At 34.9% G+C, this 135,970-nt stretch overlaps 11 protein-coding genes, 2 long non-coding RNA genes and 1 pseudogene across 17 annotated transcripts; 6 read left to right on the top strand and 8 right to left on the bottom strand.

Moving 5' to 3' along the window:
- The first annotated feature begins 29,961 nt into the window (after positions 1 to 29,961).
- LOC125191838 lies at positions 29,962 to 30,642 on the top strand. Its single transcript, XR_007171260.1, has 2 exons — positions 29,962 to 30,155; positions 30,230 to 30,642. It is a non-coding gene; the product is annotated as an uncharacterized LOC125191838 (long non-coding RNA).
- Positions 30,643 to 30,885: 243 nt separating this feature from the next.
- LOC125191646 lies at positions 30,886 to 32,840 on the top strand. Its single transcript, XR_007171196.1, has 2 exons — positions 30,886 to 31,881; positions 32,622 to 32,840. It is a non-coding gene; the product is annotated as an uncharacterized LOC125191646 (long non-coding RNA).
- Positions 32,841 to 33,132: 292 nt separating this feature from the next.
- On the bottom strand, positions 33,133 to 38,082 carry LOC125195728 (probable sucrose-phosphate synthase 2). Of its 2 annotated transcripts, XM_048093915.1 has the most exons (13): positions 37,620 to 38,082; positions 37,012 to 37,241; positions 36,827 to 36,890; positions 36,055 to 36,744; positions 35,855 to 35,983; positions 35,635 to 35,766; positions 35,380 to 35,556; positions 35,240 to 35,293; positions 35,098 to 35,160; positions 34,303 to 34,934; positions 33,990 to 34,233; positions 33,778 to 33,905; positions 33,133 to 33,556 (listed from the first exon to the last, which is right to left on the bottom strand). In XM_048093915.1, the coding sequence occupies exons 1-13, from the start codon at positions 37,869 to 37,871 to the stop codon at positions 33,274 to 33,276; spliced, it is 3,078 nt and encodes a 1,025-aa protein (XP_047949872.1). In that variant the 5' UTR covers positions 37,872 to 38,082; the 3' UTR covers positions 33,133 to 33,273. The 2 variants fall into 2 exon arrangements, with proteins under 2 accessions (XP_047949872.1, XP_047949871.1); XM_048093914.1 differs by having other exon boundaries at positions 33,990 to 34,934.
- Positions 38,083 to 41,149: 3,067 nt separating this feature from the next.
- LOC125197401 (gamma-cadinene synthase-like) lies at positions 41,150 to 48,863 on the bottom strand. Its single transcript, XM_048096140.1, has 8 exons — positions 48,767 to 48,863; positions 45,756 to 45,904; positions 44,702 to 44,960; positions 44,202 to 44,580; positions 42,754 to 42,972; positions 42,126 to 42,264; positions 41,760 to 42,005; positions 41,150 to 41,674 (listed from the first exon to the last, which is right to left on the bottom strand). The coding sequence occupies exons 2-8, from the start codon at positions 45,867 to 45,869 to the stop codon at positions 41,375 to 41,377; spliced, it is 1,656 nt and encodes a 551-aa protein (XP_047952097.1). The 5' UTR covers positions 45,870 to 45,904; positions 48,767 to 48,863; the 3' UTR covers positions 41,150 to 41,374.
- On the bottom strand, positions 48,171 to 57,909 carry LOC125194572 (gamma-cadinene synthase-like). The gene is made up of 8 exons (XM_048092831.1): positions 57,787 to 57,909; positions 57,218 to 57,473; positions 56,764 to 57,139; positions 56,460 to 56,678; positions 56,078 to 56,216; positions 55,687 to 55,932; positions 48,767 to 48,824; positions 48,171 to 48,199 (listed from the first exon to the last, which is right to left on the bottom strand). Exons 1-8 carry the CDS (start codon positions 57,907 to 57,909, stop codon positions 48,171 to 48,173), a joined length of 1,446 nt encoding a protein of 481 aa, XP_047948788.1.
- A 7,632-nt stretch (positions 57,910 to 65,541) lies between these two features.
- Positions 65,542 to 68,931, top strand: LOC125192743 (RPM1-interacting protein 4-like). 2 transcript variants are annotated; one of them, XM_048090374.1, is made up of 5 exons: positions 65,542 to 65,706; positions 67,181 to 67,882; positions 68,258 to 68,446; positions 68,597 to 68,644; positions 68,757 to 68,931. In XM_048090374.1, the coding sequence occupies exons 1-4, from the start codon at positions 65,701 to 65,703 to the stop codon at positions 68,627 to 68,629; spliced, it is 930 nt and encodes a 309-aa protein (XP_047946331.1). In that variant the 5' UTR covers positions 65,542 to 65,700; the 3' UTR covers positions 68,630 to 68,644; positions 68,757 to 68,931. The 2 variants fall into 2 exon arrangements, with proteins under 2 accessions (XP_047946331.1, XP_047946330.1); XM_048090373.1 differs by having other exon boundaries at positions 68,597 to 68,931.
- A 5,136-nt stretch (positions 68,932 to 74,067) lies between these two features.
- LOC125193888 (beta-galactosidase 9) lies at positions 74,068 to 87,775 on the bottom strand. The gene is made up of 19 exons (XM_048091824.1): positions 87,426 to 87,775; positions 86,448 to 86,543; positions 86,245 to 86,357; positions 85,118 to 85,184; positions 84,832 to 84,924; positions 84,368 to 84,511; positions 84,104 to 84,192; positions 83,541 to 83,646; positions 83,122 to 83,209; positions 82,869 to 82,990; positions 81,483 to 81,647; positions 80,224 to 80,456; positions 78,511 to 78,626; positions 77,960 to 78,057; positions 76,484 to 76,594; positions 75,604 to 75,714; positions 75,123 to 75,328; positions 74,671 to 75,019; positions 74,068 to 74,415 (listed from the first exon to the last, which is right to left on the bottom strand). Exons 1-19 carry the CDS (start codon positions 87,597 to 87,599, stop codon positions 74,275 to 74,277), a joined length of 2,622 nt encoding a protein of 873 aa, XP_047947781.1. The 5' UTR covers positions 87,600 to 87,775; the 3' UTR covers positions 74,068 to 74,274.
- Positions 87,776 to 88,063: 288 nt separating this feature from the next.
- Positions 88,064 to 93,907, top strand: LOC125192915. The gene is made up of 12 exons (XM_048090592.1): positions 88,064 to 88,202; positions 88,305 to 88,398; positions 88,481 to 88,547; positions 88,645 to 88,746; positions 88,836 to 88,900; positions 89,987 to 90,079; positions 90,407 to 90,486; positions 90,566 to 90,782; positions 90,994 to 91,049; positions 92,255 to 92,383; positions 93,096 to 93,279; positions 93,640 to 93,907. Exons 1-12 carry the CDS (start codon positions 88,144 to 88,146, stop codon positions 93,763 to 93,765), a joined length of 1,272 nt encoding a protein of 423 aa, XP_047946549.1. The 5' UTR covers positions 88,064 to 88,143; the 3' UTR covers positions 93,766 to 93,907.
- Positions 93,908 to 94,399: 492 nt separating this feature from the next.
- Positions 94,400 to 100,560, top strand: LOC125194351 (pleiotropic drug resistance protein 1-like). Its single transcript, XM_048092523.1, has 20 exons — positions 94,400 to 94,660; positions 94,823 to 94,943; positions 95,466 to 95,554; positions 95,670 to 95,754; positions 95,928 to 96,087; positions 96,202 to 96,278; positions 96,358 to 96,411; positions 96,534 to 96,624; positions 96,697 to 97,280; positions 97,400 to 97,716; positions 97,798 to 97,958; positions 98,070 to 98,173; positions 98,249 to 98,405; positions 98,498 to 98,751; positions 98,857 to 99,189; positions 99,277 to 99,567; positions 99,647 to 99,730; positions 99,829 to 99,962; positions 100,037 to 100,264; positions 100,383 to 100,560. The coding sequence occupies exons 1-20, from the start codon at positions 94,554 to 94,556 to the stop codon at positions 100,558 to 100,560; spliced, it is 3,609 nt and encodes a 1,202-aa protein (XP_047948480.1). The 5' UTR covers positions 94,400 to 94,553.
- Positions 100,561 to 101,343: 783 nt separating this feature from the next.
- On the bottom strand, positions 101,344 to 104,684 carry LOC125194350 (putative disease resistance protein At1g50180). 2 transcript variants are annotated; one of them, XM_048092521.1, is made up of 3 exons: positions 103,611 to 104,684; positions 101,735 to 103,532; positions 101,344 to 101,568 (listed from the first exon to the last, which is right to left on the bottom strand). In XM_048092521.1, the coding sequence occupies exons 1-3, from the start codon at positions 104,611 to 104,613 to the stop codon at positions 101,508 to 101,510; spliced, it is 2,862 nt and encodes a 953-aa protein (XP_047948478.1). In that variant the 5' UTR covers positions 104,614 to 104,684; the 3' UTR covers positions 101,344 to 101,507. The 2 variants fall into 2 exon arrangements, with proteins under 2 accessions (XP_047948478.1, XP_047948479.1); XM_048092522.1 differs by having other exon boundaries at positions 101,735 to 102,476; positions 103,611 to 104,682.
- Positions 104,685 to 107,477: 2,793 nt separating this feature from the next.
- LOC125197367 (pectinesterase-like) lies at positions 107,478 to 109,502 on the top strand. Of its 2 annotated transcripts, none has more exons than XM_048096101.1 (3): positions 107,478 to 107,967; positions 108,122 to 108,583; positions 108,717 to 109,502. In XM_048096101.1, exons 1-3 carry the CDS (start codon positions 107,526 to 107,528, stop codon positions 109,418 to 109,420), a joined length of 1,608 nt encoding a protein of 535 aa, XP_047952058.1. In that variant the 5' UTR covers positions 107,478 to 107,525; the 3' UTR covers positions 109,421 to 109,502. The 2 variants fall into 2 exon arrangements, with proteins under 2 accessions (XP_047952058.1, XP_047952059.1); XM_048096102.1 differs by having other exon boundaries at positions 108,122 to 108,565.
- Positions 109,503 to 112,614: 3,112 nt separating this feature from the next.
- Positions 112,615 to 113,935, bottom strand: LOC125196673 (RING-H2 finger protein ATL64-like). The gene has a single exon (XM_048095280.1). The coding sequence runs from the start codon at positions 113,833 to 113,835 to the stop codon at positions 112,900 to 112,902; it is 936 nt and encodes a 311-aa protein (XP_047951237.1). The 5' UTR covers positions 113,836 to 113,935; the 3' UTR covers positions 112,615 to 112,899.
- A 6,949-nt stretch (positions 113,936 to 120,884) lies between these two features.
- Positions 120,885 to 121,653, bottom strand: LOC125197202 (nuclear transcription factor Y subunit B-5-like). Its single transcript, XM_048095915.1, has one exon. It carries the CDS (start codon positions 121,616 to 121,618, stop codon positions 121,145 to 121,147), a length of 474 nt encoding a protein of 157 aa, XP_047951872.1. The 5' UTR covers positions 121,619 to 121,653; the 3' UTR covers positions 120,885 to 121,144.
- Positions 121,654 to 131,406: 9,753 nt separating this feature from the next.
- LOC125192546 lies at positions 131,407 to 134,757 on the bottom strand (annotated as a pseudogene).
- Positions 134,758 to 135,970: the final 1,213 nt, after the last annotated feature.

Here is a 135,970-nt window from a genome sequence, read left to right on the forward strand (position 1 = left end):
CTTAAATGCTTCACAGCGATACCAGCTCTTATCTTAGAGGACTTTTCTTCAAACCACGTGGGCTTGTTGACCAACGGCCTATTGGGTTTGTCAAACCTCTCAAGGGCATTGCCAACACTGGCCAAAACGAAGCCCTTGAGATGACATTCCGCGGTATGCCACTGATCACGAAACTCCTTGTCCTCTCCTTGTAGATGGTATGTGGGCGGACGATCCTTGCTGAGGATCAATCTCAAGTCATTGATCAAACGATCAACATCAAGTTTACTTTTCCATTCCTTCAATGATTCTCCAAAGAATCGAAGTGGCTTGCTACTTCTCCACGTGTAGATCTTGACGCTTGATTGTGAATGCAAGACCAAAGATCTTCTAACCTATGACTCTTAACTCTATAGATCTAAATTCCTTGTGGGAGGAATCTCTTAGAAATTATAAGAATCTTGAAGGAGAAGACAAGAAAGCCAAGTGTGGAGGCTAGGGTTTGTGATAACATTTGTGTCTCCTCCTTACATTCTTATTTATAGAGTTTATGATGGGCTAGGTTAGGGATCTATGGGGCTTGGATTGAGCCTCCCCAATTGGACCTTCTTTACTAATTAAATTATAACCCATAATTTAATATAAGGCCAATGGAATATTTCTTGTGCCACTATAGAAGAAATATTGACCGCCCATCCAATCCGTGATTACAAGCAATCCGGGTTGACCTCTTTAATATATTATTTCCCGTGTCTAAGACTTTCTATATCCATTAATTAATTTGTAGTCTGCTATAGACTTTAAATTAATTAATATCTTTATTTCCAAGAGTTTGTCTAGTACGAGATGTATATTAAAAATATACTTTTCCTTTTCTATTTATTCTTGGATTAAATCCAAACCGGCCGGGTTTCCGAATAATAGAACTTCTCTCGAACACCTCTTGGGGATATAGTCAAACCGCGCAGGCACACGATTCAATGTAATAATAAAACTGACACCATTCTAGTTATTAATTACTACTACCCAAGATATCAAGAATATTGGGTTACGAAAAACCCGCACCTATTGATAAGTCAAAGCAGCGTATGATTAAATAACGTGTGTCCTATATTATTACAAAGATTAGGAAATATTAAATCTCCAAGACATCGTCTTACAGTAGATAGCAACAAAGACGTGTCTATACTTTAGATCCATTCAATGCTATACCACACCAGTGTCACTAGTCATTCTCAAGGTAAAGACGACTTTCGGATGGACACTGCAACCTTTCACGATAGGTAGCCAAAGCCTATCTAGGTTGTGAAAAAGTTTTACTTCTACAAGGTACCGGTTGGGCCACCTACTGTGATGACCTGTTCCACGACCCAACCTTCAATGTAGAAGACTTAGACTGATTTTACTTTCCGGCGTTTTAATTATATAATTTAATATATAATTAAATACGGTCAATACCCATTAAAGTAAAATACACAGTGTGAAGAAAACATTTATTATTCTCATTAAATGAAGAGTGTTTACAATATACAAGCAATTTATCAAATTCAAAAACTCGAAAAATGCTTTTAGTATATATGTTCCAACACTAAGAACAATAGAACGCAAATTTTGATAATAGAAATCTAAGATCTTAGTTGTGCCAGATAATTTTCATTTTGGATCCAAGCACTTAGCAATTAAAAACACAGTTGGAATTTCACTAAAATACTTCAACCATTTTTCAATCATATAAAATAAAACACACATTAACTCACGAGATCTAGCATTTTTCATGCATGTTTTAAAACCAAGTGCTATATACATGCAATGCTCTAACACACGAACAGATGTGCAATAGTAAACACCCGATAATTCAACGGTCGCACATTTGAAAGCTTTGAACAATTGACATAAACTCATGCTTTGGTCCCAACAATTAGGCGTAAGAACTATATCACCATAGGGATTAGTTCTAAAAAAATCGCACAAAGCATCTTTATGCTCCAAAGTAGAATTGAGGCAATCATATGTAGAGTTCCATCTAGTAGACACATCCATTATAAAAGTTGTATACCTGATGTTCCTGTTACGGCAATATTTTTTCCAAGCCTTGCCAAGCTTGAAATGGATCGCTCTAACTGCATTTCTAATAGGATCAACATGCTTTTGCCATAAAGAAAGTGCATCTAATAGGATCAACATACTAGTTGTAGGTAGTCTTTTTGAGTTCAAATTATAACACTCTTTCATCGAATCTTCGTAATCTTGATTATCATAAATATTAAAAGGAAGATGATGCATGGCAGCAAATTTAGCCATAACTTCAGTAGTATGCTTATGATCATATCTTAAAAGAGCGGAGGACGGCGTACCTGTTTGAGACGAACCGGAGGCGGAGCCATGGGCACTCGCACTTTGGAAGTTGAGTTGGGTTTGGCTAGCGCTATGCCCATATAGTTCGGGATGAATCGTCTGCATGTGACGGATGAGAGAGCCATATCCCCCGGACTTCTTGAATTTGTATTTTTTGGTGCAGTAGTTACAATATGCCATAAAAAATATTGGCACTTCATTAGCGGAAGACACTATTGGGACCTTTTTGAAATATTTCACAAATATATCAGATTTATATTTAGATTTTTCTCCGCGGCCGTCTTGTGAAGGGGGGGGCATTTCCTCATTTTCGTGGTCACCGTCACTGTCCTCATTATCATCGTTCAGATTAACATTAACGTCATCAATTTCGTAATCATCAACCGAGATGTAATTATCACCCGACCTAGCATCGGATTCGGCGCCAACCGCGCCATGACCACCCAATTGGGCTAGTGCAATGGCTGCAGCTGCACGACGATCTTCTTCCATCTACAAATAGTACTTCCTCTCAATGTGTTTGCTTGCCTTATGGGATCGTGGTTCCTTTGAGTTTGCAACAGCTCCAGAGTTATCACAATATACCGTGATGCTCTTGGGCAAACTCTGAATCACACCCAACTCCTTTAGGAAGTTCTTGAGCCATACAGCCTCTTTTGCAGCTTCAGAAGCAGCTACATACTCGGCTTCCATGGTCGAGTCCGCAATGCATTTCTGCTTTGCATTCTTCCATATAACGGCTCCACCTCCCAAGGTGAACACATAACCAGAAGTAGACTTCCTCGAATCACGATCAGATTGAAAATCTGAATCCGTGTACCCCATCGGACATAGATCAGATGCCTTGTAAACTAGAACATACTCTTTAGTCCTCTTCAGGTACTTGAGTATATTCTTTACTGCAGTCCAATGTCCTTGGCCAGGGTTCGACTGATACCTAGCCACCATGCCTACGGCAAAGCATATATCAGGTCGTGTACACAACATAGCATACATGAGACTTCCAACTGCCGAGGCATATGGAACCTTTTTCATGTCTTCTATCTCTGTATGTGTCGTAGGACACATCTCCTTTGATGGATGAATTCCATGTCTGAAAGGGACGAAACCTTTCTTGGAATTTTCCATGCTAAAACATTGTAGTACAGTATCGATGTAGGATTCTTGAGACAAGCACAACATTCTTTTCTTGCGATCTCTGATCACTTTGATTCCTAGAATGTGTCCCGCATCTCCCAAGTCCTTCATCTCAAACTGGGTAGACAACCAGTTTCTTACGGACGACAACATCTTATTATTGTTTCCAATTAGTAAGATGTCATCCACGTAAAGTACCAAGAACACCACATTTGCACCTTCAACTTTCTTATACACGCAACTCTCTTCTGGGCACTGATCAAAACCAAATGATTTAACAGTTTTATCGAAGCACATGTTCCATGCTCTGGATGCTTGCTTGAGTCCATAAATGGATCTTTTAAGCTTCCACACCATGTGCTCCTTGCCCTTAATTTCATAGCCCTCGGGTTGTTTCATGTAAATGGTTTCCTCAAGACTACCATGCAAGAAGGCGGTCTTGACATCCATTTGCCAAACTTCCCAGTCCATGTAGGCTGCGATGGATAGGAGAATCCGAATTGATTTAAGCATAGCGACGGGTGAGAAGGTCTCATCATAATCGATGCCTTCTCTTTGGGTATAACCCTTTGCCACTAATCTAGCTTTGAACAATTTAACTTTCCCATCCGGACCTCGTTTACGCTTGAATACCCACTTGCTCCCAATGGCAATGCAGCCTTCGGGTAGGTTTTCAAGGTCGTAAACGTCCTTATCCTCCATTGATTGTAATTCGGAATCCATTGCCTCAATCCAGTTGAGACTATCCAAATCATTTATTGCTTCTTTGTAGTTCCAGGGGTCAGGTTCTAGATGTCCGGAAGCTGAGTCTGAAGACTCTCCCAGACCAATCCACCTTTCCGGTTCTTTTGAAATCCACCCCCCCCACTACGACGAGGCTCTACAATCGTAGGAGTAGAAGAAGTTGTATTACGTGGTGCAATATTTTCTTGTGGAGTTTTCTCTTGTGTAATTGGAACGTCATCATCTCTCATTTCTTCAAGAGTGATTACACTTCTGGGTTTTTGATTCTTAATATATTCCTCTTCCAAGAACTTTGCATTTGTGCTTACAAATACTTTGTTGTCTTGAGGACTATAGAATTCATAGCCTTTTGTTCCTTTGGCATATCCCACAAACAAACATACCTCTGTGCGAGAGTCCAATTTACTTGGATCTTTAAGTAGCACATGCGCCGGACAACCCCATATCTTGAGATGTTCTAGGTTGGGCTTACGCCCAGTCCACAACTCATGAGGTGTTTTGGGCGCTGACTTTGTAGGTAAGTTATTGTGGGTGTAACACGCTGTTTCTAGCGCAAACCCCCAAAGGAATTTTGGCAACTGAGCATAACACATCATTGATCGAACCATTTCAAGAAATGTTCGATTTCTCCTTTCCGCAACTCCATTTTGTTGAGGAGTGCCAGGTGCAGTCAGTTGGGATTCAATCCCAGCTTCCGCTAAGTAGCCCAAAAATTCATCACTAAGATACTCGCCTCCTCGATCATATCCCAGTTTCCAACACCTTTTCAGACCTACGCTGCAACCCTACACGCCTACGCCTGAACCCTAACACTGAACCGTCGGGAACCGGTGGTTTTGTGTCAGAAACCGCCGGTTTTCCGACACAAACCGGCGGTTTTCCGACCTTTTTCAGTCCTACGCCTGCAACTCTAGGAACCTATCGGCGACAACTACATATTCCCGGTTAACCGGCAGTTAACCGCTTAACCGTCGGTTTCGGTTTCATATTTTTGGAACCGTAACCGGCCCGTTATAACCGTGAAACCGGATTTCGAATCGGAACCGTCGTCCGGTTTCGATTCCGGTTCTGACCCGCCGGTTGGTAACCAACGGTTAACCATCGGTCCGGTTTGGTTTGGCCACCTCTAGTGATGACCAATCCCTCCTATATTTTGTGTCAAGTTGTTACACATAAGACGTTTTACAAAATCAACATTACCAAGTCCCTTCTTCACAACAACAGATCGGTGGAGCCGGCAAAGCTCCACCCCAAGCCTAGCCACCACTTAATGATATTTTCCACTGATATTTAGGTGTGAATATAATTTCTGTTTCCTAACGCTAGAATTTCAATACTCACTTCGTCCGTGAATAGGAGTCCCGTTCACTTTTACCATAAATGGTAATAGGGTCCCACATTCCATTTAAAAAAATATACAAGTGAGATCTATATTTCACAAACTTTTTTCCACCCACTTTTCTTTATATTTCTTATAACCCGTGCCGCCAATAAATGAGACTCCTACTGGCGGACGGAGGGAGTATACAATTTAACTTGACATGACACGATAACGACCAGAGCATGATATAACACTATAAAATACTCCCTCCGTTCCATAGTAATAGAGTCATTTTGCCATTTTGGTATGTTCCATAGTAATAGAGTTATTTTCCTTTTTAGTAAAAGTTAACACATTTTTCAACACCTACTACCTTTTTCATTTTTCACTTTATTCTCCCTTACTTAACTCACATAATACATTTTTTCTTAATCTTCGTGCCGAAAAGAAATGTCTCTATTACTATGGAATGGAGGGAGTACTTAATACTCCATCCGTCCAACTCAAGATGTCCACATTCTTGTGTGACACGAAATATTAAGAAAAGTTTTTAGGTGGAGTAAGTAAGAGAAAAAAAGTGTTATTTTAATGATGAGAGAAGAGAGATTTATCTTCAAATATAGAAAGCTGACATCATGATCAGGACAAACTAAACAAGGAAATGTGGACATCTTGAATGAGACAAATGGAGTACATGTTATAACGTGATCAAAATATTTTTTAATCATGATTTAAATCTAAATAATAAAATTAAAAGTATAATATTCTTTCAATTAATACAAATAATTAAAATAATAATTATATTTTTTAGCGAATAACCTGAACCCGATCCTAACCCAACCCAACCTGAAATTATCGTATTCTTATTAGATCAACTCTATAAGGATCGAAACCGAAAAATTGGGTGTTCGTATCGGGTTAATTTCATGCATGTTTATATCGGATTATCGTGTCATGTTAAAAGTTACAGCCATATTGTCTCCCACTATAATTTATACTTCCTCCGTCCCATAAGAATACGCATTCTTTCATTTTTAGTTCGTCCCACAAGAATATGCACTTTCTAATTTGGAAACTCTTTTATCTCTAATGAGGTGGGACTCATTCTCCACTATCAATACTTCAATTACTTTTCTTCTCTACCTTTCTTTTACTTTATCAATTTTATGTTAAAATCCGTGCCGAAATCAAAGTGCATATTTTTGGGGACGGAGGGATTATTACATAGAATGAGAATGAGAAAGGAGGGAGAGAGAGTGTTTTCAACTGATGAGATAATACATATGATTAGATAATTTTAGATGGATACCCAAACCCAATTTTAGATCAAAACGGGTACCCGTGGATACCCAAATCCAATTTTGCGGGTACCCGTACCCGAAAACGTCAATATTATACTACCCAATCCCGACCCATATAGTTAAACGGGTAACCCCATGCCTGCATCGGGTATCCTAAACCCGCAGTTGCGGGTACCCAAACCTGCATACATAACTTGAATTGTGTATTATATTATTCAATGGTATTATGCTTTTAGTTTTCGCTTATCATCAATACTAGTCATCTAATTCAATAATTTTATATACATGTTTGAAATTCTAGAATGAATTTAGGGATTGTTGCTAGCTGCTACACGATGATTTTAGATTTGTATTTTTTTTTACTTTGTTGTATTTGCATAATTTCCAACTATTAATTATGCACAAATATGGTGATTTCTCATCTCTTAAATATAATATGACTATGTATGAAATATAATGCAAATCCAAATTTCAAATAAGCAAATATGATAGAAACATCATGCATGTCTAAAATTAAATCACCATTCAAAAGTTTAATATAAAACCAAAAATAATTCAATTTCATCAAAAGTCTAAATATAAATAACTTCAACTAAAAGTTTAAATATTTTCAATCTTTAATAAAAAGATTAAAGACACTAAACTAAAAAAAGTTTCACTTTCACAAATCTTGCAATCCTTCATTTGGCAGCGGATAAATAATTGAAAATAAAGTGTATCGTCGGGGAGTATATACAGATTTGAAATTAATTAACTAAAATAAAATATTTGAAAACCATTACCCTAAAAATAACGGGTATTATCGGGTTTAACGGGTATACCCGCGCGGGTAGCGGGTATACATAACCCGCAAAAATTGAAAACAAACTACCCGATCCCGCCCCGTTTCCCATTGTTGTCGGGTAGCGGGTCGGGTTGAGGGTTTCCCGATACCCGCTACCCGTTTCGACACCCTTAGATGAGATGACCTTAAACTAAAAATAGGAAAAAAAAAGTCCTAAATCAGTGAAAAAGGACATAAATGTGATTATTGTCTTTTTATTTGTGGTCTATTTATGCTAATAAAAATTTACTGAATACCACAAATAATAACCCAATCATCCATTGATCAACTGTGTCAATTAATTATCTCGATCATGTAACATTACTCACCTTCCGACTCTATGCATATATATCGACTAATGAAACATTGCACACCTCCCTGGTCTATGCATACATGCATATTAAACGTGAATGGAAATTTCCTCGAAGGAACTTTTATATTTTCACTTTATTTATAGCACACCCGTCACTCTTAATCCGACGCAGTCTTCATTGAACCAATTGCCAAACCCCAAAGTCTTCATTTATTTTTCAATTTCGTTGTCGATAGCTTTACACTTTCAAATGTATGGTTTTCCTTCACACTATTTTCAACCCGTGAATAATATATTCTATTCATTGATTTAATTGTCAAACAAGGAAAATCAGATCTTGAGTTTTTAGCACATGTTTTATCATCAACCACACAAATTCAATACATTAAAAATGTTAATATAAAAGAGAGATTGTTATATACTTACTACATAAAGAAGTTTTATAACAAAACGGGGCTAGATTTTGCTAAAACTAGTAAATGTGATCCTAATTCTTATTTTCAATCTATATACAAAGTGGATAGAAAATATTTCTATCTTATATGTATATATATATCAAAATAAATAAAACCAAATATAAACATGCATGCATTTAATTACTAAACTGTTATCAGTAGAAATTAAATTTACTAAATATAAATGTGTAACTAAAATTTATAAGAATATTCACTTTCACTTTCACTTGCTCTTAAATGCTAACGCATCCCCAATTTGATTTTTTAGACAAATATGTACGTTCGTTGAATAATGTATCTATAAATACAGAGTGGAAAACCTTGTGATACAAAATCCAAACATACATACTCATTAAATTTTCAGAGCAAAAAATGGTTTCCAAAAGAAATGTATTTATAGCTGTTTTGTTAGTTATAGTGCTTCTCACCTCATCGGAAGTTGCAGAGACGACTAGTAGAGCGAAATGTAAGCACTTTCTTTCCTTCAAACTTATACTATATGTACATTATCAAATATCAAGTGTTAATTATTTTGTTGGTTTAATGATCAGCAAAGGAATCTGAGAAGAGAGGTGATGAAGCGATAGGAAGTGATGACTATAATTGTGGCTCCGGTTGCTGTGACATTAAAGATGCCTCATATTGCCATTGCTGCGGTTAATAACATCAGTTGAAGGAGGACTAAATCAATGGAAGCACTAGTTGATAGATCCTTGACCTATTGAGCTTGAGCACCGTGAATCGAAGATAGAATAAAGCAAAAGGGGCTTAGCATTACTACTGCAAGTTGATAGGTGACATGATATGATTTAAGAAAAAGAGGGAACATCTTTTTTTGTCCATGAACTTTGCCAAAGTATCATTTTAGGTCCGTGAACTTTGAAAATATCATTTCAGGTCCATCAACTATGGGTTAATATCATTTGGAGTACTTTTTAACTATTTCCAAGTTTTTTAGACAAAAATACCCTTATACCTTAAAGGGTATATATTTTTAATAAATTTATCCTATACTCATATTTTTTATAAATATCTTTACTATATATTTTTGATGAATTTTTAAAATATAATTTGACCTTCAATATTATCACTTAATTTTGTAATTAAGTGACATGCAAGAAAAGATCCTTATTAAAATTTTTATTATTAAAGAAAAGTTCTTTATTCAATTTTAAAATTCTTTAATACAAAAATTGAAGAAGCAATTTTACTTGCATGTCACATAATTAAGTGATAATATTGAAGGTCAAATTATATTTAGAAAATTCGTCAAAAATATATTGTAAAAATATTTATAAAAAATATGAGTATATGATAAGTTTATTAAAAATATATATCCTTTAAGGTATCGAGGCTATTTTCGTCCAGAAAAACTTAGAAATAGTAAAAAAGTACTTCAAATGATATTAACCCATAGTTGATGGACCTGAAATGATATTTTCAAAGTTCACGGACCTAAAATGATACTTTGGCAAAGTTCGTGGACTAAAAAAGATGTTCCCTCTAAGAAAAATGATGTTTACATAAGTGAAAATAGAATAAAGTAGATGAGTGAAGTGAGGAAATATTAGTAAGAGAGTAATTGTATTATATTTTGCCAAAAAACAAAATGACTTTTTTTAGATGGAACGTCCCGAAAAGAAATATGAGTTCCTTATGAAAAGAGGAAGGGAATACAATTACTAAAGAAGTAAGCTTAAAAAATTAGTATGAAATAATCAATATACTGATAATCAATTATTAATTATAAAATTATTATTAAACATTATAAGTTAATTATAGCGCACTTCTAAATTTGAGTTATCATAAACTTTTTCGTTTTTTTCCCAAAATAATGTTCTTAATTCGGTATTTGTGACGATAACACGTGAAGCAATAAATTAAGATAGAATATATATAGATCAATTGCTCCAAAAACTATGAAATTTGTTTTATTAATATGAGATTAGTTTACCTAACCCATTCTTCGTTGAAACAGAGTCTTACGGCTTATTAATTAATTAGTTAATTAGGCTGTGATGATTATACCTTAGCCCTCAACACTTGGTTGGTTTCCCATAATAAAAGTCCAAGGTGGAGTATGTTGGATATTTTGGATGAACTCTTATTTGGGCTGTGTTATTTGTTAAGCCCGAATGTTATTAATTGGGCTGAGCCCAATTACTTAACCCTTCTCATCAGATGCTGCCACGTGTCTCTCTCTTTGGATGATGGCTTCTAAGCCGTTGGATGTAGGGTTGTTTGTGTTAAGTGAGAATGGGGTTGGTGCCGATTCTCATTCATTCATCATCTCTCTCTCTCTACTCTGCGAACTAGAGTGTCTCTCTCTTCTCTCTTCTCCTTCTCCGACGAACTTCCGGCCATCTCTTGGTGATCTTCCATGGTTTGTTGAGTGGTAGATCTGTTGTGAGTGCTGGTGTGAGGCAATCTCTTCGATTGCTTGTTACTGGAGTGGAACTAGGGTTTGTGAGAACTTGAAGGTCGTGTGTGGGGAATTTGTTCTGTGGAACTAGATCTGGTGTGAGGGGTTTCAATAGTGGAGGTATTGGTGGTCTGAGGGTTAACTCTATCCAATCCATTGGTGCTCCCTTGGATCTAATTCTGGAAGAATAGATCAGTGTTGGTTTTGGCGGGTTCTGAGCCAAGTTTTCTTTGATCTTTTGTTCTTACTCTCTGGTGTTTAGTTGATTACTAGTGTTTAGATCCCATAGGATCTTTATTAGTGTTACTAACGCGTTTCTTGAGTGTGCAGGTGCAATTGAGTACGGTTGAAGTTGGAGTTACAACTTCAAGACCTTGTAATAGTTAGAACTAGATTCATAGCAATCTTAGTTTGTATTACTTGTGTAAATCAGTCGCGTGAGTGAGAGTTTGGCTGAGCTCTCTTGTACAAGAACAAAGAGGTCTCGGTAATTAGTGAATCTAGACTAATCTGATCCCTACAGTGGTATCAGAGCCACGGGGGGATTAGTTTAGCACGCCGAGTCGCTTAAGGAGGTGGGCAAGTGGAATCCTCCTTCGAGAGGGGATTCACTCTGGTAAATTGGCTTATCCTTCTTGGTTTATGTTTCTGTTTAGTGCCAACTATAGGTTTGGGCTTTTGTTCTGGTAGACAGTCTCTGGCAAGGACTTAGGACTTCTGTGCTTTCTTTTCTCTGTGTTGCTTCCGCTGGTTTTAGTGCTCTGTGATCTGTGATCTCAAGTTACTTGATCACTAAGCATCTTGTACTGCCCAAGTGACCCCCTGCGCCCTCCAGTAGTGAGTGATTGCGAGCTGGGATTGGCCAGTCTTGCTCGTGACAGTCAAGGATTTGAGTCCCTTTCTGTTGTGTGAAAGCTCTTAGTCTGTTCTTGTGTTGCTGGTGTATGTCTCTGTGTTTTTTTCAGGTGTGTAAGGCTGTGTGTTTCTGTCTTGCTTCCTGTTTTCTTGCAAAATTTTTCTTGCTAAAATGGCTCAACCTGTTGGTCTGGTTCCTTATAATGGTAAAAATGATTTTGCTATTTGGAAACAGAAAATGAAATGTGTTTTGATTCAACAAAAAGTGTTTAAAGTTGTTGATGGTACTTTACCTGAGGATACCACTCAGGATAAAATTGATGAGATGAATGATCTGGCAAGGGCTACCATTGTGTTAAATCTATCTGATTCTGTGATTAGGAAAGTTGATCATGAGGAATCTACTGCTGAAATGTGGAAACTGCTTGATACTCTGTATACTGAAACCTCTATGTCTTCCAGAATGTATTTGCTTGAAAAATTGTTCAAATTTAAGCTTGATCTTGCTAAAGACATTGATAATAATGTGGATAGGTTTCAGAAGTTAGTTCAGGACATTAAGAGGTCAGGTGATAAAACCATAGATGAATACACAAGTATAGCCCTGATGAATGCCATACCTGATTCCTATAGTGATGTTAAGGCTGCCATTAAGTATGGTAGAGATTCTGCTCCTCTAGACCTCATTATTAGCTCCTTGAAATCCAAAGAACTTGAACTTAAGGAAAGGGCTGCTGACAAGACTGCTTACAATAAGGTGTTGAATGTCAGGGGTAGATCTAAATCTAGAGGGGGCAATGAGCCCAGTAGTAGTTCTGGTAATTCCTCAAACTCTAGGAAAAAGTTTAGGTCTAGGTCTAGAAGCAAGGATCCTAAAACCTATAGCAAGTGTTTCAACTGTGGTGATATTGGGCACTATAAGAAAGAATGTACAAAACCTAAGAAGAATAAGTTCCCTAACAATAATTCCCAAGTTGAAACCCTGGTTAATGTTGCTGCTTATGATAATGTAAATCAGCCGCGTGGGTGAGAGTTTGGCTGAGCTCTCTTGTACAAGAACAAAGAGGTCTCGGTAATTAATGATTCTGTTTTCATGGTGCATGACCTGCAATTTGTCAATGTCTCTCCTTCATGTCCCTTCACTTCAAATGATTGGCTGTGTGATTCTGGATGTACTTATCATGTGAGTCCTTTTAAGGAGGTGTTTTCTGAGCTGAAACCTGTAACTAAGACTTTTGTGTCAATGGCTGATGACAAGAAATGTGAAATTCTTGGAATTGGCACTGTGTGTTTGAAGTTTGAAAATGGTTATGTGCTCAGCCTAAAGGATGTTAGATATGTTCCTGATCTATGCTATAATTTGATGTCATGTATTGCTCTTGAAAATGAGGGTATGGGGGGGAAGTGGGGAGAAGGCTGTATGAAAATTTGCAGAGGTTCTATGTGTCTTTTCAAAGCTAAGAAAAAATGTGGATTGTATGTTTGTAATGCTGTGCCTCTTGCATGTGAAAAAGCTTATGCCAATGTTGTTAAAACTGACAGAACTATGTTGTGGCATAATAGGCTAGGTCATATGAGTGCAAAAGGCTTGAGTATCCTGAAAAAACATGCTATTCTTTCTGATGATGATGTCCAAAGTGAGTTGCCTTTCTGTGATTCTTGTGTGCAGGGTAAACAACATAGAGTTTCTTTTACTAGTATCCCTGCTCCTGCAAATGTGAGTAAATGTATCTTGGAATATCTGCATATGGATGTTTGGGGTCCAGCTTATGTATCCTCTCACTCTGGATGTGTTTACTTCTTGTCTGTGATTGATGATTTCTCAAGAAAAGTGTGGTGTTTTTTGATGAGACACAAGTCTGATGTTTTTGAAAAACTTAAAACTTGGAAAATCTTGATTGAAACTCAAACTGGTAAGAAGATTAAGGCTATTAGGACTGATAATGGCCTGGAGTTTTGTAATAATCAGATGGATGATTTATGTGATAGCTTTGGAATTAAAAGACATAGAACTGTACCTTATACCCCACAGCAAAATGGGGTTGCTGAGAGAATAAACAGGACTTTACTTGAAAAAGTGAGATGCATGCTTTCTAAGTCTGGATTGTCAAAAAAGTTTTGGGGTGAGGCCTTGTTATCTGCTACTTATTTGGTAAATAGGTCTCCTTTTGTGCCTCTGGTTGGTCAGTGTCCTGAGTATGTGTTCTATGGCAAGCCTCTTGTTTTTTCTCACCTAAGGGTTTTTGGCTGTACTGCTTTTGTGCATAATAAGTCTGACAAACTTGAGCCTAGATCTAGGAAAGGTGTTTTTCTAGGTTATCCTGAAGGCGTCAAAGGGTATAGAGTCTGGCTAAGGGATGAACCTGGGTTCAAGGTCATAATAAGTAGGGATGTTGTCTTCAATGAAGATGAATTCCCCTGCTTAAGGCTGACATTGAGCCCAGATCCTATAGATGTGGACAATGAACCTCTCACTGAGGTGGAGTCCACAGATACACTCACTGGAGTGGAGCATCCTAGTGGTGCTCCAAGTGAGGTGGAGCAGCCATTCTGGAACACTTATCCAGTCTATACTCCTAATGAGACACTTGATGAAGGAAACCCAAATGTGCTGCATAATAACTCTGCCCAAAATGTTAATGACAATGTGCCTAATTTGCATAATAGTCCTGTTAGAAACTCTCCTCCTGTTCCTGTTCAGAATGTGATAAATAACCCTAGTGGCATTCAAAATGCTATTGATAATACTAAATTGCAGGATTATGTGCTATCTAGAAATAGAACTAGAATGGTAAATGTTGGTAAACCTTCTAGATATGATGGCTTTGTTGGTTTAGTTGCTCTGATTAATTTGGCTTTCAATGTTTATGAATCTGATGGTGATGAGCCTCAAACCTATAAGCAGGCTACTAAGTCTAAATTCTGGAGTCAGTGGCATAATGCCATGATGGAGGAGATGCATTCTCTGAAAATTAATTTCACTTGGATTCTTGTACCTTTGCCTCCTGGTGCATCTGTGGTTGATTGCAGGTGGCTCTATAAACTGAAAAATGAGGTGGAGGGCCTTAGGTACAAGGCCAGATTAGTGGCAAAAGGCTTCACTCAACAAGAGGGGGTGGATTACACAGAAATCTTTGCACCTGTTGTTAAATTTACAACTGTTAGAATGATGTTGGCTTTGTGTGCTCATTTTAATTGGGAATTGAAGCAGATGGATGTTAAAACTGCTTTCTTACATGGTGACCTTGATAAGCCCATTTATATGAAACAGCCTGAGGGCTTTGTTGATCCCAGGTTTCCTAATCATGTATGCTTGTTGAAAAAGGCCCTTTATGGTTTGAAACAGTCCCCTAGGCAGTGGAATATCAAGTTTAATACATGTATGCAAAAGTTAGGTTTTGTCAGAAGTACTTTTGATGCATGCTTGTATGTGAAGAATCTTGATACTGTGCCTGTGTTTCTGCTATTATATGTTGATGATATGCTTTTAATGGGTCCTTGTTTAAAAACCATTAAGGGGGTGCAAGCTGCTTTGAGTGAGAATTTTGACATGAAGGATCTAGGTGATGCTCAGAAAATCTTAGGGATTAATATCTGTAGAGATAGGAGTAGCTCCACCCTTGTGTTGCATCAAGAACCTTATGTGTACAAAATTCTGAAAAAGTTTAACATGTTTGATGCTAAGCCTGTTTCTGTGCCTTTAGCTGCCCATTTTATGTTGAGTAAAGACTTGTGCCCTAAGTCTCAGTCTGAAATTGATGCTATGAAAAGAATTCCCTATGCAAATGCTATTGGATCTGTTATGTACTTGATGGTTAGCACTAGGCCTGATATTGCCTATGCTGTGTCTTGTCTTTGTAGATATATGTCTAATCCAGGTCATGTTCATTGGGAAGCTCTGAAATGGCTTCTTAGATACTTGAAGCAAACTGCTAAGTATGGTTTGTGCTATTCTAAATGTAATGATGGTGTTTTACTAACTGGTTTTGTGGATTCCAACTATGCTAATGACAGAGATAAGAGGAAGTCAACCACCTCCTATGTATTTTCAGTGTGTAGGTCTTGCATAAGCTGGAAATCACAACTTCAGCACATTGTGGCTTTGTCCACCACTGAGTCAGAGTATATTGCTATCACTGAGGCAATGAAAGAGGCTGTATGGTTAAAGGGAGTACTTTCTGAACTCAAGTTTGTGAAATACTCTCCTGTGTTGTTCTCTGATTCTCAATCTGCTATTCAGTTATGTAAAAATCCTGTTTTTCATGATAGAACAAAGCATATAGATGTAAGGTTTCATTACATTACCTTGTAGGCTGTGATGATTATACCTTAGCCCTCAACACTTGGTTGGTTTCCCAGAATAAAATTCCAAGGTGGAGTATGTTGGATATTTTGGATGGACTCTTATTTGGGCTGTGTTATTTGTTAAGCCCGAATGTTATTAATTGGGCTGAGCCCAATTACTTAACCCTTCTCACCAGATGCTGCCACGTGTCTCTCTCTTTGGATGATGGCTTCTACGCCGTTGGATGTAGGGTTGTTTGTGTTAAGTGAGAATGGGGTTGGTGCCGATTCTCATTCATTCATCATCTCTCTCTCTCTCTCTACTCTGCGAACTAGAGTGTCTCTCTCTTCTCTCTTCTCCTTCTCCGATGAACTTCCGACCATCTCTTGGTGATCTTCCATGGTTTGTTGAGTGGTAGATCTGTTGTGAGTGCTGGTGTGAGGCAATCTCTTCGATTGCTTGTTACTGGAGTGGAACTAGGGTTTGTGAGAACTTGAAGGTCGTGTGTGGGGAATTTGTTCGGTGGAACTAGATCTGGTGTGAGGGGTTTCAATAGTGGAGGTATTGGTGGTCTGAGGGTTAAATCTATACAATCCATTGGTGCTCCTTTGGATCTAATTCTTGAAGAATAGATCAGTGTTGGTTTTGGCGGGTTCTGAGCCAAGTTTTCTTTGATCTTTTGTTCTTACTCTCTGGTGTTTAGTTGATTACTAGTGTTTAGATCCGAGAGGATCTTTATTAGTGTTACTAACGCATTTCTTGAGTGTGCAGGTGCAATTGAGTACGGTTGAAGTTGGAGTTACAACTTCAAGACCTTGTAATAGTTAGAACTAGATTCATAGCAATCTTAGTTTGTATTACTTGTGTAAATCAGCCGCGTGGGTGAGAGTTTGGCTGAGCTCTCTTGTACAAGAACAAAGAGGTCTCGGTAATTAGTGAATCTAGACTAATCTGATCCCTACAACTACTACTATATTTTCAATACCTTCCTCGGTTTTAATTTTGGGATAATCATATTTGGATTGTGGGCTAATCAGATCCAATATAATCAAACTGATATTAATTTGTTCATTCAACAATAATCCTAAACATTTGGATTTCAGTCTAATCTATTAGACTAATTAGGCATTGTATTTTCATTCCTAAGGATCCTATATTTTTAATATATAAACATATTCCAAGATTAAAGATATTAATCATATGGCAAGCAGATACACAAACACTTACCTAGTATAAAAAAATTAAAAACATGACACTGAAGAATATGAACGACGTTTGATCAATCTTGAGTTGTTGACAATTAAATGTTCTAATTGGCTATTCTTACAAATAAAAGGGATCAGTGAACTAAACAAAGATGATTCCAAAATGTACGTTCGTTTCAGAGTACTCCATCCGTCACCTAATAATTATCCACTTTGATTTTGATATGGGTTTTAAAAAATGTAAAGGAAAGTGAGTTGAAAAAATTAGTGGAATAACAGTCTCACTATAGTTCTTAAATGTATCGTCTTGCCTTTGCATTCTTGTGCATAACTTTCGTGTTCCATGTATGTCACCTAGGACTGACATATTGTGTGGATTGAATAGTTATTGGATCAATCCGATATTGATCCAACTCTTACTCAACCTGAAATCATTTGTTCTTATTGGGTCCTAATCAAATAACTTCGTGCGTGTTCGTGTAGGTTATCGTGTCATACAAAAATTGTCAACCCTACCGTTATTGATATACTCTAGTAAGTTAATCCCTATACAGTTTAGCTTGACACAAGACGATAACGACCAGAGCATGATATTATACTATAAAATATGATATTAGACAATTAATACTCCCTCCCTTCAACTCAAGATGTCCACCTCCTTGAGTGGCACGAGATTTTAGGAGAAGTTGTTTGGTGGAGTAAGTAGGAGAAAAAAGGTTGTTGAATATTTTAATGAGGAGGGAGATTTATATTCACATATAGAAAGTTGACATCTTAAGCGAAACAAAACTAAAAAAGGAAAGGTGGACATCTTGAATGTGACATGAGGAAGTACATGTTACAACGTGAACAAAACTTTTTTTTTTTATCATGAACTAAATAATAAAATTAAAGTATAATATTCTTTTAATTAATACAAATACTTGAAATAATAATTTGAATTTTTAACGAATAACCTGAACCTAAACCTAACCAACACGAAATTATCAGATTCTTTTTAGGTCGATTTTATAACGATCTAAATCTAAAAATTGTGTGTTCATATCGGTTTAACTTAATGCATGTTTGTGTTGGATTATCGTGCCATGTTAAAATTTGTGAGCCATATTGTCTCCCACTGCAATTCATATATATACATAGAAGGAGAAGGAGAAAGGAGAAAGAAGAAAGGAGGGAGAGAGAGTACTGTTTTTAACTGATGAGGTAATCCTAAGATGAGATAATTTTAGATTGATGAGATGTCCTTAAACTAAAATAGGGAAAAATAAAAATTGTCCTAAATCAGTGAAAAAGGTCATAATATGATTACCGTCTTTTTATTTATGGTCTATATACGCCAATTAAATTTACTGGATCCAATGATCAACCGTGTCTCCGAATTTATGCATATATATATCGACTAATGAAACATTGCACACATACATGCATATTAATATCAAGAGCAGTGCTAAATGGAATGATATGACTGGCCATAAAAATAAAATATTAATAAAATATTAATAAAATATTGTTACATTTAATGCTATTTACTTGTATTTAGTTCATCTTAAAAGTAACAATTGTCTAAGACTAATTTACCCTTTGTCCAGAAATAAATACACATAAAAAACTAAGTCATCAAATCATCTTGGAACTTTGAATATGTAGCTCATTTACGTCTTATGTCAGCTTACTCAGTTTTTTTTGTAAACTTTAATTTATTGTTTTATATTTTATTATTTAATTGTTTAATATATATAACTGCTTTTAAATCAGAACCTATAGCTTTATGATATTAAAATTTTATTATTGTTGATTATATATATAGATTCACTTACAAATGAAATAATTTAAAGTATATTATATTTAACATTAATATTTAAATAACTTATAAAAAAATAAATGTAAACGTATTACTCATTATTTTACATACTAATTCAAACTTTTTGAGAAAAGATTTTTCCAATATTAAAAGTATACATAGAAAATTCTGATTAAATAAAATATAAAATTGATGGTTGGAGATTAATTGAAATCTTGAATGGTTCATAAAAATTGAGACAAACTATTGTGCAATTCATAATAAAAATCCATTGAAATCCTCAATAATTCAATCAAATCAAAGTTAATTAAATTATTAATTGAATATAAGATCAATTAGAATTTTTTTAATTTTTATATTAAATCTAAAAATTAATAGGAACTAGGCCTGAAAATTTAATCTGCGGGTTTCGGGTATTCCCGACCCAGTCCTAATACCCGACGGGTTTTGGGTACCCGAAACCCGAAATTATGGATTTGGGTACGGGTTTGGGTAGTTAATGTTAGGATTCTTCGGGTTTAGCGTACCCGAAACCCGTATTAGAGTACCCGAATAATACCCGATTAAACCCGATTAATTATATATTTGTGATAAATATTTTGGGTTATAAAGTTCTTAGTTTACTATTTGGATTATGTTTGGTTGCTTTGACATTATTTAGATTATGTTTGGTTGCTTTGACATTTTATTGTTCTATTATCTCGACTTTAATACTTCTTTACATTCGTGTTCGGTTCATGTTGCATTATTTATGTTCTTACTTGTTATCTCTTGAAAATATATAGTTAATTAGTTATGCTTTCTCCATTTTATTTACATGTTCATTTAATGTCTTAAAAAATTATTTTAATCTCTTTTATGTTTCAATTTATACCAAAAAACAATTTATTTTAAAATTAAGTAGTGTCTATTTGTCTATTTTATATAATATAGAATTATAATCAATAAATAGTACTCTCTCCGTTCCATAGTAATAGAGGTGTTTCGTTTTGAGCTCTCGTTTTGAAAAAATAATAAATAAATAGTTAAAGTGGAGAGAGAGTAAAGTAAGATAGAGAATAATGTAGTGAAGAGTCTTATCTACAATATTCTCTTTCTTACTGTACTATTTCTCCAATTTAACTATTTATTATTATTTTTTCAAAATGAGTGCTCAAGACAAAACGCCTCTATTACTGTGGAACGGAGGGAGTATAAGTATTGTGTTATTTTTTAATAATTTCTATTCTCATCACAATTTAATTTATATAAAAGAATAAATTTAAAATATAATAATTTCGGGTTTATGGGTACCCGATTAGTCGGGTTCGGGTACCCGCATCGGGTATTAGGGTACCCGAATTCAAATACGGGTCAGATATTGTATATGATATTTTTGAGATTTCGGGTTCGAGTACCCGAATTTTCGGATTTGGGTACCCGCGGGTACCCGAATTTACACCCCTAATAGGAACTCTATGTTGTTCAATTATACTGAATTTGAACACTTGGTAGTTGAAAATCATTTGAGATACTTAATTAACAAATTAAAAATAAAATCAATCAAAATTCCTATATATAGAAAACATAAGTAATTATACCTTGCGTAAATTATTGCTAGTGCACACTCTTAATTTATGTCGGACAACTTTTAAGATAATTGGAAATCAAATTCTTAAGTTCAAAATCATAGTAATTTATAAATTGTTATTTATAAAAAATTAAAATATTTAAAAATAAATACTCCCTCCGTAGTCTGTCTCGTGCTACTTACACTTTTCTTTTTGAGTAGTAAATTAAAGCTAGAGTAATTAGTGTAATTAAATTAGTATGTAAATTAAGTATAATAAAATGACACTTAATAATAAAATACTTAATTAACTCTAATATATTAATTAAATACCATAATTCTTACTTAAAATATAAATAGTATAGTAGTTTAGGAAGAGCCAAACAAGAAAAGTGTGACTAACATTACATAAGGTTGTAGTCAATTGTATCAAATGAATTGTCATTTAAAGTTACAATGATACAATAAGCTCCTACAAAATAACGTAATCTTTATTGTCATAAACAAACTCAATTAATACAATTGAATCTCCAATATATGTAATATATTGAAATTCACAATTACAAATTTTGAATCGAAGATTAATGATATTTCCAGTGATTGAAAATTTTAACTGATCTTGAATTTATTCCTAATTTCTATTGATCTCTTAGGTTTTTAGGCATGGATTATTTGATATTATTTGATAATATATTATCGAGGGGAGTGATCAATTGCTAACTCATCCCTTAGTTGCTAACTACAACTAATTTAAGACCATAAGATTTTAGAAATCTTGTGATCTACAATTTGCCATGTGTAATTTCGTTTTTCATTTTTTAATATTAAAAAGATAATAGCAATTATCAAATTTAGGGTTTAGAAATATAATATCAATACAGTGTATGAAATACATCAACACGAAGACATAATAATGTCAACACAATTTCATATTGACATTTTACAAGCATAATATTGACATATTATGTAAGGTGTATTGACATAAATCTGTTCGTCAAAAATACGAAAATTCAAATTTTTTTCAAATTTTTTTCAAATTTTGACATCGGAACATATGCATGTAGTATATCGTTGGAATCCTTATAAAATTATCTTTAATTTGATATATGTTATATGAATTTAAAGTTTTAGGATTTCTTTTAAAAGTTAGTTATAACTAACTTGACATTAATACCCCTATTGATTTTTATTAGAATTAATCCTATAGCCTTATTGACGTTTTTTGTTGATCGTATTGACATTTCGTGGTTGATGATCTAGACCTTTAATTTGAATATCTAATGGCTATTATTGAGTTGTAGTTAGCAATTAAGCATTGAGTTAGCAATATAACACTCCACATATTATTGAATTATTAAATTTTTAAGTATTAGTTATTGAATATTATTACTTGATTTTGGATATTTTGATTCCTACACTAATCAGTCAGTTAACAACCAAAAAGTTAGTATAGGAACCGATTAAAATTCGGGTTTGATTTCAATGACGGGGTTAGCCAAAATCTATAACCGATTAACTGGAATCGACAGAATAAGCAGACCTCGTTATAATATAACATAATAATGTATAAAAAAAATGTATGCAAATATATGTATTTACGGTATATTGAGACAGGGATGTGATCAATTGCTAACTAATTATCAATCCAAAATTGAGATCAATTTTTAACCATTAGATTAGAAGATCTTGTGGTTGATATAATGCCAAGTGTAATATATTTTAAATTTAAATAATTATTAATTAAATTAAAAGGGTATTAATGTCAAATCCTATATGTAGTAATTATAACTAACTACTTTATCTCTCCTCAAAATCATCTCAACTCTTTAAATTTACACAATTCTCTCAATTTAAATTATTTTTTCGCAAAAAAAATATCAAATTAAAGATAATTTAATAAGGATTCCAACGAGATCTCAATTGCATATGTTCCGACGATGTTCGGGTGATGAAATTTGATAAATTATATTTCAATTTTCGTACATGTTGATAAGCAACTTTTATTAACAAATGCAATAAAAAATTTCAATATATTGTAGGCAAAATCTCAATAATATGCATGTCCGATCTCAATAAAAATGTGTTGATATTTTCTTGTCCTTGTGTTGATATTCTAATGTCATATTGTTGATATTTGTAATACACAATGTTGATATAAAAAAACACTCACGAAAATTATCATATGATAACATAATGACGATATTACCATTTTGTTGATATTTTGTCTAATATTTATTGAGATTTGTGAGCTTTAATCTCATCCACTTATTTCAAATCCAAGAATGAAGATTTAGTCTTGATTTTGGATTAGGGTGCTATAAGCATTAGAATAGGACCCTATTGCGACATATTATAGTTTATAATTTAATTATTTATAAAAAGATAAAGATATTAGTAATATGTTGAAAACTTAAAGTTGTGTCATTTATGCAGTTATAAAAATAGTACTCCCTCCGTCCCAGAGAAGTTGGCATACTTTGAAAATGGCACGAGATTTTAGGAGGTTTTGTTTTGTGTGTTAAATGGAGAGAGAAAATATAATTTTTATATTCATGTGAGAGAGAACTTTTTCCAAAAAGGGAAATATAACATCTTTTATGGGACAAATTAAAAAGGAAAGTGTGTCAACTTCTCTAGGACGGAGGGAGTAGTAATTAGATTAGTCAGCTTCTTTGGGGTCTCTAATAATATTAATTCAGATGTGGATATTTAGCGTTAATTTCAATTGTTCTTAAATTTAAGAGCAAATTTTGATTAATATCTAATTCATATATAGACAAAAATTTAAATACATTAAAATAATAATAATATAAAACTCAGTTATACTATAATTTTCATACGAATTACTAGTATACATACGTAACTACTATACAAATAAATACTAAGTATATCAATCCATAAGATACTAGTATATTATATTACCTCCGTCTCATTCTACTTGCACTTTTCTGTATTGGCTCGTCTCAAACTATTTTGTATTATTTCAATTTTAAATAAAAATTATACTAGTATTTAATTGTTTCATTATTTAGTGTTCTCCTATTACACTTAAATAACTAATTTAGTTACACAAATTATTCAATCCTAAATTTACAACCTAAAACGAAAAGTCGAATAGCATGAGACGGATCAAGTATATACTCCCTACGTCCGACTCTAAATTGAGCATTTCTATTTTGACAAAAAAATTTATGTAATATTATTTTGTGAATTAAGTGGAGAGAATAAAGTAACAGAGCGAGAAAAAGTATAAGGAGAAATATTTATATTTTTAAAAATGTGTTATATAGAGTAAGACATATTAAAAAAAAAAATTGGATCACTTAGAGTGGTTCGAAATGAGTTATATTAAAACAATTGATGATACTAAAATCTAATTGATACAAATATTGTAACATAATTTATAAATTATTTCAATTTTAAATGGTAATGTGAAAGTGCCTAAAATAAATAAATTAAGCTGACTAATGGTTAAACTTATACCGCTAAATCCCCACTCCAACCATTCCTCGGACCCATTCCCCAGACACCAATTCCCATTACTCAAACTCCATTGAAGAATTTAATACTCCATTAATTTTAGTAGTAAATGGTTATTTTGTAAAGACACATAACTGTTAGCCTATGCACTCTCAAGCAAGCTGAAACTAAAGTGAAGCTAGCTCTCAATCCTAATGCTGATGCTAGCATCTACTCACAACATGAAGAGCTGGAAAGATGTGCTCTTGGGACCACCTAAAACGTTGGCAGCAGGAGAAGGTGGCCAGCTCGCTCTTGTGGTCCAAGGCAGTTAAATGTGTTGTGTTGTCACTCTTCTATTGCTTGTTATGGTAGAGTATTATTCTCAGTGTAGCTATATATATGTGCAGCACGTAATTCCAATTGCAATCAATGAACATACTATTTCTGGAAATATGCAGTCTCTCTTTATCTTCTATATCAATTCCTCTGCTATTCTTTCATGGTATCAGAGCCTAGGTTCATCCTAGGTTCTGCATATTTCCCTTTTGTTCTCTTTTCCTTTATTTTGAATCATGGCTGAAAAAGATGGGTCAAATGTGGAGGATGCATCCTCTCACAGAAGTTCTATTCCCGTTTTAACCCAAACACACCCCATAGCCATTAAGCTTACTGAAAGCAATTATCTGGTGTGGAAACAACAACTAATGTCCACCATTAGAGCTCTGGATCTGGAGCCATTTTTTACGGGAGAAGAAGCTGCTCCTCCACGTCTAATTTCTGTTGAAGGTACAACTCAAAAGAAGGTGAATCCAGATTTTCTGCTGTGGAGGAAGCAGGATCAGTTTTTAGCCTCCTGGTTGCAGTCTTCACTCACTGAAAATGTTCTTGCTCTCATGGTTGGGTTAACCACCAGTCATGAGATCTGGACAGCTCTAGAAGCTAACTTTGCAGGTCAATCGAAGGCCAAGATAATGCAGTATAGACTGCAACTTCAATCCTCCAAGAAAGAGTCTCAATCCATGAGGGAATATTTGGGAAAAGTTAAGTGTTGTTGTGATGCTCTCGCGGCTGCTGGATGTCGCATATCTGAAGATGATCAGATTCTCTATGTTCTTGGTGGACTTGGATCAGAATATGATCTAGTTATGGTTGCAATCTCAGCCAGAACTGATCCCTGGACTATGCAAAAGGTAACATCTCTATTACACAGTTTTGAATCTAGATTGGATGCAGCTAAATCCACAAAGATCAACATGGATGGATCTACTCCTTCCTTGAATGTTGCACAAACTAATGGGCAACGTGTAGATGTAAATAATCGCTTCAACAGACAAGATGAAAGTGGAAGAATTTCTGGCTATGGATCTGGTTTTAAGGGTGGCAGAGGTGGTAGGTCTGGTGGAAGAGGAAGAGGAAGGCTGACTTGTCAGTTGTGTCAAAAACCTGGTCACACCTCAGCCCGTTGTTGGTATAGATTTGAACAATCCTTCATGCCTCAACCATCTCAGCCACGGCCAAATCATCAATCTTATCACTCTTATGGAAATCCTCAGCCATCTGCTAACATTGCTCAGGCCAGGGGCAGTTCTTATCACTCTCCTGCTAATGATTCCAGCCATGATAGCTCATCTTCAGTCTCTTGGTATCCTGATTCTGGAGCTACACACCATGTATCAAGTGATCTTTCAAATCTGAATAGTGCCTCAGAATATTATGGAGGTAAATCTTTGCATCTTGGTGATAATTTTGGTATTCAAATTGCTCATGTTGGTAGTTCCACTGTGACTCCTGATTCTCAATCTTTCCCTAATTCCAGATGCTTCATTCTCAGTAATTTACTTCATGTTCCTCAAGTGTCTAAGAATCTCCTTAGTGTGTCTCATTTTGCTAAAGATAACCATGTCTACTTTGAGTTTCATCCTTCTTACTGTCTTGTGAGAGATCAGGTTTCCAGGCAAATCCTTCTACGGGGCACCCTTGAGAACGGTCTCTACAAATTCCTCCTTGTCCACAAAGCTTCTCCAAACTCCATTTCCATTCAGCCTACTTCAATCAAGAGCTCTCTTCCAAATGCTCAGCCTTACTCTCTTTCAAATGCTCAGCCTCAAGAAATTCCTACTGTTTTTAACTCTTCATGTAATAGATCAGATAGTCTAGAGCTTTGGCATAGGAGATTAGGGCATTGTGCTCTTCCTATTGTTAAAAAAATTCTAGCAGATTGTAATATTCCCTATCATTCAATGAAATCTGATCTCATTTGTCACTCTTGTTCCATCTCTAAAAGTCACAAATTACCTTATTCTCCATCACTGTCTGTTCATTCTGCTCCCTTAGAACTTGTGCACTCTGATCTTTGGGGTCCGGCTCCCATTACTTCAAGAAATGGATTCAGATACTATGTAAATTTCATTGATCATTTTAGCAGATTCACTTGGATTTATCTACTGAAAACCAAAGATGAGCTTCTTCCAGTTTTTAAACATTTCAAGTCTCAGGCTGAAACACAGCTTGGCTGTAAACTCAAAATTCTCCAGAGTGATTGGGGGGGTGAATACAGGGGTTTATCTCATTTTCTTGAGTCTGAGGGAATAGTTCACCGTGTGTCATGCCCCTACACCCCACAACAAAATGGTCTAGCGGAGAGGAAACATAGACATATAGTAGAGTCTGGTCTTACACTTCTAGCTCAGTCTGGATTGCCCTCACATTTTTGGGATGATTCTTTTGTCACTGCTACATTCCTCATTAACAGAGTTCCTTCTAAAACATTGTCTTTCTCCTCACCATATGAGATCCTCTATAAAACCAAACTTGATTATCTTGCTTTGAAACCATTTGGGTGCCTCTGCTATCCACATATCAGGCACCTAAACAAATCCAAACTAGATTTCAGGTCTGAATCTGCTATATTTTTGGGATATAGTGGCTCTCATAAGGGTTATAAGGTACTTCTCAAGTCAGGAAAGCTCATAATCACCAGGGATATTATTTTTCATGAATCAATTTTTCCATTACCTTTCTTCCACACACTTTACCAAACCTGACTCTCCTACTTTGTCTGTTCCTGATTTCTATCCGGCTCTACCTTTATGCTCAGCCTCTATTCCCTCTACCATTCCTCATGCTCCACAACAAACTCCCTCTCCTATTTCAACACCATCTCCAATTCTTAGTCAAAATTCAGATTCTGTTTCCATTACTCCGTCTATCATTTTCCCTTCTTCCCCCTTATCCCTCCCTGATGCTTCACCTACTATTCCAGATGTCTCTCTTAATCACCATCCCATGATCACTAGGGCTAAACATGGCATTTTTAAACCAAAGATTCTCACTGCTAATGCTTCTTCCAAAAAGGATGTTGATGCTTCTTCTAAAAAGGATGAACTGTGCATTGTTATTCCTCAGTCAGCTAAGATAGCCCTTGCTATTCCAGTTTGGAAATGTGCTATGACTGAGGAATTTCTTGCTCTTCTTCGTAACAAAACTTGGACTCTTGCCTTCCTGCCTCCCGGTAAAAACCTCATTGGTTCCACTTGGGTTTTTAGACTCAAGAAAAATGCTGATGGCTCAATTGCTAGACACAAAGCTCGGCTAGTGGCCCAGGGCTTCTCTCAAGAAGCAGGTTTTGATTTCCTTGAAACATTTAGTCCGGTGGTCAAACCAACCACTATCAGATTGATGCTTACTATTGCTATTACCTCTGGCTGGTCAATCAAACATCTTGATGTTAACAATGCATTTCTTCATGGTGAGTTAAAAGAGGAAATTTATATGAGACAGCCACCTGGATTTGAGCAGGGACCCCCGGGGATGGTTTGTAAACTCAATAAAGCTATATATGGGCTTAAACAGGCATCTAGGTCATGGTTTTTGACTATGCAGTCTACTCTCAAGGATCTTGGTTTCTCTCAATCCAAGGCAGACCATTCATTATTTTTCCTCAACACCAAGTCGGACACTATCTATCTCCTTTTATATGTCGATGACATGCTTCTTACTGGTAGCTCTCCATATGGTGTTCAAAGAGTTGTTGATCAGCTAAATCAGAAATTCTCTTTAAAGGATTTGGGTGAAGTAAAACATTTTCTTGGCATTGAGGTTTCAAAAACCACTCAAGGTCTTCATCTATCTCAGGCTGGTTATATTTCTGAACTTCTCAAGAAAGTCAAAATGACAGAGGCAAAACCTTTTCCAACTCCTATGGTTTCTGATTCCAAATTGAGCAAAGTGGAGGGAGAACCTACAGTGGATGGAAAACTATATAGAAGTGTTGTTGGAGCTCTACAGTATGTGACTGTAACCAGACCGGAACTGAGTTTTTCTGTTAACAAAGTAAGTCAATATATGTCTTGTCCTCTTGATACTCATTGGAAGGCTGTAAAAAGGATTTTAAGATATTTGAGTGGCTCTACTGATTATGGCTTGCACATTAAAGCCTCCAAATTCTCTCTTGCTGGATTTTCAGATTCAGATTGGGCATCTGATATTGATGACAGACGATCTACTTCAGGTTATTGTGTATATTTTGGAGAAAACTTAGTCTCTTGGTGTGCTAAGAAGCAAAAAGTTGTGTCTAGATCAAGTACTGAGGCAGAATACAGAAGTCTTGCTCTTGTTACTTCTGAAATTGTTTGGATTCAATCTTTACTACATGAGTTAAACATTAAGCTGGATGCACCTCCTGTCATTTGGGTGGACAACCTTAGTACCATTTCTTTGGCCTCCAATCCTGTTCTTCATTCCAGAGCCAAGCACATTGAACTGGATATGCACTTTGTAAGAGACAAGGTAGCAGCCAAAGTGATTGATCTACGACATGTGCCATCTATTGATCAAGTGGCTGATATTCTCACTAAACCCTTGAGTTTCCAATTCTTCAATAGGCTGCGCAATAAACTGGGCGTTTGCTCGCTTGCCTCTCTCGAATTGAGGAGAGGTGTTAGCCTATGCACTCTCAAGCAAGCTGAAACTAAAGTGAAGCTAGCTCTCAATCCTAATGCTGATGCTAAATGTGAAAATGAAGATTCTTCAGTCAAGGACGTGGCATCTACTCACAACATGAAGAGCTGGAAAGATGTGCTCTTGGGACCACCTAAAACGTTGGCAGCAGGAGAAGGTGGCCAGCTCGCTCTTGTGGTCCAAGGCAGTTAAATGTGTTGTGTTGTCACTCTTCTATTGCTTGTTATGGTAGAGTATTATTCTCAGTGTAGCTATATATATGTGCAGCACGTAATTCCAATTGCAATCAATGAACATACTATTTCTGGAAATATGCAGTCTCTCTTTATCTTCTATATCAATTCCTCTGCTATTCTTTCACAATAAATAAATTTATTATTTGTTTGTTATGCATATTTACCAATATACGTGAATGGAAATTTCCTCGAAGGCACTTTTATATTTTCACATTATTTATAGCACACACGTCGCTTTTAATCCGACGCAGTATTCATTGAACCAATTGCCAAACCCCAAAGTCTTCATTTATTATTTTTTCAATTTCGTTGTCGATAGCTTTACACTTTCAAATGAATGGCTTTCCTTCACACCCGTGAATAATATATTCTATTTATTGATTTAATTGTCAAACAAGGAATTAAAATCACATCTCGAGTTTATGGCAGATGTTTTATCATCAACCACACTAATTCAATACAATTAAAAGTCTATAATAAAAGAAACATGTTATATACTCATTACATAAAGAAGATTTATAACAGAATGGGGCTAGATTTTGCTAAAACTCGTAAATGTGATCCTAATCCTTATTTTCAATTTATATACAAAATGGATATTTTTATCAGTAGAAATTAAATTTACTAAATAACTAAAAATTATAAGAATATACAGTTTTGCTTTTATAATAGTATTAATAGACATACATCCACTTGCTCTTAAATGCTAACACATCCCCAATTTAATATTTTAGACCAATCCGTGATGTACCTATAAAATACAGAGTGGATAAACCCCAGAAGGCCAGAACATTGTGATACAAAATACAAACATACATACTCATTAAATTTCCAGAGCAAACAAAAAAAAATGGTTTCCAAAAGAAATGTAATTATAGGTGTTTTGTTAGTTATAGTGCTTCTCACCTCCTGGGAAGTTGCAGATGCTGCAGAGACGTCTAATAGAGCGAGATGTAAGTATTTCTTTCTTTCAAACTGCAAAAAGTGGATTATAATGTGTTAATTATTTTGTTGGTTTCATAATCAGCAAAGAAATCTGAGAAGGAAGTGATAGGAACCGATAATGAGTATGATTGTGGCTCCGGTTGCTGTGACATTAAAGATGTCTCATATTGCCGTTGCTGCGGTTAATAACATCAACATCCAACCAATCCCGAGATATAATGTTGGGTCAATTAAATTTACAGTCCACATTGCGATTTGGTGATGATAGTATATGGTATGTTGTCATTAATTTTGAAATTCAAATCCCAGAATGGTTCATGAATTTCAAGTAAGGAACTCATTTCCACTCCAATTCAAGTATCATAGAATATTTTATCTGATACTAGTATTTCATTTGGTTTTTCTATTTTCAACTCATATATATGTTGTTTTGCAAACATTAGGATGTGTTTACCAACTTTTGCAGAGTTAAATGATGGCTAATTTATGTTTTTATGTTATATAAAGAGGTGGGGCCAAAGTGGATTTACGTAGACTATTCTTTTGACATATACATGCACAAATTAATTGGGACTTAATTAGAAATTCGTTATTTTCATTTATTTACACGCGTATGGAAATATAATATAGTACACTAGTTCCTCCATGCTTTGACGAACATTATCGATTATTCTAACACACCCCTTCCACTGACTAGCATTGTTTATCTTTTGGACTTATTATTACTCTCATCGTCCCGCCACGAGCAAGGCATTTCTTTTGGTCACATCATATTCCCTTCGTCCCATAAAATGGTCTTTTCTTTTATTTTATTTTTTTCATTTTAGACCGTCCCACTAAAATAGCTCTTTTCTAGTTTTGGCAAGTCTTTTCTCTCTTATAAGATTGTCGTTAACAATACTTTAATCACTTTTTCTTTCTACACCTCTCCTATTTTACCAATTTCATTAAAACTCATGCCGTCACCAAAGTTCTTAATTTTATAGGACTGAGGGAGTATGATTTAAGAAAAATGATATTTAGAGAGTTAAGTGGAGATAAAATAAAGTCAGAAAGTCCTAATAAAGCATATAAGTGAATAAAGACTATAGTTAGAGGGTAATTGTGTTAAATTTTGTCAAAAAAAGAAATGACTCTATTTAGGAAACGTCTCAAAATGAAATACGAGTCAAAATGAAATACGAGTCGCTTATGAAAAGAGGAAGGGAGTATAATTACAAAGTAAGCTTAAAAAATTATTATAGTAGTATGAAATAAATAAGGGATATTGTCACCTAATATTATGAAACTTTCAAAAAGTTGAGTTTTTTTCGCGAACTTTGAAATTGACAAATAATATCACAAATGTTACCCCTGGGTTTGTGATTTTCCATCAATGAAAAAAATTTCGACTAACATGTAAAGCAATAAATTAAGATAGAATAGAACAATTGCTATGAAATTTGTTTTATTAATATGAGATTAGTTTACCTAACCCATTCTTCGTTGAAACAGAGTTTTACGGCGAATTAATTAATTAGTTAATTGATTAAAGATGTTATCTATAAAGAGAGTGCATACGAAGTCACAGCCTTCTCATACAAACAAACACACCAATTTCCAGAGCAAAAAGAAAAATGGTTTACAAGAGAATTGTATTGATGGGTGTATTGTTAGTTATGGGGCTTCTCATCACATCTGATGTTGCAGATGCGAGACAAATCACTCTTACTGAGAAGTCCAATAATTTGGAATGTAAGCTCTTTCTTTCTATCCAAATTAATTGTAGTAGTAAGGATTCAAATTTTAGGTTGAAGTCACTCTAATTTGGCTTGGAGTCAATTACACATGATATACTTGTTGTTAATAATCGCGAAATTAATGGATTGATATGCACGTTTGATAACAAGTCTCAAACACATCATAGGGCAATTACCATGGATTTTTCTCGTTGCTAAAAAGATGAAAAAATAGAAAGAAATTAAGAGAGGTATTTTAGTGAGTTCGATGTATCATGTATATATATTAAATTCAGAGTAAATGACTTTTATTAACGTTTTTGTCTAAAGTCAATAACTCCTTAAAGGTAACGAAAGTTCTACGTTTTTTCCTAATAAAAATATTCAATAACGATACATTTATTTTTGACTGGCTATTTAATTTAAGTTAGACTTTCTTGGAAAGTTGGAATTATACCCTGGAATTTTATAATTGATCTTTAAGTTAATTATATATTTATACTTAACATAAAAATAAATTCCAAATATTCTACAAAATTCTCTCGGTTAATATTTGTTGTATTTCATATTTTTATTCATTTATTCTTTATCTAATGAGTAAATTTGTATTTATAAATTACTGGGTTCACAAATAAAACATTTACTACTACTATTTGTTTTTGTTTTTTTTACTTTGTTGTACACGTATAGGGAGATTTATGGAATAATAAACCCAGATTTGCTGAGAGTAGCAATTTGGTTTTGCTTTTATTGCAGCTGAGAAAGAAAATATTGCTATAATGGAAAATGAGCCTCCGTTTAGATGCCCGGATGGGTGCTGTGGAAGAGGAAAGCTCCCTTATTGCAAGTGTTGTTGAATTTATTTCTAATTAACATTCATGTCTCATGTTTGATTTCACTAATAAATCTCATATTGGGAAATGTAAAATGACCTATGCAGTTCGTGTGAATTACGATTTGAGCTTAAATTTAACTTTTCTTGCTTTATTGTGAATAAAAGGTATTCCACAATATTACTACCAATGTATTTAATTATCAACCTTTTTTTTAAATAAAAAGGTAGTATAATATTGTGTAAAAATTTCATGCACCAACTCCAATATCTCTACCAACAATTCACAATTTTTAATTCGCGAAAAGGACTATCCACTTCCATAATTTTGACCACGTCGCCATGTATGAACATCCAAGCAAAAGGGAAATATTGTGACATTTTTAAATTTATTCTATTATGAATGTGAGGAGATTCCATAGTAGGCTCAATAAATTGGTTAAGATTATTTATATAATTTTTGAAGTTAATAATAATACAGCCTGTTCATGGGCATGGCAGTGTCTTAACCTAAGTAATTAAATCTAGTAAAATACAAATAAGCTTGCAAGCAAAATACAGAGATGCAAGTGTTTTTCACACTGCTGTTTTGAAGAGCTGCCTTAATGTATCAAATATCTCCCGTGCTGCAGCCCCTCCTTTTATATACGCGATCAGCGGGTTGTCTTCGGGGACTATATCGTCTCTTAGGTAGCTTCCCGGCGTTCTCAGCAGCTCCTCCGATCCTTTTCCCACGACGTCTTTCATGATCAGAGTCTTGTGTGTTCCCGATATCATTTCCTCATGATCCGTGTCCCCAGTTTCTCCAAGAACCACACACATGTTCGCCACATTTAGTCGCCAACGCACAAACAGATACCTATTCAACAACAAAATAAACTCATTAAGAACACCTATAGATGGATATAAACTGAGATTGGCGCTTTGCCTAAACACGAGGAACGATATGCTTCATCTCAAGTATATTAAGCAACAACAAAGTATCACGAAAACTTGTTTAAAACCATCTTATAATTCAAAATTAGTGAGACTCAATTTGAAAGGAAAATAACAATGCTATTATCTAACTGGTTGGAATACCTGAGAGCCTGTGATCGCGATGCAAGCAGAGGAACGACTTGCATTCTTGTGGAATTTCTGCAATACATCAAGTGGCAACGCAGACCCCTCATCCGAAGCTTTTGCCTCAAATCGTCGACTTTTCTGGCCTGTCCCAAACAAGTATAATCAAACATAAGTTCCACCCTCATCCATAAATTTTAACTAATTATGTCATGTTTTGTAGGACAGACCTTACTGAGATCTTTTATAACGTACGACAGGCAATGTGAATTGCTCGATTTCAAATCATGTTCAACAACACCAGAAGGATGACTAGATTTAAATCCTTCTGTTGAGTTCATTAGCTTCCAAATGGTCTTCTTCAAACCATCTGAACCCCATCGATATTCAATATGTGTCGCATAGTCAGGATCAGGACATGGCTTTCCTCCCTCCTCTGTGTAAGTGCCTGGATAATACACTTCACTACCACTACTACATATCAAAGCATCAAAATCAGTTAGTTTGATATTTCCCGACTTCAAAAACTCGGCTAGCTCTGACATTGGCATAGCTGTCGACAATGCAAACCCCGATTGTCTTGCAAATTGTGCATCCAATTTGAATGCCTTTGCGATCTCCTTGATCAGATTAATCATTTTCTTTTCAGGCGCCCCATTGCTATCATAGCAGTCGACTGCTAAAACTATCAGTCTACGCCGTTTCCTCAGCATGGGGTACTTGCTTGGCACATCAGTTAATTTCTTGTCAGCATCAGAATCTTGTGCCCCTGCCTCTGGTTTGTTCATTTTGCTCAAGAGCTTCTTGACTTGGTCTTGCACTTGGTTGTCGCCAGAAGCAGACATATCAAGTGACTCGTCCAACGATGTTTTGTCACCGTCAATAGACAATCTCAACGACATATCCATAACGTCTTTGAGTGAGTCGTTTAAGGAGTACTCGGCAGCATGTTCATCTGCTGGAGTGTCAGTCTGCCACTGCGGGTGCCTCATCCGACACGCTGCCACCCTTGTTAAGTACGTTCGGCAATGTTCTGGCCACGAGAAAAGATGAATGTTCTTTAAGCCGTTCTTTCTGCATTCATGCCACAAGTTCTTCTCGGCCACTAACTTAAGAAGTGCATCAGCAATTGAGTTCTGATCATGAGGATCTACGAGCAGTCCGTTGTGTAGTGCCTATATCATATAAAAATGACTGCATCACTAAACAGAACACCTCATAACATATCTCATTCTAACAGAAATAATAACTAAGAATTGTATCTATAATATGTTGTTAATTAACATTCAAGATATCACATTACAATGGATAACTAGGAAATGTCAGCAGCTTTATTACCTGATGGATATCCACCGGTCCACCATTTTTTGTTGCCACCATCGGAAGTCCATGAGCAGCAGCCTATAATTCCAAACTAAAAAATTCACGGACCATATCTACCTTATCATAGCATATATCAGCTGTACAACTAAAAACAAACCTCGATTAGTGTGAGTCCGAATGGCTCAATAAAAGCCGGATTTATGAAGACTCCCTGTGACATTCATATTCAACGGATAATGAGAAAGGATCAAAGAATATCTGTGCACTAAAATCTGATAACTGAAGTTTCAAACAAACCTTTGTTTTGCCAGCTAGGCGGTATATTTCAGGAACATCGCTTTGCTTGTGATGCTTAGGGAAAGCCACTTGCCCATAAAGGTCATACTTATCTATTAGCTTCAATACAGTAATGAGCACGCTAGAATTTCCTCCGGACATTTCATCTATATCGTCCCTGTTTCCCATTATAAGAGTCTGCAATGGTTGTCTATGTATTAGTCATGAGCCTATTTTTGAGCATAGATTCAAAACAAACAGTGTCAGCCGGCTTACAAGATTAGCAAGCTCTCGTAATGGTTTACATTCTCCAAAGGCTTTCACAAGAGTCGTTATGTTCTTTTTTGGATCAGGACGTGATAGTGCTAGAATCATCGGCTTGTGTGGATTCGTCAAGAATCGCATCACCTAAAAAAAGCCGGTATAAAGAATTTGGTATGATATGTTGACTCGAGTGCAATATTCTGATACGAGAAAACACAGATATGATGCTTACTTCTGTCCATATAGGAGGTACTGCTTTTGGCGATGAAGCTTCATTTGTTAGTGCCGCAATGTCACCATCACCTTCAGCAATATCTTCTTGAACCACAACATTACTGAAGTCCATCCCGGGAGGAATAACCTGCAAGTAAAAATGATTTGAGCTCTCGATTCAATCTTATAAATCAACAAAGGTCTACTTATTATGCTTACCGCCATTCGAGGCATGAAACGGCCGTGACAGTTAACCCCACGCCTCATTCGAGCCCTCAAAACTTTCTCAAGTCTTACATCAAAACCATCATACAGCCCCCATTGTTCCTCAATCTCCTGCTTAGTACTCGTGATAACCAGCTCTGCAGCATCTAAAGAAAGCTCTTCTGCTTCGATCCTCCTCATAATCCTGTACGTTGAATTAATATCCTCTTTTGATTGCCTTCCTTGCTTAAGCAGCTGTTCTAGCTTGTTTCTACCAAGTGAGTGCCCTGTCAAAACCATCGGAACATTTAAGGCACCCGAAAGGAGAGCAGCACTATCCCCTGCATCCGCATAATGACCGTGGATCACATACGGCCAGACCGGCTGCCCTCCACCAATTTGGTCTCCCAAAGCCTTAGACATATTGAGAATGTGAGCAAGTGCTCCATCAACAAACTCCGGGACATGAGGCCACAGCAACTCCTTTCTCAGATACTTGTCCCTGGTCCCGAATGGTATCCGAACGATATAAGCACCGCTGCTCTCTCCAAGGTTGGCATCCTCAGGGCCGGTACTTAGCATTTCTGTTGGCTCGCTGTAACTCCAATCTACCTCTGAAGACAATACTTGCCTGGTGAAGAGATCTACTCTATACACACCGGGCATCTTAGCAAGTGCTCGAGCAAGTTCCACAACATATTTTATCTATCATCAAACAAAACTAGTTAGTTTAAACCACCTGAAGAAAAGGTAATTGGTTACTAGTATATAATATGTTCCGTACTACCTGACCACCGGTATCAGAATCCCGACCAAGTTCCATATTGTCACCACGGATAAGTCCATGTAGACTAACCAAGACGAGAAACACAATCAGACACTATAATGCACAATCAATATATAAAAAGAGCGTAAAGAATATGGTATCAAAATACTAGAGCAAGGAGTTTTTGGAAAACAAGATAGTTGCACCTTATGAGAACAATATAAAGCTTCTTTTCCTTGTTACTTTCGGACCATACTTCCACGTTTGAGAAGTTCCGATCCAAGCGTTTCCTGGGACTGCCCGGTTTAACTGGCTCTATAATGTCTCCTTTCTCACCTTCAGAAAGATCTTCGGACATATCATCCGTTACATCCTTGCGACCTTGCTCTCTTTCCAACTTCCTGTGCGCTACCCGCTGCACATCTTCCCATTCCAACTACCAAACCAAACACAGATGTTAAAGCCACGACCATGCGATTGCAATTACAGTTAATTACTAAACCAAAATCACAAACTCTTCAACAATAGCTTTATAAGTAAGTTTTAATGTAGTGCATCTAAACATTGAAGTACAATTAGATTTAGCAACCAACTCAATTGACATATGAAACTGAGTTCTTTTAAGTAAAATATAGTAAGAAAGCGACTTTGGAATGGACCTATGTGACTATTATTATAGAAAAAAACTGTGAGGAAGCAGAAAAAGTTGGAAGAGAAGAAACAAAAAAACACTTTTTTGCAAGTGTTAACATTCATAGACTAATAGGAGAATTGTTTATCGGGGCCATTTGAAAAAGATGTAGTAATAGAAGACCTGTTTGTTCTTGCGGGCGAGATGCCAAATGCGCCAGCACATGTTCTCGAGGCGAGAGCTGCGGTCTCTGGTGTTCCTGGTGGCGACGACCTTGATCCATGTGCGGTGGAGGTCGGTCTCGTCGACGCCGGTGACCACCTCCTCCACGAAGTATTTGGTGGGATTGAAAGTGTCTTTTTCGCCCAGGGAAGGCTTGGCGCCGCTCTCCAGTATCGCCTCCAGATAACCGTTTATCCACTCGTTTCCAGCCATCTATCTATCTATTCTCAACTCTCAAGAGATATTTGGTTTGGAGTTTGGAAATGAATGTGCTTTAAAGGAAAAGGAGTTAGTTCACATGCAAGTAGGTGATGGTGATGGTGATGTTGGCTTTTCGATTTCGTTTCTTTATTATGTTCTCTGTTTCATTGCTTCCTTCTTCTACATATAATCCTGTAGAGAGAGAGAGAGAGAGAAAAGGGTGAGTTGGTGGTGATGTGGCATGTGAAAATTGAAATCAACATAATCTGGTGAAACGGGGGAGAAGAAACAAAGGAGAGGAAGGAGATAACCACATGGCAGTTATAGGTGGGTCCCATCATTTACACGTGGCGTCTAGATCTACGGAGGTTTAACGGCTCATCATCGTGCTTTACATACAACATTCCAATATTCGTCATTCATCGTTTCTTTATATTAATCAGATGATTCACCGATAAATAAATTGGGAGTTCGAATTTGTTTTTTTGTAAATAAATATATTAATTAAACGGGAGTAACCGACACAAAGGCGACGTATCATATTCCTGATGCACAAAATCATCAAATTTGATATTTATCCGAAACAAAATAAATTTACCAGAATAAAAAATCTAACACTTATCATCATTGGTTTAGTACAAGGTAAAAGAGACAAACCAAAGCCAGGTAGTCTCATACGCATACCTGAAAGCTCTGGTCATTTGTTTCACTATATTCTTATAAAATTCATTTATAAAAACGAGGTACATATTCTCTTACTTTTTTCTGCCTACATTTCTTAAATTGCCAACAATTCAAAATGAGATTATTATAAATTACAGACGAAAGAAATACTATTAAATGTAAGACCAATCATTCTAAGAAAGAGTAAGGACTAAGGTGAGTTGGAAGCCAAATTTTGGGTAGCACCACATTGAGGTCCAATTTTCTACCTTAATTACTCGGTCCTAAACTAACTAAAATGTCGATTAACCGAGTAAGGACAGAATTGGAATCAGACCGATATGGTGATCGATTGTCTTATAATTTATATTGTTGAAAATTTCGTTGCTTTTAGTAAATGGGTTCATGACTCGTCAGTGAAGTTCCAACACACTGGGGTGTGATTACCTAAGTAGGAGTATGTGGATTTCTATTTCTTTTACATTAATATTGTGGAGTGAGCATAAATAGATTCACCTATAGGCTATAACTATAATGTCGAGATCTTGTACTCTCAGTCCGTCCATGCTTCCCGTGCCTAGCTTGCCTTTAAGTGGAGCGTTCTAATTTATCACGTGATTTTATACAAGTAGAGAGAGAATAAAGAAAGAAAGAAAAATTGATATTTTTATATTTAGAAATATGTCATTTAGACGGTGATATTCTAAAAAAATAAAATTATTTAATTTAGAGGGGGGCGGAATAAGTAATACTTACTTTTTAGCTGCATAAAATTTGCATGCATGCTTTTGAGTTGCTCAAATTATCGAAAAAATCATGAATTTCGGATTATGTTCCTAATCATTAACAAAAAAATGTTGAAATTATATCTAATATGGCATCTGAAAATTCTACTCCTTCCGTCCCACCATATATATGTGATATATTTCTTTTGGCACATGTTTTTAGATAGCGGTGTTTAGTGGTTAAAAGAAGATAGAATAAAGTAGGAGTGAAAAAAAAAATAGAGAGAAAAAATAGGAGAGAGACTAAAATAAGAGAGGGATAGAGTGTTGCTTTTTTGCCATGAAAGGCAATGTCTCACTTATAGTGAGATGACCCAAAAAGAAATACGTCTCACTTACAGTGGGACAAAGTGAGTATATACGCGTGTGTCACCATCAGCGAATTAAACGATGTCGTACATACTAAAAACAACGTCGATTGATTGAAAAAGTCAACAATAGGTGATCATAATTTTCACCAAAAGTTCACTAATATACTAAAATTTAACTAAACTTTTATGATTTTTCCGAAGTGACTCACACTCAAAAAGTTTACCATTGTATTGTTGATTAATTCGATCAACTCATCAAAGTAAAGCCTACAACTTCCCACCATAGATCTAGCGAGCATAAAAATAGTGCCTTAACATCAAATAAAAAATATCATGAGTTTGGGAATTAGAAGAAAATAGTATATGTGGCAGAAAAATGATCATCCAAGTTGAAAATAACCACAATCAACCAAACTTTATCTTGTTGTCATCTTTTACTAAGAATAGGTTCAAACAAGTTGCTTTCGCAATATAGCTTCCATCATATTGCAATAATTTCCGTGATTATTATTATCAACAGCTCATGTTGCACCGAGCTTTCAAACAAATAAAGCTACAAAAGCAATTACTCTAACGAAATAGGTATATTTTTGTGATACAACTTTGTCAATTTAAGGAAAGGGTATCTATCTATTCATTTTTTCACTAGCTAACACTTTTTGTTCTTTCACTAGATTGTACTTCGCACTTTCGTGTGTTGTGTGTGCCCGCATTATTTTTGTTTCAATTTATTAAGGTAATTCGGTATAGACAATTTGATGTAAATTGATGAAATACCAGATGATATTATAATATTTGAACATTTTTTAAAATAATACTTTCGATTAAATTAGTTGTGTTTATTTCCTAATAATCTGGATTCTGGCCTATAAAAATCCTAAGTTTAATCAATAAATTCCAACTAAATTTAATAAATAAATTTTCATTTTAACTTGGATGGATACAAACATCTTTAACCTAAATTTATACGATGGTATTGTCTTTTTATATTTTACTGTATTTGATAAAAATTACTTTTTTCATCAAAACATTTGATGTATTGTATAGTTAACCTACTGTATCCCATATTAGCTCGTTTGATTGTTATAAATAGGAAATAGTAATAAGATAGTAGCCCCTGAGATAGTGTTTTCGGGCTAGAAGCAAGATAGTATCATACAGTGTTTTTATGGCATTGTTTGATTAATATATAATTAATTAGATAGTAAAGTATCAAAAATATCCTTATATACTCCGTGTGCAAATATTATGTATATATTTTGTGATAAGTTAGCCAAAATAAAATTTAAATAACTGATTTTGGTCAGTAGTTGAAAAAATCATTAAGGCGCTAATTAAAGTTGGCGTCCATCATGTAAGGACGACAGTGCTATTATTAACTGTTTTTGGGAATATAAGAATATCCTTTCGAACGTTGAAGTCTCAGCAAGCAAATTACTCAACACAAGAGTTGATGTATGAGACGAGAAAGGCAAGAAGAAGGCAGAAATAGGGTTTTAAAGAAAGTAATTATCTGAATTTGTAACAAGGAACAACAAGAGTATATTTATATTATTAAATATGTAGACCATATGCGGTTCGATACTCTTCCTTCGATCAGGGAAAGAATCGACAAAGAAGAACCGGAAATGAGCGTATAAAATACTCAGACTTAATTAACATGACTTAAGACACCATAAAAGATGGCATGGAGTTTTAAAAACTCTTTAACTCAAATGCCTTTCATTAAACCTAGATGGATGTGAGATTGCAATAATCAAATGTGGAGAGGATCCACAAAAAGGGATGCAATCAATGGCCCTAAATATTTTTCAGGGTTGGTGTAGCCATCTTCTTTGTTATGGTAAGTGATCTCAGCTATGCGACCGTAGTTAAGGAGCATCTCCACCATCTCCTTAGGCACCGAGCTGCTTCCCTTAGCCCAATCCGCAGTTACATCCTTCCATGCATTTTCAACAATTTCCACGAACTCACAAATTGCCTCTTGCTTCGATACACCCTTGTCTTTCATGTAGCAATCCACCGCCGTAGGCAGTGCTCCATCCCTATTCTCGCGCTTCATCATACAAATACGAAATTGTTATTTTAAATGCCGTGATTTGAATGACAACTTATATGTAGTATTTTTACATATGACTCACTTCATGACTGCCTAAGTCATCATTGATTCGGCCCACATTAGCAGCAGAGATTACGACTTTGGGCTCACTGAGCAGCCATTGAACTGTTTTTTCATCAACAGATACCGTGGCGCCAGGGACAAGAGCGATGAATACCAAATACGTACAACTCGTAATCAATGCATTACTCATATACTCTTCAAAACCTGGCATTTGTTCCATTATCCACTTCTGCTCTTGGTTATAAGCCCTCACTTGCTCTTTAACCTAATTGTCACAAACAAACATGAATGTCGTGTGTTAATTCCTTAAGTTTAAAAGTAATTTTTTTTAATATTAATCACATATGGAGTACAAGTTTATGTGAAAAGTTGAACTGATCCTTACTGCTTTTCTGTAGTAAGGAACAACGAAGGATTTTCCTTGCTTTTCTGCTTCCAGTACAAAATCTTCATATATACTCATAATGAATCTATAAACAACTTTCATGAAATCAGGGAGCACATCAATCTCATCCGAATTCCACCTGAGAAAATTTTAAAGTACGTTGTTAGTTAATTATACTGTAATCATTTTTTTATCACATACTATACAAATTAAATAAAATATCATTTGTCGAAGTCAAATAATATATGTCGAAATATCCCTGAATGATTTCTTAAAATGACTACGTACAGTATACTCCATTGTTAGTTAGTTTTTAGTTCATTTTAGAAAATTCAGGTTTGAAAAATAAGGTAGTCATATTCAGAACATTTTAGGTGATCATCCTTTCTAAATTATCTAAAAACTATCTAACGATGACATCAATGTTTTGGTTATATGTTCTGCAATAAGTTTGAATTTTGCGTACATCACAACTCTGTTGCAGTATATTAGTACTAAACTGCAATTGGAAATCAAGATAAGTAAAGGTATTATAGGTATATCAAAGTGACAGTGGTGATATTTCACCATGGCCACTTTGTGAAGTAAGGATTGGTTAAAGAAACACATAATATATATTATTGCGTACCTGTCCAAAATTAGGGTGAAAAGATCAGCTTCTTCGAGTGTAGCATAATTATCGATGGTGTCATCTATAATTGAGGCAAGTTGCAAGTTTATGGCGACAACTACTCGAATGTAAGAGTATTGAGGTTCGTAGCGGAACGCATTGCCCCAAAGATAACACTCTACAATTCTGTCTCTTGCATATGGCAATTTGGTCTTTAAGTCAAATTTATCCCACCACCTTCACCAAAATTACGTGCATTATTATTGTTGCCAATTACAAAGAAAATAATATGACAATATCCCACATATTGGTGTAAAGTGAGAATTAAAACCACTAAATAAAGTTATTGGGTCAATCCTCCAATTACCAATTGATTTTAGGATGTAATTCTATGGTTTTCTATCATGTATCAAAGCGTGGCCAAATTTAACTGACTCAGCTATATATCTTAACTGAAGTTTGAAAAAAAACCGACCTACCAGTATATCTAGACTTTAATTTGAGACAAATCAGTAGGAGCTAGTCCAATCCGAGAAATGAAACTACTCCCTCCGTCCCTTAAAATTTGGCACCATTTGACTCGATACGAGTTTTAAGAAATGTACTCCCTCCGTCCCACATAATTTTATCCACTTTGACCCGGCACGGGTTTTAAGAAATCTAATGGAAAGTGAGTTGAAAAAGTTGGTGGGATGTGGGTCCTACTTTTAAAGTATTAGTTTTATAATAAAATGTGAGTAGGAATGAGTTAGTGGAATATGAGGTCCACTACCAAAAATGGTAAAAGTGAAGTGTGTAAAATTATGTGGGACGGCCTAAAATGGAATACTGGGTAAAATTATGTGGGACGGAGGGAGTAATAGAAAGTAGGTTGAAAAAGTTAATGGCATGTGAGTCCTACTTTTATGTATTAATTTTAAAATAAAATGTGAGTTGGAATGAGTTAGTGGAATGTAGGACCCACTACCAAAAATGGTAAAAGTGAAAGGTGACAAATTTTGGACGGACAAGAAAGGAAATAAGTGATAAATTTTTGGGACAGAGGGGGTACTATATAAATCTAAATAGGATTTATGATTGAACTCTACTTGATTATAATACCGACCCTCTTAAAAAGTCACCAGAGGAAGCACTCCTTGGTATCAGATGCCATGTAGTACTCCCTCCGTCCCAAGGTAGATGTCACATTTGGGAGATGACACGAGATTTTAGGAGATGTTATTTTTTGTTTTAAGTGGTGAGAGAAAATATAATTTTATAATTGATGTGAGGGAGAACTTTTTCCAAAAGAAGAAATATGACATCTTTTATGGGACAAACTAAAAAGGAAAGTGTGACATCTACCTTGAGACGGACGGAGGGAGTATCAATTTTAGTTAAAATTTAATTATAATTAAAAATATATTAAACTCTAATTAGTAACAAAGTTTTGTCGGCAATGAATAATCAAATACGCTTGATTTTACCTGGTTAATTCAGCCAGTTCTTTCCTGTAGATGTTCTGCAAGAAATTGAAATTTAATTTGGCTAGCTTGAGAAGTGATCCATCTGCCGCTCCTGCTTCTCCTTCGTAAATGGAAATGTAAAACCGGATAGTTAAAACAAGAGGACTCCTGTGAACGGAGTGCTTCAACGCTTGCTCCACTTTCTCTTTACTCGGAGACTCTAGTGTTGGTAACATTTTATTCAGCTCATCAACCGTGAATTTCGCAGCTTCGTCTAATATTTTTTCATCGTGGATACGCACATGAGCTGCCTCGTACAAACTTAGCATGCCTTCCATGTCGCTGCTAAGCCTTTCTGATTTCCATTTGCAGTCTTTCTCAGCAAATTTGTTGAAAACACCTGGATGCGTAGCATGTGAATATGAAAGTGATCATATACTCCGTTTATATAATAATAATAATAATAATAATAATAATAATAATAATAATAATAATAATAATATACGTGATTATTGACATACGGCAAGAAACATGATACTGATGTTGTCTAAGTAAGCGAAATCGAAGCGCAGTAGTGAACAAGTCGGCCTCTTTTTCCTCCTCAGAAGAGTCATAAACTTGTTTGAGCTTCTCTTCAATTTCTTTCTCGAAATGGTATGCGACTCCCAAACGCTCAATTTTGTCGATCAATACCATCAATTTGGTAGACTCTGCAGCCATCAACATGCTTCCAATTTCTTTCTTCAATGCTTCCATTTCCTTGGTATACTTATCCTGCACCTATACAAACAAACAATTTCTTTGTCTACAAGTTCTGAATACTTATTTAACAAATTTCAGAAAATATAAACGTTAGAAGCTAAGGAATATTTCAGTGGCATAAGATAATCTTGTGACACATATTAACAGAATTATGTACTCTTCAACACATTGTAATGGTCCAGATCATAGTTTGGAGTTTACAAGATATTCAGAGATTGCATTTGATTACATCACTAATTAGCAATCTCAAACTAAGATCAATTATTAGTCAAGATTGGAAGATATAGCGGTTGAAATAATGTCAAGTGGATTATATTTTAAATTAAAATAAATGCATTAAAAAGGTTCAATAAAATGCATGTGCAATATCAATAAAACTGTGTTGAAGTCTTCGTGTACGTGTATTGAAATAACTATATCATTGTGTTGATATTTTTAATACACCATGTTGATATCAGGAAAAAAAAAACTCTAAAATTATCACATTTATGACATATTGATGATTTTACCATTTTATTGATATTTTTATTTACTATTTACTGAAATGCGTGAGATTTTGCTACATGCATTTTAACATGACCTTATATTTATATACATACATGGTTGTATTATATACCAAACTAATTTTAAACGCTAAGCACCAAATACATCATCTGAGGTAATTTAAAATTTTAGAGTTCATTATAAGGTTATTATCAGTTTATTACTATAATAAACTCTAAATCATTTTATAATGATATTGTTCGGTGTTTAGTGTTTAAGACTAGTTTGGTACGTACGTTCCTAAAATTAATAGGTACATAAAGTTAATACCTGATGGTCGTAAGAAAATGTGGAGAAAACGCCGGCCCACATGCTTGGCTTGAAAGAGATGATTGGAGGGCGGATATGTCTCACGTTAGCGCTCACCATATTTACTGCAGCCATTCTTTACCTCTCTTGATAGCATCAAATTGGAAAACCTATGATATCATATAGATGCATCAATTTATATATGCATGCACTAGTTTGGTTATAATGACTTTTCCAATTTGTTGTGATAAGTCAACAGCATATAGTAATTTTTAATAGTATAATGGCAAGTCTATATGTGATCATAAAAAACAAGTACTAAGTCGTGTTCGGTTATTTAGATATATTATACCTAGATTCAATCTTGGATAAGGAAAGATTAAATCATGCATAAAAGAAATGTGTTCGGTTAATCTGATAAATTTTATACAAACATACCCAAACTTGCAAATTTACTAAAATAACCTCAACCGTGCCAGCACATTATATTAGTACTTTAATAATTAAAACCTCTTCATGACATGATCACTAGAGGTGCTTAAACGGTTCTCCGATTCTCGGTTAACCGGAACCGGAACAGGCCGGTTAATTGAAGAACTGGAACTGGAAAAATCGATTCCGGTTCTAGTACCGGTTCTAACTTTTTACACAAAATCAGTTCCGGTTCCAAACCGAAACCGATCGGTTCCTAACCGGGAACCGGATTAATTTAATTGAATTAATTTTGAATTAAAGTAAAATAATTTGAAACATTGAGTGATTTTTAGATGTGTTAGATTTGCTAGCTCTGTTTTCTGAAGTATTTAAAATGTTTAAACTGTGATACTTTGAATCTACAATTATTTCCTCAATACATTTTTTATGAACTAACTACAATGAGTAGGATATCATTAATTTATTTTTAATTTTTAAAAAAACTTACACAAATACAATATCATTTCATATGATAGAAATTTTACTTTATAATAAATTTATGTAACAATTTATTTAACATACTATTTTAACCTATTTGCGAATAATTTATCAGTTTTCCGTTATAAGCCAAAAAGTCACAACAAGATCAATTAGTATTGAAAATTCCATTGAATATTTGTTTAACCAAAAAAAGGGAAAATGGAATTCAATTTTTTTTTTAAATTACTAAAGTTTAGAACTCCTATTTTGCATTAAAAAATTGCTAGTAAAATAAACTGGTCTGACCTACTACACTTGGCATAACCATATATGAATATTATTGTATTGTTTGTTTGTATTTTTTGTGTATTTATTTGAATTTTTAGATATTATTTGTTATATTTCTAGATGTTGGATTATTATTTTTTAGTATTGAACTATTTAAAATTATAAATAAATTCAGATTAAAATTACACATCAGTTTCGGTTCGAAATCGGAATCGACCGGTTCTTAACCAGCCGATTCCAAATCGGAACCGACTGATTCCGGTTCTGATTTTAGAATTTATGAAAATTTAAAACCGGTTAACCGGTCAATCGGTCCGATTAGAACCGGAACCGGTCAAATAAGCAGGCCTAATGATCACTATTGTATCCATCAATAACTCACTCACATTATATTTTCTTCCATCACACACGTTTTCTCCCCAATTTTAATTTATTCTTTTTCTCTTTCCACCGTCATTTTCTCTTTCCACCATCTTCCCCATTTTCTTTTTTAAATTTCCATCACCGTCATTAGGCCTATCAAATTGGGTACTACCCGCGGATACTCGATCTGAAAATTTTAAGTATCCGATCCCGAATTTTCAAAAATCTAATACCCGATACCCAATCCAAAAATGATTTCAGGTACCCAGATACCCGACTCGGGTATCCAGTCACGAAAAATCGAGTATCCAGTCCCGATTATGAACTTTTTAAATATTTTTTTATCAGTTTTTTAAAGAAAATTAACTACTTACAAAATTTTAGAAATACAAACTTGTAGTTCAAATTTGATACAAACTTTAAGTAGTTCGAGTTTAAGATTAAAAAAAAAAAAAAAAAAAAAAAAAAAAAAAAAAAAAAAAAAAAAAAAAAAAAAACTACAAATTATTAGAAATAAAAAATTCATAAGTTATAACATCCATCATTCATCTATAATAAACATCCCAATTCAAACATTAACCCTAAATGTGACCTATGAGTGAAGGATTTTGGGAGTACATTTGATTTTTTAAATAATAAAATAGATACATAATTTATTAAATTTAAAAGAAATTAAAAAAATCGGGTAATTCGGGTAATTTGGGTATACCCTGTCGGGTATCGGGTTACCCGATACCCAATAATCCAAAAATCCTATACCCAAAACCCGAAAAATCGGGTATTGGGTATCCAATGACCCAATATTTCGTTTTCGAATATCGGATATCCAATTACCCGATATTTCGAGTTCGGATATTGGGTATCCAATTTCAGATATCCAATTTGACACCCCTAACCATCATCATCGTCATCATCATCCCCTTCATAAAACCATAAACACAAAACACCCTCCAAAGCTTTAACCATATGCACAGAAAATAAAAGATGGGCGGATACAATAAAATCATATATACGTGCCAGCACTAATTTTTTTTTTTTTCATTCATCATCATATATATACGTGAAGAGAATGTGGCGAAAGCAAAGGTAAAAACAATGAAGGAGAAAATGTCATTAGCCAAGATAATATTTGTGGCAGGGGGGAGCCGGAGCGTTAGCAACGGGCCTTATAAATATGGTATTCAGTTGCGGGCCTTAACAAGAATGAATCTCGCAAACCAAACTGGCAGATTGTATGGTTTATCAGGGGTAGTCGGGGTTGTATCTGAGCAAACGAACGGTGCCGATATGACTAATAATGTAGTTTTTAGAATCCTATAAATTCTTAGTGCTAAAAGTTGACCCGACTGAGAAAAAATTCACAAAGAAGGTCAAAAGTTAGAAAAACCGCAGCAATAGTTACAGTTTCCCACGGAATCGACCAAATGGAAGAGCATAAACCGCAATCCTTAAATAGAAAGAGCGGCGGCAGCCATAATTTCACTAACCTGCAGGTGCGCGACCGATGATTGGAGGTGCAGAGAGCGGCGAGAGCGAGCGGAAAAACTGGATCCAGAAGAGAGAGAGCGGAAAAACGGGATCCAGAAGTGTTTTGGTTTAGTAGCCCTAATTAAGCCGCATTATAGTTAATAATTTAGTCAATCAGTCTGATTACATTTTGGTTTTTATATGAATCTTTTCATTTTATATGAATTCATTCCTATCATCATACATTTGGTTTTTATTATTCATCTTCTAAATTTATTCAATGACGCAATATATAACACTTAAAATCATTGTTTACCGTTTCCTCATCTTCTTCATCTCCATTTTCTTCATCTTCATCAGCAACTTCTCACAAAATTGAAATCATTGCACCACTAAGATCACATCGTGGAGGGTCTTGTTAGAAATATAGATTTCCACGTTACTAATTTAATGTGTATGTCTATCTTTTTGTTGTGATCCAATAAGGGCGAAGAGTTTATTTATTTGTTATGGAAATAAATGTAAATACCATATAAGATTTTTTATTTGATGAGGCGAAAAGAAAATAAATGGACTTATATTTATATAAATCTAAATGAGGTACATGGTTTCTAAATGGCCTTATATTTATATAAATATAAGTTAGGGTTATAATTTTCAGAGTAAGAACGCTCAATATGAGCCCTTGATGATTCTCTAGAATTTGGAAAAGGAAAATTGGAAAAAAAAATTCTGGCTCATATTTCGGATTCAAGAAATCAAAATTCTTGATGTTAGGGTTTGTGGCCGCCGCATGCATTCATGCACCGTGAATTAATAGTTGTCCTTGTGGATTTATGAATATACACGTATTGATTGAGAATTTGGTTGATTGATGAAAGTTTTTCAATGTTTTATAACTTTGCGCAAATCAATGTTTTTCTTTTTTGGAATGAATGAATTCACTTTAGTTTGTCGAGAATATGTTTTGGAAATAAATTGAGATATCAATTCTAGATTATGTGATTGGGTATCGCATATCGTAAATTGTGAAATATTGGATTATGGTTTATTGATGAATTCGTGAATTGTGAACTAGTACTAAGTTTTAATTGCAGTGGAAAATTAGTGGTTGATTATTTAAGAGTACAGTTTGAATTCAATCGAGAATTCAGTCCTTTTTATTCTGTATGCGTGCATATATGTTGATGATGCAGAATTAGATTATTTTGATGAATCAACAAAATCTAGGTCTGTGTTTCGTGGATTAATTTGGTTGGATTATTTTGATGTTGTTTTGGGATATTTATGCTCGTTGATTACGTTCTTGGGAACATCAAAGTTCGGTTTTTTTTATATCAATTTTTGTGAATAAAATCGGATTCAGAAAAATTATACGGAATCCCATCAGGAGTCAGCAACTTGCTTAGTCATTGGGGAGTTATTGGACAGGCCGTCAAGATTCGGCAACTCACAGAGTTCGCGAGGTACGCGAACCCAACGATTTGCCGGCTCGTCATTGCGAAAAGTTATCAACGACTTGCTTGCAAACGTTTGTATTCGGTTTTAAAATTATAAATTCAAATTTTTTTTGGAGTATCTTATGCTCCTTTGGTGATGTGTGTGTATTTTAATGCAAATAATAGTCGGCCCACATGAAGATTAATTTTTGGCACGAGATACACACATTCCTTTGGTGATAAATATATGACAATTATTCAGTTTTCGTGTGATTAATGTGATGCCCACATGCGGACACTACTTAAAATGATCTTATTGTCAGTGTTTGATCACTGTAAGGAGGTTGCTACTTATAAATTCACATTATTGTCAAAAGACTTAATATGAATGTTGTGCCGTACCTCGATATGTTTTACTAATGTTCAAAATAGATTAGTCCAAATAAGACGTTGCAGCAGTAACCTCTCTTATCTAGACTTCTTTATTGTGAATGTTAGGACGGTAAGTGTGTGTATTTTAATGCGGATATTAGTGCTCACAAGAAGATTAATATTTGGCATGAGATACACACATCCATGTGGTGATAAATAACTTGTGAGTAAATGTGATGCCACATGTGGACATTACTTGACATGATCTTATTATCAGTGTTTGATTACTACGAAAGGTTACCACTTGCAAGCTCATATTACTGTCCACAGACTTGATATGAATGTTGTGCTAGTACCTTGAGATGTTACCTTCTTATTTGAATTTTATTATGTGAGCATGACTGTTATTTCAGTTTTATTCTTTGTTCAATTATGATGCCTGCTTCTCCTGTTTCTCCCAACATGAACAATATGTCAGTATTGAATGGATCATATTATAAGAATTGCAAAAATTATATTTTGATTGCTCTGGGTTGCATGGATCTGGATTACGCGCTAAGGATTGAGCAACCTACTTCTCCTACGGACGGTAGTACTTCTTATCAAAGGAGACACTATGAGAAGTAGGAATACTCAAATCGTGTAAGTCTACTAATCATTGGGTTTGCATCCTAGAAGCCTTTCGAGGCACTCCATCTGTATCACTAAGGCAAGTGAATACCTTGCCAAAATTAAGGAACGTTTTGCAATAAACTGTAACATCTCGGAATTTAGAACCCTAAGTTTAGAGCCCTAGAATTTATTATTGATGACGTGGAAGGTGTGAATTATTTTGATAAGTGAATTTATTGCATGAGCTTCTTTGACCGGGAAGTTTGAAAAGTCAAATTTGTTGACTATGTGATGTGGCATGTGGTTTATTAAATTATGGGATTGTGTGGTAGATTAATTGTTTAAGGGTGAATGAGAATATTAGGGATAATCTCCATAAATGCTAGCCATTTTCGACCCCCTTGATTTTTGAAGAAGAAATTCTATTTTTCCGGATTTAATTTAATTCTTGGGTATTTATCCAAGTTAAATCCAAGACCCAATTATTCCTTATTTTAAAGAGGAAAAATCGACACCCCCTTTTGTGCCTAGTGATTTTCGAAAATCACCAATGTAAGGAAGGGAGTATTATTTTTATTTTAGTTAATCCCTTCTTTGATTTCCTTCCATACCTAGAATTTAAATGTTCTACCAAATCTTTCCATACCTCAAGAAATCTTGCCCTACCTTATTCTAATCAATATTGAAAATTTCATGCCTTATTTAAGGCATATAGTACACGCCTATTTCTATGCCAATGAGGGAGAATCCTTATTTTTATTTTTATTTTACTCCGTGATATTTTATTCTACTCCGTGAAATATTCAAAACGAAATCTTGACTAATTAGTGGCCTAATTTTCGAAACCTAGAGGATTTTTTCCCTAGGATCTATTTTTGTTAATTCTTCTTCCCTACTTCACAATATTTATTTATTTAATTGTGGAGAATAAGATCTTACCAAATATTCTATTATTTACCTAAAGATTTTATTGAACTCTATAAATAAGGAGCCAAAAACCTAACCCTAGCCATCACAAATTTTCGCCCCACCCCTTATTTTTCGTCCCCCTCCCTCTTCTCCTTACTCTCTCAATTTTCTTCTACTTTACTCCATTAATCCTTCATCCTTTGAGAAGAAATTGAAGTTTGATCCAAGAATTTTTGAAGAAACCAAGTCTTTACTTAATTTCCACCGTTCGTTTTTCTCTTAAGATATTTTTATCCATCTTCTTGATTCTACTCGATTCCTCTTCTTTCTAACCTATTAATCGGTCTTCTTGAACCTTCATGTATCTTGGTTGAGTGAAAGTGGAATAAAAAGGATGTGGGAATATGTTACATGTGTGTGTGTGTCGTGTGTGTGTGTGTCGTTTATGTGTGTGTGTTGTGTTGTGTAGTGTGTGTTTGATGGCTAAATATTCTTGTGTGATAAACATGATCTTGATTGATTAGTAATGATAAAATAAATCGATGGGAAAAGGGAAAAGTGTTGAGACATGCATGAGTAAGAGTAGTGTTGAACCTAATTTGTGATATGTGCCTATGTAGGGGTGGGTCGATACGATATATCGTATCGAAAACGTTGTATCGTGTATCGTATCGAAAATATCGATATGAAAGAATTTCATATCGTTATCGTATCGAAAGTTTCGATATATCGAACTTTCGATATAAAAAAATTTCATATCGTTATCGTATCGATATTTCGATATATCGTACCGAAATTCGATATATCGTTAAATATCGATATATATCGAAAATTTCGATATATATCGTTTTATATCGAAAATAAAATATCGATATATATCGAAAATATCGATATATCGAAAATTTTCGATATATATCGTATTTTCGATATAAAACGATATATCGCGATATAAGGAACGTATCGAAAACTTACGATACGATATCATATCGTATCGAAAATTACGATATATCGAAAATTCGATAATTTTTCGATATTTTTCAATACGATACGAGCGATATATAATTTTTTCGGTATTTTTCCCCAGCCCAATGCCTATGTGATTAAAAGGTGAAACTTTGGTTGCGAAGCCGGATAACGGAAAAGCGAAACTTCTTGAAATCTAAGCAGTCGAGGTGGGCTTTACTCTTAAAACTCTCTTTTATTTTGTCAAAAATGTTGATTGGTGGTATAAGGGTGGTTTAACTGTTATGCCATGCCTATGTTTGTTTTATTGTGATATTGTGTGCCTGATGCCTAGTTTGTGAGTTCGCTCCATTGGGCTATAGGGCTATGGATGTGATTATACGAATTCGGGTTTGAGTATGGGCCGCAAGCCCTACCAGGCTGTGTACACGATGGGATCGGGAGCCGTCCTTGCTAGTCGGCCGGTCTCGTTGCAGTTTACATGTTACTTTATTTTTTGGGGGATAGAGAGTCATGCTAAATTTGGGGATACTCTAAATTTGATTCAACTTTAAATTTTTGGAAATGAGTAAAATGCTCACGACTGGAATTTCGAAAAAGGTAGATTACAATCGCACTCTATGTACGGAATTTAATCCTAGGCGTCCATATAAGAGATCTAATGGCCTATATTTATAGTATGGTGTTATTCTATTTATGGTGTCACCATAGTGCCCCTTTATGTATATTACTCCTTCCGTCCCAAGTAAGATGACCCATTTCCTTGGGTGACACGAGATTTTATGCAATTTCATTTTTAGAAAGAATAAAGTAAGAGAGTGAAAATAAAGTAGAGATAAAAGCAACTTCATTTTTAGAAATATGTTATCTTAGTTGAGATCAACAACGAACGGTGTTTTAAAACCGGACCGAATCGGCCGGTCGGACTGGTTCGGCCGCGAACCGATGCTCAATCCGGTCCGGTTCACCATATAAAACCGTCGGGAGGTTGAGCCATTTTGAACCAGATGAACCGACTGATTTGATCGGGAACCGTGAACCGATTTTTATAATTTTCATCTATTTTTTCAAAAATTTGAGTCCAATGGGATTCGAACCATAGGCCTCATATAGGGCAGTGATATAATGTAAACTTTATATTTTGTACAAACTTCAAACTCTTCAACACAGTGCCAACACAACGTCAACACAATGTCAACACAGTGTAAAATTTCAAGATTGTGAAGTCAACACAATGTAACACCATGTCAACACGATGTCAACACATCATTAACCGTTGAAACTGTGTTGACATTTTCTGTTGCTGACTGTCATCTGTTGACATTTTCTGATAGTCTAGATCATAGTTTGAAATTTGTACAATATTTAGAGTTTGCATTTGATTACATCCCTATATGTATATGAATTTGATTAAAACTAAAATTTATTATATACTCCCTCCATCCCCAAAGAATATGCCATTTGAGTTAGGCACGGATTTTAATTGCAAAATTGGTAGAGTCATAGAGAGGTAGAGAGAAAAAGTAATTAAAATATTTTTAGTGGGGAATGGGTCTCACCTCATTAGAAAGAAAAGAGTTTTCATAATTGGAAAGTGCATATTCTTGTGGACGGACTAAAAAGAAAAGAGTGTATTCTAGAGGGACGGAGGGAGTACTAAATTTGATGCATTTATATAATATATTTAATTATATATGTTACAGTAAAACGGTTCGACAAGTGGTTTGACCGGTCCGACCAGTTGAACCATAAACCAGTAGCTTCGCCGGTTCGCTTGCCGGTCCGGTTTTAAAATCATTGGGTGGGTTCGACCGACCCCACCGTCGGCCATTGAGCATTGCCAGAAAACTCAAATAATCGACCTCTAATCCAATGCAGCTCCGCCTCCGACCCCACGGCAGGTCCACCAATCCTTCGGCCTTTGTGAAGAGGGAGTATATTTTTGTGATACAAATGGATCCATCTATATAGGGAGTGACACTTTGTCAATTTAAGGAAAGGGTATCTATCTATTCATGTTTTCAACACTTTTTGTTCTTTCACTAGATTGTACTTCGCACTTGCGTGTGTAGTGTGTGCCCGCATTATTTTTGTTTCAATTTATTAGGTAATTCGGTATAGACTTTGATGTAAATTGATGAAATACCAGATGATGTTATAACGTTTAAACTTTTTCTTAAAATAATAATAAGCTTTTTAGTTTCGATTAAATTAGTTGTGTTTATTTCCTAATAATCTGGCTTATCTAACTAAAATTAATAATTAAAATTTCATTCTAACTTGATGGATACAAACAACTTAATTTAACCTAAATTTCTACGACGGTATTGTCTTTTATTTATTGTATTTGATAAAAATTAGTACTTTTTTCAGCATAACATTTGTTGTGTTGATTGTATGGATAAGCAATGAAAAGATAGTAGCCCTGAGATAGTGTTTTCGGGGCGGAAGCAAGATAGTATCAAAATAGTGTTTTTATGATATTTGTTTGATTCATAAGATAGTCAGTAAAGTACCATATAAAAAGGAGGTAAAACGACAAGAATATCCTAACATATGTGTGTGCATATATGTATATATTTGCACACAAATATATGTACAATATTTGGAATGACACTTTATATATATGTAGTAGTATGACTTACTTCATGGCTGCCTAAGTCATCATTTAGTCGGCCCACGTGAGCAGCGGAGATTACGATTTTGGGCTCACTGAGCAGCCATTGAACTGTTTTTTCATCAACAGATTCTGTGCCAGGGACAAGAGCTGTGAATACCAAATACGTACAGCTCGTAAACACTGCGTTACTCATATACTCTTCAAACCCTGGCATTTTCCTTTCCATGATCCACTTCTGCTCTTGGTTATAAGCCCTAACTTGCTCTTTCACCTTATTGCCACAAACAAACATGAATTGTGTGTTAATTCCTTAAATGTAATACTAATTTGTTTTAAATATTAATTTTTTGGTCAATTAATGTTTCGGTTTTTCACATAAACTTGATGTTTATGTGAAAAATTGAACTGATCCTTACTGCTTCTTTGTAGTAAGGAACGACGAAGGATTTTCCTTGCTTTTCAGCTTCCAGTACAAAATCTTCATATATACTCATGATGAATCTATAAACAACTTTCATGAAATCAGGGAGCACATCAATCTCATCCAAATTCCACCTGAGAAAATTAAAAAGTCATTACCCATTCATTATACGTACATTGCAGTAGGATTATGATCAAAACAAGTATGCATCTAACGCATAAGTACTAGTATCATTATTAGATAACACGGAGGTCATTGTTAGTTAGTTTTTAGTTTATTTTAGAAAATTCAGATTTGAAAAAAACGCAAGTACCTGTCCAAAATATACCTAAGAAAGGATTGGTTATTAAAGAAAAACATAATATATTATTGCGTACCTGTCCAAAATTAGGGTGAAAAGATCAGCTTCTTCGAGTGTAGCATAATTATCGTAGGTGTCATCTATAACTGTGGCAAGTACCAGGTTTATGGTGACAACTACTCGAATGTAAGAGAATTGAGGTTCGTAGCGGAAGGCATTGCCCCAAAGATAACACTCTACAACTCTGTCTCTTGCATATGGTAATTTGTTCTTTAAGTCAAATTTATCCCACCACCTTCACCAAAATAAAGCATTATAGGAGTATTTATTAAAGCATAAAAAACATTATGACACAACAAAATATCAGATGTCATGTATACCTAGTGATTTCGGCCAGTTCTTTCCTGTAGATAATCTGCAAGAAATTGAAATTTATTTTGGCTAGTTTGAGAAGTGATCCATCCGCCCCTGCTTCTCTTTCGTAAATGGAAATGTAAAACCGGATAGTTAAAACAAGAGGACTCCTGTGAACGGAGTGCTTCAACGCTTGCTCCACTTTCTCTTTACTCGGAGACTCTAGTGTTGGTAACATTTTATTCAGCTCATCAACCGTGAATTTCGCAGCTTCGTCTAATATTTTTTCATCGTGGATACGCACATGAGCTGCCTCGTACAAACTTAGCATGCCTTCAATGTCACTGCTAAGCCTTTCTGATTTCCATTTGCAGTCTTTCTCAACAAATTTGTTGAAAACATCTGCATGTCACATGTGTTACATGTTAATATCAAAATTTACCTAAATAAGTAATACTATATGAGTGAATATTGACATACGGCAAGAAACATGATACTGGTGTTGTCTGAGCAAACGAAATCGAAGCGCAGTAGTGAACAAGTCGTCATCGTTTTCCCCTGCAGAATCATACGCTTGTTTGAGCTTCTCTTCGATTTCTTTATCGAAATGATATGCGAGTCCCAAACGCTCTATTTTGTCGATCAATATCATCAATCTAGCGGACTCTGCACCCATCAATATGCTTCTAATTTCTTTCTTCAATACTTCCATTTCGTTGGTATACTTCTCCTGCACCTATTCAAATAATGAATTACTTCTACATAAGATATTCCATAGGATGTACTATATATAATTATTCTGTCCGCCATTCAATGTCCCAGGTTTTTATTTTTCATCTTTCCGCTAGGAAATTTCTCATTTCACTTTCTCATCTTATTATAAGCCAATATGTAAAACTAGGACCTCTTTTCACTTTTTTTTCTACTCACTTTCTTTTACTACATATTAAAGTCAAACAATTTTTAAAGCTCGTGCTGTTCATAGACGAATAATCTTTTTTATCTGCCCATAAAATTACATACTAAAATTAATACGTATGAATCGGTACCTGATGATCGTAAGAAAATGAAGAGAAAATATCAGCCCACATGCTTGGCTTGAAAGAGACGATGGGAGGGCGGATATGTCTCACGTTGCTTGAATTAGCACTCACAATATTAACTGCAGCCATTCTCTTGATTTGTGCTTCTCTAATAGTATGAAATTGGTGATGCTATGAGACTGAAAGACGATCATTGCATCAATTTATAGAAGCATGCGCAGAGGTTGGTTATAACGTCTTTTTACAATTTGTCTGGATAAGTAAACAATATATCATTTTTTTAGTATATCTACTAGTACATAGCAATAGGAATACTAATTGAATCTATAAATTTTGAAAAAAAAGAATTATTGAAGTAATAATGAAGTAAGAGAACATTTAATTTTAAGTATAAAAGATGATTTTTATTTTTTTAAATAGCAGTGTAACATATAGAACAAATAGAAAAAAAAGGTATGATATCATTTTTTTGGAATGAAAGTAATAATTTTTTTTAGTAGGGGTATAGGTTTGTGTTAAAATGACAATACCTCTTAAAGTGACACCATATCATGATTTTAGCCAATCATTTGTACACGTGAACGAATAATCAGCTGTCATGTGGCAATCATAAAAACGCTCAAAGGTAAATTTTCTCGGTGTGCAATATCCAATATGCTAGACTGCAAATTTTGCTTGTCTGCAATATCCAATACGCTAGACTGCAATCTATAAATTGCAGTGTAGCGTTTATAATATTGCAGGCTACGTGGTGTCACAATGTCACTTTAATAGGTGTTGTCATTTTAACGCACCTCTAGTTGCATATACATAATTGGAGTTATTTCATTGTTAATGAGATAAATCCAATTATCTAATTATGATTTCCGAAAATTAAGATATTAATCCATTTTTTGATCGATTTATGTTTATATATTGATCCCCACGGTAATTTAGTGAAGGGAATATTTGCAGTTCCATTTTTAGAAAATAAAAACAAAGCTTTTATTTCTTTAGTAGAAATAAATTGTACCACATTTGTTCCCGTATATTAAATTAAATAATTTCAATGTTAGTGTTTTTGTTTTCAAAATGATCTCATATTAATATTTTTTCATAATACCTTTTAGTTTCAGTCTATAACTTTAAACATTTTTTTTGAACTGGCGTTACATATTTAATTGGTCATAACATTTCTTAAATTAAAATTTTATATATACAAAAATTAATAGTGAACATCGAATTCAGCTAGGGGTGCAAATTCGGGTACCCAAATTAAACAGAAAATTCGGATACCCGAATCCGAAATCTCAAAAATATCATACACAATACCTGACCCGTATGTGAATTCGGATACCCCTAATACCCGATGTGGGTACCCGATTTCGGGTACCCATAAACCCGAAATTATTACATTTCAAATTTATTCTATTTATATAAATTATATTGTGATGAGAATAAACATTATTAAAAATGACACAATGCTGCCATTATTAAAAGTTTAAACTTCAATTTTACTGCTTTAACTTACTCTAGATTATGATTCTATGACCATATATATAACAAATATTAGACAAATAGACACTACTTAATTTTAAAATAAAGAAATTTTTTACATAAAGTGAAACTCAAAAGAGATTAAAATAATTTTTTTAAGATTTTAAATAAACATGTAAATAAAATGGAGAAAGCATAACTATATACTGATAAGATAACAAGTAAGAACATAAATAATACAACATGATGTTTAAATAAAAATAACACAAATGTAAAGAAGTATTAAAGTCTAGATAATAGACAATAAAGTGTCAAACCAACCCTAAATTGGGTTGCATTATACTAAAAGCATTCATAAATGCAAATGTGATTAAATAAATTTATCCTAAATCTACCCTACGGGCCATAGGCCCTATAATAAACAAAACAATTTGATCACAAATACATAATTAATCGGGGTTAATCGGACATTAATCGGTACCCTAATACGAGTTTCGGGTACTATAAACTTGAAAAAATCTAACATTAACTACCTAAATCCATACCCAAACCCATAATTTCAGGTTCCGGATACCCAAAACCCACCGGGATAGAGTATACTCGAAACCCGAGAACTAAATTTGCACCCCTAGTCCTGATAAATGGATGTTCAATGAATATGACATTTGTGCCTTTTTTTTTTTAAGGCCGAAAGGGGTAAAAAAGTGAAAAAATGACATCAATGATATTTTGCATATACTAGACATATAACGATATTATTTCCAGTTAAGGGACCTAAAAGATGCAAGTTGTATTCTTCTAGAAACAAAATTTGAAGTTTACTAAAATTTCAAAGTCAATGTCATATTGATTACATTAAAAATATGTACTATGTATAAATTAGTTATAGCACGATAATAGAATTCGTTCAAAACTAGGTATTCAATATTTTGGAATTTATGCATTAAATTTAACTTTATTCATATTTTATACTACTATAATTTTAACTTTCTTTGTTTAGGGGCTGTACTGCAAATTTGAAAAGATTTAGTACTTAACAAAATTTGAATTCTCTTTCATAATTTGGATTTGCCTAAATATTTTGGATTTATATAATTTATTCTATAAATGGAAAAATTAAAAATGTTATATCTTTAAAAATATAATAAAAGGGGCAAATTAGTAAAGAAACTAGTGTGAATAAAAAGGGAGTGTTATATTGCTAACTCATAACTTAATTGCTAACTACAACTAAATAATTGTTATTAGATATTCAAATTAAGGGCTTAGATCATCAATCCCTAAATGTCAATACGATCAACGAAAAACGTCAATAAGGCCATAGGATTAATTCCAAAAATATCAATAGGGTTATTAATGTCAATTAACTACATGTTTAGTTATAACTAACTTTTAAAAGAAATCCCAAAACTTTAAATTCATATCAAATTAAAGATAATTTCATAAGGATTCCAACGATATCCTACATGCATATGTTCCGACGTCAAAATTTGAAAAAAAAATCCAAATTTTTTAATTTTTTCGTACAACAAAAATGTCAACATACTATATAAAATATGTCAATATAATACATGTAGAATGTCAATATAAACAATGAGTTAACATTCTTAAAGCATTGTGTTGATATTTTCAAAACACTATATTGACATTTTCATCCAAAACCTTAATTTGGAGTTTTTTTTTTCTTTTTGATTTTATTAATAAAAACGAAAATTACACGTGGCAAATTGTATGGCCTTAAATTAGTAGTAGTTAGCAATTAAATGATGAGTTAGCAATTGATCACTCCCCGTGAATAAAATCGGTCCAATTAGAATTAATATTAAAAGGCTTAGGGGGAGTGTTATATTGCTAACTCAATACTTAATTGCTAACTACAACTAAATAATAGCTATTAGATATTTAAATTAAAGGCCTAGATCATCAACCCCGAAATGTCAATACGATCAACAAAAAACGTCAATAAGGCCATAGGATTAATTCCAAAAAATATCAATAGGGGTATTAATGCCAATTAACTACAAAATTAGTTATAACTAACTTTTAAAAGAAATCCCAAAACTTTAAATTCATAAAACATATATCAAATTAAAGATAATTTTGTAAGGATTCCAACGTTATACTACATGCATATGTTCAGAAGTCAAAATTTGAAAAAAAATTCAAATTTTTTTAATTTTTTCGTACAATAGAAATGTCAATATACTATATAAATATGTCAATATAATACATGTAGAATGTCAATATAAGCAATGTGTTGACATTCTCAAAGCATTGTGTTGATATTTTCGTAATACTATGTTGACATTTTTCATCCAAAATCCGTTTTTATCTTTTTCGATTTAATTACTAAAAATGAAAATTACACGTGGCAAATTGTAGACCACACGTTTTCTAAAATCCTATGACCTTAAATTAGTTGTAGTTAGCAATTAAATGATGAGTTAGCAATTGATCACTCCCCAAAAAACTTGTATATACAATTTATATATATTTATATTTGTTCTAAATTTTTTGTAATTATTGATGTTTTAGTCTAGAAAAAATTGCCTTCCCAATGACATTAGATCAAGGATTCAAGATCAAAACGACTTTAACGCATTGCATTACAACTACAGGAAATTAGCGTCATAAATTCAAAAGTAATCTACTTTAAGATTGTCGCCGTCCTAAAATTTAAAGGGAAAAAATAGGCAGCAAGGATACATTAAAGATAAGTTCCCATCTACCAAATGATTGTAGTGCAGTTGGCTTGGGATGACCTTAAAGATTACAAATTCAAATTCCGCTACTTGCTGAAAAACTTTCGTTCTTATATAATCTGCAAATCCGATCAAATAGGATCAGTTGAATTCCACCAAAGATAAGTTCAATAACCTACGATCAAATCAAAAAAAATAAGCCCTCTTAAGAATACTAAAAATAAATTTAAGTTGTGCGATAATGCAGGAAAAAAGTTCTCTATTCATATATTTTATCCTAAACTCCTTCGTTATTTTACAATGAGAAAAGATAAATGTACATAAATTTACATGTACATAATATCCTTAAATTTGGTTTAAAATTAGTTTTGTTATTTATTGTATTATATGTAACAAGAAGAAAGAAGTGATAGTATACAAATTAACATAATTTCGAACTTGATTCGAATTAATTATACAATACTTATTTGGTAAGAAAATATTTTTTTCTTAAATATAAAAATATTTAAGTTAAAATTTCAAATTTTTTTCGAAGTGTTGCAAAATGATTAGTACGAAATTTATTTTAACTCAATTAATATTTATAAATCGATTTTCAATGTAAAAGTAAAAAAAACTTCTATTTTGTACTTACAATATATGTGTATAATTATACATATGTCTTTGCTATTTTATTATTTTATTTTTTAATTTCTTGAATTTTACATGCAATCAAAATAAGTATAAAAATTGTAAAATAATTATATGTTAACAAAATTGATAAAGTAAGAGAGACATAGAAAGAAAAGTTGTGTTAGTGGAAAATAGGTCCCACCTTATTAAAGAAAATAAAATTTTTAAAATAGAAAACTCCTATTTTTATGGGACGGAGGGAGTATAATCATTTAATAAAAAAAGTGAAATTACGTCGTGAATCAATTTAGTGGCAACACAACCATGGCTCGATTTTTATGTGGCTAAATAGAAAGATTGCAAATGTTGTGAACCTTCAACACTATATGGAGCCGGAGGATATGGTGCACATTGTCCATGAAGATGGAGGGGGCAATTAAGGTGGGGAACAACCACAACAGCATTTTCCAAAAATTTCTTAGTGTTTAAAGTTGGAAGAGTGAACTTCATCCAAATCTGATTTTAGGACAATCACTGAACCTCAAAAAGTTGAAGATGACTAGTTGAAATTGTCTCAAGTAAGGAGAGCTCATGAGGTTAAGATTAAAATAGGTGAGGAAGTTGGGAAAAAAAATTGACTGAAAAAAAACAATAGAGAGAAAAGTAATAATGTGGAAGTTGAAAAAAAGAGTCGAGAGAAAAGTAAAATTGAGGGAAAAGAAAAAGCGCAAAAGAAATAACGAGCGGAATAGTAGAAGAAGTAAGTGTTTTCATCTTAGTGTATAAAGATTCATTCTTTAGCTCTAACGAATTAACCACATCTCTGTCGAGTACTTTTGGATGATATCCTTGCTGGGGATTGGTGCCCCTTGCACAGCGAAAGACATGCATACACAAATAAATCAGATCTACAGATCTATTTGAGACTGTCCGTCCAATCCCAAATTACGAGTAATCCGGGCTTTTACCTCTTTAATTTATTATTTCCCGTGTTAAAGATATAAATATCCATTAATCAATTTAAGTCTGCTATTTGACTTTAATTAATTAATATCTTTTTCCAAAGAGTTGTCTAGTTCAAAATCTTTATTTATTATTCTGGAATAAATTCCAACCGACCGGGTTTCTGAATAATAAAACCTTTTTCGAACACCTCTTGAGGATATTATCAAACTGGACTCACCCAGCACACGATTCATTGCAATAACAATACTAGCACCTCTAGACATTGATCACTACTACCCAAGATATCAGGATTCTTGGATTGCGAAAAATCCGCACCATTTGATAAATCAAAGTAGTGCATAATCAATATCGTATGCTCAATGTTATGTCAACAATGATTAAGAAATAACAATCACCGAGACTTCGTCTTTCGGTAAATAGCAAGAAAGACTTATCTCAACTGTTAGATCCTTCAGTGCTATACCACACCAGTGTCATTTATTTCCTAAGGTAAGAAAATATGCGGACTGACACTGCAACCTTTCACGATAGGTAGCCAAGGCCTATCTAGGTTGTGAAATTCTATTTCTCTTCTACAAAGAACCGACTGCGTCACCTTCTGTGAACGTCGTTCACGACCAGTCTACTATATAGAAGAATTAGACTTATTTGCTTCTTATACATTTAAATGTTTGAGAAACATCTTATAAATGCACAAGCAAACATCAATGCGATAAAATTACTTCTTCTCGCTTTGGGTTAAAAGTGGATTGTAAAATTTATTGTATACAAGCAATTCTATCCGTGCAACATGCTCGAAATATGCTTTTCAGTATACCAATCCTAACAATCCTTTCCCAAGGGAGAACCAAGTGAATTAACTCCATTAAGAACCGTACATGGTTTCAATCAATTGAGTTTGCTTGATTTAATTCCAATATCAAATGAAATGTATCAAGAAAACAAAGGTTAGAAACAAAGCAAGCAAACCCCAATGTAAATATTATCCAAGAATGTCGACTAACCAATGCACTAAGCTTGGACTTATTATAGTAGTATATTTCAATTTGGAGGCCCAAATTGAAGATAAAATTATCAATTTCATGCCTGTGGCAGCAACTAAATTGAACAGTTATTTTAAATTATTTTGTGTTAAATAATTCACTTTAGGAGTACTAGAGTCATACGAAGGGTTTTAAGTTATACTCTATCCATTTTATGTTAATAGAGATATTTTATTTTCTATACTTATTTTAGAAAAATAAAATTTTCTTCATCTCTAAAAAATAGACTAGTTTTTTCATTTTGGGTCGTCCCCCAAAAATTGATAAAGTCTAAATAAGGAAAATTTTGAACAAACACACACCACTAATAATATGGACCCTACAATCCACTAATACTACTTTCACTACATTTTCCTTCCTTATCCCTTTATTACTTTACTAATTTCACGCTAAAACCCGTGCCATATACTACAATTTTGTCAATTTTTGGGGAACGGAAGAAGTAATAAATAGTTAAATTTGAGAAAAAAGTAAATTAAGAGAAGTTTATATTATTCTCTCTTTTACGTTATTTTTTTTCCACTTTAACTAATTATTACTCCCTCCGTCTCATTAGAAATGAAACATTTTCTTTTCGGCATGAGATTTTACATAATGTTGTTTTGTGAGTTAATGAAAAGATATTAAAGTAAGAGAGATAAAAAAGCCGAGATGATGTTATTTCCATTGTATGAAACGTTTTATTTTTAATTGGACAATCCAAAAAAAAACTTTTCATCTTGGTTAGAAATGAAATGTTTCATTTCTATTTGGGTGCTCAGATGATTAAGTGAGTAAAATTAAATTAAATTAAATTTCACTGGAAATCTCAAGAGTTAATTTTTCTCGTATCCTATTGTCGGGAATTTAATTAGTCCCTATTTTAAAAGAGTATGTAATCTGAATTTTCTATTTTGAGATGTATGTTTAGATTCATTATAATGTTGTACAGCTGAGATGTCATTAAATACACACAACACAAACCAACACAAGCAGCACGTGTTCTTACTTCAACTTGACTTCTTATCTCTCTCTCTCTCACTCCAGCTGATCACCTCAATCTTCACGGCCGCTCCGCCTCTCCAATTTCACAATCTATACCCTCTTTCGCTCGAGAATTTGGTTTTCTTTCACACAGATTAATGGCTGTAAGTGCTATTTCTTGATCTATGCTCCATCTATACTTGTCAATTGCTCCATAATGCTAAACCTTGCTGCGTTTTTAATGCTTTGGGGTTGCATTCCCTTTCATTTCCTGATTTATTGTGGTTTTTGCTACTTGTTGATTATATACGCGGGCTAATTGTATTAATCTATGCTTGGGGATTTATAAGCAATGTCGATGCCTATTTGTCTGGATCCTTGCAAGACGTCAATAAATGGTTATTGCTAAAGCTATAATAGATTATGTTAAGTTGATTCGTAATTTCACAACTCTGATAGTATTAGGCTACTCTACATCAAAATACGAACTTCGGATCTAGTCATTCCCTGACGAGATATTATTTTCTTGCTTGATTTCATTTCATGGGATGAACATCTTATTAAGAATAGTTTTGTAGAGGAAAGACATAGGCACAGCATGTTTAGCTAGATCGCTTTAATCATGTGATCATGAAACTTAAGTTAATGGGTAATGCTGCAAAGAAAATAGTAATACAATTATTATGGCTGTTATCTTGCTAGTACTCTATTTTTTTGAAAAAACTCGTGAATATGTGTGTTGATAGGATGATAGTTCTACCTAGAAACTTATTTTCCCACAAACTGAACGGAAATAAGACATAACAATTCTATGTTACATTGTAATCAATGTGGCAAAATTGGCAGTTTTTTCATACTCCATTTTATACTAGTTCTTGTAGTTATTTTCAGATTTTGATTGTACTGCTCAAGTACAAGGTTCTAATTCTATAGGAGCATAGTAGGACAAGAAAGTCTGTGAAATTGACACATTGTTAGGTTTTTCCTTCTCGGATTCTGTTACTAGTTTAGGAAACATGAACTCTAGTTTGGAATTATAGCGCTGACTAGAAACAGAGAAAACTAACTGTTGATGAATACTTTGAACTTGACTAAGAGGAGAAAATCATGTCTGCTTCCATTTTTCATAGAAAAATTATAAACAAGTTGAATTTTTGGCTCATGTTTGATCTTCTTCGTGCTTTCCATTGTTAATATGGGTAGAGACTTCAAGATCAGTAAAATCCATATGGCCTTGAGTTTCATGCATATCATCAAACTGTAACATGTGATGGGAAAATCCATGTTTTGGCCTTTACAACAAGGGACAGAGATGGAAAATTCCTGGAACTAGAAGTAAGAAAAATATGGTTGCATTGTTATAAATTTAACATCATCCCCTCCCTGGAACAAGTTTTTGTCTCATCAGCTAAGAGTTGGCATATACATTCTGATCCTTGACCCTAGGACCTCGTCTTCTTATGCATGCTATAATTAAGTAATTGCTGTATGTATTTCCTTCCAGGCAGTGTTTGATATTTGTAATGTTATCTGGAATACAAACTGAAGCCTACTTTTGTCCAAAGTGGTTGAATGTCTATTCACTAAGTTGACATAGCATGGCCCTACTCTTGATATTGGTTCTTGATTTTCGAGCAGCGCGCACAAGTACCTCAATTCGGTGACTGGGAAACTGAAGAAATCCCCTACACTATGTATTTCGATAATGCAAGGAAGGATAAGAAGGGTGGTCAGATTTACCAAATGAATCCCGATGACAGTGTTGAGGCTGAATCTAAGGATAAAAAATCATCTTTTGAAAAAAATCCAAAGCATCAGCGACCTTCTAGCCGAGAGGAGGGTGAAGTAAGGAAATCAACCAGTTCACCAGATGTAGTCAATCATAGACCTGCAAATGACACATCTCATAGAAGGCATAACTCTTCACAATCTGGAAGTGATAAGTTAGAAGTAGAAGCATTGAAGCCTATAGAAATCCGTAGACCAAGACATGATCGGCGGTCTAGCAGAGAAGACGGTGAAATGAGAAGGCTAACTGATTCTCCATTGCGTCATGAGACTGCAGGCCGAAGAAATAGTTCCAACTCACCTCACCATCGCTATGGTGGCTCGAGTGCGGGTGAAACACCTAAGAGGCATGCAAGGAACAGTGTAGGGTCTGATCGCAGTACTGATCATTCACCACTACATCCGCATTCCCAAGCAAGAGTTGGAGGAAGAAATATTGGAGTTTCTTCTCCTTCGTGGGAAAGGAAAGCTACATCCGATGGGAGCCAAAGTTTAGCACCCACTACTCCTGGAAGGTCTCGGCTGAGATCAGTTACACGAGGCGATGACTCAGTAATGTTTTAACTATTTTCTTCGCACATGCTTCAAAAACTGCTTTTATGTCTTTCTTGTGGTGACTAATTAGCTCACAGGTTAAGGTAGATTGTTTCGAAAATTCCTTGGCTGTTTCAAGTAATATGATAGTATGAAAGTTGGTAGTTTGAAGAGATCTTGGACTGTGAGGTTTCGAGTCTTGTCTGATTATTTGAAATACACCTTTCTTGAAGAGTTGGTCCTTTTAGATCCACTGCCTTTGATGCTAGTAGTTTGTGAAATATTATATTGTAGTCTGAGTGAGTGGAAATTAAATACCATTCGGCTAGAGGTTTTACTTCTATTACGTTGACCTTTCATGTCTCTTTCCTCATTTTCTCATGCTTATGGCAGCCTGATCGAGGCCCTGCTGTTCCCAAATTTGGTGACTGGGATGAGACTGATCCTTCTGCAGCAGAAGGGTACACTCAAGTTTTTAACCTAGTAAGAGAAGAGAAAAACAGCGAAACGGGAAAGGTACCTGTAAAGCCGACTGAAACATCTTATTCCAGTACCCAGAAGGAAGCAAATGATAATGCCAAGGTAAATATGTTCAGCTTATTATTTACACTTCTAAAGTATCGTAGAGTAATTCTTTTCCATAGATGATTAATGTATTCAGCCATTCACATGGATGTTACTTGCTAATCTTAAAATGGTAAATTTTTTCAAAAACTTTGTTTTTCATTGTAGGGGTGCTTTTGCTTTTCGTGGACTAGAAGATGACAATGATTGAACACGGTAAGTGAGATCAGTCGTATTGTAAGGCATTTCTTTTTGTATAGCTTGTGCGCGGCGCAAATTGCAATTCTAAGTTATACAAGTTTTTATGACACTTGATATTTTTATTCAGAAAGACCAGACCGGCTCTGGTATAATTTTTTTCCAATGTAAGTTCAACTTACTCTGCTTTCCTTTAATCTTTGTAATTTTGTATTCAGTTAGTCCCTTTGATGTCTCTGATCAAATGCTATATTATTGCAATTTTGGGTGTTTTGAGTTGGAGATAGTTTGTTTGTATGAGTTCACTTGAGCTTCATCGGTTTGAAATTTGTTTCCTATTTAAACGTTACGTATAATCAATTTAGCTGGACAATTGACTTCTTAAAGATATGACTTTTCGTAGTTCCACCTCTGTTTTGGTGGACTAGCACTATGGTAAGTGCAAAAGATCCTTTAATCTTTTACGTTAGCAGTTTGGTAGGGAAGATAGATATACTCCCTTCGTCCCAAGGAAGATGACCCTTTTCTTGGACGGCATGAGATTTTATGCAACTTTATTTTGTGTGTTAAATGGAGAGAGTAGAGTAAGAGAGAGGGGATAAAGTAGAGATAAATGGATTTCCATTTTAAGTAATGGGTCATCTTGATTGGGACAAACCAAAAAAGAAAGTGGATCATCTTTAATGGGACGGAGGGAGTACAAAACATGATATGAACACACACTTTATGCTAATTTTTTCATCCAAGGTAGGTAAGTTAGCTAGACAATTTAGAACAGAAAAAATCTCTTCATCTTCCTCTCATCTTTTTCTTCCCCGAACATAGGGAGTAGCCTCTCTCTCTCTGTTAGTAGCCATGGGGCTTTGCCTCGAACTCCTCGTAATGTCGGACCGCCACCTTTTGATGACTTTTGGCACCAAGTTCTGGTGGCATCATGCCACCTCGAGCCTCCCCAACCGCCTCTCACAACTAGGATCTCCTGTTTTTCTCATGTATCCTCTCATTTTCATCGGAGTTGCTTCTTCTACTTAAAGCAATAATCTCATTCAATTCCCTAAAAATCCTCCAATCTCCCTAAAAATGAACTAAACATTCTTCTCTATATGTTGATGGTCTTATCTATATAGAAAACAATGATGATATGATCAAGTAGAAAACAATGAAGATGTGATCAAGGAGTTCATAGAGGCTATGATGAAAAGTTTTGAAATGACTAACTTTGGGGTTTTAGGTCAATCAAGATAAAAATTAATTTTGCTTCACATAAGAAATCTATAGAAAATTTACTTGTAAGTTGAAGATGGTAGGTTGTAAACACATGGCTAGTACCCCAATCACAAAAGAGAAGTTTAGCGAAGAAGATGACACTATGAAAGGAGGAGTTTTGACCAAATAACTTACAATTCTGTATATCAAAATTTTGTATAACTTAAGTTGCACAAAAACATAATATATAGAATTACGATAAATCTTGTACATCGTAGCAGAACAAAATATATAGCCATCAAATATCAGTTCCTACGGAGACAGCCAATAAAAAGCAAATACTGTTCCAATATACTATCAGAACTTGAACTGAAGAGTTGAAGACCAATTATTACATATTTTCACTCAAGCATTTCCAAGACCAAGGTTCGAAAGAAAACTCAAAATTATTTGAGCGAGCACAAGGGAGAGTATTCTCATAAATCTAGAATATGTATTTGTTAAGCGTAAGAATGATCAAGAATGAAGGAAGTGTCTAGATTAAGTTAAAAATTGACAAACCAACATAATCTATCTAGAATCTTCTTGAACAATCTATTTTAATAGAATGACCAGAAACATCCATCATATCCTATATATAAGCCATACAATTAATTGGTGTGTATTTATATTTATCAAATACAAAATCTAATATTATACTCTCCTAATGCCGTTGACCATTTTCATCCGTCCGGCATTATGAGTCTCGGTTAGATATTTCCATAAAAAGTGAAATAATATTATAAAATAAAACGCTAAATGACACAAGTAAAAATCCATCCAAAGAATAAAAATAATAATAATGCAAATGGTCTCACATTCCATTATCACACACTCCACCCAACTCTTAATGCCGGCTGAAATAATTGATTGCTTGTTTGTAATAATTGATTGCTTGTTTGTAACGGCGTAGTGATCTCCTCTCAATTGCTGTGGACACGTGAAAGCGTGGGGAGTGAAGGATTTGGGCGATGTTAGGTTCAAGCAAGTCCTTACTCCTTTGGCTGTAGGATTTAATTTGATTAATTTATAATGAGACTTTAAGAAAGGATAATTTTCTAGGGTTTCAATAAAGGGTCTGACAAAAATAATTAATATTCAAATAACAAGGGAAAATCAGATTAAATGCTTAGGTTTTTAAATCCAAAGTCAACAATTATCATAATTAAAACTCAAAAGAAAACTCTAAAAACAAAGAACAGTATAAATTAAAAATAAGCCCAAAAAAGTAAATTATCTTTTTCGCACCTAAATGATGTGAAGTGGCCAAAATTCGTGTCCTAAAAATGTTGTCAAAACAAGGTTAACTATACATATATGCGTTTAGAAATCCCTAAAACTAAAAAATTATAGTGGAGACTTGGAGTATTTTTTAACCTTACAATTTTGTCACATGCAATGAGGTGTACAATTAGTTGTATGGCTTCTTGACCAAACCGAAGGTGAAAATTAGGCGAGACTAACCGCCAGGTGGAAATGGTCGACTTCACAGAGGCTATCGAAGACAGTTGGCTACTGGACCCGGGGTTCGACGGCTCCAGTTTCACCTGGGCAAAAAACAGCCTGTTTGAGAGGCTGGACAGGATATTAGTTGGGGAGGGTTGGCTGTATATTTTTGAGGCAACAAGAGTCACCAACCTCCCACGAGTACTTTTTTTTTCAAATTAACTATGCAGATTTTCAATAAATAATAAAATTGAAATTATTAATAGTGATATGGAGCACATTGGGCGCGAAAGAAATTAATATTTGTTTGTTCAAAGTGATACTTAAAATCAAAACTAAATTATTTCTCATATTCTCTCTAAAATGAATACAAGAAAGAATTGTAAATACGGAGACATGAGTTCATGGAGAATTGTAAATAGCAATTTAATTAATCCACCGAAATCTATATCTTATACACCACGTAACTTTCCATAATCAAGTCATTAAATACACTAATAAAATAATAAAAACTCATTTCTCGTATTTAGTCAACATTAAAAAATATTTAGTTATATCTCCAATGACAACGACTTTAAACCATTATATTTGTGTATGAATTCAATCAAATTAAATCAAAGATCATAAAGAAACTGGCAACGAGAATTAGTTGATGATCTATCTTCCTCTTTTTTTCAAATTCAAAGGAAATAATCCAAATCTAAAATGAAGAGAAAAATAACTAAGTCGATGATCAATTCAATTGTTTTTCATTTGAGTTGTGCTTTTGAGCTCTTAATCTATAATGGAAACATGTTGTTCATTTCACTTTTGTGTTTTTTGTTATATTTAAAATATGTCAACGAGTTGTGCTTTTGTGCTGTAAATTTAAAAATGATTTGAGTGTATTAGTTTCATGTTTGTTGAGTACCAGCAAACATGAAATATAATAATAAAATATAGTAATAATTTAAAAAATAAAAATTTCCAAAATTTTGAGCACCAAATTGCTCGGAAACATACCATGGTCGATGTGAACATTTCCGACCACCCATTGTCTCAGAATATTTCATGTACTCAGGATATTCCGAGCACTTACGTGTACTTAGAAATCCTTTTCGAGAATGATTGGGTTTTTGGCATTCTGAGCATAATGTGGTGCTCGAAACCTTGTTGCGAAGCACATACTGAACACTCTCTGTGCACACTTTGGCCTTTCACCGAAGACTTTGGTGCTCGGTAAACATTAATTTTTTGTACGCGACATAAATTAATTGAGGGTAATAACGCGTGAGAACTTTATATATACTACTCATTATTTTATTCTAGATGAATATTATTAATATAAAGAAAGCTTTGTTTTTTTTTTTTTTTGAGAACTTTGCATCAAACTCTCCTAGTTATTTTAAGGATTTTGAAGACGTTTGATGATTCCAATACATCCTCAAATTATGTCATGAATCTTATACTCCCTCCGTCCCAGTTTTGGAGTCACATTTTGCCATAAAAATCCGTCTCAGATTTAGAGTCACATTTAGAATTTTCCATATTTGGTCATACAATTTTACTCCATTGTTCATCAAAATTACATCAAAATGTCATTATCTATATTAAAATAAACCAAAACAAAAATAAAAAACCAAAAAGTCAAAAAGGGATTCACTTTCAACTAACTCACTTCATTTATTACACACTCCATCATCTCACTCCATTAATTACACACTCCACAAATTCCTTAAAACCCGTGCCATAACTAAACGTGACTCCAAATATGGGACGGAGGGAGTATAATTGGGCGTGTCTTAGTAAATTGAGGCATAATGCACATCTTCTATTATTATCGTAACATACACAGATTCCATTTCTTATTGAAAATATGAATTGATTTATAGAATTACTACCACACACAAATTCCTAATCCAAGGGGAAATTTGACTTTGAAACAGCTGGTGCCACATAGGTCCTTGATGCACTCCTCACTATCATCACAGTCGACACAAAAAAGTCTAGTCGATTTTCTCGATTCCACTCCCATTCCTACCAAAACCATCAATTTCAAATAGTTACATTATTCGTTTTGAGATATACTATATGGAGTACAAAATAATTGTATGCATATGTATATTAATTCATGCATGAGTAATGGAATGATGATAAAATAGCATATGCAGTAATTTACCAGATGGGCCGAGGAGTAGAAGAAAGAGCAAGAAAAGTATTGTTGGCTTAATATTTTCCATAAGTCGCTTATATAATTGTCTAAAATAGTGGTGAAGAATGATAATTATATATACGCATTCCAACTGTGAATCACGCCAAGTAAATGAAGTGGATTTGTTATATTGTTAAGAGGATATTGCTGCTGCGGCCGTTCCAACACTTCCCACATGATTATTGCTTGCTACTATATTTTGTTTTGTTTTACTTTCTTATTTTCAATTTATTTTTGGCAGATCCTAAACTAGCAACAGAGAAGATGCTAAAACAATTATTAATGAGAATTAACAACTCCTAAACTAGCCTTCTGATATATATTGACGCCCTTTAATTTCCATAAAATAATAAGTTCCCAGTTAATAGTATGTCTAAGTTTGAATCATTGTGTGTATATTAAAAAACAAGATGCTTTGAAATACGATTTTCTTTTATACTACAGCATAATTTATCAGAAAAAAATCTCAACAATACTTTGAGAACTATATTATGAAAAACTTCAACACTTTCAAAGGAAAATACTGAATATTATTTCAAAAATCTCAAAGAAATATAAATTCTTCTAAACATATGGCCTTTATTGATCGTATCTTGCAACAAAGAAAAATGTTAAAAAATCTCCAACATAAAGTTTTGTCATTTGTGGCTGAATTTCAATATACAACGCCGAAATATAAAACTGACAAAGGAAACAATATTGCACTATGTACTTATCATGACTCATACACACCTCTGATTGAAGTGGAGGAGGTGTGGCGTGGCGACTACATCAGCGAGGAAGTGGCGGTTGATGATGGCGAGCACTTCATTTCTACGGACAAAGTCTTGACAACACCACGGCAAGGGTCTCCTCCAAATGCATCGTTCGATACACTAATCGTACAGTTTTGTCTTCCCAAACACACCTGCGTGTGAGTTTTAATGGTTATTTAATTCTCCACCAAAATGATCAAATGGATGAACATGTTGTCAAAGACTTAGCACACACTTAGCTTATCCATTCTTCAACAAGACAAGAAATGGCAAGTAATGGGAGTTTACCAACACTGTTAATCAATTACTCAGGTTCTAAGCAGTGCATCATAAGATTATAGTGCTCGCAATTAGCTAATTGGCATATAATAAAGCAATGAGATTAGTAAAATAATCGTCATGCATACCTGAGAGAGAACCGAATATGAATTGGGTGAATGGCAATCGCCTCTAGAAAAATTTTGGCAGCTGCCTTGAGGAGTTCCATAGCTTGCAAACTTTATAGAGGATATTGAGTTTCCAGCATCACAGTGCAAGTACACTTCAGGAGCCATGCGATTAAGTACAACAGTTCCATTCATGGTCTCTGGTAGCGACCAGGCATGTACGGGAGGAAAATGATCCTCTGAGACCTTTCCGCAGATGGTTTCTGTATAATGCGATTTGATGGAAATCCCAAAAGGGTCCTTTTCAGTCTCCTCAAAGATGATAAGAAGATTATTTGAAGCCTGCACCCATGATCGTGGTATGTGATACCTGTATGCACAAGTCAGCTAGCAATTGAAGAAGTTTCTTAAATTTAAAATGCTAAGTTCATATAGTTACAATCTGGATAATTGATACGAAGTTTGAACATTACCAGGATTGAGTAGGTTCCCCGCAGTTTGTTAAACACTTGTTGGAATCATAAGCACCACGATAATCACAAGTTTGACATCCATCTTTGGGGGCATATAACGTCCAATACCGACCTATCTGGTGGCCATTGACCCATACCTGACCCTTCCCCATACTACTCAAATCGATGGCAATGGGATCTACTCCACCAGGGACATCAAAATATGTCTGTAAAAACAAAATGTAGGATATGATGAGAGGACCTTCAAAATAGGTTCTATAGACAAATAGATAGAGAAAAGAGACCGAAACATATAGATAGAGAAAAGTTCTGTGGGAGGATATGTTAATATAAAGGAGAGCCTTGTTCCGATAGAGCAACTGATAAAGAACCATGATTTGGAAGAGAGTTAACCTGACTTGGGATGATTTTAACTAGAAGAAAGAAAAACTTGAGACGATTTAAAAGATAGTCATGCCTTGGGCAATGTCCAACTCAATACCTTGTACCAGGAAAACCTGGTTGTAGTCGCATCACGTGGCAATTCAGACCATTCTACAGTTCCCTTTTCATTGATGGCGTATATTTTAAAGTACTCTCCCTTCAGCCCAACCTGCAATCAAGCTAACCATTCAGCATTACTGGTTGTTTGCTTGTAGCTATGGAGGTACACTCCACATGCAGTCAGTATGATGGAATTCTAACTTTGCGGATGAATGTCATTTTGGAATTTCATTGGTAAGTTCATTGTCAAGCTAACAAGTAACTGTCCTTCCATGATGGGGACTTTATGACCGCTACATAATTAATCAGGTCCACAATTTACTGGTGAAACATGACGCCAAGAAGTAGGTTCAATACTAGTTCACAAAAAATAACGACTTTTGATCATCAGATGATGAGAATGTGTGATATAGTATTATATCAGGGATATGGACAAAAGTTTGTTGTGGTAAAATTTCCAAGTTTTGTTTGATAAGATATCAGTCCCACTTTCAGTTGGTTTCAAAACTCTTGCATACATATTACTGTCAGTAACTAATGCTGAGGAAAGCAACATTATTGTATTAAGAGAAAAGGAAGTCGAAAGACCACATCATCTTCATAAAATAGGCTCAAACCATTACTAACTGCCTGCCTTACAAACCATTCACATAATTATCCCAGTATGAATTTAAAATTTTACTATGCACACTCAGAAACTTTTTATTTTCATCATATCCAAGCATGCAGTTAGCTGAGCCATGAAAATGCTCCATGGGGGAGGTACCAAGAACCAGTATCAAAATGCAAAATATATTTGTGGAGAGTTTTTTGCAAGATTTAACAAGTGGCAACAGATGCAGCATAAATCAAAGAAGTATGAATCTATGATCTGATACCTGATAAGTCCAGTTAGATTCTGTAAGAACAAGATCTCCATTTTTAAACCCAGATAGCTTTATTTGACCCCGGAAACCTGCACCATCCTTCTCAAGAAAGGCGCCGTAATTCTGAAGCGAGGGGAAAATTACTTTTTAGCATGAAAAGATAAAGACCCTATTGTATTGAAATGATTTACCTATAAACCCATAGTGCTCAATCACAAATTCTCTGTTTTCAAGTTATGTTCACGTTAAGATTCCTTGCAACACATTATCAATGCTTGTACCAAAATTCATTAAAATATGAATTTTGGTTTGAATCGTTTGACATGAAGTTTTAAATCAGAGTGCAAAAGTAAAAGCTACAACAATGTACAGAAACAACAGTTGAAGTTGTTGATATTAGTGTTAAACTACTTACTCTAAGTTAAACTCAAGGGAAATGATTTCAACAAACTGTGTGGTGGATGGATTCTTTATCATATACTAGTACATAGTTGTAAAAGTTATGAAACAATTATTAGGTCTTATGAAAATATAACTGGTTAATATAATTTTAAGCACATTATAATAGATAGATGAGTGAATTACATTTTTAGGCTCTATACTTTCAGCGACGAACATTTACGGTACCTATACTTGCAAAATATCATTTGCGGTACCCAAACTATACCACTTGCTCGTTTCAAGTGCTTTTTCACTTTTTGACCAATTTTTTAGACAAAAACACCCCTAAAGGCCTAAAGGGCATTTTTGTACATTACGTTCCAAAAGTAGGGCCACTGAGAACATTTTCGGATGAACTGCGATAAATATTAATTTCACTAAATCAGTTGAATATTAAATCTAAAAATTTAACCTTTGACTCATAACTCTACACACTGAACTGCGATGGATATTAAATCGCACAAAAAAACAGTTGTTCAACCATAATGAAATTACATAAAATTAGACTACAAAGCAACCGAAAATCCAACATCACTAGTCGCCATGAAAAATTTGAAAAATTCTAGAAATTAAACAAACAAGCATTTTACACCAGCCATAGCTTGTTCGAAATCCAGCAAGAAATTAGGCAGAAATCTGAATCTAGAAATCTGAATCTCATAAACAACATATATGCCTCACTAATTGAACATATTGGGAAATCAAGAGTCACAAAATGGCGCCTACTTTTGGAACGTAATGTACAAAAATTCCCTTTAGGCCTTTGGGGGTGTTTTTGTCTAAAAAATTAGTCAAAATGTGAAAAGGCACTTGAAACGAGCAAGTGATATAGTTTGGGTACCACAAATGATATTTTGCAAGTATAGGTACCGCAAATGTTTGTTGCTGAAAGTATAGAGCCTAAAAATGTAATTCGCTCTAGATAGTATAAAGATAGTTGAAACTTTAGTAAACAAATTAGTAGCTAAACTAGAAAATTTCCATCCATTGTGAAAGTACTAGAATTGATGATCTTTAGCCACAACATAAGACAGACAAACAGATTACCTGCAAGCCCACTGTTTGAGATAATAGGAGGATATCATTATATCCTTCTTTCAGATCAATTGGCTGAGTTACTGTTACCCATTTCCCTCTTGCACTACCTTGAGTTCCAGAAATTTGAATTAGGCACAACTGATGTTTATGATATCAATTCGAATGGGGAAAAAAAATTAAAAAGAAATGAAGATTTATGTGATATCAATTAGGTATGACTGATGTTTGTCATGAAAATTGGATAAAGCATATCCAATGAAGAAAATGATATGAAGTACATTTCTTATTAGAAACAGCAATTGATACCATAATGGTTGTGGGAGGAATTTGTGTTCATTTGTTAGCTATGAGAATTTTGAGATAGTTTACTAGAGAATTCATGCTAGTTAAGAAATTAACACAACTACATCTAACAAATGCACATACAGAGAACAATTGTATAGTGATAAATTCCAAATGGCTTTCTGGTTTCCCTAAACGGATTCTATTTTTCTGCCTAGCAACTTTTCTTCTGGGAGAGAGAGGGAGAGCATAAAACGAATTAGAATAGAATATTATACCTGTAAATTGGCCATTGACAAATATATATACCAAATCACGCATGCTATCAATGGTAAGCAGAGGAATGAGTTGATTCTCCTCCCAAAATTTGACATCCTCATTAGAAACATATATTCTGCATATCATGGGAAATTTATAAATACCACAAACCATATGTCAATGATCTCAAAATCAGAAGTGAAAATAAAAATAAGAACGGAAACCTTAATAGTTAGTTCAAAAAAATTACTGCAGAAAGAAAGTGTACAGTTAAAAGGTGAAAAGATATGCAAATGACAGTGTACAAAATTTCCATAGTTGGAAATGTAATGGTTGAGTGATAAACAAAGAGTTTGGAAGTTAGGAGTCCATAAGTTTGTCTCTAATTATTAGAAATCTGAAAGTCTTATCCTTAAATATTAGAAGTCAATAAGTCTATCTTTAATGTCATCTTTAGTATTTTGAGAGTCATATAAATAATTACTTATAGATTTGAGAGGATGTCTAAGTCTAGAATTTAGTAAAAGAACAGTATTACACCGTAGGCCCTCGGGAGAGGAGTGGCCTCGCAAGAGGATTATCTTTTGCTTCCTTTCAATTGTTATATCAATATATTTTTTGTTCATATTGCTCGTTGCCAGCCTTCCATCTCCTTTTTACCCCATTGAGCCTAGCCAAGAATGGACCACCAGGGAGAGGGGACTAATAGCAATATAAATGAAATACAATAATTTTTGTAACTTGAAAACTAAATTACAAGTTTTTATATTTTGATAAGTTGCTACAGTACATATTATAAGTTAGCATTCAAAAATACTCATGTTATAACAAATTTCCCCATAACAATTTTCTTTACTCTACACTTAAATGTAATTTTGATAAAGAAAAGAAAGAGCATTAAATTAAATATAATGTAAAATTAAAACTTATATTAGTTACTTTTAATAATGAAATGTCGGAGCAATTATATTTTAGATATGAAAAGAGTTCCATTTATTTAATAAAAATAATCAAATGGAGAACAAGATCAAGCTTTAGTTAGCATTAAGCAATTAATCTATAGTTAAACTCACCTCTTTATTTGGCAATTAGCAATGAACCCTATATAAAACTCACCTATTACAAACAGTTCTAATATTTTATAAGTAAATGGCCCACCAACGGGCATATAAACCAATCAAGCATTTTAATTAAAAAAAACTAAGATGCATAAAAGGTAGGCAGCTGAAGCTCATTCATATATTATTCAAGATGCAAAAATAATTGAGGAAATCCTAAAGCACCATGTTAGCAATATTATAATCTCTGTTATAATTATTAGTTCCTTATATATTTAATGCGGTTGGGTTTCAGGCATCTTCATAGGCTCACCTCATTTGGTTTAATTGAATAGTTAATTGCTAGATATCAAGGGACTTGATTTTGGCTTTGACATGTGCATTCCAATGCTTGGGCAGGAACAAAGTCCTGTGAACTTTATTTTCTTTATCGTTATTCATATTTAGTTCCATATTTCAATTCTGTGATGTCACTTTGATCCCTTTAATAGCTACTCTGCTTTGCGAAATGGAGGACCTTGTTACATTTTGCATAGAAGGTAGAGACAAATGCGAGTTTCATCTAAACAAACTCAAATCCTTCCGAAACATGTTGACTGGAAATAGGTCTAAAAAGAGAACTATTGATATCATTTTTTGCATCACCCTTCCATGAGTTACAGCAAGATAACATACCTGGTCAGATACCATAAATAATCTGACTGGTCTTTTGTTACATTCAGGTGCTCCAGAATGCCTTGATATGTGAAGTTTCTGGCGCTCCAGACACCAATCGGCTCTTTCACAGTCTCCCAGGTTTTCAAAATATATTCAACTTCGTATGGTGCCATCAACTTCATAGGCAAAGGTTCATTTAAATAAGCAACAGAATCAACTCCAACAGTCTTAATTGAAGTCTGCACACCAATCTGTTCCAAATATCAGAGTTAGAGCTCAGTTGCAAGGATGATAATAAATGCTACATGCTTTAATGCTGACAATAATTAGATAAGCTCATATGGTAAATATCATATGGTTTTTGTAGAACAATAAATATAGATATATGCATAGAAGTATATAGACATAGTAGAGAAGAGTAGTAGGTCTAGGTGTATTTCATTACTAACATAGGCCACATATATATAGTACAAGAGACTAAGCTAGACTATGTCACACCACCTACGTGAGATACTAATATTCTTAACACTACTAATATTCTTAACACTAACACTTTTTTATGTAGAATCTTCATGACCTTCCTTTCCACACTTCTTTTAATTTTACTGACATGTTTATGATGCTATTTTTGACTTCTCAATGGAAGTTCTGCTAGTGTATTCTGTATCATACCAATTGATGTTTTTGTTATACATAACTGTATCCTTAGAGGACAGCAAGACAAATGTAAGTGGAATTTCAAGTAACAGTTCTAAGGCCATAAGCTAATCAATACAAACTCTAATTCACCATAATAAAAGCCCACTTCTGGTTAGTATCTTTCCTAGATTAACTACATCTACATGGGCACTAAAATTAGCTTGCATCTTAATTTCTCACTGTGTGTCATTCAGGTAGGTAGGGTTTGTCATCACATAGCAGAGCAGTCTAGATGGCCAGCAGAAATAGTTACTCCCATTATATAAAAATTCAACCAGAACTAATGTCACATATACATTTCTTCATAGTAGAGGATGAATTTACTTTAGTTGCGACGTTAAAGTTTACCCAGATGTAAGTTGACTTCATAATTAACAGAATAAAAAATCGCAAGAGGAAATATATGTACTTTCATGTTTTTAAGCTCAAAAAATTACTATATACAGGAGATCAACGAATATTCCAGACCAGCTTATAGCCTATGGAAGGGTGGCACTCACATTTACATACAGGAAAACAGTTTCAGATATGCACAATACTGAAAAACCCCATCATCTAGCAATGAAATCAATAGATACCTTGGCAGTACTATAGGCAACGTTTTTGCAATCCGGCAAAATACTCACTGACCAGGGAGGTAAAGTGTAAGCTTGTTTCTGGAATACCACTGTAGCAGAATTATGCTCATCAATATTAGCAAGAAATGCTGAGCACTTTTGTCCCTTATCCTGGTAGATATGTGCCTGAAAATAGTATTTATATGAGAGATGAAAATAGTATTTATATGAGAGATGAAAATAGAGAAAGAAAAATAGAAACAGAATGAGTGTCTGCATACCACTCAATTGAATCATATGAATACTAGTTTAGGAAAGGAATTGTACTTGACTAACTGGCACATAATAGGTTCCCTTACAGGACCAGTCCTTTTGGTCTTACTTTCAATGGGTGTTCAGCAATGAGTTAACATGCAGAAAATTTTGGTAACCAACAGAGGTTCTTCTTCCGTGTTTCAACAGAAGATGGTGGTTACCCAGTTTGTCAAGCATTTGGGAATCAAATAGTTGATGAAACACCAAAATACTTTAAAATTGGTAGAAAATATTGATATTGTATTCAAGCATCCAGTAGAAAAGAAACATAAATGAATTAATAGACTACCTACTCTGATTTTTGTCTTGCACCTAAAGACTAGAAAAACTAATCTTCAAACAAAATTTGATTTCAAGTAAATACGAAACATAACTAAAACTATCATATCAACAGTCACAGCTAATTCACCTTCTACTTGAATCTTGATCATTCAGACATTTCACCAACTTTATGAATTCACGAAGGATAATGATTAGAAGAGTAACTGCTATTCCTGGTTGTTACTCAAAAAATTTGTTTCTCTTCTAGCCAGCCTAACCAGTAATTCAAGGTGTAATAAGTAATAACTGCAGCTTCTTCAGTAAAACTTAGATTGCAACTTATTTTTGAATAATTCATTTACATCATAGTGGTAAAAATCTGTTTGTGATGAAGACACAATGACTACCATTAATAGAATCGAGGAAAAATCATGTTGGAGAGAATGTAGAACAGTTGAAAAGGAAGTGGAATTGATAACTGAACCAATAAAGAAAAAATCCTAAGTAACTTATCAGGCCAAAGCCTACCCAAGCAGAAAATCTGTCAGACTCTACTGATGATTCTTAATGACCTTAGCCTCACTACTCAAATAACAAAACGAACATTTGCAGCAGACACAAAAATCCCAGCCCAGCAAATCTATATCAAAGATGAAACAAAGATGCAAGGCCCTGATGGATTTTGAGAATGCCTATGAGACAGTTACAAGGAATTGGCCTAAAACTAAGAATGCAGAAACTGTTTGCTTCACAAGATAGTTCAAAAGCAGAGTATGCATAACAAGTTTGAACTTTGATTACTTGACCAAGATTTATATAATAAATGCATACCTCCTGCTTGGAACCCAATTTAATATACTTAGGTGAACTAACAGCAACAAGAGCAGGCTCACAAAGCTTTATGGCAGCATGCAAATCTTTCAAGTGTCCCCATTTAGGCTGCCTAAGAAGTCCTGAGTAGGTATGAAACTAATTAGCAAAGAGGATTTCAACTTAAGAATCCATGTATTACCTTGATGGCAGATGATTATTCAGAGAGAACAAGCTTTTTATAATTAAGAAAGTTCGACATTGTAAGACCTACCATATTCATCGAGTGGAGCATCATAATCATAGCTAGTAATATAAGTTGGCCCACCTGCACTTCGCCCAAAGTTTGTTCCACCAAAATACTGAAATGAGAAAACTGGGTTAAATAATTTTACCAGTCAAAGAGATGCCATACAACTACTAAAATGTTCTTATCAAACAACAAAAGAATCTATAACAGTTTGATAAATATAAATAGAAACTTTTATATTTGAACTTTTAGATCATGCGTGGTACCAAAATCCAATGGAACATCCACATTATGTAAATCACTAATGCAAAGAATTTAATTTGGTAATCCCAAATTTCAACAGTACAAAATGTTTCTCATTCTCGATGGTAATGGCTTAGCATCTACAATTGCATCATCTTAGGGACTGTGCAACCTGAACACTAATGGTGTATTTAACATACCATGTAATAATTCTGAAAACTTCCCCCACGTTGGAAAAAGCGAGCAACTGCAAACGCAATGTCTTGTGCAGGGCGATGGGGAAGTCTATCACCCCAACAAGTATACCTTCAAATAAGGAAAAGAAATAGCTCATCAATCTCAAGTATTGAGGACAAGGTCTTAATACAGACTCAGCAAATAGCTTTATTTGAAACTTTCAAATCCAGATTCAGAAGTCTTGTTCCATGTATGAGTGGAAGGGAATAGGAAAGTTATTGGAAAAGGGCTTATGAAGATCCTACCTATCAGAGTTAAGAGACTTGCAGTATGGAGATATTGCTTATGTAAACACAAGATAACATTAAAAACATTGGACCAAGACAAAATGCTGGATGAAAACTCTTCCAGCCCTAACTATGCTATGCGATTTTCATATCATAATAATTACTGAATTCCTTTGATGATCCTACGAAATTACTTACAGCTAGACAACTTGTAATCTCTTGTCCTGCATGCAATGTCAAAAATATTTTATCTCATTGGTTTTGGTGAACGAAAAACTATATCAAAGGGGACGCCGTACCATCCATCCCATTCCTCAGTCCAAATAATTGGCTTGTTGTTGGAATTTGGCTTGAAACCATCACAATAGTATCCATTGCATGTATCGATCTGATAGGGCAAATAAATATGGTAAGGTGACTAACTAGGTAGGTTGGCCCAATTAGATAATTAAATGAGGAAAAACTCATCCCCCACCACCTAACAACCATCTGACTCCCACATGCACAATATATCATCTGACAATCCAGCTAAAAAGTAAATTTTGCAAGATTCATGAATTTACTATATTCTCTGGTGCATCAACTTGCTTGCACATGACCCATGGAACGCCAGCATCAAGTCCAACTGCCATTTTAGCAGCCCATCTCATGTAGTCTTTTCCTTTAGATCCATAAAAACTTTCCATATTTCCATATTCATTTTCAATCTGCAAACAATGATAAAATTAACTTCCATGCTACAATTTTCATAGGATGAGTTGAAATATTTCCCTTGTTTGCAAAATAAATAAGGGGATATGTACTAAAGCGTCCAAGAGAAGGGAAATAGCATATTATTTCATTCCTTCTATTCGAATTGTTTCTAGGATAAAGAATGGAATCAAACAATAGTTAGCAAACATTCAACTACGCAGTAGCATAGATTTTCTTTTCAACAAATGTGCATGATTCATATCAATATAAAAATGAAATTTAATTGCTAATCTTGAGCAAGAAATAGAAGTGACAGTAGAAAGTAATAGCACACCTGCAGCATAATTATCGGGCCACCCTGCCATGAGAAAAGTGACTCCTCTCGCATCAAATCAACTATCTTTTTGACAAATCGCTCCATTTCGTCCTAGAGAAAAAAAAAAACACAATGCTATGGTTAGATCCAAAACAAGGTACCAAAAGGATAATATAGAGCATGTCCATATCAATGTAACACATGACAAAAAAAGAACTCTGGCGATATATACAGTCTTGATGAAATTCAATTGAATCATGGTAATATCTAACAACTTAAAAAATATGTTTCCCTCTTACAGAACCTTGAAGGGCGCATTGTCTGTTCTAAATTCAATGCCAGGTACATCACGAAGCCAAACAGGAAATCCCCTACATATAATTGAAACTCAAGAGGATGAGTTAGATACACAAACACCGATATAATATGTTTTATCAGAAAATGTGTTTCATTTGTAGCTCAAGGGGGGTAAATAGTGTGCTATCTTTGAAAATATTTATATGATTTGAAACAGAGCATGCTGTTGAGAAGTTAGCGATGCAAGATAGTAGTTTGATAATTCTATGGTCTATAAGTAATCTTATTATTGTATTATCTATTGGTTGTATACGTGAATGAATTTGTTATTGAGTCTCTGAAAGCCTTACTGTTGGAATCAGAAAATTGAGAAAGTTGGAGGTTAAACCCTTTAGACTCCAATGGTTTGGTTTCTAATATTAAATATTATTAAAGTTGGTGACTGGTGAATTATTTGATGATCATGAGGGATATAGAAGATTGTTGCAAATTTTAATTATCTTGGTGTAACACAAATATCGTGATATTAGTTATCCAATCGAGAGACACTCACAAAGCCTCTCAATGGGTTTAGGTTGTTAGGGTTGATTATCTACATAACAAGCTAGACTAGGCATGATTAGCATCAATGTTGCAGCTTAAGGGGGATAGTTAGATAATGTATTGTAGTTTGTACATGGGCTTCATTACTTTGATTCCCTTGCCTAAAATAGTTTTGTTCTTTATTGCACAAATACATGCATAATTCAATAAAAGAATATAAAAACCGTATGGTTTCTACATGTTGTATTACAAAATCAAACGTAGAGCTCTATCAAACCTTGGTATCAATAAACTAAACCTCATTATTTAATAATTTAATAAAATTAATCTACTAGAACTTATTAACAATTCTCGAGTGTTAAGTTTGAGACCCTTATCTAAGCTGAAGTAAGAGAAGACTAAATAATCATTCCTTAATAGTTTCCAGCTTATACTAATAGATGTAGAAATAGTATTAAAGACTATGATCCCACTACATTAGTGAATCTCAAAATTAGTGAATGAAAATTTTGATAAATAGTTTCTGGTCATGATTAGTAAGCAAATAGTTACATGCATCAAGGAAAATAAGCAAGGAGGGAAAAACCCAACCCAAAATTCCACTCAGCGCAGACATAAGGCCCTATACGGAGAAAAAAATATAGTCCATTGGCAGCCACTTGCTTCACAAACTTCACAAGATCATATCTTCCTTCAAAGACATACTGAAAAGCCAAGCCATATATCAAGAACAAAATTAATTGATGCTCTCAAAAAATAAGAGTGAGTTGCGGAAAAAAGTGCGTAAACTATACCTGTCCCCTTACTGGCTCATGACCATTCCAAAATACATATGTTTCGATAACGTCTACTCCACCTTCCTTGCTCTTGGAAATCAAATCAGGCCACATCTAGAATATATTGAACAATCAGATGGAGACAAAAGTTTGTAAAAGTGGACAAAATGTAAAAGGTTGATATATTATCTTTGGATGTTCACTGTTCATCTTAAACACCGACAAAAGATAGTAACGAGAACAAATTTACCAAGTAAACATTAAGTCTTTCAAAGTATGTATTTTGGATTAATGATCAATAAAAAATTAGTACTAGCAAAGAGCAATAACAGACAATCTCTAAAGGCTATAATTGCTTGAGCCAAAAATTTCAGTCCAGCCTAAAAAGCAAAAGAGATCAGTGAGTTAAGATTACATGTACTATAAAAAAATGCACAGAGATCAGTGAGTTAAAGATTACATGTACCATAAAAATGCACATTATGAATCAGTGGTTCAAGTAGACTTGAACCAAGTTGGAGTTTTCTTATTGAGTCCTATATCTCTTCTGCTAGAAACAAATCAACAAAATAAATACTGACATCAAAAGATTCAAAACGAAACAAAACAAAAAATTATAAATAAATAAATACTAACACATTAAAATGGGAAGGATCTTTCCAAAAAACCACAAGATTCATACTACCAATTTGAGTGATGAGATCACTATATACATGGAATTTCCGAAAAATACGCTAATCTAGCTAGTTCAGCAGGATGAGCATACTACTGACCCAACAACATCATATTCGTGAATAATCTGCACCTGTAATTTACAAACTATTTCAGTTTACGGCTCACAAATTGAACAGTCAACGGCACAAAGCCACTTGAATCGATTAAACAACCATGCAGGAGAGAGCTATTCACCTAAACGAGAAACAGGAACAATCTAGATACATAGTATTAAAACTTAACAGCAAAATTAAAGTAAACAAAACTTAGGAGATGAATTACTTCCGGTGTGGCCCTGGGATAGTGAATTCCGCCGGATATGAGCATCCGCCGCTTGCCGTCGATGATCATAGCTCTGCCATCGTAGGTCACATTGAACGGTTTGAAAAACTCTCCGGCAACAACCGCCAATTGGACGATCAATACGAACAGAAGGCGTTGAAATTTGAGCCCCATTTTCTATCCAATTGGACTTCACCTAGTAGCTTCGTGAGCAATGCATAAAAGTAAGTGAATTCAGTAGCAGGTACACTAGTCTTCCTTCACACATATTCAGGAATGGAAATGGAATAAAATTCCGGGAATATTCAAGAGAGCAAGACTTGTTATTGTTTCTCTTTTACGCTACGATTAGAGGTGTGAGGTTGGTGGGCCATTCCAGTGTCGTCGTTCCGGATAAGCTCGATATAGTCTGGATCCGGGTTTTCCCCTCAAACGGGTCGGTCTTCATATTTTAATTTCAAGGATACATTTGTGTTTTATTTACCAAATTACGTTAAGACTATTTTTTCGCGGAAGAAGTATAAAATAAAATATTTATAAATTGAAAACGTAAATTACTTGGGTTAAATTCTTTAATTAAAATGTTTAATATAAACTGAGTTTTGATCGAAAGCAAAAAGTTAAATCATTGTCGTTTGGCGGGATTTCAAATGACAGATCTATATAGATAGAAATTTTTTTTTTTTCAAAAAACTCTGTAGGTTTGGGAGAAAAAATCATGAGCGAACCAAGTAACACTATTTCCCCTCAACTAATTGATCTCAACGCTCTCCAAAGGTACTGCAATTTCACTCAAAATGCAAAATCTTGAAGTGGAATTTTCTATAAAGAATGAAAAGGGTTTCAATTTCGCTATGTATGTTTTACTATGAACGACAGTGATATTGCGGAGCTCAGAAATGTCGATGAAAATTCTGAGCTTGGAGTTGGGGAGGTGGAGGAGTTCATAAATGACGTCGGTTTTGAGCTTGAGGTATGCGGCTGAAAAACTATTTTTATTTGTTCTCTTTCTTGTTTCGAATGGATTGAGAATGAGAATTGTACCTTTTTCTCAGAGTAAAATTGATTGGATTTCGTCGGAGTTGTTATCGGATTTAAGCTCATTATCACGGGAAGACCTAGGTAAGATATGCTAGTTATCAGAAAATGGAGTATTATTGTAAATTATTACATTTATTATTTTTGGCTAGTCAAAATTGGTTGATTTTTAAAACTTTAGATGAAATACTGGGGCAATTGAACAAGGAGCTTAGTGAAGTGGAGGGTGAGAATGTAGCTGTCGAAAATGAAGTTGGGGAGCTTCAAAGGAGATGCGTGGAAGGTCGGAATTTCATCTTTTACTTTTCAGAATAATTTTTGTACAGTAACTTTCTGTTTTATATAAATTTATGTTATTTTCCTGAAATGCAGACTATGACAAACTGGATACTGAGCTGGAGAAATTATGTTGCTTATTGGAATTTATAGAGTCACGGGTTCGTTACCTGATCCAAAGTATTTAAAGAAATTATTTTGCTTGGTTTTAGAGTAATTTCTTCAATGCCAAAGACAATTGCAGTTCACTTAGGCATGCTAAAATTAATGTTACTCAGATATTTTAATACCAGCCTATTCATGGTTTAAGAGTCCTTTTCCAGAAAGGTGTATGTTACTATGTTATTAATAAAATATAGCAAATGGTGGTGGCAGGGTTAGTGAATGTTGGTAGAACACGGGGAGTCATCTGTTGGTGGAAGGGACTAGAAGGGGTGAGAGGAGGGACATTATGGAAGGATAAAACTGTTTAGTGCCCAAATAAACACGAGGAAGCGAATGGACTACTTTATAAGAGTGTTTAATGCAATGTGATCCGCAAAAGGGAAATGCTTTATCCTTATAAGTGTTTGATGGACTCTTCTAGCAATTTAGTTGAGAATGAATGCTCCAGCAGCAGAGCATGTTATGCCATAGTATTGCTACTGGGTCCGAACCCCATGCACCTGTGATATTAAAGGATATATTTTTCATACAGAAAGGAAACATGAGCGCACAATAGTAAATTAGGCAATCTGATATAAGTTAAAAACATGTGTTTCAGTAGAAAAAATCAGTGATCACAAAATGGGAGAAATTTGAAGTGCATTTTGCAGTAAGTAATTCAATTGATATTCTATGGAGATAGGATTTTGGACATCCATTGATTAGCTAAAAGTATTTCAATTTTGAAATTTTGGAGCTGTGTTGGGCAAAAGAAAGCCGTATAATCTGCTTGCTCTATCAAAATAATATACTTGAGACACTCCCTCAATTTTCAGTTTACATTTCAGAGGGAGGGAAAAGAAGGATCAGAGAACTACTTTTTACTGTTTTGAATAAGTTACAATACCTAGCATTACATCAGTCTTCTGGCATGCTGATCTGGATGTGTTTATTTATCTGAACTATGGGCCTTTCCTCTCAAAATTGAAGCCATAGATCTTGAATGATAAGTTGGTAGTTGGTACTCTTGAAGAGATATTGTGTTTCTTTTATTTACTCTTATTAAGTTACTAACCTGCTAAAGCTCGATATTCTTTGTGCAGAATGCGGGTGCAAACAGGAATACTCAAATAGACCTCTCATCTTTAGCAGATGGTCATGCTAACTCCTCTAATGAACAAAGCTCCAACTTTAAGGTTCATGAAGCTTGGTTCAACACTAATACGCACTTACTTTCATAATCGTGAAGCATCATATGTTGTTAAAATAAGTGTAGATAATTTAGTATCCTATTTTTCTCAAAAGCATGCTTCTTTTTTATTTGTAAATTCAACAGTGAAATGGCATACTAGTTGTTATATTTTTATTATAATTCTTTAGCTTCATGGAACTTAGATGATATTCTAAACTGCAGCCCGCTTTCTTCGCCCCCCATTGCTTAACCTCATCTCAGTTCAATTCCTTGTTGGCAAGCAAAACCACTGTCTATTGAACATTTGTGCCTTTTTGTGCTTTATGTTCAGATCTTAGAATTGAGTCATCAGATTGAGAAGAAGAAGAGAACTTTGAAGTCATTGCAAGATCTTGATTCTAATTTTAAAAGGTTTTTGGCCCTTTCAGAAAATTTTGAGTCATTGTTCTCCTTCTCTTTATAAGTTGCCACTTAACTGTTGAGTTGTCAGGTTTGAAGCTGTTGAGAAAATTGAGGAAGCATTTACAGGTGTCAAAGTGATCGAGATTGAGGGGAACAACATTAGATTATCCTTGAAGACATATATTCCATATTTTGAAACTGTACTGCACAAACAGGATATTGAAAGTATCATTGAACCCTTGGAATTGAATCATGAACTGATAATAGAAATTGTGGATGACGTATGGGAACCAAAGAATGCTGAGGTAGGCTATGCTCTTCATTATTTCAGTACAATTCATGATAAAATTCTTTTCAGATGAGAGCAACATTAACAACCAACATTAGGGGAAAATTATGTTGCTTGAACTTGACTATTTCAGTTATACTCTTTGATTATCTTTGTGATTGTTTAAAATCATGTTTTTACAGCTTTAACATCTTATATGCTAATCTTTTCCCTGTTGAATGGTATAGATATTTCCAAATGACGTATACATTGGTGACATTCTTGATGCTACAAAAGCTTTTAGGTTTGTAAGCTCTTTCTGTGTTGTCTTTCTTGCTCTTGTTTTTATTGTTTGTATTGGGGTTTATAATTAAAATTGGTCAGCTAGATATTTAGTTGGTTTGCCTCTGTGGGATCATGAACGTTCAATGAATTGAAACAAGCCTTGACATATAGGTAAATGCTCTAGGAGTGGCAAGAAAAGGATTGTTGCTGAATGCTCTCTAGCTGTCATCAGAGAGGACTGATGATGAAAAATAGTAGTAATTGGCTAATTGCTAAGTTGTATCACCACTAAGGAATTTTGCCTTGCTATGATGCACAGCATGCTCAGGCTTAGTTTGCAGGTGTAGGTTTTATGTTTTTTTGGGTAGTGATTAGTGAATCATGACCAAAGGCATAGTAGATAAAAATAGAATGAATGTGAATTATATGCCAGATGGTTACTTTTAGAGGGATGGCAACATAAACTAAAATGTAACTATTTCAAAAATCTAATTTGTTTACCTTTCACCTTAGATAAAATCAGAGAGTGCCTTCTTGTGTATGTAACTCCAGCCTTCTCATCCCATTAATTTCTGATTTTGATTCCTCAAATTAATTAGCCTTTAATTTTGTTTATTTATCTAGCTGAAGATTTGAAATTTCGAACATGCTTTGTTTTTCTTTTGATATACTACTGTATTTTAGGGATACCGGCTGATATGGAACTATCCAGGGATTTATGCTTGTTATGACTTAAATTGTATTGTAGCCTAGGCCACATATCAGAGTCACATATATGCATCCATGCGCAATAAATGACAATAACAATACTAGGGCATGTGGTATAGCTTCCATTATTGCATCCTGTTAGTTCCTGCATAGATTTTACCCATGAATTATGTTGTAGCTATCCTACATAAATTTTTCTTACTTTTGCTCCACTAGACCTTTTACAGAATCTAAATAAGCATGAGTTTATTTATAACTACCCCAACTAGATCTTTCCCTGTGCTCATAACTTATGGTGGGATTTGAAAGGTTTTAATAAACATGACTGGAAATGCATCATTGTACTTTCAAAATTTTGTAATCTATTGATATACATCAAGTTTATCTTAGTTCTATTTGCTTGAAGGCCTATCTTTATAGTTCCATAAGAAATGCTGAATCTAAGGCTCTGTTGTCTATTCTATTTTGTACTATTGTGTTTATTAGTTGTATGATTTTTTACCGTTGTGCCTCCAGGCAGCATTATTCTGCATACTCAGTCACTGAGACCAGGTCGTCCTTGGAACTTCTTGTGAGGAGGGTGCAAGATAGAATTGCCCTTTCTTCACTTAGACGATTCGTTGTCAAGCATGCAAATAACTCAAGGTCAGTGTTGTGGTTCATTGGTTGGTAAATTGAGCTTATAATATTTGTTCACTTTGCCCAGTGTAGTTTCGAATTCGTCATCTTGGAGGGGTTGAATCTAGTTATTAGTTGTTAAAACTGTAAAAATGAATATTCAATAAATTAAAAACACCAATGAGAGTGATGAAATTTTGACTCAATAATTCAGCTTTAGTTTTTCTTTTCTTTTTGCCCCCGTTACTTTCCTTCTGTCTGTTTTAACATCCATATATTAAGCCTTCAGAATAGTGGATGAATTGGACACAACAACCATCATATTATAAAAAATCTCACTTAATGCTGTTGTTTACCCTGTCTACAACATGTCCTAAATTATAGACTGTAACTCAACAATTTTTTTAAGATGAAAATTGCATGAAAAAAAGGTTGTTAGTGATAACGAAGTTAGCGAATTAGAATTTGGCTTTTAACATGGTTTTAAATCTTTGTATCTAGCCAAATCTTTCTTTATACCTCTTGTAATTTACCTCTTTGTTTGAGTAGTGTACCAGAGAGTTGTCCCCTAGTACCCATTGAAAGGGTTGTATTACTCAAATGACCCCCAGTCTGGTGATACTGTTATAACCTTGATAGGGAGGAATTTCTTATTTTCCCTTTTGTTGGTTTGTTTTACATTTTTATATTAGTTTTCTTTATCAAATTATTTTCAAGTTATAACATTGTATTCTTTCAGACACTCGTTTGAGTACCTAGACAGGGAGGACACAATAGTAGCTCATATGGTAGGTGGGATTGATGCTTTCATAAAGTTGCCTCAAGGTTGGCCATTATCAGATCTGGCATTGGAGTTAATATCACTCAAGAGCACAAGCCAGTATTCTAAAGAAATTTCTTTGAGCTTTCTTTGCAAGATTTTGGTAAGTGGTGTGTGTGTTCTACTTCTTGAACATGGACATCGTGAAACAAAATTCAAAACCTTTTCTTACGTAATACAAGCTTATTCAAAGTCCCTATATATATGTACGAGCCATCAAGCTTTCAGATTTCTGGTTCTTCATCTGCTCTGCAAATACATTGTCTTGCATTTCTGTGAAGCAGTTCTCAGTTAGTTCTCGAAATAGCGAGGTTAAAAAGCATTTTTCCCTGTTATCATACATCTTTACATAGGCAGACATCACTGAAGAAAAACATTATGTGTGCCAGATATGCATATCAGTATTGTTTTTGTTTTTGTGCTCTATAAATGTTGATGTTTCTGCTGTGTTACGATTCATTAGGAAATGGCAAACTCGTTGAACGCACTCACACGCCATAACATGTCGACATTCGCTGATAGCATTGAGGAGATACTAATGCAACAAATGCGTGGAGAACTACAGCCCAATAGTGTCAGCTCCAAGTGAATACAGTTTGTATTTACTCAATTAGCAGCACAAGAGGAATTAGATAGCAACAAGTGCATTGTGTACAGGCCATGGCCTATATGTCAAATCCATGGAAGTTGAATCGCCGATTTCGATTATTATTTGCAGAAATTCTAGACTATATTGCGTAGTAATGTCAATCGTGTCAGCTTGCTTGGTTTCTGGCTAATTCTATCAGGCTAAGGGTGATATTGGTTAGTTGCACGACGACGTTGACAGTGTTTTACTCAACCAGTCATAAACCATAAAATCACAAATAGACGAATGAAAATCACAAATACAACCGTACAAGAATGTCCTAAGTAACGGATTTGTACGATGCCATCGCAGTATAATGTGGTATATATAAGTATGTTAGCAACATAAGAACAAAAATATTTGGCTATAGGCTATAGTAATCCATACATATATATCCGAGTAGTAGTGACAACTTAAAACTTGGCCGGCTAATTTACACCTAAAACGACATTGACTTAGCAATTCCACTTATATAAAAATAAAATTAACAGCGACAGAGATAGGATTCTAAACAGCAAATTGGAATTTGTCTTCAATACAAATATATGTATAGAGGTTGGAAGATAGTAAAAAAACAGAAAAGATCAATGGAAGAAGGTAGCAGAGAATGGTCGCGGTCGAGTAGAGAAGGGGACGAGGACGAAACGGCGCTGATATGGGCTGCGCTGCAGAGACTCCCGACGTATGCGCGTATAAGGAAAGGCGTGCAGTATTCGGAAGAGAAAGGTGACGCCAGAGAGGTTGATGTGATGAATATTGGATTAGCAGACTCTAAAAAACTAGTTGATAGACTGCTCAACACTGCACACCAAGACAATGAGCTCTTTCTGCTCAACATCAAACGTCGCATCGACAGGTACCTTAACATCGCAAACTCTAAACTTCATTCTTTTCTAAGACCATACTGCAGCCTCATCTCCGATTCTAGTTTATTGCATTGAAAACTCAAACATGACAAGACTAAAATTACAAGCTGTTACCATCAACTTCTCAACCATAATATTAAGTGCGGATGTAGGGTTGGGATTCATCTTCCGACTGTTGAAGTTCGTTTCGAGGAGCTTAGCATTGATGCTCTAACTTATGTGGGCACCCGAGCACTCCCAACACTACGGAACTTCGCTGCTAACATCGTACAGGTACAGTTCAATCATTATTCCCATTAACTAACTTGGGATTTTGTTTCTCTGCTAACATCGACAGTGACATAATTGATAAAGAATTGTGAGATTTGCAAGTTTCACTAAATAAAACTGTGACATCAATCTTGTGATATGGAGTTATTATGTGTCATAATATAAAACTATATATGTCAGAAAATTAAGTGACATTTGAGTGTACATGTTTCAATTTTTTGAAGAAAAAAGTTTACTTACACTTTTATAGTATGTAGTGGAGTAATAAAAAAAGTAGGAGTGTGCAATTAAATTTGTTATACAAAAAGACAGAAAAATTAATATCCTACTAACATTTCTCTTTGCATCACTAAAATCATGTCACTCCTAATATTTGTTTTGTAATGCTTAAACTCGCTATTGTTACACAAAATTTATGCATTAACTATGAAATATGCAGGGTGGTGAAAATTGATTATTTTTTCCAACTATATATGATTTCAGTACAATTAAACTAACTATAGATGAGCCAATCCACTATTGAAGGGTTTATTGACAAAGCTACATATTCTACCAAGTCGAAAGAAACCACTATCAGTTCTTCATGATCTGAATGGCATCATCAGAGCTGGAAGGTATTAGTAATATTTATCCACACATTTAGAAACACCAATATGTTAGTACTACTATTTACATGTCGTTTGTTTGATCAATTGGTACTTATTTTTCCCTTCTTATTTGCTTCTTCAGAATGACTCTACTTTTAGGACCACCGAGTTCTGGAAAAACAACGTTGCTCACAGCACTAGCAGGAAAACTTGATCAAGAATTACAAGTAACACTTCTTTCTATGAATAGGTTCATTTGCATAAATTAACCAAATTGCTTGGCTATTGGCGAGCCTTGATAAATAAATCTCAAGCTCGAACTGAAACATCAATGAGTCAAGTTTGAGCTTAGCAGTATTTGGATGGACTCAACTTGTACATTCTATATGAAACAATGCAGTTAAGGGGGAAAGTAACGTACAACGGTCACGGGATGGAGGAGTTCATACCACAACGAACATCAGCTTATATAGGACAGCAAGACATTCACTTGGGAGAATTGACAGTCAGAGAAACGCTAGCTTACTCTGCTCGCTGTCAAGGAGTTGGAACTTCTTATGGTAACCATTCATCTCAATTTTTATTTTTTATTTTTTTCATGCTACCAAGATTTGGAAGTGCGAATTCTGTTACTCTTTGTTAATCTGCATAGCAATAAATTTGAACATGTGCAGAAATGCTAGCTGAATTACTGAGGAGGGAGAAAGAGGCTAACATCAAACCAGATCCTGATCTTGACATTTTCATGAAGGTAATGTAACCAAATATACATGGTTTTGTGTTCATGTTCGCGTTCGTATTCGTTAATATGAATGGTTTTGTCCTTGTAGGCGGCCTCGATTCAGGGGCAGGAGGTCAGTATAATGACAAATTATATTATGAAGGTAACCTTGTGAAGGGGTTAATTGTTCTTAAAGAATCATGTGAAATTTCCAAATTAACTGTAAATACAATATCGTATTGTGTGTATCTTATTTTAGAGTACTAACTAAACAAGTTGTTTTAGATATTGGGATTAGATATTTGTGCTGACACCATGATTGGAAACGAATTGTTTCGAGGGATATCCGGAGGGGAGAAGAAAAGAGTGACAATAGGTAACTTGAATTGAATTTTTTAAAATGTCTGCAAACAAGAGGAGAAAAGTAACATATAAATGTGTTTTGAAGGTGAAATGCTGGTTGGACCAGCAAGAGCTTTATTCATGGATGAGATATCAACTGGTTTGGACAGTTCGACCACCTTTCAAATCGTGAACTCAGTAAAACAATCCGTCCACATTCTTGGAGGAACCGCCGTCATTTCACTGCTGCAGCCTGCACCCGAGACTTACCAACTCTTTGACGACATCATTCTCTTGTCTGACGGGAGAATAGTGTACCAAGGCCCTCAACAGAACGTTCTAGAATTTTTCGAGAGCTTGGGCTTCAGATGTCCCGACAGAAAAGGAATTGCAGACTTTCTTCAGCAAGTAACATCAAGGAAAGATCAAGAGCAGTATTGGGCACGTAGAGACCAGCCTTACAGTTTTGTCTCTGCAGATCAATTTTCCGAAGCATTTTGGTCGTTTCACGTTGGAACACAGATGAGGGACGACTTATCCATCCCTTTCGACAAGGCTAAGAGCCATCCTGCAGCTCTAACTACTGACAAATACGGCCTCACCAAAATCCAAGTTTTGAAAGCTAATGTTTCTCGAGAATTTCTCATTATGAAGAGAAATTCACCTGTTTACATATTCAGAATACTTCAGGTACTGTTACGGACTCCAGTGTTCCATATTGATCTAGTTTCCAGACCAAATAGACTCTTTTCTAATAAGCTTATTTTTTTTTGGGATGAGTTATTTTATTTGATCTGTATTTGTTCCAGCTTGCTGTGATGGCGGCAATAACGTCGACGATATTTTTAAGGACAGAAATGCACAAGAAAACAGAAGCAGACGGTGGGATTTACTTAGCCGCTCTGTACTTCACACTGATTGTAGTAATGTTCAATGGATTTTCAGACATGGCACTGAGTATACTGAGGCTTCCTGTGTTGTACAAGCAACGTGATCTTGGGTTTTTTCCGGTGTGGTCCTACTCTCTACCTGCTTGGATCTTGAGGATTCCCATTTCCTTTCTTGATGTTGCCATTTGGGCTGCTGCTACTTATTACAGCATTGGATTTCAATCTGATGTTACTAGGTAATCATAAGCATTAGTATTTATATGGTTATAAATATAATTACTTGTTGATGTGATCCAACTTGTTTTATTCATTTTCAGATTTTTTAAGTACTGGTTGGTTCTGTTATGGGCGAACCAGATGGCTTCTGCGATGTTTAGATTGATGGGGTCAATCGCAAGAAACATGACTATTGCCAATTCATTCGGAACCTGCTCCTTAGTTACTGTTTTCGTTTTGGGCGGGTTTATAGTGTCAAGAGGTATATTTCAATACTACAAAAACTTGTGTAGGCGTGCTTATGGTGCGTGCGATCTATTGTGACACTTAAATATAACAGTATATTAGTAACAATTTTTCTTATTGTTCTTAGATAAAATCAATAAATGGTGGATATGGGGCTACTGGTCGTCACCAATGATGTACGGGCAGAATGCTATAGCAGTGAATGAATTTCTTGGAAAGAGTTGGAGTCATGTAAGTCACTTTGGTTGTATGTAAGTATATGTCACATAATGTTATGCGAGCATAAAATCGAAAAATCAATGACAGGTTAGCTCAAGCTCCGGGGAGGCATTAGGCGTGACAATCTTAAAGTCACGCGGGCTTTTCCCAGAAGTATATTGGTATTGGATCGGAGTTGGAGCTCTTGTTGGATATGTTTTTCTATTCAATTTCTTGGACACAATGGCTCTCATGTATCTTAACCGTAAGCTGCTAATTTTCTAATTTTATATATGGTGTTGACGTGTTGTAACTGCAATGTCCAAATTACTAAGTACTAAGGATTTCTTGATGCAGCTTTTGGGAAACCTCAACCAGTTTTGTCTGAACAAACATTAGCAGAAAGGAATGCAAAAGTTGCATGGAATAAACATAATCAACCATCATCAGCTGGGAATAGCCACGCGGATCAAAATAGCGTACCAGTGGAAGGCGGCAGCAATGGCCTAGGTGTCAAGGCAAATTCTGTTAGAAAGAGAGGCATGGTCTTACCATTTCAGCCTCATTCAATTACTTTTGAAGATATCCGCTACTTAGTCGATATGCCACAGGTATCTACATGATAGCCACTGTAATGATCAAGAATATTTACAGCAAATGGTAACTCAAAAAAAAATAATTCAAATAGAATGTATATGAATACTCAATGGTGACAGGAAATGAAAGCTCATGGCGTTGAAGAGGATAAACTGGAGCTTCTCAAAGGCATAAATGGCGCTTTCAGACCAGGTGTATTGACAGCTCTGATGGGAATTACAGGAGCCGGTAAGACCACGTTACTGGACGTGTTATCGGGGAGGAAGACAACAGGTTATATCAGCGGAACAATCACCATATCTGGGTATCCAAAGAAGCAACAAACATTTGCCAGAATTTCAGGCTACTGCGAGCAAACTGACATTCACTCTCCTCATCTTACCATATATGAGTCCTTGTTGTATTCCGCCTGGCTTCGTTTGCCACCTGAGGTCCAATCTGCAACTCGAAAGGTCACACCTCCCATCCCCTGATTTCTGTTACAATTCTAGTAGGGTTATAAACAGTGGCTTTGCATTAACAAATGATTGAATAAATAGATGTTCATAGAAGAAGTTATGGAGCTGGTTGAGCTTACTGAAATAAGGGGTGGGATAGTAGGGTTGCACGGTTTAAATGGTCTTTCGCCTGAGCAACGGAAAAGGCTAACCGTGGCAGTGGAGCTGGTGGCCAACCCTTCCATCATCTTCATGGACGAGCCAACATCAGGGCTTGATGCTAGAGCTGCTGCCATAGTTATGAGAGCTGTTAGAAACACAGTGGATACAGGAAGAACTGTCGTATGCACCATTCATCAACCAAGCATCGACCTTTTTGATTCGTTTGATGAGGTACTTCAACACTTTTAGTCCTTTTGTTCTGCAAGACATATACATACATAGAAAATACCTGAAGAAAATGCCAATTCAGTTGATGCTGCTGAAACGGGGAGGCGAAGAGATCTTTGTAGGTCCATTGGGGCGGCATAGTTCTCAACTAATCCAATATTTTGAGGTGATGAGAAATTTCTTGATAATATAAGTTAATTTCCCCTAATTAAAATTTAATAATTCACTACCGATAAACAAGATCTTATACTATTTTGTGTACAGGGAATTGATGGAGTTGCAAAGATAAAAGATGGTTACAACCCCGCTACATGGATGTTGGAGGTAACTTCAATAGCTCAAGAAGCTGCTTTAGGAGTTGATTTTGCTCAACTCTACAAGAGCTCAGAACTGTACAGGTAAAGTAAAACTATGTTAAAACTTGAGACACGCTTTCTTATACACAAAACATTCTTATATTTTGGTTTATCAGGAGAAATAAAGCATTGATCGCAGAGCTGAACAAACCGGTCCCAGGTTCAAAAGATGTACATTTCAGTGGTCGTTATTCACAAACATTCTTCAACCAATGCAAGGCATGCCTGTGGAAACAGCACCTCTCATACTCGAGGAATCCGCCTTACATTGCTGTCAGAATTATATTCACAACGTTCATCGCCCTAATGCTCGGGACCATATTTTGGGATCTTGGCTCCAAAAGGTATATATGCACATGTAGTCACAATATATTTACCTGAATTAAAGTGTTGAAACCATCATGTTATTATATCCAAATATATGGTTCCACAGTCCTAACATGGGTCGGTTTTTTATATCAGGACAAAGACATTAGACATCTTCAACGCTATGGGATCTATGTATGCTGCCGTTCTATTTCTTGGAGTACAGAATGCATCATCAGTGCAGCCAGTTGTCGCCATAGAAAGAACTGTATTTTACAGGGAAAGAGCAGCCGGAATGTATTCAGCTGTACCTTATGCTTTCGGACAGGTCTGAAACAAATCTTTTGATTGTTAGTCTTACAAATTTTGACATGTCCATAATATTCTATAAACTCGACAGGTTGTAGTGGAACTTCCTCACATCTTGATTCAAACACTTATATACGGCGTTATAGTGTATGCGATGGTTGGATTTGAGTGGAGCCTGATGAAGTTTTTTTGGTACATTTTGTTCACGTACTTGACATTGCTATATTTCACGTTGTATGGGATGATGACAGTTGCCGTTACACCTAACCACAACATAGCTGCCATAGTCTCATCTGCCTTCTACGGCTTATGGAACGTCTTCTCAGGATTTCTCATCCCTAAAACTGTAAGTTACTTTTAATTAATTTCTCTCTTTCTCAATCTCACTCTTCTCGTGTGTTGATAACACAGAGAATTCCGGTATGGTGGCGATGGTACTATTATTTATGTCCAGTGGCATGGACCTTGTATGGATTAATCGCCTCACAATTCGGAGACGTCCAGGATGTGTTGGAGACTAATCAAACTGTGGAGCAATTTATAAGAGATTATTTTGGATTTGAGCAAGAGTTTGTGGGATACGTCGCCCTTATTGTAGCTGCCTTTGCTCTAGTTTTTGGCTTCATTTTTGCCTTCTCAATAAGGGCTTTTAACTTCCAGACAAGGTGAAGGAAGACTTTTCTTCAACATGTAACCTCATGTACAATTTGATGTGACAAGTATTTTATATGCTATATTACATATTTCTATAATATAATCATATTGCATCATTGTATTTAAACTAAATACTACTTGTACATAACAGAGATAATATAAACTTGCATAAGACACAGTGCAAAGAGGAACATTACAAGATTTGGGTACAAACCTACAACACCAAAGGAAGATGACATGACTTCAGACTGAAACCAAAAACCTCTTGTTAAGGAGAGTTTTACTGTGTTTCTGACTTTGCTACAAACGGAATAGACTTCATCGGCAAATGTTATTTGCTTTATTATTAAGGTCTCTATCCAGAAGAGGAACGCTCATCCTGTAAAATTTAAATCCAAAAGTAATGGGATTCAATCCAATAAATTTTGTTTCAACAAAAAAAACACAAGGTCTGCATGGATCTCTTAATATCAATCTAAATTCTAATGAACTATCATAAACATTAAAACACATATATATATATATACAGACCAAAAGGTGTTTACCTGTGTACAGACTTGTTGATGATAATTGAAGGGACATGGCGAACTTTGTGAAAATCCACTCCCCCTTGGCCTGATCCCAAAACCCTTTTCCTCAATCTTGGCACTTCAGATAACACTAATTTTTGAAGAGTTTGAATGTTACTGAATCCTTCTGGAATCTTCTCAAAACGAGGACAACGAGTAATAGTTACTTCAGCAACAAGAGGCATGGCTCCTCGCTCCACTTCCCACTTCCTCCAGTTTGGTAATCTAGCTAGAGAAACCGTCTTGAGTAAAGGAAAACTGGATGCAGGACATGTCATCTCCTCTCCGACAAATGATTTTGGCCCTAAATACAGTTCTCTTAAGGAAGGAAGCTTTCCAAGAATCCCCATTGGATCATGCTCAATCTCGCATTCTAACAACGATAGCTTCACAATTTTTGAGGTAACAATGTCGCTTATGCACTTTTCTAGAAGGTTCCCTAACTTCACACAAACTCTCAAGGCATAAATATTGGGACATGTGAATGCTTGCTTCAACTTCATCAACCCTTCTTCACTTGTTGTGAACTCGCAACCCTTCTTGATTGAAACTGTACAGTATGATAACTTGTTCCACTTTGTTGCAATGGCATTCGTAAGAGCTGATAAGCTTTCATTGTCACCTACTGATGCTGATAAACGTCGTAGATTCTCCATTCTTGTAATATGTTTGAATTCGTGCACTGAACTATCGTACCCTATTAGACTCTCCAGCTCATCTACACAATCATCCAATTTCAGTCTGTAATTTCCAATTTTTTCCATGTCGTAAAGAGGAAGAAGCAAATGTTTTAATCTGGACATCTTGCTCAACACGTTTGGAACTCGAACGTTCCTGGAAAGATATAAATCAAGGGTATCTAAGTAGGCTAAATTGCTTATGGAAGAGGGCAGGCTATCAAGTTCACATTCACGTAGACGTAAGTATCTAAGGAGAACAAGTTCAGTTATTCCTTTTGGTAACTTTCTGTCCGCAAATTTGAACCTCAAGATAACTAGACCTCTAAGCAACTTGAATTTCCAAAAATCAACTATACTCTGCGGAGGGAATTCAATACGCCTCTTTTCTATATCATTAAGTATTTCAAGAGATCTAAGATGCTTGCGATTATCTTCAGCGCAAGTGACAGTAATCCCATCATGCTCTAGTTGGAGCTCTGTTTTAAAATGGACAGCCAAATGTCGTGTCTTAATACGAGACAGAGCTTCCTGCAGTAAAGTACTAAACTTCCCACCTTGATAATCCAAAACTTGTACACCAAAATCCTCCTTTTTCCCCATTGATAAACATAGCTCTCTTACTACATCATGGAGTTTGCATATCTTAAATTTTTGTTTGGGAATAACATCCTCAAGCTCAACCTGAACAATACTCCTCGAGACCAACTCGCCTAAGTAGAGCTCTGCAATATCGGTTAAAGTTGCATCATTTCCTTTAAAATTCTCATCCGAAATCAAGCCTTGTGCTATCCACATCCTATACAGATCAGGAGCATATATGGTTTCATCTGTTTTAAGTCTACCTAAATAGAGAAAACACGGCTTCAAACAATAAGGTAGATCTTCATAACTTGAATTTAGCACTCCATTAATCTGATTTTCCTTTACGCCGTGCCCTTCACCTCTAAATATATTTTCATTCACCAACTCCCAGTCTCTCACACAAGTTTTCTTACTCAAGACCCCTCCGAGTAAAGAAATTGCCAAGGGCAAACAACCACATTTCCGTACCATTTCTTTCCCAATAGTTATGAGATTTTCTTGCAATGCAAATTCTGTATTCAAAATAATGATTTCAAATATAATAATCAGAATGATCAAGTTAATATATAAGTTGAGTCAGTGACTTTTACCTGGAATTTTCTTGTGTGGAAATGCTTTCTTCTTTAGTAATTCCCACGAATCCTCCGAGCTAAGCAGGCCAAGCTCCACAGAGAATCCAATCTCTGCTACGTCCTGTTTGCGCGTGGTCACCAAAATCTTGCTCTTCAAATTCCGCACAAGAAAGGCATGCTTGAGTCCATCCCAGTGACAAATTTCCCAAATATCATCCAGCACAATCAAGCATCGCTTCCCTCTTTGAATCTCACACAGTTTCTCCACCAACTGCGTGTCGCTCAGACTCGAAACGCAGTCCCCCTTTTCTGGATCAAGCTGCTTCAGAACATCCTCCTGAGCCGATCGAATTTGACACTGCTGAGTAACGCAAACCCACGCGAACGAATCGAAGCGATCCTTTTCAGCCTCAATCATGTGATTGTAGACCTTTTTGGCAATGGTTGTCTTGCCTATACCCCCCATGCCCCAAACCGAAACAACTCGATGCTCATCGTCGAGCAGGAGCGAAACCAGCCGTTTTAGGTCATCCTGTTTCCCAACAAAGCAGTCTTCAATTTCGAAATCGGGGAAGGTCTTCCTCGCCCAATTCTGGACGGAGTTCCCCTCTCCATCGATAATTCTACTTATTCCGTACGATTTCATATCATCGGTGACCCTTGCGAGCTCCGATTTGATGTCCGCGATCTCCGACCCTAGTTGGTGGAGCGAGTAGCAGAGACAAAATCGACGGAGGAATAGTTTAAGGCCGCGGCGGCGGCCATCGGAGGAGATTCTGATTGCGTATTCAAGGATGACGTCTTCAGCTCGGTAGGAGAGGTCTCTGATCTGTGAGAGCCAATTGCGCACGGTTTGGCTTTGGTGCTGTTTACTGTCGGCATCTCTGAGGAGACACTTGATCTCTTTGAGCTGAACCTGTAGCGTCTGCACTTGGCCGCCAACGCCGACTAACAATCTTCCTTCTTCTAATAGAAGATCACGTAGTGTTTCTAGAGCTACGGCGACTACTGCTTCCTCCATTGAATTGATTGATTGATTCAGTCTTAGAATTTCCAATGGAACAGTGAGCTAAATTTGGGGCGCCAAATAAGTGATAACGAATGTGCACCCTCCGAGTCCCCCTTAATTTCTGATCATTTCACCTAGTACAAGTTTTAAGAAATTTAATATAAGTTTTAAGAAATGTAATAGAAAGTTGGTTGAAAAAGATGGTAAAGTTTTAAGAAATTTAATATAAGTTTTAAGAAATGTAATAGAAAGTTGGTTGAAAAAGATGGTAAAGTTTTAAGATATTTAATATAAGTTTTAAGAAATGTAATAGAAAGTTGGTTGAAAAAGATGGTAGCATATATATATTAGTTTTATAATAAAATGTGAACGAGAATGAGTTAGTGGAATATGATGGACATTACCAAACATGATAAAACTGAAAGGTAGCAAATTTTTAACAAATTTTCAGGGACCGAGGAATTACTATTAAAATCGAGGATGCACGTGATTTGACCAAATATTCATTATTTTTGGAGGTGTTTTAATGTTTTGTGTAGCGCCACTTGAATTAAATTTATTTCAAATTTATTAGAGAAATCTCAATGTTTACCTATTCTTTTTAGTTATATCTCCATATTTATTTAATTATATATTCATAATTATCATTTCAAGAAATTCACGATTGTATTGTGCGTTGTAGTTAGATCTAAGAGCATCCGTATCGCTTCTCGATGAGGGCTCTATCTCGTCTCGGAGAGACGAGACCGCATTGAGACGGCGATGCGGCATGCATCTCGTCTCGACGAGATGAGCAAGTTCGTCACGCGTCGCACGCGGAAGAGGCCGGTCTCGAGCTGGCTAGCCACGCGTCCGAATAATGACGTCAATTGAATTTTCGAAAAAAAAAAATTTAAATTGAAAAACAGTAATACGACCGTTCAACGGTCCAATTTCAAAAAAAAATTATTATTCTTTTTAATATTCTATAAATACTCTTCTCATTCTTCATTTTACATACAAACACACATCTATTCTTCTCTCATCTCTCTTTCTTTTAAATTATAATTTTAATGAAGTATGTTTTTATTTTATTTAATGAAGTGTGTTTTTATTAATTGAATTTGTTGGAAATAAAAATAAAAAATGAAATTGAATGAATAGTTAAGGGATGAGATGGTTAAGAGATGGAGGGATGCAGGTGTTGTCTCTTAGTTAAGAGATGAGCTGAAAAGTACAGTGGGGCCCATGAATAGTGAAGAGATGAGACGGTTAAGAGACGGATAAGAGACAGGGATGCGGATGGCCTAAAAAGTGTACTAGTACCTTCTACAGTCCATTTCTCTACATTACTTTATCTTTCTTTATTATATTTCCACTTTAACTATTTATTATCCTCCTTTTGCTTTTTTAAAAGTAGCAACTCTTTGCATTTTAGTACTATGTTCCTTAAAAATAGTAGTAGTAACTTTTAAACTTTCTATTTTAGAAAATCTTTACACCCCTATAAATCAATTTATTTACCATTTATACTACTACAATTAACAACTTAAAGTGGACCTCATAATCCACCAACTTTAGTTCCATTACTTTTTTTCTCCTTCTCTCTCTTACTATACCAATTTTTTTCTCTCTTTCTTACTTTACCAAATTATGCATTACTCTAGTGCTCTACTAATTTTTTCAACTCACTTTCTTTTATATTTATTAAAACTTGTGTCAAGTCAAATGTGGACTTCTATGAGGAGATTGAGATAGTAATACATGGCATCTACATATAAACACACGAGAGGCAGACATACTAAAATGAATAAATAATGAAAAAAATGCTAAATCAGTATAATAAGTATATATGCAGTGCACTCTTTCGCCATTGAAAAATAGTTATAGTTTTCCATTTCTGTCGATTTAGTAAAATTACTCTGACACTATTAAAAATGTAAAATTATTCACAATTTCAATATTTTAAAAATTGGATCGGACCAACCAGTTCGACCGGTTCAGATGACAACCAATGCATTGTCTGCCCGATTTGGCCTGTAAAAATCGTTTGCCTGTTGGACCGTTTTGGACCGGTAAATCGGCTAGTTAGATTGAAAGTCAAAGCAATAAATTATTTCAAATTCTAACCCCTTTTCGAACTTCTACTTCCGTTTTGCAGATATTTATTGTTCATTGGATTTTGTACAGAATTCAACAAAATATTTAATGCTATTTACAATTTCACATTGTTTGTGACTTATTAAACGACATATGCATGCATCCAATGTTCCATGCTTTTCATATACTCCGTATAAACGAGACATTTTCATTTAATTCAGATTATTAGTTTAGGAGGTGCTTTCAACTCTATTTTTTATACTGTTGTTAGTTTGTAGTAGTGCAGCTTTAAACTATGTAAATTTCACAGTAGTAATATTTAGATATGTATTTTGTTTCTCTTAAAAAAAGCTATATTTAATCAAATCAGATTTTTAATTTGTTACTATTAGAGATTTATGTTATGAGCTTATCAATTTTCATTTATTTTCATCTTGAAGATAGTTTGATAAAAAAAAATAATCGTTATTTGATTAATTTGAACTTACTTATAAAATCGTACACTTATTATCATTCATGTTATTAAGATTATACACTTATTTTCATTTTTTTCAATATTCACTAGATTTTACTAGATATTTATATACTCATAGTTTGAAAATTGTGGAAGTTTGAGAGAGATTCGAACCGCTTGTCCTTCCTCCATCGGAATTTGAACGGAAATCTGTACCCACAATGTCTAATTACATCGACTCCTTCTCTTTAGCTAGTTATAGCCATACAATCACCATGCCACAAAAGGTTTCTATAAAAACCTCCACATCCATATCGCTCAATTAATAAATATAGATCTCCACCAAAACTAAGTAAATAAGTAAATTACTAAGAAAATAAGTCCCAAAATTATGGTCGACAGCAATAACAAAGCAACGGCGGCGCGGATCGCCACCTTCCTCGCGGTGGCGTGCATGATCTCCGCAGCGGCAGCCTCCGACAACTCCGCCCAGATCGACGCCATGTGCTCCAACGCCGAGTACAAGGAAACCTGCCAAAAAACCCTCTCCAACGCCAACGTAACCGAGCCCAAGGAGCTTCTTCTGTCGGCGTTCAACTCCACCATCACAAACCTCAAAACCGCCATCCGAAAATCGGCTCTCTACAAACACGCGGTGGTGGATCCCCGCACCAAGGGGGCCTTAGCCGTCTGCGAGCAAGTCCTCAACACCACCATCGGCAACATGCGAAGATCTTTCAGACAAGTCCACAAAATCGACGACGTCAAGGTCTGGCTCAGCGCCGGCCTCACCTGCAAGGACACCTGCGTCGACGCCTTCGAGAACACCACCGGTATAGTATATCATTTCTAAATCTGTTACTCACTCAATTCCCACGTCAATAGTCAAGTAACTGACTAGTATTTTGGGATGAGTTCTTCGGTTTGAAGTTTGAACTGTATCAACATCCAATTTGGTTATTAATTAATTAATTTGTGTTGGTATAGGGGAAACCGGCGATAAGATCAAGGACTTGCTCAAGACCTCCGGCGAGTTGCTCAGCAACGGCCTTGCGATTGTCGAGTCGCTTGATCTTGGGAAACTGCTCAGCGGTTCCAAGAGGGTCCGGATGGATAACGTCCCTGATTTCGTCGGCCATCACGCGAGGGGGCTCCTCGGCGCTGCGCCGGGGGCGTTCACTCCGAGCGCGGTGGTGGCGCAGGACGGAAGCGGAAAATACAAGACCATCGCGGAGGCTATTGCCGCGGCGCCATTGAATAGTACTCAGTTGTTCATTATCCAAATCAAGGCCGGTGTTTACAAGGAGATTCTCAAGGTCCCCGGCGGTGCCAACAACGTCGTATTCGTCGGAGAAGGGCCCACGGAGACCGTCATCTCCGGCAGCCAGTCCTTCACAGGGGGCATTCCTGCCTTCCAGACGGCAACTCTCTGTGGGTGCAGACTGCAGAGTAGCTATTTAAATCACGAAATTTAGTCAAATTCTGGTCAAATTATAATAAGTATTCAATTATTAAGCGTCAATTTTTCTTAAATGTCCGTATATAAAATGTCGTCTTTTAATGATGTTCAAAATGACTGTAGCTATTGATGGGGATGACTTCATGGCGAAGGACATCGGGATCGAGAACACGGCAGGAGCCTCGGGGCGCCAGGCGGTAGCAGTGCGTGTCTCGGGCGACAAAGCCGTGTTCTACAACGTGCACATGAGCGGCTACCAGAGCACACTCTATGCGCACATCTACCGCCAGTTCTACCGCGACTGCCGCGTCACCGGCACCATGGACATCATCTGGGGCGACGCGGTGGCCGTGTTCCAGAACTGCGACATCGCGGTGAGGCAGCCGCTGGCGGACCAGATCTGCTCGGTGACGGCGCAGTCCCGCAACGACAGCCGCGGGGCCGGGGTGACCGTGGTCCAGAACTGCACCATCACAGCGGAGAAGGAGTTCTCGGCAGCGAAGCCGCCGGCGAAGGCGTACCTGGGGAGGCCGATGAAGGAGTACTCGAGGACGATCGTGATGGAGTCGAGCATCGGCGGCTTCATAGAGGCGGAGGGGTGGGCGGAGTGGATGGGGACTTACGGCCTCGACACGCTCTACTACGGCGAGTACAACAACCGTGGGGCAGGGGCGGATTTGGCGAAGCGGGTGACGTGGAAGGGTATTCAGAAGATGACGCCGGAGCTGGCTCAGGGCTTCACACCGGCCAAGGTCTACGCCGGTGATGACAGCTGGGTCAAGAACACCGCAATTCCTTATGTTGGAGGCATGGTTAATCCTAAATAAGTTTTTCATACATATTGAACTTTTCAATATGAGAAACTACAAGTATTCTAATGTTAAGCTGCATGGTATGCTAAGTTTAATGGTTTTAATATTATAAATATTTCCTTAGAAAGAAAAAATAAAGGAAAAATAAGGAACTATTACTATTAAAATTACTCAACCATCATAAAATGAAAAAATGATTTAAATATGATAGAATGAAGAAAGTATACATATAGCCCATTAATCCACCCACGCCTAAAATTTGGGTGCCGACACATCACATTTATCCCACTCCTCCACACACGCCTAAACCGCCGGTAGCTCTTAGTTAGCGGTTAACTAGAGTTTGATCATTCATAATTATCTATCGTAACTACGAGAATATGAATTATATTTTAATTCAGTTTAACTAGATTTTAGTTTAATTTTATTTTGCGCAGAAACGACTGTTTACACGCATATATTCGTGTCAGCCTTTTCAAATCATTAAAATTTACCCGTTTGCGTTGTGAAGCTTACGCATCCATTATTGCCAACGATTGTTGACTAAATTCATGTCAAGTGTCAACGACAGCTCCCATGATTAGTTTCCTAACCAATCATAATTCATAACACAATACAGTAGAATTTTGAATTGAAAATACCAGTTTGCTAATAGAAAAGGCTAGTAAACGATGTGGGCTGAAAGAGTTGAATCGTGCATTGTCTTGCTATTTCTCATTTGTCACAAACATTACATATGACACTTATCAAGACTACAACACAATACCCCAACATTATGGATAAAAAAAATAAGGGTAAATTGCAAAAATATTGAAACTTTATTCAAATTTTGATTTGACTCATAACTTTAAAAATTAGCCAACAATTTTATTGAAATTTTACATTTTTTACATTTTTTCTATGACAAAAATTCAGATTTCCTATTTGAAATATATTTTTATTTGATAACATGTTTCAAATTGATGTTGCTGTTGAATTGTTTGCTAATTATGTGAGAAAAATGATAAAACTATGGAGTGATGTTGCCCTTGTTCATTTTTTCGGATGTCACACTAGTTACACGACAAAATTAGACCCGTGATTAAAAAATGTTAAAATTCAAATATTTATAGCCAATTTTTAAAATTGTAGGATGAATCAAAATTTGAAAATTCATGATTTTTTCGACAATTTACCAAAAAATAAGTATCCGCTAGATTGGGCCACCCTAAAATTGGGATGATACAAGCAAGCTAGGCTTGAATGGGTCACGGGTAAATGACAAAATTGGCATTCCGAAATTATTGGGCTTTTTCTTGAAGTAGACGAATATAGGGAACAAATTTCATTTATGAAAGTCTTTTTTTTTAACTTTTGGAGAAAGGCTAAGACTCTTTGGATTTCATGTCTCTAAGAAAGACGCATAACTATAACACATCTCCTTATAATCATGTGTAAATATTGAATTGTGCAAGTGGCATGTAATACTCCCACCATGCACGAAAAATAGTCTCTTTCATTGATTACACAAGTTTTTAATGACATAAAGTAATAAAGAGGAGAAAAAAGATAGATAGAGTAGAAGAGAGAATGAGAAAAAATAAGAGATACAAGAAGAAAAAATGGATAAAATATGAGTTTTTTTTTTTTTTCTTTTTGAAATGAGACTACGTGGACATCCGAAAAATGACAAAATAAGACTATTTTTTTTTTTGACAAAAGAGTGAATACAAATTTTCATAATTTTTATTTTGGGTGAATTCTTATACGGAGTATTTTTTTTTTATACTTATAATCATGTGTTTAATTTATTTCCTAAAAGTAAAAAATCAATATCTTGGATTAGTACCCAGCATGAGAAAACTTTGATTGAAGATTGTTAGCTTCACATATACAAGAATCTTTAAGCAAGGTTGTAGGTGCATTATGCATGTGAGATACCTATGTATTGAGGCGAAGTCAGGAATTTAACGTTGGAGGCTCAAACAAAAATTAAAAATTATGAGATACTATTCGATGTCCGCATTGCTGAAAAACTTGTAGCATTGACAAGTAGAATTTGCATGAGATAGATAAGTATTAAGATAAAAATGAACTAGAGAATAATGATAAAAAAATTGAGATATTCAATGGTTGCTTAGAGAAGCAACGTCAACGTCGAATGAACCGACAATGTCGAGAAAGGCGATGGAAAATAACATATTTGAAATATACATATATTATTGTGTAAATTGAGAAAAGAACATAATGGAAATATACATATAATAGTGTAAATTGAACCTACAATGCCAGGCCGAGTGATCAGGCTTCTGGCATAGTTCGTAAACCAGTCTATTGACCCCAAACTTGCGTTTGCCACATCCTCCACCCCTAAATCCTCACACCCTTCCCGATTCTTCAACACATAGACTTGGAATGCTCGATGAAGTACTACTTCCATCCCACAATAAGAGTCACATTTTGTCATTTCAGTCCGTTTCATAATAAGTGTCACATTTCACTTTTACCATAAATAGTAAAGTAGGATCCACATTCCACTAACTCATATATTGTGGGACGGATGTAGTAATATTTATGTTAATTTTATGGATAGAGGAAGTAGTGCTCCTCCGTCCCGCTACAAGTGAGACTCTTCAAATCGGACGTTATTTTGCAAAAATGATACTCTCTTCAAATCAGAGTACTAATAAATAGTTATAGTAGAGAAAAAGTAAAGTAATTAAGATAATAATGTATATACGACTCTCTTCTATATTATTCTCTCTCTTACTTTACTTTCTCTTCACTCTAACTATTTTATTATCATATTCTCAAAACACCGACCATAAAGAAACTCCTCACTTGTAGTGGGACCGAGGGAGTACTCTCTCTGTCCCATTAAATATGCAACATTTGTTTTTCGCTACGAGATTTTATGTAGTATTGTTTTGTGAGTTAATGAAGAGAAAGTAAAGTAAGGAAGAAGAAAATGTAGAAAGGATATTGTTTTCATTTTTAGAAACATTTCAATTTTAATGAGACCGACAAAAAAAAAAACGTTTCGTTTCTAATAGAACAGATGGAGTATTATCTATAATACTGCTCTTTAAATTAAGATTTCAGACCTAACCGTGGCTGAGGCAATCTTCAGATTATTTATTTCTTTGTAGTTCTTTGTATCTATTGTGAATACTCTCATCAATTCGGTGGATAGATATTTGCAGATAAATATTTAACGCGGACGAATAAAATTCAATACAAATCGATGTCGATAGATCACTATCATTTAAATCTAAATATAATATACACACTTTTTACAAATAAAAGAAACAATTTAAAATATCTCCCACTAGGCCACTAGCATAGTGATAATTCCATCCACGTTTTCCAATACATTTGAGTCTAATTGAAACAGCGGAATCTAATCTCCTTTACGAGCACGCCACGCGTCCAACACTAGTTACAGAAAATTTTGGACCGCAATACGCTGTCGTTTTCCTCGAAAGTACGGCGTGGTTTCCTGGAAGCCTCCCTCCTCACCTCGTTTCCACTACCCCACCCGTTACCCGCTTTGACTCACCGATCCCACTCTCCAAATCCAACTCGTGGGCCCCACCACTCGTACCTACCCCACGCGGCGTCGTCGGGCCCCACCCGCCACTGGACGAGGATGCCCCCGCCCCCGCCGCCGGGGACCTCCTCCCCATACTGAGAATTCTCTTGAAATACGCTAGCCGACTCGCCGGCGAGCTCTGAGTCAGCTCGAACACCGCCTCCGGCCGCCTTGCCGGCACCTCAATTCTCACCCCTACCAAATCCGCCCCCTTTCTCGCCCCTAGGGATGTTGACGACGACGTCGTTTCCCCTTCCGCGTGTTGACACGTGTCGCAGTAACCGGGCCTCGAGCTCGAACCCGGTTCCGACGAATTCGAGTCCTCCACCGATTCGAGCGGCTCCGCGGCGGCGTGGCCCACCACCTTCTCGACCGGCGAGCGGCAGAGCGGGCAGGTGGAGTGCGACCGGAACCACATGTCTATGCACTCTATGTGGAAGGAGTGGTTGCATTTCGGCAGCAGCCGCACGATTTCCTTCTCCTCGAATTCCGACAGGCAGACGGCGCACTCCGGCGGCGGCGCCACCTCCTGCTCCTTCTCCTTCTCCGCCGCCTGGTGGTGGTGGAGGAACACCGGGAGCGAGTTCAGCACGGCCAGCTCGAGGCCGCGGTCGGCGCCGGGGAGGACGCTGTCGGCGTAGAGCACGACGTGGGGCCGGGCGCCGCGGCGCTGGCGGCGCCGCTCGATTTGGCGGCGACGGAGCCTGACGAGGTACCACCGCGCGTAGAGGTGGAGGGCCACCATGAAAACGACGACGGCGAAGAGGACCACGATGGCGCTGAGCATTATCTTCCCGCTCAAAGCGTAGCCCTGCCCCGGCTCCGCCGCCATCACTTGATTTTCGTCCGGTATAGACATGCAAATCCCCAAAAGTTACACGAATTTCAGAGAATTGTTTAGTGTGAGAGAGATGAAAGATGAGTGAGAAAGCAACTAGTGATGAATTGTGGATTTATAAAAGGGACAAAACTGAAACTAAAATTTATAAAGAAAAAAAAAAAAAAAAAAAAAAAAAAAAAAAAAAAAAAAAAAAAAGAGGCAGGAAAAGGTGATGATGAGGAAATTTCGCGACGGTTTCAGTTGGTCAAGAATTAGGGCCAACTCCTGTCTACGTCTATCTCTTTGAAGACGCCTTGGTTGACGCGGGGAGCTTAAATGACGGAAATGGGTCGGAGGTCAAGGGGTTTGTAGTGGACTGGGTGGGACTCGGTTGGGGGTATATTAGGGATTCCCGGCGGCGGATTAGTTGCGAGCTAATTACACAGGTCAATTGCGTGTAGATGAGAGGTCAACATGACTCCAAAGTGTTCAGTTAATCCTTGCCCTTTTTCTTTGAAATTAATGGATTATTAAATGAGTTTAATGCTTTTAAGTCCACAGTTCACACACCTCTTTCCTACTCTATCTCCATTGAAATAAGTAAGATTACATGTAGATGTAGTGGAGTGGTGTGTTTCATCTTTCATGTAAAGTTCATCTCTTTCCTACCTATCTCCGCACACCTCTTTCCTACCTATCTCCATTGAAATAAGTAAGATTACATGTAGATGTAGTGGAGTGGTGTGTTTCATGTAAAGTTCATCTATGTGCGGACGATAACAAGGACAAAAGGGTTTAAATTTAAACTCTAAAATAACAAATCAAAGATTTTAGAGCATTCATAATTGGATACATCTCTTTGTCACTGTGTGTTACCACACTTCTGTTTTATTCTTTAGCTAATTTCAAATAATTTATAAAATACGTAATCACTACAAATAAAATACAAAAATTAATACTAACGATTTTTTTTTCTAATGTTAAATTTGATCAAAGTATATACTTCGGGTGCTCTTCTAGTGCTTATAATATCATAATCTAAAACTAAGACTAAATCTACACCCTTAGATTTTGAAATGAGTGGATGAGATTAAAGCTCACAAATTTCAATAAATAGTAAACAAAATATCAACAAAATGGTAATATCGTCATTATGTTATCATATGATAATTTTCGTGGGTGTTTTTTTATATTAACATTGTGTGTTACAAATATCAACAATATAACATGAGAATATCAACACATGGACAAGAAAATATCAACACATTTTTATTGATATTTTACTTACACTATTTGAGATTTTGTATACACAATATTGAATTTTTTTTTTGCATTTTATTGATAAAATCTGCTTATCAACATGTATGAAAATTGAAATATAATTTATTAAATTTCATCACTCGAACATTGTCGGAACATATGCAATTGCGATCTCGTTGAAATCCTTATAAAATTATCTTTAATTTGATCTATTTTTTGCGAAAAAAATAATTTAAATCGAGAGAGTTACGTTAATTTAAAGTTTTGAGATGATTTTGATGAGAAAGAATTGACATTAATACCCTTTAATTTATTTAATAATTTTTTTAATTTAAAATCTAATTCATGTGACATTATTTCAACCATTAGATTAGGAAATCTAATGACCAAGATTTAGTTTTAATTTGTGATTACTAATAAGTTAGCAATTGATCACTCCCCTACTTCTATAATCATAATAATTATAAAACCTTATTCCAGTCATAATAATAAATACTATATAATTCAAATTATAATACTAATATATTCCTCGTTGTCTTGATCACTTCAATGGCCATCTTTAGGAATCTTACTATTAGTCATGTTTGGACTTGTGAATCTCGAAGGAATTTTCGTGGCTATGTCTACTAAATCACATTTTAAACAAAGATGATTGCATCTGAGAAAGTGCTGTCAACTGCAACATTTTCAATTAACATTCTCCATAAATGATAGTAAATCTAACGTGATAACTCGACGCGTAAAAATTTACTAATAAATTCTGAATTTATAGTTTCATGCACAAAAAATAATCTATTACACCAGTCAAACTTATGCCAATATTACCTCCCTTTTTCCGGGAAAGATGTTTCACAGCCAACTGCTCAAATTCAAGGCTGATTTTTTTTCTTCTAATGTGACACTTAGAAAAACATATCTTAATCTATGCTATTGTATTGATAATAAATATCTTTGAACACTAAACCGTTTCCCTATAAAATTCCCACTATAAATGCAGAATTCGAGTCATAAGATTTGTTATGATCCAGATTTTGGGCAATAATACTAATATTGTACTAGGTTCTAGGAAATCGCAACAATTTTGGGCATATTTTGAGTAAGTCTTATCAGCCATATATACATTCAATAATTGTTGGTTGTTGATCGATGCAGATTTAGGCCACGTAATTATGATGAATAAGAGTAATTATTATGATCCAGTCCACGAAAATAATTATGAAAGTAACATTATTAAGTGCATAAGAAGATTCTTCAATATTTGACATTTGTCGGTTGTTCCGTATTATCTAAACACACATTGTTTTTGGAGGAGGGTAGCAACTCCATTAGAAGGATATAAAATTATGAGATTAGGTTGGCAACGTAATATTGGGAATTGTTTTCATTTGGAGTGGGGTTTGTTAGTTACAGTTGACAAGAGTTTTTGGTAACAACGTTTGATGAGTAAAATTCTATATGAGAGAATAAGCCCAATATGATTTCTCAATGATATATTACCGTTGTCACACCATAACACCATAAGAGTTATATTTTGCCAATTTATCATAAAATAAGAGTTATATTTCACTTTTATCATATTAGTAAGTGAATCTCAAATTCCAATAACTCTTTTCACTCAAATTTTATTAAAAAACAAATATAAAAAGTGGGTCATATATTTCACTAACTTTTCTAACTCATTATTCTTTACATTTTTTAAAACGTCCACACCAAATGTGACTCCTATTGTGGGACATAAGTAGCTAGTATTTTGCTTGTTGGTGTTGCTGAGAAAACAAAAATAGAAATATTAGAAATTGTATATTTATACTCCCTTTGTCCCCATTAATTGGCACCGGTTGATTTGACACATGTTTTAAGAAATGTGGTGAAAAGTGGATAGAAACAGTTAGTGGAATATAAGTCCTACTTTTATATAGTATCAATTTAATAATAAAATGTGGGTGGAATAAGTTAGTGGAATGTGGGGTCTATTACCAAAAGTTAGGGGTGGGAATACGGGTATCCGTGGATACCCGATTCGAAAAAACCGGGTATCCAAACCGAAAATCATCATAATGTCTATCCAAAACCCGCCTCGATATATTTTCGGGTACTCCAATACCCGCCCCGGGTATCCATATCTGAAGTATCGGGTATCCAAATACCCGACTCTTTACATGTGTTAATAATTAATAAAAAATTAAATTTTATATATTAATAGAAATATAGAAATATCTAAATTGACTAATATCTTTAATGTTTCATTTATTTTGTAGTATAAAACTAAAAAAATGGATCACTTATATTTTAAAGTATAAGATCATATTTATTGCAAAATGGCTAAATCTAATTTAAAATATGCTTTAAATAATAAATTGGATATTCGGGTAATACCCGATACCCATTCGGGTTATCCAATACCCGATTTATCTTATATTTCAATATCTAATCCCACACCCAATCCCATAAAATTGGATATTGGGTATCCAAATTCGGCGGATATCGGGTCGGGTATGGGTAAATCCAATACCCGATATCCGTATTCACACCCCTACCAAAAGTAATAAAAAGTAAGGGTGTCAATTAATTGAGATGGACGAAAAAGAAAAAAATCGGTACCAATTAACGGGGATGGATGGAGTATTAGGAAAAATAAATGAAAAGTTATCAATAAATTTTCTTAAAGATATTTATTTAATGATTTCATAATTAGGCCTGGTAGTGTTAGGCCCAACTCTCTGTTAAAATGGGTACATAATTGAATAATCGATTGGTTGGGCTTGGCCTAATCAAAGTCCAGCTCCAGCCTAAACAAACGGTACGTGGCTCAGTAAACAAACACACAAATTAATTTGAGCTTTACAAAAAAAAAATCTTACAACATGAAAAAGTACAGAAAACCACATACAACATCTCTCATATTTCTCCTATGCATCAATTAAGTTATTGTATTTTGGGAACTGCTTGAAAAATTATCAAAGTGAGTTGGTCAAGTTCGTCACTATACTAATACGTAGTGCTCCTATTAATTAAGAAGTAATACGTACTGAAAAACATATGTAGAATAGAGATGGAAGTATCGTGTATTTGGGAGGGAACAAAGGCATGCGTGTAATTCGTTAAAAACTTTCAATATTTAGACTTGGTCTAATTTAAGGACACGGTCCAAAATAATAAAATAGTAAAACTAGTCTATTTTTTATGGAAGAAGGGAGAGTATATAGTAAATTATTTAATATAATTAATTAAGTACTAAATTGCCCCCTATATTTTAAAATAAAAAATTTAATTGTCCCACCTAATGGAAATTGTTTTTGCCTTTCTTTAAAGAACACGCAGAAAATAAAAAGGGAGAGTCGATGAACAAATATTAGAGATTTTCCATGACAAAAAGTTGGATGTGTATATATGCCCCTTCAACTATAATTTCTTACCTTTTTCTTGTTAGAGACAGAGATTGATATTGAAATTATAAACCTTAATTAATAATTTCAAAATCAAATTAATACATGAGATATTGAAGTTGAAGAAAGAACAATTGGAAACTAAAACTATTAGATAATTCGACTCCAAAAATGAGATAAATGGTCTCAATAACCTGATTATGCAAAAAAAAAAAAACATTATAGTGGATATAGGTACTTCTTTTCGGAGGAAGCATGACACATGAAACAAATCCATGGATGGTATTGCATAGGATATACTCTTTATATTCTTGGAATCCATCGCCTTCTCCATGTTTGATTCTATTCGGCTTAGTTAATGTAAGGAAATTTGAGTTTACAATCTCTGTGGAGTATGGGCCTTATCTCTATTGGGCCCGACAATTATTTGTCGCGGGCCCAATGTGGTTTAGTGTTGCCCAAACCCAGCTGGCCCGTTCTCAACTCCCTTGTACGCCCGATGGCTGCCACGTCTTTGCTCCACGCAGATCTCATCTATGAGCCGTTCGATCTCTTTTGTGTTTGTTGTGTGATCCATTAGTCTCATTCTTATTCACTCATTTTCAGACTCTCTCTCTCTCTGCGATCAAGGGTTTTCTCCTACTTCTCTCGAGAACTTTCTCTATCAAATCTCTTCTTTTGTGAGTTTAGTACGGTGACGTCTCTAGTAGAGGTAACATCTTGGGTTTCCTTGCGAAGTCTGATGCTTGATTGAACTTGAGTGTTCAATCTGCTAAGTCGGAGGAGATATCGATGGTTCCTTGTGAGATCAGAGAGTTTCCTATGTTCTTGAGAGTCTTGTGAGTTTTTGAGCGGTGTTGTGCGTATGTGCGTGTTGTAGCTGTTATGACTGAATAGAGCAGATGTGTAATCGAGACAAATAGAAACGTAAAGAGACACATATTTGCGTGGTTCACCAATGTTGTGTTGGCTACGTCCATGAGCAGGAAATGGAGAACAGATTGTTTTCAGATTACATAGTTGTGTGCTCTACTTCTATATAAATAGACACACAGACGACGTGATAGGCCCAATATAACAATTAGGGCATAAAACAGAAACATAGCATAACAACAAACTATACAGATTCAAGGCATACTAACAGTAGCAGTGACCGTGAGTAGTAGTCGGTGAATCCTAGGGTTTTCTGAGACAGGTACTTCGGTGTTGGTTCCACGTTGTTCGCCTTATGACTTTCGGTTAAAGGAGGGGTTGCTTGGTCGGTGGAGTTGTTGTACAAATCTGTAAATATCAACTTTCTTTGTGCTACTAACTCGTCTACTTAGTGTGCAAGTGATGTAACTGGATAGCTTGGGCTTGTGTCAGTCAAGACTCAAGTGTAGCTGGGGTTCCTTGTATCTTGCTTGTGTATTGGATAAAGCCGTGTAACGAGTTTGTTGTTTGGAGAAATTGTTTATCTCTCCGTAATAAACATAAAGAGGTCTCAGTAATTAGTGAATTCTCGACGTTTTGATCCCTACAATCTCACTTCCAAATTACTTTGCGTAGTCAAAATTAAATTTGATTAAATGTACAACTATTGACAACAAAATTAACAAAATGTCAAGTTGTTGTGTATTTTCAGTTAAAAGGAGGGGTTGCTTGGTCGGTGCACTTGCTGTGCAACCTGAGCCACCATACAATTTGCATATTCGCTTGTGGTTGTTTGTTCTTTCTTGTACAGATCTATAAAGATCTGCTTTCTTTGTTCTACTAACTCCTCTACTTAGTGTGTAAGTGATACAATTGGATAACTTGGGCTTGCGTCGATCAAGAGTCAAGTGTAGCCTAGGGTTCCTTATATCTTGCATGTGTATTGGACTTATAGCCGTATAATTACTGGCATGTTGTTAGGAGAGATTGTTCATCTCTCTGTAATAAACACAAAGAGGTTTCAATAATTAGTGAATCATCAACAATCTAGTCCCTATACAATATCACTTCCAATTTACTTCCCTACAATCTCACTTCCAATTTACTTTATATGTAATCAAAATTAAATTTGATTAAACGTCTATTGACAACAAAAGCAACAACCCTCTCAAGTTTATGATCATATCATAACAAGATTCATATAATGGATGAATGAGCTTTGTCGTCAAATCAAGATCAGGTATATTATGTGTTAATTTACATTAGAAGACAGCGAGTGATAAGCTTCAGTGAACTATTGCATAGAATAACCGAACAAAGAGTAGTTTTCCTGCAAATTGGATTATAAAAAGAAAAACTCGTCTAATTTCTAATCATATATATAGAAATCCTTTAATTATTACATGAACCCATAGTTGGAGGAATTTTTCATTTGTGCTTACCACCCCAAATCAACTACTCATGAATGATGAATATAATCCTTATTGGCCAACTCTACACCAAACTATCAGATTAAGTAGTACTATAATCTTAAATTTCAATACTTCTTCTTTAGAAGCAGTCGTTGGCAATAAGCTCAGATTGTACACATACATCACTACTTTATAAAAATAAAAGATAAAAATCCCCAAAAAATAAAAAATAAATCCTCTCTATTTTTGCATATATGTTCAAGAACTACATTCAAAACCCAAGGCAACAAAACTCACAGCTGATGAAGAACCCTAATTACTCAAAAAACCATCAAATTGAACTCCAAAAATCCGAAAAAAAAACAATATAATTTGGTTTCAACCTGCAGAATCCCTCTGCGGTTTATCAAATAACAAATTATTATCGTCATTTTCTCCAGTATTAGCAGCCCGATTCTGATTAGCCCTATCGACTTCAATCTCTCTATACCTCTCCAAATACCTCTTGAGCGGCGGCGCGTAGTCGTCGAAGCCCAGGGCGGTCATCGCCCAGCAGACGTCGTCCCCGTTGACCGTCTTGCGGCGCTCCTTGCGGCACTTCTCGGACGCCTCGCCGGTGACGAATCCGATGAACTCGGAGACGCATTCCTGCATCGTCTCCTTGGCCTCCTTGGAGATCTTGGCGTTGGGCGGCAGGATCTGCTTCATGATCCTCCCCACGTTCGCGATCGGCAGCAGCCTCTCCTGCTCGCTCGTTGACGAGGAGCTGCTCTCCGCCATGCTTATCGAGAACACGGCCTTTGACGACTCGAATGCGTTGTCGTCGTTGTTGTTGTTGTTTGAGGCAGACATCTTGAGGGAGAATTTTTTTTTTTTTTTTTTTTGTGTTTAATGTCTTTAATCTCTTGGTCAAACTATAGATATAGTGTGTGTTGTGTGTTTGTTTATATAGTACTATATATGTATGTAGATTGTAGATATTCTATGTCATATTTCATGTGTCCTTCCTAGATGGTAACTTATGGCGTGTGACGATACTTGGCCAGCGACATAAAATATTAAACTACAAAATTCATCCATTCCATAAAATAACTAATTAATTAAATGTGTTACTTGTTTCGAAACATATAAGCTAATCAGGTCAGAGCAACTCAGCAACACCATATTAAAAGGAGCTAGGGTTAGCTTATAGTAGTAAAATATTTTACTTTATTGAATTTTCTCAATATTACAATTAGCTTTTAGCTATTGCAAAATAAACTTGACAAGGACTGGTAAAACACTAATTTAATTGGTAGAAATCTTTAGAGACATAAATATTTAAACAATATATATTCAGATTATGTGACCGGATTCACGAGTCCAATTTAAGCAATAATGCACATTTTCATTCTAATAATGCACAACGACTAATAATGCAACATTATAGACTAATAATGCATTGATCACAACCATCCAATTCAAGGATCCAAGGGCTGAGATTAAGAAGGAAATATGACACTTAGGATGCAAAGGAGCCTAACGCACCCCTATATATATATATATATATATATAGAGTCCCATTATCCACAAATCCACTCTTAAAGACCGAACTACCGAACCATACCAAATTAGGGCTTTTAGATCTAGTTTTTTATGGATAAGATACATAAATTTATAAATTATTTTCGCCTTCATCACGAGCCTATTTTAATTCATCCGAAGGTAAATAAGTCACACTAATATGCTACGAAGATTTAACTTCGTTCCAGAATATATTACTTCATTCTAGTAGGTTTTTACTTCATTCCAGTAGGTTTTTACTTCATTCCAGTACGTAAATGTGGTTTCGCCGTCGCGTGCCGTTCTTTCTCTCTACAATATCTATCACCACAGCCATAACGCTAATATGGTTTAATAATCACATGGAATAATGTAATAAATTATTGAAATGAAGTATGTGTAGAAGCATTTGAAGTCCTACCGGAATGAAGTAAAAATCTTATTTAATGAAGTAATAATGTTTCTGAATGAAGTAATAAACTCACTTGAATAAATTGCATTTTTAAATGTTAATCAAGCAAAAACCCACGTCAATGAATTTGAATGAAGCATATGTTGGATCATTTCAAAACCTACTGGAAGCAAGTAAAAACATATTGTAGTTTCAAGGTATTACGTACAGAATGAAGTAATAAACTTATACAATGAAGTAAAATGGGCTTGTAATGAAGCCGAAAAAATTTTCATAGCAGCACATCTCATCAAAAAAACTAGATCTAATGGCCCAGATTTGGTCTCTAGTTCGGTCTTTAAAATTGGTTCGACATTGATCACAACTCTATATATATATATATATATTGATGCGACATTTTGCTAAACTTAAGAGCCATAAATTGTGGCACTTTTGGCTGCAAATGGGAGCTGACATGCAAGTACTAATAATCTTTATCTCAGTGTTAAAGTATGTTTAGTGCTTGCTAAATATTTCGCCAGGTAAGAATCCATCCTCCCAAAGAATATATTTGACTTTATAGCCTTGGCACGATTTTATATTTTTATTTGAAGTTATAGAGAAAATAAACAAATCAAATTTTGATCTTTATGAAAACTGTAAAATTCAAAATATTAATGATATTTTTTTATGTATTAGAATCAAACTAAAGAAATAAAACAGACAAACAACGCAAAACGTACATTAGACAAGCTTGATACTCACGAATGTTGTACACATAAGGTATACTTCCATGTAGTTATGGGTACATCATAATGTCTACAAATATAAATAATACGAAGTGATATACCTTAATTTTACTAACTTTATACATTGTACGTAATTTTTTTTTTATAAATATGTTGAGATATAACTTAGTTTGATTTAATTTGATATCTTATTTAAGATATCTTTTATTATGTTGGATAAATATGTATTTTGGATGAGGATAAATAGTACTTACTCCATATTTAGTCAAAAATTAAAAATTAAAAATTAAAGTATAATTTAAAAAAGTTTTATAATGACATTATGTTTAATATAAAAAAATCATTTTTTTTAATAGTACTAGTGAAAAGCTATACATAAGAAACTCCTCAAAGAACGAATGCAAGTTGAATTTAGAAGCGAATCTCAATAAAACATTTTGGAAAAAATGGCAAAAAGACAGAAAACACTAAAAAGTCAACTTTAGTTAATAGCGTGAAATCATGTAGTAATAATTGAGCTCAACTTTTTTGAGAGCTAGGAAAAAAATAACACGGTAATGTAAATTTTTGCCTACGACATAACAGGTCTATTTCCACACGTTCCGTGCACAATTATAAAAACTAGAGTATTTATTTGTTTGTGAATTGACCAAGTAGTAGAGTGATTAATTCATAAGGTCAAAACGTATTCTCGGGTTCGAATCCACAATGACGTGTAAAATAAAACTAGATGATTCTCTAGAATATAATTAACCTTGGACAAAATACATCTGGAGATTCTTGTACCTTTAGTAATGTAGTTGCAAAACGATGTGTTCCAATATGACAAATTATTTATTATAAATGATCATATGTGTATGTTCCATTACTGATATGCCTAATCAAAAGAGAAAAGCATAGTCATATCCTAAACTATTAATTGGTCATTTAGCATTAAATCTGTAGGATACTGATAATTAATAAATAAATATCTGAATTATATTATATATATGAAAACATGCAAATCCATATGATTTTGTCATGGAATTTTAACTCTAGTTAGTTTCTTAAATGACCAATTTTTATTTTTATTTTTATTCAAAATACTCAAGATAAATAGACACTGAAGATAAATAGATAATGAACTAAAAATGCAAAAAACGGCACAAAATGTAAACACAAAAAACTGCTAAGAAGAAAACATTTTACATATTTTCTTGATATGGATTTTCTTGCATCTTATTGATGCACATTTTTGGGTCAAATTAATCCCACTTGCTTTTGGTAATAATTCTGTCATCTTCATAACCGTAGAAAATTTGGATTCTGACAGTTTGTCCTAATCACCCACTTCCCCAAAAAAATAGTATAGTTATTTTGGACATAGTATAGTATAGTTATAGGACTACTATTAAGATAAACATAGTATGAGTATTAAGATAAACTTAGTGTTATTTTGGACTTAGGCATGCTTCCACAATTATATGTATTTGTACATTCATATCAATAAATTTATGCATGATGCGTCTATATGGACATGATTTTGATATCACTTTGTTTAAATTTTAAAAATCCACAATCATCCAAGAGTTCAAAATTGAAGAATATGACGACGTTGATTCTAAATTTAAAAGAAGTACTACTACTGTACTAGTATATATTAAATGTATAGGTACAGGATTAGATCGAACTAGAAGTATATTCTCCCGCAATTGAATAATTGATATTTGTGTGATCATGATTATATTCCAAAAATACATTGTTGTATTATTAATATACATTTACTGTGTATACGTAGCATCATTAATTATAAAGATACTGCATTTTATAGAGTGTATATTTTTTTGGGTTTCATGAGTATGTACTCTGCAATGCATCTTATTTTAATGATAGTCATACGAAGATTTAATGATATAGACTAAGGGGAGCACTATACTCCCTATACACTTTACGCTTCTAACATCCTACTGATTATTTCTTTTATTCATTTCATGAAAATAATTTTAGCATATATCAATTCACGTATTGAATTAAAATAAATTTTTTATTCAATTTTTTTATACATTAAATCATATTTATATCGAAGAGAAAGTTACCTTAAATCCCAAGTACGTAAATCAATATGGCCAAAAAATTAAATGAGAGAATTAATTAGAAACTTTGCGGACGCATACTTCAATCGCACAGATGTAATCGAATTTATTTTGTATGATGATTATCTAAGTCATGGACTCATGGTGATGATGATTAAGAATTCGTATTTGTTAGTTTGCAAGTGGACAAATTAAATAAATATAAATTAATTTAGTTTGTTTTGAATGAATGCATTCGCATGTTCCAAGGTCGCGGGGTTTATGGATATTCAACCAAACCAGAACAAAGGAAAAGACATACTTATGCATCTCAATGACTTCTTGTCTATAAAATTATTATACTCCTATATAACTACTCAATTAAATTAAAGAATATATACATACAAAACTTGATCAATGACAGATGCCATGTTCACAATAAAGTAAATACTAAACCAGTTCATTACTAGTAATTAGGACTAAGGGGGAGTTTTGATGAATAATACTGATCAATTTATATTTCACTAAGAAAGATTCATTTGATACTTCTCATAAATACATATTACTGTGTAAAATTAGTATCAATAGTAAAAAAGAGAAAAAAAAAACAATCAACAAGTTGATATCAAACAGATGTCATGTTGGTGCAATAAAGTAGTAGTTCCTCTTTTTAAGTGCACCCACATTATATTTGGTTCATGTTGGTGATTCCTTGGCAGTCCTCTTTTGTCTGATTCATCACTACATTTTCTAAAATAAAAAATGGATTTTTATTATATGAGGGAAAACAGGGTTTGAAAGGGAAACAATTGCTTGAAATTATTAAATTACAGCCAATGCAAGAGAAGTCATAGGAATATTCTATGGCCCGCACAGCCCTTATTTTGAGAAGATTCCATTTCAACGCCCTTATTTTGTACTATTAGTGATTATTTTAACTTTATTTATTTATAATTGGATCGTGGAGCTGTTCATGACTAGGGCTTGACCAATCTTGGAGAAGTTTGCTCCAATATAAAATCAATTTCGCCATACCAATCAATGCCTTCATTAACATGCGATGTATCTAGCCGTTATTAAGTTGGTGATATTTTTAGTAAATATTAGTATTCGAATGTCGCATTTAATGAGATAGAAGAGAGAAAAGATGAGCTATTCAACTCGGTTGGCCCATAAGAAGGCTTTACAATTTTATAATGTATAAGCCCAATGGATCGCTCATCAAACATTTAAGAGGTGAAAGCATTGTTTATTTTCTAAAGGCACTATACCAAAAGCAGTTGTTTCTTATTAATAAAATTATAGTTTTAGTAAATCCACTTGTCAGATCTCTTATATGGAGTATACTATTCATAGACTTGATAACTTGAATTTTCGATTAATAGGTCGAAGACAAAACGTCGTGCCAACTAAGTTATTGTGGTCCTTTAAGAGTATTCACAATAGCGATTAGCCGATTCTCGTCGTTAGCTGGTCGGCTAGCCGAACTATTACAATTGGCCAACTGAGAATCGCGAGAAAATCGGCTAGGGCTGGCCGATGCGCTGGCCGCCATTGTGGCGTGCCGATCGGCCAGCGCCAATTTTCGTTTATTTTTTTTTAATTTTTTGAAAACCTATATATACGCGATTTTAGTTTCATGTTCATTCGCACCACTTGTTTTAACGAGTTTTCTCTCTCTCTAACTTTCTGTACAAGAGCAATATCAAGCGATGGACAACAACAACGAGTCCAACCCCGGCGACGAGCGGATCTTAGACTCCCACGGTGCAGATACCTCGGGTGGCGGTGGCGAGGACGGCGGCGGCGGCGACGACGAGGAGTAGAGATTGGCGGTGCTCGTGTGTGGAAGCCCATTTTTTTTTCAAAAAAATCATGTATTTTTTTTATCTATGTACCTTTTTTTAATGAAATGAATGGATTTTCCCGTATATGTCTCGTAAATTTAATTCCGTAATTTAATCGTAAATTTAATTCCGTAAATGTAGTTATTTTTGAATTATTTTTATTGCGGCTGGCCTATAGCTAGCCTATTTGAGTAAATGCTGACGTGGCTGGTGGATTTTTAATGTTGCTGACGTAGCAGGAAGAGAAAGTAGCTGGCCTATGGCTGGCCTATTCTTACTGTGGATGCTCTAAAGAATGTCAATTAGTTCAGATTATAACTCATAGATGATATCACAAACATGATATAGCACAATATAATAAATCAATGAAAAATTTCATGGAATTAAGTGGCCCAGTTTATTAACTTTAAGCAGGTGGTTGTTTCTTTTAGATCTCTTAATCAATATATATCTAGCGTGTTAGTTCTTTGCTAGCATAGTTTTTACTCTTCTTTCAATTTTGTTTTCAGATATAATGTGTAATTCTTTCGAGTATTCAACTCTTGAAAGTCTTGATCGATCAAAGTACACCACTACACCAACACTTGTCAATGCATAATTAGTTAATACTTAATATGCAGGTAAAAGAATGGAAATATTACAGAGAAATGCACTAAGTATATTTTTCTGATAATTGAAGAACATGGGATGGATTGCTTTTGTCATATTGATTTATACCTAGAAAATATTATTGTGGTCAAGAACTTGGGATGTATTGCTTTTCTAGAATTTTTTTCTTGGACTTGAAGTAATATTAATGTATGACGCAGACACGCAGTATATAATCAAAAAATATGTTAGGAGTTATTTTTGCACGTGAGATTAGTCTTTAACTGGATGATTATTGTGTTGTGAAATCTAAAAAACGTTAGAAATAAAACACACGGGCTTGAAGAGATGTAGAAAATAGAGTGAACTACGTAAACGGTACCTGATCTTTCACTTTCGTACATAAATGGTACCTGATCTTTATTTTATATCGTTTTTTATACCTATTAATCACATTTTTGGTACCTGATGCAATTTTCACCCCAAAATACCCTCTAAACAAATTCATTTTTCCATTTGTATCATAAAGGGTAGTTTGGGCATTGACAAAACTAGTACTCACCAAAAGTGATATTATAATACATTCTCTCATTCTTCTCACTCTTTATACTTATTATTATTAATTAATAATATTATTATTATTTTGATGTTATAAATTAATAATTAATTTATTTTTTAATATAATTTAAATATATTTAATCATAATTATAGTTATAATTATATTTAATTATTATAATAATATTATTATTATAATAGTAAAAACTAACAGTAATTAATAAATAATAATTATTATTATTTTATATTAAATTAATAACTAATCAATATAGCCTTAATCAAAATCTAAAATTGTGAATTATATTCATAATGATAAAGAGTTGAATATTTTCAGTTAGGCGTTTCAACCCTAAAATGAGTATAGATAATTTAATTAAAAATATTCAATTGATTTAATTACTTTAAATAATTCATTTAATTAGGTGTTTTGTTATTGATTTATATTGTGAATGCAATTAGATGTATGTATAAAACACTAAAAAGAAAGGAGAAAAAGAAGAGAAAGGAAAAAAGAGGAAACATAAACTAAGGAAAAAAAGAAAGAAGAAAGGAAGATAAAATACTAAAAAGAAAGAAGAAAATGAAGAAAAAAGTTATTATCATAAACTAAAGAAGAAAAAATTGAAATAAGAAAGGAAGAAAAAAAATCACATATTTGGTTCTATTTAATTGAAATTTCCAAAAATATCCTCCATAACAAAAAAACACATGTTTGGTACCTAGGGTTATTTTTGTCATGAGATACCAAAAACGATATAAAATAAAGATCAAGTACCATTTATATGCGGAAGTAAAAGATCAGGTACCATTTATTTAGTTCACTCTAGAAAATATATACATCACTTTTATTGGAATTGATCGAGTAATTTTTTCATATAATATAATTGTTGCAGAAAAAGAGATATAGATAAAAGAAATTTACGACTTCACTCGATTGGAAATTTGGAATAAAACTAATAAAGTCGTATGTTTTCAATTATAGTTCTTTCCATAAAAGACCTATAGATAATAACGACTTCATGAAATTGAACTAATCTACAACTACTATTATTTTTCCTATAATAATTATTATCCAGAAATACCTATATAAAATTAAAGAAATAACGACTCCTAACCGCGCGCGGGTTGTTGCTCGCTCTATAAATTGCTACTCCTTTGTTATTTGATCTTGCATTCACATAAACTCAATAAATCTCTTTCTCTCTTCGATTCAATTCTGCACATCTACTTCTCAAGGTAAACCACAGTTTCTTCCCTCTTTACATGTTGTATATGCACATGCATAACATAAAACTTTTACATATTCTATTCATTAATTTGTCTTTTTTTTTTCTTAGCGTTTTCGTTCCTTTACTTAATTTTGGAGCATCACCAAAATATAAATTTCTGCGATTTTAAGTGACCTCTTTGTGTTGTCATGATTTAGGTTTTGTCATAACTTATTTGTTTAATTGAATCGATTTTTTTTTTATTTCTCTTTTCTAAGTTGATTAGCTTGAAATTTATGTTTGTTTCATACGAAGTTGGTTATTTATATATGCTAGAGAAAATATTTCTTGTTGCCGAATCATAGTAGGAGTGGAACCGGATTGGTCTATAGTTAGAATTTTTATCAATTTCAATTACTAAAATTTATCTTCCTAAACCCTATTTTTGGTTGGTACGTTAGGGTTTGTTTTTCACTTTGTTTATATTGTTGAATCAGAACAAGTCTGTTTTGTTTGCTAGTGAGAGGCACGGGTGCAATTTTGAAGGCGTTTTTCACCATTCGTTGCAAAATCCATCACTTTTCTTGTTCGGTTTTGTGACCTAAGCTATGAATTCTATGTTGCATTGATTGAGTTGGCGTTTATTAACGTTCAAGCATTCGAAGTGATGCATCTTTACTTGTGTGATGGCAGATGGCTTCTGTGGAGAATATATATGATCCGTCTGGAAAGGTAAACCCAAAAGACGAGCGTAAAGCTGGGAAGAAACGAAGTCAGGCTCTCTTGGAGGTACGTCTATATAGCTCATGTTTTTATCGTGTTTTTCTTGATTGAATGTGTTGTGTCCTCATTTTGGTTGTTTTTCTAGAAATCAAAATCATTCGGGAGTAAGCATCAAGGTTCCCCTAAAAGGGCTAAGAGGGGGCTGCCATTAGAGGATTTGTATGTCTCACTTACAACAGATGAAATTTCTAAGTTGTTGAGCAAAGATTGCTGCCTTAGCAAGTCCTTATTGAATGATCTGTTCTGGGAGGCAGTCTGGCCGCGTTTGCTAGCACGTGGTTGGCATTCGGAGGAAGTCAAGAGCGCTAGCCTCAGACACGCTGCTAGCTCTAGTTCTAGTTCAAGCCTGGTTTTCCTTAAGCCTGGAGTGAAGAGATTTGCTAGGAGGAAAATGACGAAAGCTGGTGATCAGTATTTTGCATGTGTGAGTAGTGTGTTGAGCAAGGTTGCTAGAGAGCCTGGCCTGCTCGAGCTCGGCCCACAATGGACTATTGAGACACTAAAAAACTTCCAGTCTGCAGCAACAATCGGTCGAGATAAGGCGCAATTCTAGGAAACAAATGCAGTCATAATGGCATGCGGCCGTGGATCAAGAAGCTCCTCGTCCTGATGCTAACGCGGCATTCGTGCACAAGATCAAGTTCCAAGTTCAACCATCGCAGTGACATTAGTTGTTCATCACTTGAGTGTAATATACAAATTTCAAATATAATAGATTATGTTAGTAAGTTGATAGTATACTAAGGTTTGTAAATGAATTTGTTCTCTTCTGATTTGCAACCTAACTTTGGGATTCTCATGTACATTGTTTTCCGAATTTTTTTATTTTAGAATACTGCATATTTTGATATAATAATAACATTATAGTTACTTAACCAATGTTTTTTATCTAGTAAGCAAAGGCAACATTTTTATAACATCTCCAAGAATCATCAGCAGCAAAAACATTACCATTAAACTCTGCTACTATAAAATGCACGAGTAATAGAATCTCATTAAAACATATAATCTCAAAAGGGAGTCCAACCAATCCGACGTGAATTCATAAGCAACGAAGGTTACAGCACCTGCGGGTGCAGCTTTTACAATTGGCGGGGTGATGCCTTTGTACAGACCGACCCAACCCTCTTTATGCAAAATTTGGCGTAGTGCATCATACATGTTTCTATAAGCATGATGCTCCACTCGAGCTCCATATCTTGGATCACGTTGCAGCCCTTCAACCTACAAGTGAAATCACTGTTCTAGTGAGGAGGTGAAATTTCCTAAGATGAGCATGTCTTACGCAAGAACACGGTCAAAATTCCTTAGACTAGAGCCGCTTGGTTTGTTGTAGGAACATTGAAAAATAAAATGAATAATCAATAGTTGAAGCCAGAAATTTACCTGAAACCTCTTCTTAACCACATCAAGTGGATGGCATACAGCTTTAGCGCAAGTGCCGGCAGCCAATCCACATAGGAAAAGCTGGAAGCTTGAGAGAGTATCATCGATCGGCTTCCAAATCATAACCAGATCTGTACCGGTTCCATACCTAGATAACCAAGAAATCAAATCAAATTGGACTCCTAACAAAATACTTAATTTTTTAAATAACAAATTTACACCAGTAAACTCCAGATACATTCAGTAGAGCATGAGTGTGTGTGAAAGGGAGGGGGTGAGATCATAGTAGATCACCATAGTCCAATGTTTGAAAGTATCATATGTCCCAAACTGCAATCCAGCATAAGGAACTATCTCAATCAGTGTTGGTGTCAGTCCAGCATAAAGCCCTCGAAAGCCACGTTTTTTAAGTATATCAGAGAATGCAGCACTCATATTAGGATACACCTGGTTGAAATATAGCACCATTAGGTAAAACATCAGCATAATTTCTATGCATCGAATGATACAGGAATACAATATGCAAAACTAACTAGGAGACTAGCTTAGTAGATTCAAACATGAACAAAGATTTTTAAAAGCTGTGTTCCAAAGTTTGTTCCTAAATAAAGTAGTTCTCTCAACCACCCCAATTGGCAAAAACTGTCATGACTTGAAAGTGTATTCCAAAATACCTTTGGTTCCCCTTGTGAAGCTAAAAGGGTTCTTATAAGGTCAAATGGGTAGGATCCAACAGTCGCTGCACATCCCGCTAATGCCCCACTAACATACGAAAGATACGGACTTATATTGATATGGTCTTCTGCATAAAGAAAACACGAGAGCGAGGCATCATCAAAAACATAAAAGAAAACGCATGGCAAGTGGGTCAACATTGCACAGGAATTCATCATCACAAGTTCACAACAGTTTTTAACAGTATATTTCTATCTCGTCATCATAAAGAAAGACGAAAGCATAATATACTAGGTCTAACAATCTGATATGCATAAAAAAATGCTGAATAGGTGCAGCAAAAATCAGACCTGACTTGGATGAACCAGAAACAACTGACTTAAATTGTGCAGAACCATAAGCAAGGCTGGGACATTACCCCTCCAAAAACCCTGTTAGGAAAATAACCAAAAACAAAATGAATATGCAAGGACAAAAGGAAGATGGAGTCAGCTACAGAGTCACAAAATGTCATGACGAGAAATTCAAACAACACATCTACCATTGGATCAATGCAGATAAATGAAAAGGGCAGATAGGCCTTTCTAAAGTCGTATTGCCGAAAACAAATTTATCAGATTACGTGAACCTCTTTCTCCCTAGACACAACCTATTCTTTCTGGAACCCAACATGCCAAGAAGAGAAGAACACTTAACTAACTGAATGCCACAGTATAATATTTATTCCACTGTAATTTTCTTTTGTGAATGTTCTTTCAGTTTTGTTCCATACTCCTCTTGTTAGAATTTTTTTGTCATTCACCTCTTTGCCTTCTTTTTATCCTTGCTAGATACCAAAACGACAAGAAAGATGACGACTCATTCCCCTTTCTCTCCAAGTTCACTAGTAAAATCTATAGGATTCAATTCCCATATGCTCACACAAGTTTTGGAATTAACAAGCCCTACTTTGATGTCATACTTTTTCCTTATCCTGCAGTCAATTCCTAGTCTTAACCCCCAATAGAAAAACACTCACCACCATGAACAAGCACATTATTTGGTGGAAATGGGAAGGACTTATTCTAGCACATAATTTCCAAATAAATAATGAGCATGTAAGAAAGAAGTACCAAGCATAACAAGGAGAATGTCACATGAAACTCGACCCCTCGCCAAAAAAGGAATGTGGATCCACATGCTCTTAAGCCTTATCACATGTAAACAAAGCCTATAGATTCTATACTTCATAGGTAACCAATACCGGCAAGCCTTTCTTGAAGATGGTTATCGAGAGAGGCCAGGATTAGATGGCTAAACATATTGAAGCTAAAGGAATAGACAAGAGTGTTGTATTATTTTCGGATGATTAGAATGATTTACAGCTCCTCTTTATATAGGGAGAGATAGTATGTACATATGGAAACAAGATAATTCTAATTCTAAGAAATATCAATTAAATCAATTACGGCTGCACTGATTTGGGTGATTTATTTGTTTCCTTATGCATATTTTGACAGCCTTCCTCCCTAAAAATGTCCTTTGTTGCTTGCAGCATACCAGTATATTTTGATTGACTAAATGCATCTCTCCGAAGCAAAGCCCGTTGCGTGGTTGGTTCCAATTGAACCCGCCCGCAGTAAATGAGAAATTCATCACCAAAAGCTAAACACAAGTAGAAAGATAGGCAGATTATTAAGTAAGGACGATGCAGGAAGTTAGACCATAATTCTTCAAAAATTCAACTTTTCCAAACAATTGAACTAGAAAATGAACCTGAAATCGGATTTTGATCACGTCGAGGGGCGAAATGACAGTTCTTGAAATCCCACCCGAAATAGCGCCAGCAGATGCATCAATCAAAGCCCTTTTCAGCTGCCCCGGTTCCTCCATTCCCCTCCTTCAGCAATCACGCTTTAAAAACCTGCAAAAAAAGTCCCAATTCCCAAATAAACTCCACAAAATACATTGATATGCTGCAAGTTGTTGACTTTCACCTGATAGTTACCTACAACAATTGAAAACCAAGGGAAATTGAAAAAAAAATGAAACTTTTTACCCAAGATTGTGGAGTTTCTAACAATTCTACGAGCAATATATGGACTTTGATACAGTAGGGATTTGAAGGGATATAAATGCGGAAAAGATCTCCTACTCCACTTTCTCTACTCCATTCATAATTCATCCTACTCCACTTTCTCTACTCCATTCATAATTCACACACACAGACAAAGCAACAGTAGGAGTAATATGTTCAAATACAGATTCATTAAAAAAAAGTGAGTATTAAAAATTTAAAACCGACCTTAAAAAATTGGAAAACCAAAACATTGGACATAATGAATCTGATAAATTAATGGAGTGTAATCAATTGTTAACTTATCAACGTAATATATAAAAAATATTAACACGGTGATATTAAATTGTCAATACATATTTTGTTGAACTTCAATATAATATGTTGACATTTTAATATCACCGTGCTGACATTTTTAACACGCTGCACTGATGAGTTAACAGAGTTAGCAACTTAGATAGTTAGCAATATAACACACCCACATACATAATATTCTTAAACTTTTAAATTTAATTGAATTTATATTAAAAATTAATTTTGTTATTTATGGTATTATATGTAGCAATGAGAAAGAAGTTATATAGAAATTTTATGTCAAATCGTAACATGATTTCAATCTTGATTCGAATTAATTATACAATATTTAGTAACAAATTTTTTTTTCTTAAATAAACAAATACTAATTAAGTTAAAATTTCAATTTTTTTTCGAAGTTTTGCAAAATGATTAGTATGAAATTTATTTTAAATCAATTAATGTTTGTAAATCGATTTTTAATGTAAAATGTTAAAAAAAAGTTTGATTATGCACGTGGTATTCTTCTAATTTATATACTCTAGTAGTAAGTTTTAACAAGTCTAATTTATACTCTAATTTATATGCACGTGGTACTCTTCTAAGTTTTAAAAATACAATATTAAAACATGCATGATATCAAATGCAGAAAAAGTATAACGAGAAATAAACTGAAAAAAGGGGTGATGAAGTGAGACGAGAAGTGAGGTATTCATAGTGCAAAAAATAGGAACAAATTTAAAACAAAAATCAAATCCGGAGATGGATTCTGCGGGCGGAACACCCTTGCAATAGAAATTGGTAATATTAGTAATTTAATAATAGGGTTTTTGGCTTTTAAAACCAAAACCTTTCCCCGAATTTCGGTTTTTCTCATGAACTATGAGATTTGTTTTTAAAACCATGAACTTTCATTTCGTTAGGATTTTACCAACCCGACCCGAATAGCACATTTCCGACCCGAATAGCATAATTCAAAATGTTAAAGTTGTGTTTTGTTTATTCAAAAGTTGTCATTTGTTATGTAATAATTGGGATTGTATGTATTATTGTGCCAAATAGGATCCAAGTAATCAATT

This window comes from Salvia hispanica, chromosome 6, assembly GCF_023119035.1.
Source record: "Salvia hispanica cultivar TCC Black 2014 chromosome 6, UniMelb_Shisp_WGS_1.0, whole genome shotgun sequence".
Classification (NCBI taxonomy): domain Eukaryota; kingdom Viridiplantae; phylum Streptophyta; class Magnoliopsida; order Lamiales; family Lamiaceae; genus Salvia; species Salvia hispanica.

Bases quoted from the DNA above. Each gene is read 5' to 3' on its own strand.
- LOC125195728 (XM_048093914.1), bottom strand. From the start codon at position 37,871: ATGGCTGGAAACGAGTGGATAAACGGTTATCTGGAGGCGATACTGGAG. The intron at 36,745-36,826 runs GTAGTACGGAAC...GTTTGATGATAG, and splicing joins ATTCTGATACCGGTGGTCAG to ATAAAATATGTTGTGGAACT. The intron at 33,557-33,777 runs GTATTCCAACCA...GTTGTTGAATAG, and splicing joins TCGCGATCACAGGCTCTCAG to GTATCTGTTTGTGCGTTGGC.
- LOC125197401 (XM_048096140.1), bottom strand. From the start codon at position 45,869: ATGGCTGCAGTAAATATGGTGAGCGCTAACGTGAGACATATCCGCCCT. The intron at 44,961-45,755 runs GTATTAACTTTA...TTGTTTGTATAG, and splicing joins CATTTTCTTACGACCATCAG to GTGCAGGATAAGTATACCAA. The intron at 42,265-42,753 runs GTACGCAATAAT...AAATTTTCTCAG, and splicing joins TTCACCCTAATTTTGGACAG to GTGGAATTCGGATGAGATTG.
- LOC125194572 (XM_048092831.1), bottom strand. From the start codon at position 57,909: ATGGCTGCAGTTAATATTGTGAGTGCTAATTCAAGCAACGTGAGACAT. The intron at 57,474-57,786 runs GTACCGATTCAT...TTATTTGAATAG, and splicing joins CATTTTCTTACGATCATCAG to GTGCAGGAGAAGTATACCAA. The intron at 55,933-56,077 runs GTAAGGATCAGT...TGTGGCAATAAG, and splicing joins TTCCTTACTACAAAGAAGCA to GTGAAAGAGCAAGTTAGGGC.
- LOC125192743 (XM_048090373.1), top strand. The intron at 67,883-68,257 runs GTAATGTTTTAA...TGCTTATGGCAG, and splicing joins TTACACGAGGCGATGACTCA to CCTGATCGAGGCCCTGCTGT. The intron at 68,447-68,596 runs GTAAATATGTTC...TTTTCATTGTAG, and splicing joins AAGCAAATGATAATGCCAAG to GGGTGCTTTTGCTTTTCGTG.
- LOC125193888 (XM_048091824.1), bottom strand. From the start codon at position 87,599: ATGGGGCTCAAATTTCAACGCCTTCTGTTCGTATTGATCGTCCAATTG. The intron at 80,457-81,482 runs GTATCTATTGAT...TATTTGGAACAG, and splicing joins TTGCCTATAGTACTGCCAAG to ATTGGTGTGCAGACTTCAAT. The intron at 74,416-74,670 runs GTATGCATGACG...ACTCACACGCAG, and splicing joins CATATTCGGTTCTCTCTCAG to GTGTGTTTGGGAAGACAAAA.
- LOC125192915 (XM_048090592.1), top strand. From the start codon at position 88,144: ATGAGCGAACCAAGTAACACTATTTCCCCTCAACTAATTGATCTCAAC. The intron at 88,203-88,304 runs GTACTGCAATTT...TATGAACGACAG, and splicing joins GATCTCAACGCTCTCCAAAG to TGATATTGCGGAGCTCAGAA. The intron at 91,050-92,254 runs GTTTGTAAGCTC...TTGTGCCTCCAG, and splicing joins GATGCTACAAAAGCTTTTAG to GCAGCATTATTCTGCATACT.
- LOC125194351 (XM_048092523.1), top strand. From the start codon at position 94,554: ATGAATATTGGATTAGCAGACTCTAAAAAACTAGTTGATAGACTGCTC. The intron at 96,625-96,696 runs GTAACTTGAATT...TGTGTTTTGAAG, and splicing joins GAAGAAAAGAGTGACAATAG to GTGAAATGCTGGTTGGACCA. The intron at 98,174-98,248 runs GTAAGTCACTTT...AATCAATGACAG, and splicing joins TTGGAAAGAGTTGGAGTCAT to GTTAGCTCAAGCTCCGGGGA.
- LOC125194350 (XM_048092521.1), bottom strand. From the start codon at position 104,613: ATGGAGGAAGCAGTAGTCGCCGTAGCTCTAGAAACACTACGTGATCTT. The intron at 103,533-103,610 runs GTAAAAGTCACT...TTTTGAATACAG, and splicing joins TCCACACAAGAAAATTCCAG to AATTTGCATTGCAAGAAAAT. The intron at 101,569-101,734 runs GTAAACACCTTT...TAAATTTTACAG, and splicing joins ATCAACAAGTCTGTACACAG to GATGAGCGTTCCTCTTCTGG.
- LOC125197367 (XM_048096101.1), top strand. From the start codon at position 107,526: ATGGTCGACAGCAATAACAAAGCAACGGCGGCGCGGATCGCCACCTTC. The intron at 107,968-108,121 runs GTATAGTATATC...GTGTTGGTATAG, and splicing joins CGCCTTCGAGAACACCACCG to GGGAAACCGGCGATAAGATC. The intron at 108,584-108,716 runs GTAGCTATTTAA...AAATGACTGTAG, and splicing joins CTGTGGGTGCAGACTGCAGA to CTATTGATGGGGATGACTTC.
- LOC125196673 (XM_048095280.1), bottom strand. From the start codon at position 113,835: ATGTCTATACCGGACGAAAATCAAGTGATGGCGGCGGAGCCGGGGCAG.
- LOC125197202 (XM_048095915.1), bottom strand. From the start codon at position 121,618: ATGTCTGCCTCAAACAACAACAACAACGACGACAACGCATTCGAGTCG.